This window comes from Calidris pugnax, unplaced genomic scaffold (genome assembly GCF_001431845.1).
Source record: "Calidris pugnax isolate Ruff unplaced genomic scaffold, ASM143184v1 scaffold50, whole genome shotgun sequence".
NCBI classification, from domain to species: Eukaryota; Metazoa; Chordata; class Aves; order Charadriiformes; family Scolopacidae; genus Calidris; species Calidris pugnax.
This window is the reverse complement of record NW_015090780.1, coordinates 4548002-4692180: the sequence shown is the minus strand read 5'-3', so window position 1 is coordinate 4692180 and position 144179 is coordinate 4548002.

Below are 144179 nucleotides of genomic sequence, written 5' to 3'. Positions count from 1 at the left end.
TTGTTCTGTCTTCCTGCACAAAAGGAACCTTAAAAATTCTCATCCATTTTTAACAAAAGCTCAGCTTTTATTTATAAATATACAGATTTCTAAAACTTAAAGCCTAAATTGAAACACAGAAGGTGCAATCACTCTAAGAGTAATTTTCCTTGCCTTGCCTTTCTTTCATATTTCTTTCATGTAAGTCCATCAGGTGCTTCTCTGAGTACGAGTTGTGAACTCAACAGCAAATGAAAGAAAAAAACCCAAAATAATAAGAAATTGGGTGCAAGTCACTGGACTCAAAATGAGGATTTCACTTGGATATTTGCAGGAAAACAACAACAGAAACAAATTTCAAGCAGATAATACCTGCTGTTTCAATAACTCCTTGAACTCCAGCTCAAAGGTAATAGTTGATAACAGTTAAGACCAAAGTTGCTGTTTATTAGAATTGAACAGTATTCCATAGTGCCTCGTGATCACCCACGGTGGGTGAAAAGAGCCGCTTGTAAAATTTTGTTATCTGGGGCTTTTTAGTCAGGTAACTGTTAGGGCCTGTGGTGTTTTGCAGTTTAAAATTGCCCGTATTTGTCTTCTCCAGGTCGGTCTGCATTGCAGGGGAATGGGCTAATGTTTGTATCGGATCAGAGCTGCAGTGAGGGCTTCTAATAACTGGAAAATAAATAACAACTTTCAGCCAAAAGTAAGTCTATGCCCTGGGGCACTAAAAGGGAACCATTGGTTGGTCTGTTAAACTCTCCTGTGCCCAGTTGGATGGGAACAGACTTGCCATCTTTGCAAAGGTGCTCTCTCAGGAAACCACTCTACTGGCCCTTCTACATTTGTCCTAATAAGCAGCAGCTGAAAAGCTACATATATCATTGGTGTCTCAAGCCATCCAATTCTCACCCCAACTCTGCACATGTTAACATGTTGATAATGACATTTTCTCTGGGTTCAAGTCTTTCATTATCAAGATTAACCTTCATTTTATTCTTCATTCTAGTATTATATCTTCAATGTTAAGTCTTCTTCAGGGATCTCTTATAATTTCCTTAACCCTCAATTTAGTAAATGCTGCTTATTCATGCCCTCTTATTCTATTCATTTCTTTTAAGGATATCCATTCTTACTTAGAATTGTCAAGGAAACCACCACCTTTGGCTTAAACAACATCCCCAGAGCTTGAAAGAGCAGTGTTATTAGATGGAAGAGTGAAATTTATATTTTAATTCTCTTCCTCAATTACATTAAATTATGTATGATCTTTCTTTTGCTTAGTGCATCCTTTAAATTAGAAGGTTTAAATAGAAAAGAACTCTGTTGTTCATGACTAATTTCCTGATAATTAAGCATACACTGACTTCTTTTCAAAAACCATTAAAGGTTTGAAGTAGAAACCCTGGATCTCCAGATCTTGTTACAAAATTCAAGAATACATCTCATCCTCTATCATTTATTATTTTATCATAAAGTGCCCATTCAGCACTGCTTCTCTTCTCACTTAGTAGGCAGGACAACGATAGCACTTGACAAGAGAATAATAAGTAATTTCCTGGGAGTTCCTTCCCCCTTTGCTCTATAAAGGAACATTTCCCCTTCCTGACCCCCAGCTGGAAAAAGCTATTTATCCTTCGGGGGGAAAAAAAAATAATCCAAGGAGAATCATCAGTTAATACTATTTCAAACCAGAGACTAGATCAAATATACTAAATATGATGTATCTAATTTAAAACTGTAGGTAAGTAGAAGTAGAATGTATAAACTATTATAACATAATCAAGGTTTTCAGACATATTGCATCTTGCTTATTATCATAATTGTTTAAAACATGAAAGTACGGTGAGAGTTCAGCTGGGTGCCAGACCTTCCATTCACTGAACTCCGTCTGCTTTTAAGGAACAAGGTTTGCCCCAAAGAGATGATAATGTGAGTGAACAGTGCGAGATGACTAATGGACACAAATGCTCAGGGGAAAGCACAGGAGATTAAAGAGATCATGATAACTGTGGTAACTTGATGGCAGGCTGTCCACAGCATACATATATATATATTTGTAGTAGTTTATAAAGAGGAAATCTTACTTCCCGTGGCTTAAGTGTAAATCATGACCTTTTAAACTAGACCACAGAATGTGTCAAAATGCAAAGCAAAAGCAGAGACTAGTCTATTCTGGAATTTTATCTTCTAATCAACCCTTCCTTTCCTCTGCTCCAGACCCTTGTTGCTTCATCTGCTGGACTTCCAAACCACTAATGATTCTTGTGCTCTTTCTGGAGCGTGCTCTGGCAAAGCTTAGGGACCATGGCTCGAAAGCAGTATCAGATATGACTTATATATGACCTTCTATGCATACAGAACAGAAAGACATGATTTAGCTTCCCCTTGAACCTGGTTTTCTCTGTTGTTTGTTGGTTTTTTCCCTGCTTAATGCAAGAGATTAAGAACACCTGAAGGATGAAGATTTTAACTCATTTTTCTGCTCTTGGTTTTAAGAAACCAAAATTCATTTGGTCTTAAGCAAACAGCAATGTTCCATATGTTTTGTGGAGGGGGAAAAATGCATTTATATCTTTGTAGCAGCATTAAACAAGGCAAGAAAAGTTACAAACATCCCATCAGGCAGTATAACTTAAACCTATCACTTATGCAATATCCTCAGCTATAAATTTTTCTTCTGTACTTCTTTCTGCAATCCTCCACTTGAATCTACACCTACACCTGCAGTGGGAACATAATGAAATTATAGACATTCTCTTTCAAATTTAATAAGGAGTAACATGTGTGTTCCAGAGATGGAACCTGGATTTTGTTACCTATAAATGCAAGAATTTCTTAAGCTTAAGACAAGAATATTTTTCACATCCTGATCTAAGCAACAGCCCACTTGAATGAATCAGAGCTGCTTACTAGCATTCAGAAATGGCAGGAGGAACAAGTAATTGTAGCAGTTTATTTCATTTTCTTTTGTTAATAATGCCATAGCTAAGGACTAGCTGAAACTACTGTAGCCATCCAGGAAAAATAATTAATAAAATTGATGTATAGGGCTAGTCAGAGAAAGACTTAGGCAATTGCATTTTTCCATTTACTTTCTTTCAATTTCTGGTGAGACACCTTGATCCTGAAATACTGTTGTACAAGTGGGAGGAGGGAAAGAGGGGGGAAAAGACGAAATTCAGGCAACCAAGCCAAGGGGAATACTCTAATTACCATACATTTTTATTTTTTTTTTTTAGTACTAGCCCTGGCAGGATTACAGATTAAACTGCTTCTGTATAGTTATTGCGACCAGCCTTCATTTAAAAACAAAACTTTCTTTGATCACAACAAAATTTAAAGCTTCACTTTAAAATTTATTTTAAAATAGCACTCTAATAGCACAGTATGTGCTGAAAATCTTGATAGAACGTTAGTTCCAGATTGATTCAGGAGCTCTTCACGAACCTCCAGCTGAATGTCGACTTCATGATCTAAGAAGCTTTGTACAAGATTTAGAAGTTGATACTCCTGTTCAAAATATACAGAGAATGGGGAGGAGGGACATCTTCCTCCTCCCCCCAGCCTCTTTAAAAATAAAATATGTATGTGTGTGGATGGTGCCTTCAGGATTTTACCATTTAAAGGCCAGAATTTTGCTTTCTGCCAATCAAATTGTCTATGAGAAAGTTTAAAAAAAAAAGCTGGAAGGGTGAGTCACAGTGGGATCCAATAGAAGACAGGTCAACCTCACACATGAGAAAGGGATATACTGTCAATACCTATTAGGGGTGAAGAAACCAGATGATTTATTTTTTTCTAATTTTATCTCTCTAAAATGATTTTTTTTTTTTTTTCTAATGAGAAGCAATGGCCTGAAATGTGTATTTATAGATACAGCTCCATTGACTTCAATAGAAACAAGCTTAAGCCTTAATCCTGAAAAATGGAATTGCAGTACCTGGGTCATGTCCGTCAGCCTGGGAAGGCACTAACCAAACACTACAATTTCATTTAGCACAATAACCACCCAACCCTCTAAATTCCTCAAACGTGGTAGGAGAAATCTGTCAGGAATTAAACCCTGATCTAGTAAAGAATTATGTGAAGTACTTCACTAATTATAGCAGCTGAGCTGCTTGTAAAGCCCTTCAGTTCGGGGGTGTCCCGTTAGGTGGTGAGAGCCCATCACCTCTGGGATGGTTTGATGGGGTGGACTCAGCAGAGGGACTGGGGAGGTTGCTGCTGCAACTGGGAGAGAGTGGATGGCTCGATGCAAACAGACCACAAATTCTTTAAGGTCACGAAACTTTACCCAGCCTTTGTAGGGGTTTTGCTAATTGCTGTGATACTAATTGGGCTGAGTAATTGCATATATTTTGATCTCTCCTGTATCATTGTGTTAGAAACATTTTTTTTTCTCACTGATCTGTTTTGTCTGTCATTCAAAGACAGTAGCAGTGACCCTCATAGTGCAGAAATTGGCATTATTGTTTCACAGTTGCGTGTTTAAAAACTCTTTCACTTTTTCTGTGTATATTGGGAGAGCTTAGTGTTTTCTGGCTGCCCCTCTGCTTTCCCAGGATTCAGGTTAACCTATTAAATAGTCTTCTAAATATAACAAATATTTGATATATCAATATCTCAACTCAGTCTTCCCTATATCAGATATCCTCAAAAGCAATATCCCATCCTTTCAGAACATAATTCTCCCTTTATTCCTCCATTTCCTTTATCGCTGTTATCTTTAGGATGTTTTTTTGTACCTCCTGCTTCAATTATTTTCTATTTTTTTATCAGATTCCCTTATTCTGCCAGGAAGGGGACATTCTTCCTCCCAATTTTCATTTACTATTTGATGAATTTTATTTCTACTTTTTGTGCTGCCTTAATTTTAAAGATAACGATTAATTCAAGTAACAGAAGCTTTCCTAGGTCCATATCATTCTGTGGCATTTGTCATATTGGGGCATTTCTGTGTTAATCTTTAGCTTGCAGCAATTTCAGAAAACTTGTTCTTTGATTTGCCTTAGTGTTGCCTTCTAGAATTTGTTGTGCGTGTTTTGAAAATTTTCAACTTTTTCAAAATAGAGGATTTTTCTCTAAAAATCTTGGGAATAAGTAGTTTGCTATGTTTTTTTGTGTTTATGTGGGTGGTTTTTTTAAATAAAACAAGGAGAAAGTTAGAAAGAACTTCTGTCTAATGAACATAACATCTATTGTTCAAGGGCAAAATGCATAGTGGGGATATTTTTCTTTCCTGGAGGCAGACAGAAACCCAGCTCCCCGAGTCGGTGGGTGGAGGTCAGAACAACATCTGCTTTATCCACGGGAGTAGAGCCTTTTCCAGCTTGCTGTTGTTGAGTGAATCAATTGAGCATGTAATAAGGGGAGCTCCAATATAGCCGAGATGCACGGAACATATTGATTAGAGCCTCGGTACGTCTGGCCACGGAGCATGTGTGGAGGCTTGACTCTACTTCGGGCGATTCCACGCCTGTGGAACAGGTATCGGCAGCAGCTTTCTGCAATGGTTAGGTATAAAAAAAATATATCCCAGTCTTTATTTAACAAATGATGTTATTTGTCTCAGATTGCTGTAAAACTGCCACTATAGGAGACCTGTTATTTCCCTAACTAGATGAACATGTGATTCTTGCAGTTTTATTAGATTCTTCCATTTTATGGCAAATCAGATATGGGAAAATGTTCATTCTCTTGAACGTAAACAATGTAAATGGAGGCAGACCTTGGATTTACTACAGGGAAAGTAATTCATAAATGCTCTTTTTTGCAGCCCAATTAAATGAGTGTTCTGTATATAATTTATTTTTGTGCCTGTACTGCTTAATCTGGGAGTTATTGGGAGGAATGATGCATTGCAAGTTATGGAAAATATTTTGGGGGAGCTGGCATTAAACTGATCATGAGCTCAGAGATTCTGATCAGAATTAACTATGCCTCATACTTTTGCATTACTATTTAATCATCACAAGTCTTTTTACAGAAAATAGCTGCTTTAAAAAAAAAAAAAGTGGTAGTCCATGTTAGTTCTTCTGGAAAATCTGTTTGAGAGTTTTTTTTCTCAGTGAGAGGAAGATACCAACTTCCCCGTCACGCACTGGATGCTCTTCAGCTTTCTGCTCCCAAAATGGCAAAGCATGTTAGCTTTGACTGTAAAGATTAATTTATAGGTAATTAATTATGAAGCAGTTGTTCTGGGCAAGCTGTGTCTAATTCAAAGCCCATTTAATTAGTAGCAGTTTTTCTTTCATCTTTGAACCTGATGCCTACAGATGGAAATGGGACCAGGTAAGCGCACCGCTGCTCCCTGCTTGTGTGTTCCTCCCGAGATGGAGCGAAGCCGCTGATGGAGGCTCTGCTCTGCCTGCCCCGTTTGCACAGCAGGAGTTTGGGCTGAGCGTGGGCAGTCTGGAATTATCAGTCAGTGGTGATGCAGGACTGTCTCTGCAGCACCACCACTTACAGTAAAGCTGCCTCACCGCAGTCTCCCAGCTGCCAATTCTAGAATGATTTTTTGTTTGTTTGTTTTTTTTGATCTTGTAATTTTCTTTGTGACTGTAGCAGGTTCCTGTTAGAATTAAAAGATTATATTGCCAAATGTATTTTTCTCTTACTGAAGCCAAACGCTGCATAACTGGCAAGTGACTTTTCCCTAATAACCACAGTAAGTGCTATATGTTTTGGTATCTACAAATTAGAAGTCACAGAATACTCGTGCTTTCTTGAATACACTCTGATATGAATCTGTTTCTCAGAACTGCTCGTTCTGTCATATCAAAAGTGTTTTTGCAAAAAGGAAACAAGACTAACTGTATTTATGTACCATATTTGGAATATTGAAACATGATTTAATTAGTCCATTTAGAGGCTGTTGTTTAATTATGGAATGATTTATTTTTTGCCCTCTGTAGCAGGGCTTAGTTTGAGTGAAGGGTTTGAATGACATTTGAATGCAGTAGTAGGTATTTTATTGACACCTAGAAAGAAAACTTCACCAGTGTCTAGAGTGTATTGTAGGTTTTTGTTTTGGATGGTTGTAGAGTCTCTTTTAGGACTGACCCTGGACAGTTAGCTTCCCAATTCCTTGAAAAAGGTTCTATGCATCCAAAAAGCAGGAGCCATAGCGTGGGAGGAACTGGTTCCTGTCTCTGGTCCAGTGTAGGTGAATCAAGGGCTCAAACTGGGGTCTCTCACAAATCTATTAAAAAGCTGTCACCCTTGCATATTTCAGGTCTTTGAGCGCACGAGAGCATTTATCTCTGCACTTAGTGTTCCTCATTATACCCATTTGATGTATAATTTCTACCTGATCTCGTTTGGTGACAGTAGCAGAGGTCGGTCCCTGCTGTGGGAGGTTATGTCAGGGGTCTGTGAGGGCCGCTCCAAGCTGGAACGAAACCGGATCTCTGCATTTTGAAATGATCTATAGTTTCGTGTTTCTGCATGTTGCATATCTGAGGCTGTTATCAGAGTACTATAATGTCATCTTCTTCCATCTTCTCCTGTTTTTTCTCTGTTCCTCAAGCTAAATAATTGTTTTGGCATTCCCTTTATATGTACCATCTTTTGTGATTGGTGGTAAATATTTATTTAAGCAAGTTAAAGTTAGAGCATCAGGTAGCTGCTGGCACTAAGTTTATCAGTTTAATACAGCAGTTGCAAACTAAAAAAATCTAAGGGCACTAGAGCATAACCAGATGTGATCTATACTTCACATCTATATGTAAGTAGAAAAACAAAAATTTAAGCTATAGCATATAATCAAGTTGTCAGACTGTTCCCTTCTCCTTCACATTTTTAGGATATGATGCAAATGAGCTTTTACAATCAATTTGAATTTGTCAACACTGTTAATGAAAATGTTAATGCCTTGTTAGCTGTCGACTAATGATAGTGGAGATTTTCATTCCTTACTTAACGGTGGTATCAAATGTAAGAAATCATGATTTATAACCTGAAAATGGAATAACAGTGTAAGCTTTTCTGATGAGAGAACTCCCCGCACTTACCTCATAACTGCTCTGTACTGCACAAGGTGTGATATTGATGAATAGTTTTATGACTCATTTGGTAAGATCTATGAAGGCAGTTACTTCATAAGGTGGCATTTTATCACAGTTGCTTTCGACCTGCTGCAGTTGACTCATTGATTGGAGTTAGTCGGGGGAAGCAAAAGCTGGAGACTTGGGGAATGCTGGTGAAAGTGCTGATATTTCTCTCTTCTTTATTTTTTCTAAAGACTCTATTTCTGACAATGTACCAATGATTGCTTTATGTATGCCTAATTATTCTGTCATTAAATGAGGTTCTGTAGTTTTGTTTGGAGTGGCAAAGTCTGAGTTTTATATTAGCAGATGCTGTTTTTCCTGTTTATTTTTTTTTCCCTAGGCCTACTTTGGCAATGCCTTCTGGATTTTTGATTGAAGAAGTTGAACTTTGAATCTATACACACTCATGCATCATTTAGTCAGTTTGCTGAAGTCTATTCAATTAAAATTCAGAGCTGTGTGAGGACCCCTTTCCTGAAGAAATAATTCAGGTTTTAAATGCTGGTTTGTGGATGTAGTTTAGGACTATTGGCAAGATGAACAATTTATATTAAGTGTTCTGTTTGCTTTCAGAACTGCAACTTATTTAAAAAAACAAAAAACCAAAAAAAAAAAACCCAAAAAACAAAATCCAAATTTAATACTGAAGAACCCTGAATTTCAATACACTCAAGAATTCTTTGGGTCAGGTTTGGCTTTGTTTTTAACACTGTCAGTGAGTGGTAGACACTAGTGTGTCTATAGAGAGTGAGGACCCACTGCTCAGCTCTGCACAGATCCTGAGTCTCATTTTGCCTGTGAGTTGGAAGATGACTTTTTCCATTTTGAAATAAGGCTTTGGAATAAGAGTTTGGTGTATGTAGTTTGGGGTTTTTGTTTGGTTTGGTAATGGTTTGAGGTTTTTTGGGGTTTGGTTTTGGGTTTTTGCTTTACTCTAAGCAGAGTAAGGCATAGTCACACCAAACTTCATGAGTTCTTAGGTTGTTTAAGAGAAGCCATCTCTTTTCATTCAAGGAATGAATGAAGATTTTCTGGATGCTTCTCATTTACTGATTCCTGACTTTAATGTGCCTCTCATTCCTTGTATAAATGGTAGATGTGTGAACTAAATCTGAAGCCTGTTTTTCAGTTCTTAAAATTAAATATTTTGCATAAGGAGGATTTGACTGTAGAAGTTACCTCTGTGTGAACAGATCCCAACAGGCTTTCGCTTCAGGAGCGGTGTTTGTCAGAGTTCAAGTGTCTATATCCAACATGTATGTCCAGGACTTTTCACTGGATTCCTTATTCAAAAATAAAACTGTTCATATTTATGTTACTCAAGAATAATGTATTTGAAAATGTATTAGTAAAGCACTGAATTCTGTTCTTCTTCACTTGTCCTTCTCAACTCATGATGTGCTGGTGCACTGAGAAACAAAGCCAAGAACGTGCCTGTTCATAGTAAATTGATACTGAAAACACTTGATAGAAGAACTGATTTGTCCTTTTCCCTGCTGGGCTTAGATTTCAGTTAACAAAAAGCTGTGCAGAAGTAGCTGGTCATATATCAAAGAGTTTAGATCTAATAGGCCTTTGAACAGACAGTGTAAACATGTGGGAATAGAGGTTGAAAGCAGAGATGTTCTTTTATAACTGGAGATGCCTTTTAAATCCTGGTCAGTGGTGTAAAAGAGCTGCTGATAAGCAGAAAATAGCTGTAGCTGTAGACTTTTTTTAAGCAGCATATTTGCAGCACAGTTTACATTGTCTTATGTGAAATTTTCTTAAAGCACCTTCCTAAATAGACATAGAATCCTAAGTGGATGTAGTAAAATCCCTGTTTTGTTTTTTTAATTTTTTGGTAAAACCTTTATTAATAGTCCAAACTGGCTATATAAGAGTTCCTGTGTACAGAGGTTTTTGATAGGGTTTTTTTCTGGTTTTAGTTGATGGAAGTAGCAAGAGGAGGTTAGTAGGAGAATGAAGCTCTTGGTGTTTTCAATGTCATGTTAAATTATAAATCTATTTTGCATGAGTATTAGTTTTCCTATGAATATGTATTTTTTAATTTGCAGGTGTTTTCCTAGGTCCTTTTTGCATATATATCTATATGAGAAATCCAATTTTTGGTTTATAGGAACTGAAGTTTGCTTTTATTCTAGATAATAGATTAACTTCTGAGTATTTATTTGCCTTTCACTTTTGTCAGTGGCATCATTTATGTCCACTATACACAGAAAAGTGTTTGTTTATGTAATACGATTTTATATACTTCACACTGTGACAAAAATAATAGTCACTTGGGGGGAGACGAGGGGAGGCACAAAAATAACTGAATGGGAGAGTTAAATCAACTGAAAAAAGGAGATTACTAATATGTTACATGATTGGGTGTTAAATGAGCTCTATAGTTGAAGTTATTCAAACAAAATGTATAAGGGCAAAGCTTGAAACAAGTATTTGTTCTATGATATGAGCCTCAAATTCTTTTGTAATGGTTTGAGATTTTAAAAAAAAGTAAGGCTTCTGAGGGCAGAGATTTACTAATGGTATTTATAGTTAAGATCAAGGCTTTGATCATGAACTCCTGGATAGTGTTTAACTAGCCTGTCCCAGTGCAATACCTGACAACAAATACCGCAAATCTCAAAGAGAAAACTAATGTGGTTTTTTGGTTGTTTTGATTTTTGTCTTGGTACTCAGATTAGCAGATTTTGTAAATTTTTTTTTTTTTGCAATTTTCCATGGCTGGTTATCTTGATTGTTTTAGAGAAAATTAGGGCAACTGTCCCTGTGCCTGTCTTACTTTGTGTATATTCAAATGAGGCTGCAGTCTCTTCACATTGAAAATACAATGTTTTTACAAGGAAATGTTATGTGTGCTTAATGCTTAAAGGAGATTTTTATTGAACTAGAGCATTTAAAGAGAGGACAATTTAATTCATAAAGAAAACTAAAAGCATCAGGTTAGTGTAATAGCAAATTGCATTTCTTAAAGGGAGAAGCACAAGAATTTACTGATTCCGAGCGTTACCTCAAATACTTTCTCTGTACTTTGGTTTATTATGAAATCATTTTTCTCAGTGCTGTGGCCAAATCTCTTCCATTATTCTTTTACAAAATTCAATTTAACCTAACCACAGCTTTAATATAATATTTTGATCAAGAACATGGGCACTTTATTAAACTAGATGCCTTACTACTTCATCCAATCTGGCAGTAAACCGTTCTTGCTTATCTGATGAGACTTGCTCAAAAGCAGAATGTTCGAGGTAGCCCCAGTCTGTGGAGTTATTGGGAGTGTGTGTCTCCTGCGCCTTCCGTGCTGGTCAGAAATGTGGTTTGAGTTATACTTAGTGTTTGGCTGAAGGATGCTGTTCAGATCATCGGCTGCCTCTAAAAACTGATTTTGGGTGAAGTTGGTGGTTTGGTTTTTTTGAAGTGGATAAAATATATTTTAAAATAATCCCATGTTTGGAAAAGTTGGCCATTGGCTGTTCATACTGTATGACTAGTAGCCAGAACTGAATTTTTTATGCAAGAGCATGTAACATGTTCTATATTTGCCTCAGTGCCATTTGTGACAGCACGGTTAGAGTAAGAGCAAAGTCCTTCCCTGGAGGGTCTGTGGTTGCTCCTGAAGCCCCTGGGGGGAGCGGAGCTGTGTGACAGCAGCACAGGGAGGGGAAGGGGCTGTGGGACGCAGGGTACGGAGCTCCTGTGCCCCCAACTCTTATCTAGGGAACTCTTAACTAGGGAAGATTAACCTGTCCTGCAGTTCTGCTGCAGTGATTCCCAACCCTTTTAGAGCTGCCTTGTTGTCTCTTATTTTCTGTAGTAGTGACTTTCTGTCTCCTTTGTGTTTCAGTTTCTCACATCTTTGCTCCTATTCGCCTCTGTTTCCCAGGCGCAGTTACTCTGCGTAGTTTGTGAGCTGTGAGAAGAGAAAGAGGGAGCTGAAATTTGCTTTAGATACATTGTACACCACCCCTTGTTCAAGAGCCACTGTTTGAACGTGAAAATCTCAAGAGAGGGCAGCTGAGCCATTTATAAAAAGAACCTAATTTTGATGCAATCCAAGTGATAATTGGACTACTCAGGAACAGCAAAGCACCAGGTGTTTGACAGTGTTCCTGCTGAATCAGTGAAAGCGTAAGGGGCTAAGGAAGTCAAAGACTTAACAAATTAGTTCTCTTGGTTTAGGGAGGGAGCTGTGTTGCTGGGAAAAACACCAAGAAATGAAGGCAGGCAGATGTATTACCTGAATCTTCTCTGTTACCTTAAGGGTACTTCCCTTTTAAAGGCATATATTTGTAAGAAATTCTTATTTTTTCTTACATAGAGTAGATAAAGTCAAGGATTTCAACATATAAGCTTCACATGGAACAGAGGCTTTCAGTTAATCAACTAATCCAGTCAGGATGGAGATTGTTTGAATATACACTTTTCTCTTAACTTCTAATAAAATATAGGTTGTGTAAATAAAAGAGCCTAACCATGGAGAAAGAATAAAGTCTTCATTTAAAAACAAAAGAGAACAAACTCCACAGTTTTGAAGTACACTTACAGCTTTTATTTAATAATTTTTTTAATTAAAAAAAAGTAAACTATACTTCTGAAGTTAGTTTGCCATCTACAGGTAGCAGATTATTCTGTTCAGTGCGGAGTTTCTTTCCATCAGTGAGCAGTAGTTACTCTTAGGTCCAAATTATTAATGGCAGGAAAGATAGTTTGGGCTCAACTTCATTATTTTGTGGTATCTCCAACCTGTAAACTATTTCAGTGAGAGGACCTAAAACCAGTTATTAGACACTGTTCTTTCCTGTTTGAAAACATGACTCTCTTACCTCTTCAGTAACTTAATAGTGTGTTGTCAGTCGCTCACAGAAGGACACTGCTAAGCAGTTAAATCTAGCAGTTGATATGGCAGTTGTTGATTATCATACAAAATCAATTACTCTGGTAGGTGAAGCAACATCATTCAAGTTATGATAGTGGCAAACTGTGAAGAGATTGTTATTTGTCATTTACTGCAAAGCAATAGTGCGGTTGGGGCTTCCCAATGTCATGTGGAATTGCAGGATGAGGAAAAGCAGAGTCTGGTGGAAGAGTGGCACGTGCTGGAGACCTTGTCTCTCCTGGGCAGGACTTAGGGATGCAGTTAGAGGCACACACGGTCAGGTGGGAAGATTGATGGGCTTCTGTCACTTTGTGTTGGCTGAGCAGCTGGCCCTCCGTGTGAGGCCACTGCATTGTCAAGTTTTGCGGCAAAGAACCAAAGTCTGTGCCTGTTCCAGCAGAGTGTACAAAATAAACTTTTGCAAGGGCACAATGGGGTGTTTCCCCAGGTTGGGAAGCGCAGAAGGATTTGTCATTCTATCTCTGTCTCTCCTTTGTTTGACTGTTAGATCATGCATTAAAAATACATACTGGCTAAGTCAGCCCATGTCTTTTAAATACAGCATATTCTGAGCTGCCTATGTTGAGTACCATCAGATTTAAAACGTATGGCAAGTAAATAAGAACATGAAACTGATGAACCAGAAAATCAAAGGGGTCACATGCTGCATTTTGTTAGTCAGCTCAGCAGTAAAATACCACAGGATGATGAGATGTTTTCTCCTGATATAAGGCTAAAACTGCATCACTCATAACGCTATCACAAGAAGACAGAGAGGTTAGTCCTATGCTCTGTATTTATATTTCTCTGCTAAATTGACAGCATACAGTTATTTGTTTCAGTTGTGGAACAATATTAAGATCTCTTCCTTTATTCAGAGATTCAGGCACTTTTCACAATCTATTCTCAGTACGTACCAGTCGCTCAAAAAATACACTGTACCTTAAGTAATGGACTGTGTCTCACCAGCTCCTGCGTGGTGAGTGTGTAGCTTTGAACGCAAAGGACTGATGACGTGACATAGTACAAATCTCAACCAATGTCTTGAGAATAAAGGCTTTCAGGTGGTTTTATTATCCTGGGTTTATGATTTTTATTTTGAAATCCTGACCTTAACTGTGGTTGGTATTGAGGTGTAGATTGACAGTATAAATGTTTCACTTGTTCTACTCTAAGCTTTATTTTGCAATTTAGATAGTGATCCATTACAAATAAATAAAATAAATATTTATGTATATTGTTCACTTTTCAGCCCTGAAATTCTACCTGCACAAGCAGATTATGTTCTCTAAGCACCGTAGAAGGGCATCTCTTTATTCTGATCCTTTGGGGGAAATTTAAGCCTGCAAGATTCTGCTTCTAACCACTTAAAACAGCAAAGTCATAGTGGCAATAAATTAACTGCGGTGCTGAATTCACAGAATTCCGCCACTCTGCCCTTGTACCCTGAGTTCAAGGATGGGAAAGGAGAGCAGACAGCATCAGATGGCAGGGCAACAACCTCAGAGGGTCTGTGGATCCATGATACACCATCAGTGTCTTTGAATATGTGTATAGTCAGGGTGATGGATAGACGGCTAAATACCATCTACCTGGTATTATGTCTGGGCATAATTACTTGAAGCAGGAAAAGTTTTCTTTCCTGTCATAAAGTCCTGTTTCTAGGCAAAAAAGATATTTGTATGTTTATAAGTGGGTGTTAGGAACGCTTTTGGCCTTAAACACTGGCAAGTTTTTCCTGTGTGCAAACATCCTTACTGGAGGCAATGTTTGCTTCAAAATAAAACCTCCCACTCTGCCTTGTGTGCAGGCCAAGGCTGTCTTACACAGCGAGAGTGGGGATCTGAGGAGTCTATCTATAGCCACAAACTCTATGGGATATTTTGATTTGTTGGTATTGAAAAGAGTGTTGATTATAAAACCCATAATTATTTTCTGATTTGAGTGGTGCTATTCTGATTCAGTAAATTAATTAATAACCAGAAGAACCCATATCCTTCAGGTGTGCAGCAAGTATTACATTTTTGACAGGCTTTGCGACTATATACATAAATTTATATATGTGTGTATGTATACATACACTTCCCTCTTTTTTTTTTTCCTTTTTTTTTTGACACCCCTTTTCCCCTCACAGGCTATTCAGGAAATCACTGAGACTTGTATATTGCACGTTCTTTTGCTTTCCTGAAATTGGGCCAAATTTTTTCCCTTCTTTCTTCTTTCATGTTTCCAGTCACCTGCTTTGGATTTACATTTTTGTTTAGAAGAGCTTTCTAGATCTTGCTTAAATGCCTTCTGCTTCTATGTTCCTCTCCAAGAGAATATTCTTCAATGAAGAAAGTTAGTACTGGAAGAATAGCACCAGCTGGGGCTGGTGTTTGTTTTCTTCAAATAATATTTAACAGGAATTTAAATCACCAGGTGGATAAGTGCAGAAATTATGGCAATTTGCCTAATTGCAGGAATAGCTTTAGATTTGTCCCCAAGTTTGTTCTGGCATAATTCCTAATTCATTTACCAGCTGGTCAGCCATACCCTTGATTGCTGTTTCTGCAGGTGCCAACTCCATCCCTGCTGCTGGTATCTCTATTTATTTACCTTTTTAAAGGTTCAGTTGCTTTAAGCCTTTTTCTCTTAGGATGTGTTTCTCATTTTGCAAGAGTGGTTACTTGTGATTATAGAGAGCAACAGAGCCTGATGTAAAACCCATGAAGTCCATGGAAAGGATTGTGTTATTTTCAAGTAGCAGTTGGATCAGACCCACAGAGAGATCAGGTGAATGTTATGCTCTAAATATAGATCTGTTATGATTCTTCTGATCTTCCTGGTTAGAATAGTGTGAATCTCTCAGGAAGGGTTATAGGGGTTTTTGTTTGATTTACTTCTGGTGCCTTCTTTAAGACGAGAGGAAAAAATACATGCAAATTATTTTATCAACTTTATTCAAACTTTAACAATTTTTATACATGAAACTCCAGAGTATCTCAAGCTGCTCATATTTGAAATGAAAACCCCTGCAATTTGTAAACTGTCAAACTTAATACAAGATCTTAGTGTTAATAGGATTTTATTGACTTCTCCCATCAGCAGAGGAGCAGGTTGATGAAGTGCCACAAAGGAAATGAAGACACAGTACTCATTTTACTTGCATCTCCAGAGCCGTGTAAATTTGATTGCTGAATTTATGATAATCCAGCTCATTGGCCATTGCTCTTCTGGGGGAGTGGGGACAAGAGAGGATTTCTGGAAATGAGTGACTTTAGAGCTGTAAAATCAGACTTTGTGGAGATTTTGAGAAAACAGACTAAAGTATTGGTGTCCAGTTCCTGTGAGAGAACACAAGAATGTGCTGTATTATTTATTTCGTATGTTTTTGCTGATAACCTGCCAGTTTCCCTTTTCTTTGCTCCCATAGGCAGCTTCATTTGCACAGCTATTTTTGAGTGGTGGTGTTATAATTAGCTCATTAGAATGAACAAGTGCAAGACTAAGAATATTAAGAAAGTGAAGCAAAATGACAATGTGAACTTCATGACACTTGCAATTTAAGCTGGTGGTTTGGTTTTTTTGGTTTGGTTTATTCTTTGCAGTGTGATCTAGAAGCCACACTGGATTTGCTGTGCTGCTTGTTGTTTGTGGGATAGGTTTATTTAACAAGAACAAGGAATTTACAAAAAAAAAAGCAGCAGTAGAGCAGGCACTTTACTAACCTGACTTCTCCGAGTTCTTATAATTCCCTATATTTATGAAATTTCCACAAGTGATCTCCAGTCCTAGTGAAGGAAAACATATGTTACATAATTCATTAAGCCTCAAAGGTTTTTTACATATATTACCATTTAAAAAAAAAATAATCTGTTAACACTCAGGGCAAATGATTTTCAGTATAATTAAGGAAATGAATTGTGGCAGCAAAACTGCAAGACTTGAATAACTAAACCACAATGATCTTTTCTCCTTTTTTTTTTCATCTTGCTTCAGAGCAAATTGCAAATGGCCTCGGCAGTAGCTCCAGCGCTTCCCAACTGATCTTTTTTTCAGTCTGTGTCACGTATACTCTTTGTGACAGTTTTACCACTTGAACTAAAATTACTGTGTGTAAATATTGGTAGGAAAAAACCCTCGTGCTCTTCTAGAGCAGATGGAAACTTCTAAGAGGTACGGTGGCATGGAGAACCCTTCTTTGGCTCCTACAAAATATTCCTTCAAACCCCCAAGAGGAGGGAGTGAGCTGAGCACCTGAACAGAAACGCATTTTCATCTCAGTGGACCAAGTGCAGGAGGGCTCTGAGGGATGAATTCAAAGATAATCTATGTTGTTCTAACTCTGTAGGTCTGCACAAGGAGCTACTTAAGTCTACATGAGGAATTTGGCATGTTACTGTCTTCTGAATGTTCAAGTAATATAAAACTCCCATGGTATGAGTACCCGTGTGTCTTAGCTTTTATGCGGTTTTGAAGAACTTGGAGCAAATCTTTTAAACTAGGTTTGGGTCAAGCACATAGATTCCCACTTCAAGTATTTACGTAGAATTGAAATATGTTTTTAACAGCAGTAACTTAGACCCAGATTCACAGAGATTAATTGGCAAAACAATTAACTTCTGAGTGTGCTTTTTGGCTAAAGGAAAATGTCATTGAGTAACTATCCCACACTACAGGAAAAAATGGCAAATCATTATTTTTTTAAACATTGAGATATTTAGTGGTGTTTTAATTCAAAGGAACATCTAGTAACCGAAAAATGGAACGCTTTCATCTTCATTGATCCTTCCCTGACAAACATCAGTTTCATCTCTGCACCTTAAAAATAGCATTATTAATGTCATGTGAAAGACTGGTAGATTGGATTTACTAGTATCCAAGATTGTGTTATCACTTATCTCTTTACAAACTGAGACCGTTACCGTGTGCTCTGCTGGACTCGGTGCAGTCTGACAAAGACAAAGTGTCTTCCTTTCTTCAGCATCGATATGGAACGAGAATGTTTCTGACATAACGGGTGACAGGCTGCTTTTAAGAAATTCTCTTGAACAACAATAGTATAAAGAACTTGCCCACATCTAATCAATAATTTGTTTACTGTGTATGAACTTCATGAATTAAATGGAACCTGAGAGAGATGTCTGGCTGAGCTGACTGTCGTTCTAGTGACCTGGCTACTCAGGTGTTTATATTTTGATTGTGTTGTGTTTAAAATGTGTTTGAGTGTAATGGATTGTTTTTGAGAATGCCTTTCCCATTCGTGTAATTTTTTTTTTAATAATTGAAAATTGTAATAATTGTTAGGTATCGGGATTTTTAACAAGGAATGCATTTTATAATTGAAAGTACATCTTCTTTTGAAGCCAACACAAGTCTCAATGTGGTGCATTGTATCCACTAGATAAATTCAGGGCAGTATTTATCTAGCTATAAGAATGATTCATAACCCTGAACTTGTCTTTGAGATTTGTTTTGAGATGTGACAATACCTGGGGGTGATGCTTTGTCAGTTCAGACGAGAGCAGGGTAATGTTCCTGTTGGCATTTAGACAACCTGAACAATGACTGTGTAGTGGTGGTTGTTGTGAGATGGTGGCACGGTGGCCCTGCTGTCAGGTGGAGAACAGCAGCGCAGTTCTGTTCGGCTGACTGCAAAGGTTACGGTTCTTCCATTTCTGTTGCAGATGGTTTTTATAGGTCCCAAACAAAAGAAACTTAAATCCAAAATTTATCTGAGGGACTTTTGTGCTTTCTTTTCTCCCAATTACAGTATGTAAGCGCTTCATATTTTGTAACTGTGTTTATAATTTAAAAATATAGATTTGCAAGCTGTGGCAGTATTTATCAGTCTTCAGTGAAGGAAGAACTGAGGGAAGCAGCTAATTGACTTGCCAAAACTTACTGTTAACATCTAGGAGTGGTTAAGCCCTTGCATGCCAGTCATTCCATCTGCAATATAGTCTCATTCTGTTTGGAATGGGTAGAGCGGTTTTGTAATATGTGATGAGCTTAAAACAAGAGCTGAATGTATAATCTTGATTTACATATTTGAAAGCACGGAAATAATATTATTTACTGTTCATAGTCATGTTTCTGTGTAAGATGATTGGAAGGCCTAGCTGGTTTGGTTTTTTAAATGAAAGAAATCGTGTTTCTACAATACATGCCTTGTATGAAAAGAAAAAGGACCTAATTAAGTAGCAAAATCAGTAAATGTAGCGCACACACAAATAATGCCCAAGATTTTGTCCGAGGCAAACTGGATACAGTTGTGGGCAGTGAACTCTGAAACAATGGCCTGTGCCAGGAGGGACTATTCCAGTCCCTGTTTGAGTTTGGGTGAACTCTATTGTCATCGACATTTGTCTCAACTTAAAGAACATCCGAGAGGGAGGGCTGTGAGATTTTTGTGTCAGACACTAAGCCTAGAGCAAGGATCTGCCAAGTCACTCAAATGCACATGTATCCAGAGACTCCCACTTATGTCACTTTTATGCAGAAAAGACAGGAAATTTAAGTTGTGTTACATTTGGTTTAGTGTTTCAATTTGTTTCTCTGAGCAAGATTTTTTAAAACAGAATGTATATACATATGTATGTATATATAGATATGCACACATTCACTTCTCTCTTTTAAAATAATATATTGCTCTAAAATGGAAAAATAGAATGAATCAATGTTTAGAACACAGCTTGAATCAGCTTGAATCCGAAATAATCTGTGGGTGATTTGGCTTTCTGTATGCACTCTGCAGTGTTTCCATCTGAAATCCCTTGTGCGAGAGAGAACACTTCTGTGTCTGTGTAATCTGTACCCAGGAAAAAGACTTTGGAAGTGCTGCAGTGATGATCAAATGGTCTGCTTATGTCTCTACCCTGGTCAGGTAGTTCTGTAGCCTGATATCAACATAATCAGCTAAGAAATTTCATTAAAAGTAATTCCTATGTGGAAAGTACCTACTGATTCATAACACTAAATTACTTGTCATTCTTGTATTTGGCAGAGCAATTTATAGGTTGTACTTATTACTTATTCACTGCTGTAACTTTGGGTACTGATTTGGGAGGCTTTGTGCTTTGTTGGTTGGTTTGTTTTCTGGCTCTTGGATGGAAAGCTGGTAGCAGTGCAATTTAAAATCTGGCTAGAATCAGTGTTATAGACTAACCCCCTTCTCTTGCCCCCCATTCTTCCCTTGGAGACTTGCAATTGTAGCAAATTCAAGAATTTGTTCCCTTGCCTTCAAGAAGCAAAGCTGTTCAAGTAGAACTCCCCCAAACAAATTTGGTCTAGGTATGTCAAGTAAACAGAAAAGACTTAAGAAAAATGTATTTTGTGTTGTTTCACATCCTGCTGCACCGCACCCCCTCCCCCCCACACTTTTTTCCATTTTAATAAAACCAGAATTCACCACTTGTGTCCATAGGCTGTCCACACCCCCTGGCATCATCCCTCCATCACCCCAAAAAATAAACTCATGTGTCTGTTTTAAATAAATAACCTTTTTCCCATTGCAGTCATTCTGGTTGAAGTTTTAAGCTGAACTTTGTACTAAAATGGTAGTTTCATTGAATCAATAAGCTTCTATCTACTTTTCATCTCCACTTCTAAAAGAAGCTTGTTTGCACTGTTTGGTTTACTTTGAATGTTAAATATCAAATCAGCTTTGTGTAGAGGGTAAAACTTTGGCAACACTTCCATGTTTCTCAAAAAGAGTTTTGAATTGTTTTCTTAAAGCAGAGACTTGACTTGAATTTTTTTAGATTCATTTTTCTTTATCCATATCTGCTTTTTAGTCTCAATTCTGAGAACATTGATTACAAAAATTACAAAACAAATTAGAAAGTTTAAAAAAGACACAGGATTTATATCACAGGGCTTGTTTCATGAAGCATCAGTTCATTTATATGTATATACACACACATACTACCTTTTTCATGTCTTCTGGTAACTTAGTAGTGTTTGATTAACAACGCAAAATGCCTTAATATTTTAATTGTTATTGAGTGATAACACCACTATTTTCCAGTAGGTTTCAGGTACAGTCTGTGTGCTTAAATCTATACATACACCAAATGATTTAGAGTTCTTATAATGCACTCTGCAAGGACGAGGGTTTGCCAAGTACATTAGAACTTGGCTCATGGCTTGTTTCTGAAATCTGCTCTCAGTCGGCTTATGGAAGGGGAGCTCTGAAGACCAAGTTATATGACTCCCTCTTGCTTGGGATGATTCTTTTTTTCTGAGGTTTTAAGTTTCAATTGCACATATCACCATAAAACGCAGTGTAACATAGTGCATAACCTGCAGGACACAATGTCTACTACTACCTACCTCTAGAAAAATGTTTATCTGGCTTACAATTTTGTGCAAGTGTGGAAAGTGTTTATTTTTCTATTATTGAAAGATATCTAGCAGTTGTTCTACTATTTATAAATAAATATTAAACAGAGTCCTAAGTGGTGGTAAAGCAAATACAGGAGTTCTGTGATGACAGTAACAAATACTGTAGTGTTTCACCATCTGTAACTGTACAGGTCCTCTCAGGTCACGCTTTCACCCTGAAAAATCTTTTCCCAAGACAATCAGGAGACTTGCATTCACTGTCTTATTTCCACTGAGGTGCCTAGTATCTGGTAAAATAAAAATTAAATCGGGTACTTTATGAGTATAATCCTTAGTACTCCTGGAGAAAATCTCTCTCTCAGTGGAACAAATTTTCCTGCCTGTTTAGGATGTCGCTTTGTGCTCGTTGAGGCTGGATGACAAAGAAACGGTGCTCTCAGCGGGGAAGGGTCCCTCATGCGGGGCAGAGGAGCCAGCTCCCCATCAGCTTCCCCTAGGAGCTGTTCCCCAGCATTCCGTCTCGGCAGCGAGGTTAGAGTCTGCTGCTGAAGAGGGGCTTTTTTCATCTCTCTGGTATTCCATTTGGTGCATATTTTAGAACTACATGTCATTTACAATACCGAAGGTTGCATTCTGGCTTTATCTCACCCCGAAATGGTGCATAGCACCAGCCCTGAGTTAGGTATTTCCCTGCTCTCCATGAACTACAGTATGTGTTCCAGTCCCAGCTCATTCTGTCCTATATAGCAATGTTAGTATTTATTGGATTATTTATCGTAATATCCTAGCATTAAATTTTCCATGAAATAATACTATATCTTGCAAAATAATTTATGGACTCTACACGTTTTGCTTTTTTCTCTTTCCAGTTCTATTGTTTCTTTGATGCTAGCTAGCTAGATATATATCACTTTGGTTTATCACTCTATTTGAAGAAAGAGATAAAAAGTGTTCCTTTGTGTCTGTTCTATTTGTTTGTTTTTTCTTTGAAATTATACACCCTTCCAGATCTGTTATTCCCTTTCTAATGTTTTGTTCTGGATTTTAACCCGGTCCTGATTCACCATTCTCTCTCTGTCCGCTCCTCACAGTTCGTCCCTAAATACTCTTTTTCTGTTCTGACCTTCTTAATCTTTGTCTTCATCCTTTCACAGAACTGAGCTTTCCCTTGTCTGCAGTGTGACACGGGTCTCGCCTCAGCTTGGCTGGTGGCAGGCGTGTTCTTGGGACTTGGAACACAAGGCCAGCAAAACTCCAGTTTTGGCAAGTTAGTCAGCAGAACTGATTGAATGCACACAGGGAAGAGATCTGTTGAGTAAGAAGTTGCCATGCTGACTATTACTTTTCAGAACTGTATGTGAAGCTTTTTAAAGAATAAATAAATCAACCAGCATGGAACTGCAGAGCAGGTATCCCGCTAATTCTGTAAGATCCAGTCTTAAAACTACGTGTGTGTAGTAAAACTGATTTTGCATCAAGAAATCCCAATGCCAAGTGGCACCGCTGGGAACCCTTACCAAAGCACTTCACACTCACTACATTTACCAACACATTTACTGTTTGAAACAGTACATAGGTATAGAAAAATGTAGCTACAGGAAGATTTCTTTATCTGGAAAATTTTCTGCTGGAAATAATTGAAAAAGAAGGTGACTTCCTGACTAATTGATGGAGTTCATCAATATCTTTTGTGAATATGATAAGCAAAACTAAAACTATTAAATGGCCTAGACTCTGGATATATTTTTGGATCTGTTGTTTAGTTCTATGTTTTATCATCCCTGCTTGGGCAGCAGCAGAAGTAATGTAGTCCAGAAGCCAATGTCAATGCTTATGGCAGCAAAGAAATTGGCTGTCAAATTCTGCAATGATAATTAGTGTGAATATACTGCATAAACATTAAGACAATGTAAAAATGTGCAATTTTCATATTGCACCAAATAAAATGTTTATGCCTTCCCTCAAATTTGGTTAGAAACAATTTCTTCCCAGAGAAGATGGGACACTGTAGAACAGCAATCACTACAAAAAGGGTCCCAGTTCCAATGGTAGCTTAAAATCTGCCATTTCTGGTTTGTTCCCCTAAAAAAGACGTGAGTTGTGGCTATAAAAGGTCAAACTCAATAGCCATGAGCACTGGCACTAAGTGAAGTCCATGTGTCTTTCATCAAGAGAGAATTAATGAATTAATTTACAAAGAATAGACTTTATAGAACTATATATTGTTTTCTTTAGTAAATAAATAAATAAAAATTCCTGCTGACTCTGGAGATTATCACTGTTTATCCTCCCAGTGATTTACACACCAAATTTAATATTTCTGATGAAGTTTCTTCTTTTGAATGCCTCTCAGGTCTAATTGCTTCAATATACAAGAAACAAATTAATAGGAACTGTAGACAGTTTAATTCATTTTGACAGCAAACTGTTATCTCTTCTCTTCTGACCAACATGACAGTCATCTTGTCTTATGGAGCTTATGTTTTCTTTCACCTTTTTGGTGACAGAAATGGAGAGTTCTGGGCTAAAAGGGCATTCCTTATTTATTTGTATTCATTTTAATATTGCTCATCTTTAATGGTTTATTTTAATTCAACGTGTAAACTTTGGCCAAATACTCCTATACACTTGCTTTCAAATGTCAAGAATGCACAGGATAGATCCAGAGCCCCGTGACTGTGTGGTGGTGTTGGCTGGACAGACTGCTCTGGGTTGAATAGCTCTAAATGAAGATAACTGAGAGGTTCTTTTCTTCCAAAGTTCAATGGAGGAAAATGAAACAAAGCTCCCTCCCGCAGAAGCACGGTCCTTGCCTAAAGACTGTGGGATTTTTAGAAACACCTCCGAAAGTGTGGAGACACTTGTTCCCCCTGTGTTTAGCTTAACCCTGAATGCATAAAATGCAGTTTATGCACCATGTAACTACACGCCTCTAGATATGTTTTCCTAATTCCTCCCTAAGGATTTCTGAAGAAAGGAGGTAAAAGCTGTCATCTGAAATGTGCTGAGACAGGAAGGAGGTGTTTTGGCATGTATTGATATAATTTTTCTTCCTTCTTTTAGTTCTTCAAAAAGTGTATTTTGCTTTCAAGTATTGCTTGACTCTGTCAAGCTGTTTGACAACAAAGGCCTGAATTTCAGTATTTACTGTGGAAAGAAAATAGCTGCGCATTTTTTGTGTGTCTAATAATGCCAAGAGGTAAGGAATTCTCTGAGTCAGACTTCTGGAGATGTCCTTTTTAACATATCTGGCTTTTGATATACCCATGCATAAAGCAAAGAAAAGGAAACTTGCACAGGCTCTAAAACTAGAAAAATTTCTTGGATGTGTTGCATCTATTTAAATAATGTTCTGTAGCCTCAGGGGGCTCCTGTGGGGGAATAAGGCTATTTCATGAGGTTGGAGATCTCCCAGTCTCAAAGTGTGCTCTGAGAAGTGAAAGCTTATCTTGAGCTTTTCTTAGTGCATCAATCCTATTTAAATGAAAAAAGAAGCATTTTCAAAAGTACTTAAACAGCCAAGGAATATTTCACTCCTTCGGTGCTTTTGAAAATATTACCTCAAGAAATGTAAAAGGGAACAGCGACGAGAAAGCTTGATGGTTCAGAATTGGAGCAGCAGGTGATCTGAATGCACGATGTGCAATTTCTTCCCCTGGAGTGAAAAAAAAAAAAATCAACTTCCAGGAATTGCTACATGTGAATATAGGATTTTAATGAGAAATCAGTTATACTTACACGAAAACTGTGAGACTCAACTTGTCTGTCCATCTTTAGATGATGTATTTTTGCATGCACAACACTTGTAGCCCAGTAATAGTTTGAACAGTGGACTATTAGTTCAGTGATAAAGCTGATTTCTTTTGACTTCTCACTAAGGTGTCACTGCGATATGATTTACCGGGCTGTCAGTTCAGTGATTCTGGCAGGCATTTCAAAACATCCTGCAAGGCTCTGATTTAATTTGGTAATAATGAGGTCATGTCAAACTGCAAACCAGAACATTTTGGACAATGCAGCCCAAATGCTTCTGGTCTGCAGTTAACTTCACCTGGACAGTGCTTTTTCATGACACTAGGAACATACTGCTGTTGGAATAACTTTAGTATGGATGAGTTATTGGGCCTGACTTTTTGATTCCAAAAGAGTAGGAAAATTGAAGGTTATTTTTGCTGGATTTTTTTTCCTCCTCTTCCTGCTGGAAAATCTGATTAAACCCATTTCTCACCATTCCTCCCTAGAGGTCTCATTTACTACTAAGAAATTTTAACATTGCTTTTGAACTGCAGAAAAAATTGCAACACAAGCAACATTTTAATGATTACCTGGTTATATTTAACACCCATAAAAATTCTCTTGTTTAGGGAGCTCAAAATAATTGAAAATATATTGGTTTTAAATTATGTATGGACTGTTGAAGTGGAGTGCAATCAGGAAAAAAATGCTTCTTGTAAAACAGCTTCAGCTGAACTGAGCCTGTTCTCAGGTGCAGTTAATACCCCAGTCCTCAGGTGCAGTGTTCTCAGCAGTGCATCTAATGCAGTGTTGCACCCAAAAGGTCCTTAATTCAAACACAGTAATTCCTGTGTGTTTAAAGGTGGGTTTCTGTATATCCAAAATCCAGCCGCAGAAGTACCTAACCATGCTCATGTGAGCAGGTAAGTGGGGAGGGCAATTTCTTGGCTGCTCACGCCCCAGCAGAGCAGTAGTGCACAGCTCCCCATGGTGGTGTGGGGTGAGCTGCTGGGGGTGTTCTCCCAGCCCCGTTACACGTGTGTGTGTACCATTCACACAAACTGCTGTGCCGTGGGGTGTGTAACCAGGTCCAGGTCAATGAAAAGGAAACAGTCTGATGCAACAGACCCACCAGCACTGGTTGCTTTTCTCCCAGTCCAGCACAGTGAAATGGTGACTCGTTAACAGGTGTCACTAAATCAGCACGTGGGTAACAGTGCAAAATTTGGTGCCTGTCTTTGTATGATGGGCTGTTAGCACCTTATAATCTTCAGTATGTCCCTTCAATGCATTCTCTTTCAACACTTAAAATGTGTAGCCTAAGAGGCTACAAGGTTTGAATTTGTGGTGCTGTTTATTGGGGCTTGGAGGACACACCTCGATGTTCTGGCCCGTGGACCAGTGGGAGGTCATGTAGTTCATGCTGGTGTCTTTCTGTCCTGTTTGGAGCTGCCGTATTTTGCTAACTGCCAGGATGACAGTGCATCTGTCACAGCAGATGGAATGACAGAAGTGTTTTTGCAGAGAAACTTAAGCTTTTGTACGGGGTTTGAATGCTCGGTTCTGCTGTGGGGTAGATGGGAGCAGAAGAAAGGCTCTAGAGTGCACAGCACCGATCAGGGGCTTGGGAGGCTGCTGTCAAAGTTGATTCCATCACACACACAGCAGAGATTATAACTTAGCTCTTCTGCATCTGAAATGTCTGTTAGCAGCAAGTAGTCTTTCAGGGTCTGACTCGATGAATGCTCAAGTAAGTAGGGTGAAGAAGCTTGAAGTGTTTGGCTTCTGTCTTTCCTGCAAAGTTCTTCTTGGAACGTACTCCTGTAATGCATTTCATCATCTCTTCTCTCATAGAGGTACACACAACTTGAAATATTTTTGGTCACTACCGTATTATTTTAAGGCAGCAGTGTTTAGAGAGGTTTTTTCCCACTTATATTCCTATGCAGACATATGCAAGTATATATACTAACCTTTGGAGACTATTATTCCTTTTCCAAACTCCTTTATTGTTAAAACAAATCCCTTTAATCTACTGAAACAGACAATAATTGCAAGCAAAAGCCTGTATTTGATCTTTTTGTAAGAGGAAGAATTACACTAGAACTAAAATAACACATTGTGGTGATAACACATCACATGATAAATAACACATTGTGATCATATAACATCAACATTCCCCTACCCACACACCCCAGCTCTGCAAATCCACTCCCAAAAATCTCTGTTCTTTGGATGGATGGTTAGCCTTGTAAAGCCAAGGTACTTGAAGACGTCTTGTTAAGTCAAAATTACCTGTATTTCTTAGGTGTTAATTTAATTTTTTTTTAAAGAGTACTTTCAAATAGTAATTTTAAAGGTACTTAACATTAATATCTGATTCAATGAGAAATGCCTTTCATCAGAGAGATCTAGATCCCTTTTATCATCCACTTATGCAATGATATTTTCATGACTTGAATTTTCTTGAGTCCCAGTAAGATAGTAGTAACTCAGTGTTCTGTATGTGCACCTTACTATATAAAGGCCTGGCTCATTGGTTTTTTTTGATTCACATTAACAAAGACATGCAATAACTTGGTATAGAGGAAACAATCCTGAAGTTGTTATAAATCATATTCCCTCAAATATTTCATACTCATCATTGCATTTCTGTAAATACTGGAAGTTTTGACAAATGGATATTTCTTATTGATTAAAAAAGTCACTTAAAATTTTTTATTCTGTAGTCACTTTTCCCTGGCCTTCAGTTGGAATGGGAGAGTGGGAAAATGCTCCTGCTTTTCATATACCCCGGATTCCTTGGCATGGACCTCGGGAATGTTGCAGTTGAGACAGTTTTCTTTCCCTTTTGCCAGCTCAGTTGGGCACTGCTGTTACTGTGATTTGAAGTGAGAAGCTTCTGTTTCTGATGTTGAGGAGCCTTCAAGAGCTCTTCAGGCAGAGTCTAATGCACACAGATAAAGTCAAGACAAAGTGACAAAGACAGCTTGTTCCTGAGGAAAGTTAAATATTTTTTTCTGGCTAATTTATGTGACACCTAAAGGAAAACGGCAGAATGAAGCATTCTGTAACGTTGGGTCTGCTGGAAACTACTGCTAATAGAAAGGGACAGGAACTTGTACGCTGTCTGATGCGATTTATTATTTTATTCTGCACTATTCAGATACAAATATGTTTTTTCATTTCTTTTTGTTTTCCTTGTGCGTTGGAACAGCAGCCTATGAAAAAACTGTCTGAGTGGCATCTTTTAAATCCTTTTTTTCTTTTTCTTTTTTATTTTTAATGGGAAGTATCAGTAGCCAAGCTTGTGAGCATTTGCTGAAAATTATCTCAATTCATACTTGGGAGACAAATTCATAAGCGTTTTATGTGCTTCCCCAGTAAATGATGCCTGCACAGAGCTGCACCAAGTTTCATACTGAACGGAACTGGTGCTGCTTGTGTTTGGAGCAGACACTGCCTGTGCTCCTGCCAAGAAGGCCCAATGGCTGACTCCAACCCCGAGGAGTGGCAGTGGGAAAAGAGAGGTTAAAATAGCCCTGGTCCTTCTAAAGGGATATATCAACTTAAAATACTTGTAAACACCCTGTCACTCCACCCCACCCCTATTTGACTAAAGTTAAATATAATACTGTCGTTTAGCAGGCTGGGAGATTAATCACGATATCTTGTGAAGTGTGTATTCTGTGCCTTGGATGTTGAACACAATCGAATATTTCAGTATTGGCCGGTCAACTTTATTTTCCCATCAATAAGGACTGTGTTCCACAAGGGGCTACCTTTATAGAAATGATTTAGCTGCTAGTAAACCATGAATAAATGGCAGGCTTGTAGAGCCGCTGCAAAGCCCCCCCGGAGATCTGGCTGCTGCCTGACATAATGGGAACACTGGTGACTGACAGGAGCCCTCAAATGTGGCTGGAGCCTCCGAGTAGGGCTGGTAAATGCATCAGCCAGCGGAGGTGTAAGTCGTATGGGCAGACCCCGTGCTGGGGAGAGAAACTGCTCTATTTCCCCCCCCTTCTGGGGGGACTGCAGCAGGAATGCAGAAGAGAAAAGCCACCCACCTCCCCTGAAATCGCCCTTTTGCTGATGGGCCTTAATGCTCCTATTTTACTTCTAAAATGCTGTCTGCATTCATGGAAATCTGAAAATCAGAACTTGCTTGTTAACTAATTGCCTTAAAACGTCCTTAAGGGTTTTTGAATTGGGAGAAAATATCTTTCAGAAATGTAGGTAATAGCTGCATTTTGTATATATTTTTTACATTTAAATAGAATAGATTGTGTTACTCTGCTGTACCTCTGGGTGCAGAATGCTTATTACCGACAGGAAGCTTGTGGAAGGAGATCTTATTCTCCTTAGTGTATTTTGGAAGTGGGATATCAGAGTGATTTTTTCGTTTGTATTACTTTAAGGGAGCAAAATAAGGAATTGAATCTTTTCTTACTTGATTACTCTGATCATCTCTAATTGTGTGTTTGTTGGCATCCTTTCAGTGCACTTTTGCTAAACTTGAGAGTAAGAACTAGAACTCGCTAGTGAAAAAAAACCATGGCACAGTTCTCCCCAAAATGATTGCCTCAAGTGCAACCACTTAACCTGTATTTATTAATCTAAATGCAGATTTTAAGAATGTCATCCAGTTTTTAATTATGTCACAATTTAAGACACAATACGGGAGCTGTTGACAATCAGCTTCTAGGAGGTCTGTGCAAATACAACATTGGTTCTGTTCTTTTTGGGATTAATACCTACTAAAACATTTAACTGCCCTTCTGGTGGTTGTACTCACATAGGTTTTATTGTTTTCATTTACTAAACCAATTGTTCTTACAGCTTATGCAGGTACACACTCCTAAATGTAGAGGTGCTAAATTTGACATATTTGAAGCAAACCAGTTTAATTTTGCATCCCCAATGACTAGCGGATCAATCGGTCTCCTAATTTCGTTTTAGCTGCTGAAAAATATCTTCAAGGAGGGAGTAGACCCTGAACAACTGAATTGTTTAACCTGATTCATAAGGTAGATTTGACTGTGCCCTTACAGACGTATGTGCCTTCTCAACCACACGCATATGAGAGCACAAGAAGAATTTAACAGGGTTTTGTACAGCTTTGCAATTAGTAGCCGTGCAAAGCTGTGCCTCGGATTGCCCTGCGCTGGGAACTGAGAGGCGGTACTGAGCCCTTCAGGCTTGGGGCCAGTTCATCAGCTGGCCTGAACTGAAAGTTGGTCTTTCTGACATCTTATTTTGACAGGAAGAAACCATTTTTGCAAAATTTTGCAGCCAAAATATTTCAAGTGGATTTTTGCTCCTTATTTCTTCAGAATTCCCTCCTGCAAATCATGTTAGGACAGCAAACACAGGGATGTGATTTATACCTTTTAATATATTTTTTTTTAATGTTCTCTTAAATTAAATCTAAGCTGCTGACAAGGGGCAAACATCTTCTCTGGAGAATCTGAATTGGGGTCATTTCCATTATGGAACCTGAAATGAAAATTGGATTCATATCACAAGACACAATCATGTTGAGAAGCCTTTCTGAGCCCAGCATTATGATTGAGTAGGAAGCAATACCTAAATGGTCTGAAAATAATTTACTTTTTAAGTTAAATTATTTTAAGGTGGTTTTTTGGAGAATTTTCCCTGTGCCCCCTTCCCTCTCCATTGCAACTTTGGTCTCACCCTGCCCCTATGCTCACAGCACTTTGGAGTGTGCAGGGGGGATGTTTGTCTTTGTTTCCAAATCCATCCAAGGAGAGAAACCCAGGCAATTTAATTGTGCAGGTGTGTTAGAAAAGCATTCAAATGAAAAGTTCCTGTCTAAGAACAAGCTGGAAGTTGGAGGAGCTCAGCAGGCAGGAGGGATTTGGCTCAGAAGACTACCTGTCATGGCCTGAACTGTTAAATAATGGCTGCTATAGAATATTTGTAATAGAAATCTGTATAGGGAAATTGGTGAAAACTCTACTTGCTATACTTATTTGTCACCAAATGCAGACATTTCCCCCTTGGGTACCTCAGCTGGAGGAAGGGAAACATGTGAAATTGTTTGGGGAAGCCATATAGTAATTTACCTGAACGTATCAGCCACTGTTGCTTTTAGAAACACTTTTCCCAGATGGCATTCTCTGCCCAGGAATTGTTCACATCTGTCAGGGGTATTTTCCCCTCTGTACAACTGAAACATTTTACTTTATTGTTGTTGCAGAAAACAATTTTGTTTCACAAAAGAACAAGGAATGGAAAATGAGACTAGAACAAGCCAAAGTGCATTCCTACCTTAGCTTGGAGACTACGAGAGAATAAGAAGTTTGCTGTGGACTATTGAGATCCCGTTTGTAATTAGTGGGTCTGACAAAACAGGAAGAACATGCAGAGATGGTTTTCCTTTCTGTTGCCAATAGCGGAATGCTGGGTTTTTTTGTTTGTTTAAAATCTTTATTTATTGAGACTAACTCTTCCTTTTTGTGGCTTACCCAGTTCAATGCAGATTCTGCATTCAGGAGCTAGAAATAGCTGCTGGTGTTCTCTCTCTGAAAGGAGAGCAGCAGAGGCCATGGGCAGCGCTGTGTTCACAGCCAGGGGTTTCTCTGCACAGGGCAGGGCTGGGGAACATCAGAATGCTGCTGATGTCAGCAGTCTTTCACTATTGGAAAGTTGGAAAAAAACAGAGTGTCTACACATCCAGTAGTTCCTAATATTCCAGTTCCTGAAGTCATAGAATCATGTAAGAAATTAAACTCTAATTACTAAATAATAGTACATTGGTGACAGAGGAGAGCTTGAAGTGTGTAGTAAAATTTCATATTTTATGTATTCCCAGCCCTTCAAAATGGTCTCTCCCTTTTTATCCCAGCTGTATTCTTGGAATTTTTCTTTTAATTCTTGTTCTTTTCTTTGCTTTTTAAGCAAAACTCATTGGTTTTGTTTATCCTGGCTAAGCGTTCCTGGAAGGGGAGGTTGACTCTCTGGCCACCGTGCCCGAGGGCTGCAGTTTGGAGCTGAAGGTGGAGCCCCGAGGGCTGCTACAGTCCACATAGCAGGTGACATGAAAAATAGTAAAGGAAACATCTGAATGCACAGAGTAATGCCTTTCTAATCCTCTCAGGCTTGGAACATGAGCTGGAAATCTATTTTTTTGGTGATTTCCTTTGTTTTGTTGTTAAATTACTCACATTTAATCTGTCTTAAGGAGTATTTTAAAGAGTCAGGTCTTGGTCCAGCTGATGTCAGTGAGGATTTTGCTCAGCTGGAAAGGGATATTCTTGGAAATCACTTCCTTCAGCAGGATATTTGTATCTTTTATGCAAAGCTGAAGAAGTGAAGAAATCAGAAAATTAGTTCATAAGAGAAGTTTTTCCACTTTTTTGAACCACCAAAGGCTCCTATCAAGTTTTGGAGGCAGATTGATTCATTCCTAGAGAGATATAAACAGGAGGATAGTTGAATTATAGTAGAATTTCAGTTGAAAATGGTCTTACTAATGCTGCTCTGAAGTATAAATATTCAATTAAAAGGAAAAATAATGAAGCTTTTATTAAACAGAGTGAGTACTACTGAAGCCCAAGGACAAGCATAACTCTTGTACCAACAATAATGCAGATTTTGTGCATGTATTATGGGTGATACTGTTTTCAATGCACATGCATTAGCATTAATGGGCAAGAAGAAGATGATAGATCCATTTGCGCTGCTGCTCGGTATCGGCAACAAAATTCATTACGTTCACAAACTCTCTGACTCTTTTGATTCCTTCTGAAATAAATCCAAATACTCAACATTCAAGGACGTGAGGGAATAAATTATTTTCCATTTCTAGAATGTCCACAAAAAGATCAAAATGATTTCATTTGGTAGTATAATTTATTCAACAAAGTTAGCAGTTTATTTTGTTCTAATTCTGTTGATTGTGGGAAGGGTTTGCTTCAAAGTCAGTGCTGCGAATGGTGGTTGATAGTGATTGATCATGTAATATCGTTTCCTCTCTCCAGTTTCTTATCCAATGCAAGTAAGAGGAATGATTTTATGATTTGATGCACTTCTGAGGGAGGCATCTGACAGAACGCGTTTTTGGGGAATCCCTTCTCTTCTCTGCAGCCAACACAACAGAACTTCAGTCGATCCAAAACCTCTCTAAGGTATTGCCCGGGCACTTCTGCAGTTTTCTGTGACCTTTGTAGATAATAGTGAAAAATAACTTCATTTGCTGACTCCTTCGCATGAAAGACGTGTTTTTGTCAGTGTCTGTAAATACTGAGGTCACTTACTGGTGTTTTTGCAGAAGATGCATCACAGGATTTTACTGCTGCAGTGGAGCAGTAGGCTCTCCCGTGTGCAGGAACTTCTCCTCTGAGTGTGGGAGTGGCACTCACTTCCAATAATCCTCTAAAGGTCTGGTGGGCCCCTGTGCTGGCCCAGGCCAGGCTGGAAACTAAAATTCTTCGTAATTGTGAAAGAAGAATAGATTCATTGTGTTTAACTACTTGCAAAAATCTGAAGAGGTTAATAGGCAGAATACTGTAATTACAAAGTAAAATTTTGACTTTTCTGAAGCATGAGTTAACTAGAGAATTAACTAAAGCAATAATAATAATTATATATGATGACATTGTTTAAAATGTAAGAGATAATGAATTTAAAATTCTTGGTGTTGAGAAAATACCACACAATAACATTAATAATGTTGGTCATTGCTGCACTCTTCCTGTGTAGCTGCAGTGCTACACAGTACTACTACTACAGCCAGTACTATGCTTTTTCTTGTTAATACCATGTTTAATACTTTAGTTGGGGAGGGGAGGTATGTCTTTACACCAAATGTCTCTGCTCAATTACAACTTTTAAATATAAGGTACCATCTTAACCATGCTGGGAGCCTGAGTGTTTCTTTTTAAGCAATATCTTAACATTGTGTAAAACAACACCATTCAAGTTTTTAAAATATTTGTGTGATGCTACTATCAAAAGGGAAAAAAAAAGTGAATGTTGTCATTTTAAACACAGAACATGCATTAGAGGATTGTATTATGTTATGTCTTTCTGTTGTCATAAGAATTAAGAGCACAAGTGATTAGATTAATTTAGATCATTCTTATGGGAGTAAGTACTGATGTTTTGAAAATTCAAAAACTAGATTAGAAACACCATATGCTGCATATGTAGATGTGATACAAAAAAGAGCAGCATGTGATATTGGATGAGGGATTGTCTCAATATTGGATGAGAGCCCCTATAGGAATAGAGCATTCCAAAAGCTGGAGTGGTTAACTGGAGACTCAAACTGATGTTTAGATATCCTTGGACCCAGAGCTGAAATAGCCCCTGAATTCATTGGGTGTTTCCTCTCCAAATAAGCTTTTCAGCATGTTTAGCAATGAATGCAGAAAAAAAAGTTGGTTTTTTTTCCCCCTGTTTATTTCCTTCTTTATCCACTAGTTAGGATGGAGAACATGAATGGATTGGTTTTTCTGTTCTAGACTGTTTTGGCTTTTCCACAGATAGTGGGAGCCGTTTCTATTTTTTCTTTGGTGCTGTTCTCCACTCCTCATCTATTCATGTTGTCCCACATTATATGGAGGTTTTTTGGCACTGATCCCTAGGTCAATGTGCCATCTATGGAGAAAAGTAAAAAGTATTAATTGGTAGAATTTTTATATCTCCCTCAAAGTGGCTTCACTCACCTCTCTACACACATCACCTTCTACCAACTGTGCTTGACATTACTTTTTCTCGTGCAGGTGCACAATTCATTCAAAGAAAATTTTTTCTGCCTCTGCTTTGACTAATGGTTTCTTTCTTTAGAGACAGGGAAGTCAGCAGAGTCACACGGTTTATGGAAATACTTGGTGTTTGTTTATTTCATTTCTTGCCAAGCCTATGGCAGTAACACAAAAGTGTTTAATTAGGTGACATTCTTGATCAGCCAAGAGGCAAAGTTCAACCCATTTATATCTAGTATAATATTTTAAAGAGCTTTAAAAAAATGTAATTATTTGTTTGTAAAGTTAAAAATAAATAGTGCCTCCTGTGAATAGCATAGGCCAAGATACAAGTGCTCTGAAGCAGAAATGTTTGCTAGTGAAAGGAATCTGCAGCTTTAATAAAATATCAGAATAGCTTATTTCCGTTTTCCTACATGGCTGAGGGACAGGTATTCTCACTTAAGAACTGGGAGACGCTATGGTACAATAGAATATTTTTCTATTTTTTATGGTACAATAGAATATTTTTCTATTTTTTATATAGAATATTTTTCCCTATCATTGAACCAAACTCAAACTCCCTGTGTCTGTGGTCCTTGTTCCATTAACCTAATCTTGGTGGATATGTGAACATTTTATTTAACACTGCTGAAAAAAAGTACTATGAAGACTATTTGGTGTCTTGAATAGAATGGAAGTAGCTCATGTAAGAGAATGTCTATCAGCCGGAGCACAGGTCATCAAAATTTCCAACTTGTAGTCCTTAAATTAACTCACAAAGAGGCAGGAGCATACCCTAGGTGGTCTTGACCTCCATTATTTTAATAATTAATTTTTAGCCTTCCATGGCAAAGGTCTAGATGTTCATCTCGATATCGTTTATCTTACTAATATAATATTATCCAAATAGAAACAACACTACTGTCAGTTATTAATATAAAAATGTGCAGGAGATTCCAAATTTTTTGCATAACTGATCAAAGAGAGGTAACAGAGTAGAATTGCAAAACCTGTGCCTGCAGGTGCCAGAGATGTGATGTCCTGACTCAGAGTGAGTAATGGAGCTGCATCGCCTGGTGCTGTAATAACGGCTGTGGGTACCGGGGAGAAACGTGTGTCTGCTCTTCCTGGGTGTCAACGACTACAGCAAATTCCTCAGCTCCTTCATTGCTGAAACAATTGCTGCACCAGACATCCCAGATATGCATAATTTTTATCTGCTCTCTGCATAATGAAAGCTGCATGGAATCTGTTCCAGTTACAGAAGTTTTTTGGTTTCTTCACAGGAACAAAAAAAAGGCACCAAATCTCCTATTCAGTATAATTTCTTTATAGATATGAAAATGTCTTTCTCATGCACAATTTCATAATGCTCCTGAGGATAATTGAAGTCCAAATACCAGTAAAGCTGGTTCTAAGAGGGGCTTTCAGGATAATTCTTCAAAAAATAGCTCCTGTTCTGAAAACAAAACAAATTAAATAGTATCTTTTAGAAAAAACTGTAGGTATTTGCAAAGTTTAATAGAAAACCACGTGTAGCTTGTTACATTTGCATTGCAAGGAGAGATGAAATATTACTAATTAATTAGGACTCATTGGGGAATGGGGGAGACGTCTGTGTTCCTCCTGTTATAAAACTATTTGAGGCTGTTCCATTGTTGTTTGTCTTAGAGTGAACCTGATCCTCTAGTTCTGGAAACGCCTTATGCATTCTAAAAATGTTGGTAATCCTCTTCCAGCAGCCATGGGGTTAGATGAGTCAGCGTCTGGAACGCACAGAAAAAGACCTGCTGGTAAATGGATACAGGAATTAAGGGACACTTTCCCGTTTTTCACATATAAAGCACAATTTTAATCCACTGTGATGCTGAAGCTTTTCATTTACTCGTATTCAAACATTGGATAATAGTTCCTTTCCCAGAAACGAGGCAATTGCTCTTTTGAGCAGTTACAGAAATTTCGGTGTGTGGTGCTGGGGAGTGTCTGATGGTGCCAGATGCTGGAGAGGCAAACGGGGAGGGAGAACAGAAGATGTTTAGTGGGGTGTCCAGGACCCATCATGCAGAGGAGGTGCTGGACCATTGGTCAGGGTGGCTCCTACTCACGTGATCTGTTTCCATAAGCGCAGTTGGCAGCTGGAAACTGGTAACGTGCAGGTGGTTCTTCTCTGTTGTTTTGGAGAAGAAATGCTGCAGCTGGAAGGCAGATTTTTCAGGATGCTTATATCAGGGGCCTAAAAATCCTGTGCTTTATAATTTTCCATAGCGATGTGGAAAGCAGTGGAGATTGGCACATTACAGATGCACTTTAAAACTTTACAGATTTGAAATCAGTGGGTGTCTTTCTACAGTTTGGGATCCATCTGTTGCTACAGCAAATAAAGACTGGGGGAAATAACTTATTGGTGTGGCTTTGGTTTATAAGGAAAGGCGTTGAAGTTGAAACATTGTAGCTGCAGAGATGAAAATATTTGCAACAAAACGAAATATAATGAAAGTTTAGCTTTTGTGCTACTTAATGTTGGGAACAGAAAAATGCCAAAACCCAAGAGTCTTTGGTGATAATGTCTCAGGAGTTAGTTATTAACATGAGAGACGGGAGTGGAAGGGCAAATAGAAAGTAGGAAGGCAAAGGTTAATTTCTTCTTCTTTTTTTTTTTTTTTACATAAATGACAGATTTCTTTCTGTTTAAAATCCACACTGGCAGAACCAGGGAGAGTTCCCTAACTGGAGACGGTATGAAAAAAATAAGTATTTCCAAAAGCAACAAGTGGAAAAAAATGTGAATATTCTGTAAAATTTTAACTGTTTTATCAAGGTTTCTATTTCCTTCGTAGCAAAGATGTGTAATTTCCAAGTGATACAGGCCTCAGGCAACGAATATTTAGTGTCAACAAATTATGCAGGATTCATACATCATATTTTTTGAATTTTCTGCCATTCAATACAAATATTTTTGTTACTATGGCAACCTTGATACAATCCGAAATGTATACAGCGTTAGATACAAAGGGTCAGATTCAGGGCTGGTATCTCTCATGGGATAAAAGCGACTTCCTATGTGTTAAGATTATTCCAAAGCAGAGGGACTGACCAGTGCAATAAAGTCAACCTACTGGGCTTTTTGTCACCTTTGTCACAGCTACGTTTGGCTTCTAGCCAGGACAAAAGTAATGTGTACCTGGGCTTATCTTTGTGCCCCCAGCTGCAGTGCCCTGGTGATGCGGTAGTGATGAGAGCATCCTTAATGCCATGGAGCTGCTCTGTGTTTCAGACATGGCACGTGGCTGTACATCTGCGTCCTTTCATGGCTGGTCAAAACTGTAAAACTACTGAAAGACTTCTCCAAATCCGCTTGAGTCGCTGGCAAGCCCAGGATCAGAATACGGGATTTCCTCGTATCTTGTCTCATACTCACCCAGGTCAGCAGCCCCTTTCAGTATACCACAGGTATTTAATTGCTGTGGATCTATTTACTACTATTATCACACCTAAATAGGACAGATACCTTATTCTTGCTTCACAACAGAAAATGTTAAGAGCAAGATTAGTACTAACCACACGCCTCCCCTGTAATACAGATACCAAATGACTCATGGTCCAGAATTGTTACTAGGAAAGGGAACATCATAACCTCCTTAAATTCTTATTAACTGATTTTACTTTCTTTAAAATGTATTTTGTTAAGCAAGAAAAACATAAAAACTTCACATACTCCATGACTGATGACCTTTCTTGTAGACTCTATGAACAGGAACAACCGAAGAATATTGGAGCAATTAAGAAGTTTCTGCACAGGCTGTACACTTATCAAAATGCCTCAGACAGGCATTCAGCTGGATCATTGCCCCTTATACCTTAACTACTGTCAAATCAACTCTAACAGCACCCAGGAAGACTATTTTAGGCACATCAGCAAAATGCCACTGTGAACTTTGAGCAGCAATTATAGGCATAAAATATATTGGCCTTGCAGTGATTTAAGATGAACTCCTCAGTAGCATCTGTCCAGACACTAATATCTTACCATTTACTATTTTCCTTGCCTTACAGGTATTAGCTGTAAAGTTAGCATTCACATTTTTCCAGACTAAAACCAGACTTTTTAAAGTGTAAAAGCTAAGCTAATCATAGTGACACAGAGCATTTGGGTGGAAAGTCTCCTTTTGAAATGCCAGTTACTAATGCAAGCAATTCAGTGGAATGGAAAGAAATTTAGGCCAGATGGCAGTGAAATGAATAAGTCTCTTGGATATTAATATCTGCCGCTCTGGAATTGTTTTTTTAACATCTTTTTTTAAGGGATGCAAGACTGGATGAGACCTTCTTGGGCACTGAGTCGTGCTCTTTGCTGTGGGTGGCATTGTCATCTACAGTCTTTTCCTGAATTTACTGTACTGTTTTGATGCAGTGAAGTTCTTATTACTTCTGTTACAGGGCTGTTCTAAAACCCATTGGCTTTAATACTGATAGACCTTAAAATAGGCTTAACCTTAAAATGGCTCCCCAGCCGTTCTCTGGCCATCCTGGATTTCTGCTTGGGATTGCCCTGACCCATGTGCAGGACCTTGCACTTACATGTGCCTAAGATAAAACATAAAGTGTTTTAAACTGATTTGTATTTTGTATTCTTGAATCTTGTCCCTGAGCTCATGGTAACGTCTCCTATACCAGGGTGATGTGTGAATGTAGCCCGGTAGCAGTTTGGGTAAGTCTGCAATGAACAATGCAGAACTTCCAGTGTTTCATTCTGAATGTGTTCTCTGGGTAAATCTGTCATATTTTGAGAATCCAAGCTGGATCAATGGTATTGTTCCAAGTAGCTACCCCTCCAGGTACTCAGCAGCATAAATAACACTCTAAGCTAAAAAGTTTTTGGGTGGTTCTTTTTTTTTCCTTTTGTGTTCGGTTGGATTTGGTGGGGGTTTTTTTGGGGTTTTTTGTTTGGTTTTTTGTTTTTTTTTTAAATGATTTTTAGTGGACTGACAGTGTAAGATACCTTCCAGGTTTACTCAAATTCTTTTGTGCTGCCTTATTCTGTAAATGGGGGTTTAAAGAGAAACATTTCAAGGGTACAGAGTATTTCAGTCTAAAAAGAAATCAGTGCTATGTACTAATCATAAAAGGGTTTCCAAAAAGTTAGGTACTATCAAGTGGATACCAGTAATGTATTTTTAAATTTGTTGTTTGGGGTTTTTCATCCTTTTCTCCCCTTACAACTCTCTTACTTTCCTTTTAAATAATTTTATGGTTTCTCCTATAACTACGGAAATTGATTCACTATATTTGAGTGGTTTCTAAAGCAGGCAAAATGACCAATCCAGTTTTCATGAAGAGAAACCATTCCTTGTGGAATTTAAATCCCTTTTTTCTCAAGCTAAAGTCTCACTGTAGTTTATGAAAGAATGTCCTCTGAGTGTGGATGGAAGCCTGGACTGGCAGGAAAGAATAATAAACTCCAGGCTACAGAAAGCACAGTCTAGAAAGATCTTAGCTAGCAAGGTTATTAGCAGGTTGAGGAGGTAATCATGAATCTCCTTGTTTCTCCACCCACATAAGAGAGCTGTAATTAGGAAGAGGGACAAATTCTCTGAGAGAATGGTAAATGCTGAATTTGAATCGGTGCTCACTGAAGTCAAGGAACAGAGAAACAAATAGAACCAGCAACAGGCTGGGTGACAGTGCGGCTGCCACCATTATGCAGATGGTAACTGCACCACGATATTAGCAACTCTCTGCAGTTCTGTGCAATCCATACGTGCTCCCTGCTCTCAGCTTCCTCTTCCCCTGATCCATCTGTTCTTCCCTATAAGGATACAACCACAGCTTCTCTTTGGCTGTTGATGACCCCTCAGTAACTCTGTTTAGGTTGAAGGTGAAACATCTTCATCTGCTAAATGAGGGAGCTTTCTTACCACAAGAGACAGTCTGTTTCTTTGCTGAATGCATACAATATAAATCAAAGTATGTGCCATTATTAATAAATAAAGCATTGGGTAGGCTTTGTCTGGAAGTCTTGTTGAAAGTACTGATTACTCTCCAATATCTTGTGAAAAATGTATAATTGCCTTTGGGATATTGAAGCATGGAATAATTACAGTGCAAGTTTGAGAAAGGGGAGTTGCAACTACAGAGCAACTATTTGCAGCAACTGCTTAATTCTTAGAGCAAAATATTTTTTTTTTCTTGGTTTATCTCTGAATATTCCACACATCAGTGTTTCAGAATACAAAATGAATTATTGATTATTTTCTGTAGATACATTTCAAAACTGTGCTAATGTTAGTTATCTAAAATCAATGGTGTTTGAAGCACTTCAGGTTTCTGATATTGATATTTAGGATTTTAGGACAATTGTGGGCCAGGTAGTTAGAAAATGAATTGACTGCTACTGAAAGGAAATTTTGTACTAAATTCAGATGCAAATTCCATTGTCTTATTAGAATTGAGCATCTCTCATTTCTCGCCAGCTTTAATCATTGCACAGAAAGTGTAATTGTGCTATAGCTGGTTAGAAACAGGGGAGTTATTTCCTTAATCTGACTGTTACAAGGAAACACTGGGGCAAATGGGCTTTTCTGTTCATGAAACCTTTGGTACCTGCTCATGTGCTCCCTCCCCCTCGCACGAGAAGGAGAGAGCTGGTCCCTGATATGTCCATCGTTTTGTTTCCTTCCATCTCCAGGTCTGTCTTCTCCAGGATTAATTGTTGACCATTGTGACAGGTAGAGGAGAGGGAGTCTAAGGGTTTTTCTGTATTCTTTTTAATCCCATCTTTGTGCTTCTTCGTATGTGCAAAACATACACTTACTGGGGAAGGTATGGACTGAAGATGAGGGTTTCCAAAGGTGTCGTTAAAGCGATCTGCAAAATCTCCACTGAGAACTGCTGCCCGGGTCTCTATGTGTAGTATCAGATTGATAATCCCAGGACATCTTACTCTGTCACAATTTTATGAGTAAGTGCATTACTTGCCTGGGAAACAGACAGTACAGTTGGAGGAACAGAGAAGATTTAACACTTAACAGTGATGAGAGAGAAAACAACACATAAGTGCAGAATAAAATTGTTTTCTGTTACACCATTAAGCTGGAAGTACATTATGGTCTTAGAGTTTAACAGAAGTCTTTAGTTAGGGATGTCACTTGCACTATAATATTTTGGTTTGATAGCCTGTAGACTGACTTTTACAATATGTTGCATCCTTTTTTTTTGGTTGAAAACCCAACTAAAAATCTTCCAGCAACATGTACTTGTTCTTCAAATCTCATCTTATCTCATGAGTGTTACAATTAGCAATTCAGAACTCTTTATATCTTAGTAGCCATGCATAAGAATTAATTCAGGCAAAATGTAATTTAGAATAATAATAACATGCTTTCCAAACATTTCCTACATTAATCATGGTGAAGACAGTAACTATAGTACCACTGGTGGATTTTATTGAAGATGAAGTAATTCAGTGTGCTGCATGTTCTCTTGAGAGTGTTACTGTTTGTTTAAAAGAAGTGTAGGATGCAAGTATGAGGCAGTAAGAGAACCTTCTGTTTTCTGTTGAGAGAATTCAATGCTTAGGAACATTTTGATACAAAAGCAATACAGCAGTGTTTATTTTAAGGAAAAGGGTCTGAACTTTGCTATTTGTCAATGGATATTTCTAAAATTTACGTATATATAAAAGTCAAAAAGAATAAAGTGTGTGTACCAGGTTTTCCACCAAAATAAATATTAGACCCAAGACAAATAGTTCACCCAAGTTATTAACTGTGTGGTAAATAAACCCATTGGAGTTTGCTTACTGCAGTTTACCCAAGGCGTTCAGCTGACGTGAGGCTGAACATACCACCCACTTCCAATTAAATGTCACTGAGGAGCCTGTAAAGAGGTGTGACTCCAAAAACGCACACAGGAGTCATAGGCCAGATTTTTTGGTAAAAGTGGTTATAATTTGGTTACAAATTCCCAAACCCAGATTCCCACTGCATTAAACAAGGTTCCAGTACAGTGTATGCAACCAGTCCTTAGGGGTGTGCAAACCCTCCCTGCCCAACAGGTACTTCTGTGGGAGAAAACTTTGCTCAGTGAGTTGCTTGAGATGAGGATAATACTCATGGTGTGGTTGTCATGCCCTAGATTCTCATTATCTAGGTGGAATCTAATTCGGTGCATCTTGGTTTTTGCCCTTTTCTGTCAGTTGGTCCATCTGCCTCCCCCCTGCAGCCCTGTGTGTTAATTGCCTTCATTCTCTTTTCCTGCTGGATGTTAATTCAATGCACCTGCTTTCATGCTTCGGATCATCATTTAGCTCAGCCTGTCATTTATATTACTGCTGAGTTAAGTTAAACTTGTTATTCTAGGTCTACAATCAGCTCTTTCTCATAGTCGAATTGGAAATAAGTTGCTATCAATAAATTAGATCTGCAGTCATTTGCCAGTGGATGTGTCATGGTCACAGGAAGTTTTGTGTGACTCTGACGAAAATTCAAAGTCTAATTAATCTCTGACCTGGGAAATGCTGGAACTTGAGTCAGAATAGAGACGAAAGGCCTTGTCCTGGCCCCTTAGGCTCCTGGAAGAGCTTGGAAGCGGCTGTGGGCTGGTACCGGAGCTGGGGAGTCTCCCTGTGGAGAGGAAGGGCTGAGGAGTTGTGGAAAAGCAGTTTTCCCTCAGCGGATGGGATGTGGTGAGGGGGAGAAGAGCAGCCAGGAGGAGTACCCTGCTCCTGACTTCTGGATGGGTCAGGTTTTAGAACAAGACGAGCTGGATAAAAGTCTTTTTTCCTTCTAGTGGGTTGTCTTCTGCATATGTTGCATTTCTTTACTTTTTATATAAAAAAATATTTTGTAAAATTTGCAGATTTGGAAAGGAGGTAAAATATGAAGTTAACCTTATTTCCAATTTAATAAAGCCTTCTGCACAAGATTTTGGTCCAGACTCTTGAAATGCTAAAATTCACCATACTTCTTAATGAGGAGCTGGAAAAGCCTTTGTTTTCTTTCCCATTATATGCCGTGTTCAATAGAGTGAGGTAGGAGATGGCTCTAGAAACCCAAGTGGCCTTTTTGGCACCTGGGTTACAAACAAGAAAGAACTGCTAAAGCAGTATCTCAGCTCTAAGTGTTAATTACTTGCTTTGCTTCATATTAGCACATTGAATGTGTAGGAGAAATATTTTTCCCTTTAGCTGCTATGTGTGTATGGTGGAGCTTGCCAAGTGTTTCTTTTTCCGTAATGTGAATTTTTCCTTTTGTAGCCATATCTTATTTAAACTTATGCACCAGTTGTCTCTAGTGGAAATGTGAGTCTTGAACTGAGTCTTTAATGCTTGCTTAACTTCAGTATGTGAAGAAGTGCTTCCACAAAATCCAACTGAAAGAATAGTTTAGGGTCAAGTGAAGTCTTCTAATTCAAAGGAAAAATACCTCTCAGTGGGGAAACTTCTGAAAGATGCTTTAGGAGGATGCTAGGGCAATCCTGCTTCATAGTGAAATAGGAACATACAATTGATTGTCAAATCCAGACCTGTGTGACTGCAGGCTTCTCGTTATATATATCTTTATATAATCCCTAAGAGTTTCCCTGTACAAGGTCCTGTTTTGTTACTTAACTATTGCCTAATATACACAGAGTTTTTGTTTTTCTTCTGGCCACAATCAAAGCTGGATCTTGTATTTGAAACTTTTTTTTTTGTAATCCAGCAATTCACATCTGTATGAAATATCTCTTAAGGCTCATGTGACATGAAAGAGGCAATCGTAGATAGAAGAGAAAATGGATAGACAGTAAAATGGCACCTGGAAGAAAAGTAATTTTCTGAGATTCCTAAATAAATTGCTCTCTAATTCACAAATAATGCAGTACATATTTAGGTTGTCATAAAGAATGATTACTGAATATGGAGCTCAGAATTCATAATAGGGCAAAAGTATATATGGAATTATTGAGAAAAAATGAACTATAAAAATACAGAACTTCTCATATTTAACTGCTTTCCTTCATAAATCACTTGCTAATAAAAGCAAAACAGTGGAGCATCAGAAGCAAAATCAATTATTTAAGGAAAATAACTTTCAAAACCACTTTTGTCTATCATAAATTCGCCTGCAAATAGTGGGTATAATGTCTATATTTTGCATATTTAAGAAAACCTCTGACTATTTGCCACACTTTCGCTTTCTTCTGTTGTCTGTCAGAAACAAGAATTAACAAATTTGGATAGACTGAAGATAAACTGTTGGTCTAATGTTGATGTAGCTTAACTAATAATAAAATCTTCATTAGATTCCTTAAATATAAAGGCATCTGCTGAGCTGTTACGAGGGGTACTGCCACGGGGATGAGCTGGAACGAGGGCTCTCAGAAAGTGATGGGTTGCTCAGCTCCAGCTGGTACAGCTCTTCCAGAGAGGGATTCTGCGTCTGCCAGAATCCTGCCAGAGAAGCACCAGCCTGTGTGTAGTTCCAGCTGCTGGCAGATGTGGTTATAAAACCCTGGTTTGATTCTGTTCTAAAGTAGCCTTGGAATTCAGCTTGTCCTGAAAATTGTTGTATTTGCACTGGAGGGACATGGAAACTTATTCTGCGTGTTTGAAGAGAACCTTTAAATTGAGCTTTGATCACTGATTTTACTGGCATTGAAGTTAATACAAGCTTCATTGGAAGCTGAAACACCTGGGCTTTCATCCACAAAATAGAGCATATTAGGAGAGGAGACAGCACTAATGTCAGGGTCGGCTGGAAGATGCAGAGGAGCAGAGCCTGAGTGTTCAAACAAAAAGTACTAAGGCAAAAATTCTACGTCATATCAAATTGTTTTTTAAAATTAAGCTGTTCTCATATTTAAATATTTGGTCACCCACAAGAATATTTTGACACCTCAAAGTTGCTTGGTTGACAATAGCTACTTAGTAACCTTATCCTCAGGCTTGATAGATGTGATTTGCTTCTTACTAGTGACCAAAATACTCTGCCTCCACCAGAGAAACCTATTCCCAGATATAGCTAAGACAGAACGACTTTGAAAAGTCTCAGAAAGATAGAAAGTTTCATTGGGATATGAGGAACATGAAAAGATGAAGTATTCTCTGCTGTATTTTAATGAATCAGCTCATTTAGCAGCTGATGATTCTTGGCACAGTGCTATCTTTTTTTGGTTTATTCCTGCTAACCTCCCCGCAGTCTCAGTGGTGATTTTATTCAAGTAAGGACTAGAGAACTGAGCCCCGTCAACAGCCCCAGGTTACTCTTGACTCTCTGAGTTTCATCTGAGCAGGTATTTGTTATCGAGCATATTTTCCCTATTTTTTTTCATTTCACTATCCTTGATGGGACCTTCTCTCCCTGATGTAAGGGCTTGTATGTTTTTGCTGCTGGGAAGCAGAAATTTTTTAAGCTCTTAGTGCTCGATCTTGTTATTGCTGCTCCAACAGCTTTTGTGGTGGTCAATATTACATGGGTGGAGTAACACAGGCATTTTCCAGACCCCATCAAGTGCACAAGGACACACCGAGGGAGAGGAAATAATAGCAGTGGCCATCTGTGTGCTTTGTTATTGTCGGTGTGGAGACAGTGAGCCTGTTCACTATTGCAAGCCCGATACGCACCATGGCAACAGAGGGATGATTATAAGTAATGCAAGTCAAAGGATATCAGAGATGTATAGAAATGAAAGGAATTCCCCATTTCTGAACCCAAAAGCCAACCTTGAAATAGCCGTTGGTAGTTGTATTTTCAGGACTCTAAAGTCTTCATTTTTCCCTGCCCATTCTATCTCTAGGGATGAAGCCAGGAAAAGAACCATCTGTGGAGGCTCAGTGCAGGCAGTTGTAGAGAGGTAAGTGGCTTTGAACTCCTTATTAGGTTCTTTAGATTGTAGTGGGGCTAAAACTAAATATTAAGGCCAGAATAAAGACAGGGTTAGGAAAAGTGAAGGCTGTATGTCAGAACACGCGCAATATTCAACAAGGTCCAAATACGTAAGCACAGGTCTGCCATAAGTAGTATTGAATTAAACCTTATTTACTTCTGGCTGGTTCCTATATTTCAGAAAAGTTTAGGATTAGAAACCAACTCTAACCAGATGCAGTTTATAGCTCCTTATACCAAATGAATCATTGTATTCAGGAATTTCCAGAAGGGTAAACTGATAGTTGAGATAAATGTTTTCTGAATTCTTTAGTCTTGATTTCTGATCTAGATAGACATTTGAAGCCCATGGGCTAGGGGTATAGCTAGGATTAGGAACAGTGTGGGTAACAGCATGAAGGGCTGCAACGAGGTAAATTGTCAAAACAAGAGGTAAATTCTCAAAAGTAAGTTGAAACCTATCACCAGAAATCTCAAATTACTTGATCTTATTTTTGGGGTTGTAATAGGGCCTTAAGCTGATAGTACTTGGAATCAAGAATAACAAGGACAACATAAAGTGAATGTTTACAGTATTTGTCATATTCTAAAGAGGTTAACTGAGCCTTGGCAGTAACGGCTTCCATTGCTGATTCTTATGAGTGAGCTATAACAGGTTCTTATAACTTCATGCCTCTGCTGGAGTTCCTGAATATCTTTGAAAGTTCTGTTTTCATTTGGGAAACAAATGTTTACAGTCTTGAGAGTTAACAGGTACATATTCAACTGGCATTAGGCTTTTTTCTTCAGGCAATTGATGATTTTTTTTTTTATCTTGGGATATCCGTCCTGAACTGAAATTCCAAAAAGTTTTTAAAACATGATTCCGTTTTTGCTGAGAAACTTCCTCAAAGGTATCTATTCAGGACATATTTTCAAGTCAGAGTTTCTAAGGAGTAGTAGAAGCTGTAAAATTGAAATTGCCTGACTGCTGAGTACATGGCCTCTTCATAAAGAACCGTTCCAGAGATTTTGGGGACCTTGTGGAATTCTGTTATAGTCAATAGGAGGAGAAGGGTGATCCTTTCATTGTGATTTCATCTGAATCCTAAGATGTGTCAGGGACATGGAAACTTATTCTGCGTGTTTGAAGAGAACCTTTAAATTGAGCTTTGATCACTGATTTTACTGGCATTGAAGTTAATACAAGCTTCATTGGAAGCTGAAACACCTGGGCTTTCATCCACAAAATAGAGCATATTAGGAGAGGAGACAGCACTAATGTCAGGGTCGGCTGGAAGATGCAGAGGAGCAGAGCCTGAGTGTTCAAACAAAAAGTACTAAGGCAAAAATTCTACGTCATATCAAATTGTTTTTTAAAATTAAGCTGTTCTCATATTTAAATATTTGGTCACCCACAAGAATATTTTGACACCTCAAAGTTGCTTGGTTGACAATAGCTACTTAGTAACCTTATCCTCAGGCTTGATAGATGTGATTTGCTTCTTACTAGTGACCAAAATACTCTGCCTCCACCAGAGAAACCTATTCCCAGATATAGCTAAGACAGAACGACTTTGAAAAGTCTCAGAAAGATAGAAAGTTTCATTGGGATATGAGGAACATGAAAAGATGAAGTATTCTCTGCTGTATTTTAATGAATCAGCTCATTTAGCAGCTGATGATTCTTGGCACAGTGCTATCTTTTTTTGGTTTATTCCTGCTAACCTCCCCGCAGTCTCAGTGGTGATTTTATTCAAGTAAGGACTAGAGAACTGAGCCCCGTCAACAGCCCCAGGTTACTCTTGACTCTCTGAGTTTCATCTGAGCAGGTATTTGTTATCGAGCATATTTTCCCTATTTTTTTTCATTTCACTATCCTTGATGGGACCTTCTCTCCCTGATGTAAGGGCTTGTATGTTTTTGCTGCTGGGAAGCAGAAATTTTTTAAGCTCTTAGTGCTCGATCTTGTTATTGCTGCTCCAACAGCTTTTGTGGTGGTCAATATTACATGGGTGGAGTAACACAGGCATTTTCCAGACCCCATCAAGTGCACAAGGACACACCGAGGGAGAGGAAATAATAGCAGTGGCCATCTGTGTGCTTTGTTATTGTCGGTGTGGAGACAGTGAGCCTGTTCACTATTGCAAGCCCGATACGCACCATGGCAACAGAGGGATGATTATAAGTAATGCAAGTCAAAGGATATCAGAGATGTATAGAAATGAAAGGAATTCCCCATTTCTGAACCCAAAAGCCAACCTTGAAATAGCCGTTGGTAGTTGTATTTTCAGGACTCTAAAGTCTTCATTTTTCCCTGCCCATTCTATCTCTAGGGATGAAGCCAGGAAAAGAACCATCTGTGGAGGCTCAGTGCAGGCAGTTGTAGAGAGGTAAGTGGCTTTGAACTCCTTATTAGGTTCTTTAGATTGTAGTGGGGCTAAAACTAAATATTAAGGCCAGAATAAAGACAGGGTTAGGAAAAGTGAAGGCTGTATGTCAGAACACGCGCAATATTCAACAAGGTCCAAATACGTAAGCACAGGTCTGCCATAAGTAGTATTGAATTAAACCTTATTTACTTCTGGCTGGTTCCTATATTTCAGAAAAGTTTAGGATTAGAAACCAACTCTAACCAGATGCAGTTTATAGCTCCTTATACCAAATGAATCATTGTATTCAGGAATTTCCAGAAGGGTAAACTGATAGTTGAGATAAATGTTTTCTGAATTCTTTAGTCTTGATTTCTGATCTAGATAGACATTTGAAGCCCATGGGCTAGGGGTATAGCTAGGATTAGGAACAGTGTGGGTAACAGCATGAAGGGCTGCAACGAGGTAAATTCTCAAAACAAGAGGTAAATTCTCAAAAGTAAGTTGAAACCTATCACCAGAAATCTCAAATTACTTGATCTTATTTTTGGGGTTGTAGTAGGGCCTTAAGCTGATAGTACTTGGAATCAAGAATAACAAGGACAACATAAAGTGAATGTTTACAGTATTTGTCATATTCTAAAGAGGTTAACTGAGCCTTGGCAGTAACGGCTTCCATTGCTGATTCTTATGAGTGAGTTATAACAGGTTCTTATAACTCGATGCCTCTGCTGGAGTTCCTGAATATCTTTGAAAGTTCTGTTTTCATTTGGGAAACAAATGTTTACAGTCTTGAGAGTTAACAGGTACATATTCAACTGGCATTAGGCTTTTTTCTTCAGGCAAATGATGATTTTTAAGCTTGTGTTTGTTAAAAAAGGCCACTGGAATTATGACCCTGTATGAGTTGTTTACTTAATTTTTAAAATCAGTGACAAAGTTACATATCCAGAGGTTGCTGTTCCTGATGTGCTCTTAAAGACAAATTTCGAGTCAAAGGTTTTGCACATTGATTTTTCAACCTTATTTTCAGGTTCCCAATGCTACCCTATAGACATTTTCACATTAGTGCTGGCAAGAAAAGTATGTTAAAAATTCTGTAACCCTACCTGAAATTGAACATGGTGGTGAACATCAAGCTTCTGACAGGAACGTGTGCATGGAAGAGTGTGTGTGTATGTGTGCCTGTGCCTGCTCTGTCTGCAGCTGCTGCAGGAAGCTCATTCCTATTCCCGGATGTGAGGGCTCTTTCTGTACGCGGTAGTCGCGCTGTGGCCTCCATGGCTAACAGGGCTGGTTCAGGTTCTGGGTGCTCTTGGTATATCCGTCCTGAACTGAAATTCCAAAAAGTTTTTAAAACATGATTCCGTTTTTGCTGAGAAACTTCCTCAAAGGTATCTATTCAGGACATATTTTCAAGTCAGAGTTTCTAAGGAGTAGTAGAAGCTGTAAAATTGAAATTGCCTGACTGCTGAGTACATGGCCTCTTCATAAAGAACCGTTCCAGAGATTTTGGGGACCTTGTGGAATTCTGTTATAGTCAATAGGAGGAGAAGGGTGATCCTTTCATTGTGATTTCATCTGAATCCTAAGATGTGTCATATTTCTTGACTATTTAATTGGCACAGTTTAAAAATTGTGGTATTACATGGATGTGACAAGTTGAATATTTAGTGTGAGAACTGATGCTCAACTGGCATTAGGCTTTTTTCTTCAGGCAATTGATGATTTTTTTTTTTATCTTGGGATATCCGTCCTGAACTGAAATTCCAAAAAGTTTTTAAAACATGATTCCGTTTTTGCTGAGAAACTTCCTCAAAGGTATCTATTCAGGACATATTTTCAAGTCAGAGTTTCTAAGGAGTAGTAGAAGCTGTAAAATTGAAATTGCCTGACTGCTGAGTACGTGGCCTCCTCATAAAGAACCGTTCCAGAGATTTTGGGGACCTCGTGGAATTCTGTTATAGTCAATAGGAGGAGAAGGGTGATCCTTTCATTGTGATTTCATCTGAATCCTAAGATGTGTCATATTTCTTGACTATTTAATTGGCACAGTTTAAAAATTGTGGTATTACATGGATGTGACAAGTTGAATATTTAGTGTGAGAACTGATGCTCTGTTGAATAAAAACGATAATGTAATTTTTCAATGAAAGGAGGCATCAGGAAGCTTAAATGGTGTCATCCAGCTTGGCTTTTCTTTTCTGAAGGAGCAAGTTCCCATGGATGACTCCAAATGTTTTTAAAGTTTAGTATGAAATAGGTGTTTTCCCATCAAAGTACAAGTTTTCACGGCATAGAAAACAACCATGAAATAGGTGTTTTCCCATCAAAGTACAAATTTTCACTTTGTAGAAAGCAACTAAATTGCCTGACTGCTGAGTACATGGCCTCTTCATAAAGAACCGTTCCAGAGATTTTGGGGACCTTGTGGAATTCTGTTATAGTCAATAGGAGGAGAAGGGTGATCCTTTCATTGTGATTTCATCTGAATCCTAAGATGTTGAGGTACCTCTGCATCACAGATTGCTTGTGTCGTATTTCTTGACTATTTAATTGGCACAGTTTAAAAAATATGGTATTACATGGATGTGACAACTTGAATATTTAGTGTGAGAACTGATGCCCTGTTGAATAAAAACGATAATGTAATTTTTCAATGAAAGGAGGCATCAGGAAGCTTAAATGGTGTCATCCAGCTTGGCTTTTCTTTTCTGAAGGAGCGAGTTCCCATGGATGACTCCAAATGTTTTTAAAGTTTAGTATGAAATAGGTGTTTTCCCATCAAAGTACAAATTTTCACTTTGTAGAAAGCAACTGTGGTAACTTCTGCTTCCTGGTAACTAGAATGAGCATTGGAGAAGAAGTTTCCTAAAGATGTAAAGGGCTGGTTTTAACAGGAAAAGCCTGTTCAAGAATAAACAGTTTACAGAATGTAATGAAATGAATAATGTAATTCTTGTGGAAGATGGACTTTTGAGCTGCCTCTTCCATAGAAGGTAAAGAGAAACATTAAAAATACATTTGCTGCTGATAGGTTGAATTCATTTTAGCTGGCATAAATAGGACAGATGAGCTATTCAAATGTCTGATGAGTACTATATAATGAAATATTTATCATCTTCTCATGGTCACTGCGTGAGAGGCCAATAATTTGTTTTCTCTCAGCACTGGTATTTTGTGGTGCTTATAATAAATTATACATTGCAAGCTTACATCCTTCACCTTTTTTCTATTTACCTATCTAGTCTGAGATCTCATTCATCAAAATGTATCTGGTTCTGGGACAAAAGTGAGGCTATAAATTCATGTATTCTAAAGAATCATGGAATTTATAATGCATGATGGTACTGGGGCAATGTGGATAGAGTGTAACATACTGAACAGGTGACCTTTAGAGCTGTAAAGTGGGAAATGGAAAGAGCAAAATTTTGATAAAGGTATAAATATATATAGACAGATGTTAGCCTTGGTCATGATGTCTGTTGGTTTTGATTTAGGATAACAACTCCGGATAATCAAAGCTGTTCAGGTTTTGCCTATTACTGAGCTTAAGCCAACACCGTGGATTTAGTTCTTTTGACCATCAAATTTCTTAAAACATTCCTCAGTGTCAGAGACATAAATTGTCTTTTATTCACTTTAAATTAATGCAGTGGATTTAATGCAGGAAATATTAGGATGAAATGAAAAAAAGTAACCCTGAATGATAGCCTTTACAGTATTTAGATATAAAGTCTTCAATGCTAAGGACGAGAGGTTGTATTTCAAAAACTGAAAACGAATCTGGGATTATTTCAAAATATGAAGAAAATTAGCACCCTTTAGATCTCAAACATAATTTTTCCTCAGTGTGGAGAGGAAATAAACCTCTTACTTAGCATTGCCAGACTTCAGCAAAGGTCCCCTCAGTGTGGAGAGGAAATAAACCTCTTACTTCGCGTTGCCAGACTTCAGCAAAGGTCCCTGTTTGTTTTCCCTGTTTCCCTGACTTGCCTATTACCCGTTCAAACCCTTTCCCTTTTTCCATTCTGCTATCGCTCCATAATCAATTACTTAAAGCTTCTGCCTGAATTACAGGCTTGTGGGGGTTTTTGTGGAATTTTTTTCAGGTGAATAATGAATAATAGACAGAAAAAGGTGTAATAGTGCTTCCAGGAGACAAAATGAGAACTAAAGCATTCTCTTAACCCACGTTAAAACCTGCAAAAGGTAGAGAATACATAATAGAACTTGACAAATAAAGCCAGATGCTTGTATATTGAAGGGTACCTGTATACAATAAAGGCATTTACCCCTACAGTGATTACAGAAAGAGACAAACCTGGTAAGATTACTTGTTAAATTGTTTTCGAGAAGAAGTTCTGTTAGAAATCAAAGACAATATTTCTAAGACTTTTTTTAAACTTCTGTATATACAAAGTACTTCTCACTCAAATTTTGTCTTCAGGTTCTTTATCTGCATACCTGTGCATTCATTTCTGATTATTACAGGCTACTTTAAACATATATTTCACTATAAAATTGTGCAGTCACTTTCTGACTGTTGTTAGGAGCAGATTTCCTGCAAGAGCAAATATAAGGGAATTCCCGTCTGCGGTTAGAATTGCTCGGTGCAGCTGATGTTTTGATTTATTTGAGTGACAACCAGCTTGCTATCTCCCTTACTAAAACCATCTCTTCAGGATCACACAGTCTTGACAGACTTTGGTGAGAAATTGCTGAAATGCTCACTCTGCTTCATAACACCTGCCCAGAATGGTCTTTACATTTGTATTCATAACATCATCACTCTCAGAAAGGGTAACCGCTTTCCCTAAATACAGCACAGTAGGCTTTCCTTTTTTATGTAGGGTACAGCAGTGATGGAAGAGACTTGGAGTCTGTTGTGCAGTTGTGCTGATAAATTATTAAATAGTGGAGAGGAGCTGGCTACTTGAACTTTCTTATTCACCCAAGCTGAAATAGAAAACTGGGTGAATTTGTATGTGAGGTGTGTAAACGGAACTACTTGTCTAACGTACAGCCCCCTGGTTTTCCTGGTGTTTGTCTCCGAACTCTGGGACTCTCTGATCCCTTACAAATATTTATGCTTGATTCTGCTGGTACAGAAGTTCCAGTATCAGTCTGTTTTGCAAATGCAAAACCCTTGAGGGGGCTGGGGATGAAGTTGTTAACAACTTGGCAAATGTGAAATTATAGAGTACCGCTCTCTACTAGAAATGCTAGAGGATGTGATGATACTTTGATCAATAAAGACTGAGTGCAGACAGGGGCAAAGACGCACAGAAGAGAGTCTATTTTACAAAACATATTTCTGATTAGACATATATTTTGCACATATAAGTAGGAAGGCTCCTTTGATAATTGACTTGCACATAGTTGTACGGAGAGTGCCCACTCCTGCTTTAAGGAGAAGAATGCACTGCCACAGCGAAGCATGATGGGAGGTGCTCTTCTAAAATACAGCATGGGCTGTCAGGCATGAATTCACAGTCTTTCATCTGGGTAATACAAATGTTTAAATATCAGCCCCCACTATCCTAAGTGATTTTGAAGCTCAGAAAGAGCAACAGAAAGCCAAAATATTCACTGATATGTCAGGAGAAAGCTAAAACTCTTATTTTTCAGGGGCACATCAGAAAGGGTATAGTAAAATATGAGACTCTGGCTTTGTGATGTCACCTATATACTAGTTTAACATTTTTGTACAAAAAGTTTATTTAACAGAAAACTGTCTCCCTGGTTTTTCTGAAAAGACTGTTGCCATGGTAGAATTAATATTAAATTCTTCTAGTTATAAATTATTTCTTCTGTTCTGCAGTTTAAAAAATTGGCACTGTCTTCAATCTTTTTTTTTTTTTTTTTTAAATGTCCCTTCCTGGCAGGTGTATGTGATGGATGCTAAAATTTACTTTAGGATGAACCCATCTAGCCACTCATTTCCAACAACGGTTATTATCATGTTGTTTGTATTGAAAGCATATTAAAACTCAAATAGTTCAAAAGCATAAACAGGCACAAAGCAAAGCCTATTATGGTACTGTTTACCAACAGATTTATAATTACAAAATAAATTAAGCATGAAATGGAACACTTTTCATTTTCTGCCATAATAGTATGAAATATTTGATGTTTCTTTACAGATTATTCTGGAAAAGCTTTGAAAATGAATAATTCTGAAGGTTGTCATGGTATTTTAGCAGAACCTAAACATATCTCCCTTAAAACACCCATGTCCTTTTTCCTACAGATAATCAGAATGCCCAGGGAAGTGAGAAGGGCTATTCCAGAACTCAATCCTTGGATCAGAATAATTATAATGCATAAAATAATTAATTTCATAAGAAATATGGAATGCCAGTCTTTTCTCTCTCATAAATACTTTCATGTAAAAAACTGTAATACGAAATTATGGAATACCTTAAACGGTGTAAGAGTGATGCAGTTGCACTTTTTTTCATTCATCAGTGCTTTTAAATGACATTTTTTAGTACGTATGAAAAATAGCAACAGATTTTAAATTTGGGAAGTGGATATTCCTTTGAAAAACAGTGTAACAACAAATATAAGCCCCCTGCTCTATCTGTATTAATAATAATATCTAGTATTTGGATGCAGCTTTCTACTAACAGATCTCAAAGTACTTTAAAAAAAAGATAAAATAAACTATAACTTAGGTGGTTTTTGGTTTTGGCTGGGGTGGCTGCCTGTTTAGGGGTTGGATTTGTTTTGGGTGGGGTTTGGTGTTTTGTTTGGGTTTGCCTTTTTTCAAACGAAGAAGCAATTTATGCTGAAGCCCCCTGCAGTCATTACACTTCTTGACTTTGGGCTCTCTGCTGTGAGCCATCCTGTCTTACTCTGCAGCAACTAAAGATACACAAACCTACTTTTGAGTGATAGGCATAATTTCTACTTATATATTTGCCTTTCCTGTCTTATATGACCTTTCTTTGTGAACCTAAACTTGACCTACAGTGTTTGGTGGCAGTCAAACTAAGGGAGAATTGTGTATTTGCCCATTGTTTTGAAGGTGAAAAAGGATGGGTTTAAATTTGGTCAAAATATTGATAATTATAAGTTTCATCTGTCCTTCCCCCATATTAGAAGCAGAGGAATTGGGAGAAATGGACACGTGCACACACAGGAATTCAGATGCACAGAAATAGTGGCACTGCTATTTATTCCTGCATGAAGTAGAAACAACAGGCTGGCGAGAGAGAGCCTTTACTCCTCAAAGCAACTTTTGCAGGGAAACGAAGCCCACACAGCAGTAAAAGAGATCATAAACGTTCCATACACCTTGATTTACAAGAGAGTTGTGTTTTTCCCTTGTCCCCCCTTTTGAAAAATTATGTATCATTCACATTATACTCAAGTAAAGAGACATTTCCCCTTATTCCATGTTGCTTCGGATTACACCTCTCAGATCTGATTTATATTACCAGTTGCTTCGGATTACACCTCTCAGATCTGATTTGTCTTTATATTACCAGTCAGCAGCAAATATTCCCAAAGTTTGTCTCGCCTTCTTTCTATCGCTTTGTTTGAAGGTGATGTTACTGGGTCTTTCCACAGGAGTTATGAACAGACTCCAAAGGTGCTGTACCTTCAGAAAAACAGTCTATGGAAGCCACACCTGGACACTGAAACCTTGCACACAAGCTGAAATCGTTCCTGGTTGTCTCGTTTCTCAGCATCCTTCTCAGCACCCCACGCTGCATTCCTTCCCTTCAGCAACTCTCTTTATTTCGGTCTTGCACACCTTTGTGTTTGAAGAGGAGATTTACTAAGCATCCTTTCCAAAGCTGATCCTTGGCAGTTGATCCTTAAGAATTTGTTTTGTACGATGGGTTTAAAAAAAAACCCCCACCAGTAGTTTGAGCCTTCTGTTGAAGGGAAGGTTCGACCTTTCCAGTCTCTCCGGCTACAGAACACCTTCAGAGGCTGCCTCTTTAGCTGTAACAAACCCTTTCCCCGTGTTCATGGCTATTGTCTGCATTGTTCATCCCCATAAACAGCAGATACCTCCATTTAACACTCATGTGGTGTAAAGATCTGCTGTATACACCCAGCAGTCCCCACTCTCAGTAGCTGCCTGCAGTCAGGACCTTGCTGAAGGCCAGATTCCCGTCTCCCCAAATGGGGGATGATCTCTGTGCCCCACGTTCCACACGCGGCTGGGAGCGGCGGGGTCATTTATGTAATTAATGCCTGAGCTGATCTCAAGAAATAGACTGCAGGAAAGGCAAAGATCTCAGCGTGAGTTTTGTATTTGTAAATAGCTTACCTATGTGCTGTAATCTAAAGAACTTCTTTCTCCTCATTTTTCAACAAATCTAGCACATATGTTTCTCACAGAGGAAATCTGGCTGTTTTCCCTGTTTCTGACATCTCCTGATTTTTCATTTTCCAGCGTTCATTCCAATTCAGGAAGATAATGAATATTCAAGAATTCATCTCCTGCAAAACAGTAGGATTTTAAGAGCCTAAACTGAGGTTGTTTTTTTTTTTTTTCCAACAGAGCCAAATTTGCATTAAATGTCCCCAGATTTCTTAAAAAGGAATCTTTTCTAAAAGTTAGGCTACACCACCTGAGGGTCTGGCTCAGCCTTTACTCATTCTATCTTCTGGCAAACGCGTTGCTCGTTCAGTGGTATTTTTGTCTATGTAAAAGTGTAAGCATTTGCCTTCAGAACTGGTGGAAAATTTCAGATATGGGGTTTCGAGCAGTATCCAGTGATACCAGCATCTGCGAGCTCAGCACCAGGCGTTGAAGCGACTGTCTCTGTGCTTGACAAAGGCTCCTTGTACACATCCAGGAGATGTGTCCTCTCCTCCAAACCCTCCTTTGCTACATGGAATTTCACACTAGCAAGGTTTGCTGTGGTGCTGCACCTCCTGGCCTCACCAATGCTGGGGTTTGGGTTCCTTGGACTCTAATGTCTATACACTATATTTATAGTGTTTATGCATCTTTTTTTATTTTGTACTTTGATTGCAGGATCCTTGGCCTGGGAATCTCTTTGTTCTGTATTTTCTCCTGTTAGTGCTGTAGCTTATTTCCTTACTCAGTAGCTTTTGTTAAGCACATTTATTATAGCTTTTCTGTGATTGGTTGCTCAACAAATTAGTCTAAATGAAAACAGGTAGACTGAAAGGGTGGATGGGTTTGTAGTTAAGGTGCTGAGGTAGGACTCAGGAAATTAAGTTCAGTTCCCAACCTCTCCACTTACTGTCTGTGTGTGTCCTTGAATGAAGTCATTTAATCTCTCTGTGCCTCTTTATTTGTGAGGCAGAATTGACTGTAGTGCTGGTTTCCCATTTACTATCTGCTTTTCTATTTTTCCTATAAATGTTTAGAGTTGAAATAATATGCATGTGCAGCATTTAACGCAATATGTTCATGATAGTGGATAATGGTTCAAGTAAAAAAGGAATTAATCACAATTTTATTATGCACTTTAGTGTATAGATTAATTTTACAGTTACAATCCGATGGAGATGTTCTGGTCCCCGTGGTAGGAAGCACCATCTCTGCTGGGAGTCAGGCTTTGGAAAGGATATTCCACGCAGGTGTTTCCAGTGTCACATGAAGTTTATTCCCCCCCTTTGATTTAGGATTTTAACAAAAGATCTGTCCAATCCTATGCATGGTTCAGCTCTACCCAAGTTATAGCAGGCATCCAGCCCATCGGTTGTTCTTTGAACGACCTTTTTTCTGCTTCCTGGGACAAGTAATGCGTGTAGTTGGATGCAGAATTTTAACTCAAAAATAGAAGTATGAATCAATTAAGGAAGAGAAATTACAAAATGGGAATCTCTGACACCATATAATTAAACCTGTGGAAAAGAGCCATCTCTTTCTCTGCAGACAGATAAAAAAAAAATTATTTCTTTCTTTCTCCCAGAGTACTTGTTGCTTTCTCAGACAAGGGAAGGGCACACATTGTGCTACTGTGTGGAAGTTAATTCTCCAGGTTGGTTTTTCACAACTGTTAACATAGATGGTGTGTATACAGTTGCATTATACTTTCAATTTGTGTTTCCAGTGGGGAACTCACAGTCATCTTCTAGCAACTAGATTGGGACTATCCACCAGAAGGTGGGGGAAACATAAAGGCTCTTTGTTTGAAAAATGAAACCTAAATTTCTCATTTAAAAACTAAAGAACAACATGGAAGTAAAATAGTCATACTGAAAAGCACTTGATTGAGTCAGATGCAAATGTTTTCAATAAACATTTATACCTTTAAATTATTTATTTCTTATTTTAGTACAGATGTATGCTTTTGGGGATAGAGTGTTGAGCTAAATCATTTTAAACCTGATTGCAAGGAGGGTAACTGAATGTTTCCTTAATGAATGCATGCATGGTGCTTTTGCGATGATTATAGGCATGGCGTGACTGGAATTTAAGTTGCTGCTCCTCTCCAGACTTGCATCCTCGACTTATTTCCTATTATATTCAAGGCACCTGTTTTTTCCTGTTAAGAATGTAAAGTGTTAGCTGAAATCATAAAAGTAACTGCATGAATATATGAAAAGCAGACACCTAGTATGATTTTAATAATTCTGTAGCATTTATTAAATTCTCTGTTGAATCACTCCATGGTATTGATGGCATAATTTAAAGTGACAGAAATGAAGGAACATGACCTTTAATGTCATGACATGAGTTGTCACAAAAAAGGAAAGATGATCTTAATTCAGCCAAACGGCTTCCAAGGAAGTCTTGGTACATAATAAACTGAGATTTACCTTTCCCTGAGATTACACTGCTCACACTGCGATTTTTCTTTTAGATGAGACAAACTGACTGAATAGAAGGTGAAAATATTGTTCTAATTTAGATCTTCATGTTACATTATAGCAAATTAATACTAGTTTTTAAGAGGGAACATGTAAAACAGATACAGTGATCGCTACAGTGTTTTCCAGAACAGTATCCCAGGTTCCTAAATCCAGAAGCAATTCTGTTTCTTTAAGTGCTGCGTCATTAGACACAAACCTGCAGTCAGCTGTCTAGAGGCACTGGTTTCCCTTCTGTTGGTAGAATCCTCTTGTATTGATGCACTTTCTGTAGTAGAAGCACAGAAGAAAAGGTACAAGTGTGTTTGGTGGTTGTCGTGTTGGTTTAGATGTGGTGATGTCCAGATGGTTTAGAGCTTTAGCAGTAAGACAAGTTTAATAAAGAGAACAGATTTCTTTAAATTCTGTTAATGCACCTTGAACATAAACCAGTTCCGTCTTCAGACATTGTAATAAGCCTGGAATAAGATGGATCATGAGCAAGAACCCGTGAGTCCTGCCAGCTCCAGTGGCTGCTGCTGGTGTGGCTGGGTCAGAAGAGGGCCTGGATGTCCCTGTGGGACATAGGGGCTGGAACCAGCACGGAGGAATGGCAGGGGGGGCACAGGGAGAGGTGCCTGGGCTGGGGGAAACAGTGGTTCTGTTCTTCCTTACACAGATCAAAAGTAGTGTCACACCTGAAAAGTGTCTCCAACTGAATTTCTTAGATGTGGATGGTGCCCCTCTTTGGTATGAAGAGATTCAAACAAGATTCTTATGTCCTAGGTCTTCATTATGTTTAGTATATTCTATTTTATTTCACTTTAATATTGTGTTCTTTTGGTTTTTTAATGAGAGAAAAGTAAAGGCATTTAAAAAAAAATACATCTTCTTTTCAAATATAAATATTAGTGGGAATTTACTTTCAAATAAATCTTCTGTTTTTAACCCCCTTTGCACAGAAAGTCAGCAAAAGAGGTTTGGAACAGAGCATGTATCCTCTTCCAGAAGAGATCATATGGCAGCATCATAAAAACTTGTTTTCAAAATAAGCATGTATTGATTCAACTTTAAAATGTTATCCCACTTGATCCTCTTTTTTTGGCTCAGTTATAAACAGCTTCAGGACCCTTTTTGTATGTAATTCAGAGAACAACAGGGAAAACTATCAGCTCACCATCACACCACCCTTTTATCTTTTCTGTTACATTATTGACTATTGGCTCGGGAGGGTATAATCTGTGTCTTAGTCTGGGCTAGTCAAATCCCAGCATTTTAGGCTATTTTCTAGATCTAAACCGCAGTGTGTTCTGTGCTAACTAAAACACTAAATCATGGTGGATCAGTTGTAGTGTCTCCTTTGTTCAAATATTTGATTTTTCATGTTATTGACTCTTCTGGAGTTAGCTGAGCATCGAGGATTTTTGGAATTACTTGGTCAGCAGGTTTTTGTCACAGTCTGGAAGGCCAGTCTTTATTGCTGGGTTGTCTTTGATTTAAGCAGAATGAGAACTGCATGTTCCATGGTGTTGGTAAAAGTCACAAACAGGGTACCAGGGGGGTCCCTCCATGCACCGACGGGCAGCATGGCCACATGCCGCTCTTCAGCTGGCAATTAAAGAGAATTTATTAACTAGTGGTTTTCCACAGCCTATTTGGGTCATAAATGGAGTCCATTTCTATTAGGCACACTGTGAACAAACCAGGATGTTAGTGGTGTGTCAAACTAGCAAATCCAATAGCAGTGTGACAGATCATGAAAGCAGTAGTTGTTCTAGTGCATTTACTGGCAAAAATATATATATATATACATGGGGGACAGTCCTTATCTGGAGTGAGAGAATGTGAAACACAGGCTGAAGTTTAATATTCTGTGGAACCTCATTTATGAAATAGTAGGCTCTATTTTACCATACACTGTTCCCGAAAGAACAGTAATGTGGGGAATACAGAAGCAACCATCTAAGTTGAACTCTTTACTAATTACTAGCTTTCTTTTCGTGGAAAAATCCATTAAGAATGGAATGTAAAATATCTTTATGGATGCACAGTTACTGAAAGAAAGTGCAAATAAAAAATCCCCAGAATTCTCAAAAGAAAGTACTGTTTAAAAATACAATACCATGTATGCTTAAACTGAGGAAAAGTAATTGTTTGGGAATTTTAAGAGAATATATAATTCACACATTGCAGGATATTAACAACAGTTTTTTTAATAGATAAAATACTGAATAATAGAATTATAAATTAAAATGGGAAAATAACTACTAACTATATAAAAATAATAATAAAAAGGAAAAAGATGGGGTGAGGCGAAGAGAAGTCTTTCTAAATGACTATGTAAAGCTTCTGGATGACGGTCAAAGAGCCTGAACTCTGTTTGAAAGTATTTTTGCTGCAGTAAGTGTGACTCCTGTGACTACCGTGGTTTCAAAGGGCTCTGTTGACTGAAAATAAGAAGCACTGGAATAGCTGGTGTGTAGTGTCAGTTCTGCAGTGGCTTCAAAGAAGCTTTGGGGATGAGACAATTTTGTACGTTTGGAACTTGGTTCACAGCAGGGTCTCTTGGAGAAAGTGTCCATTCCTCTTGCTTTGAGGTTACCAAGTCTACTCCCGATGGGCTCCTAAATAATACGCTGTCCTGTAGTTACCTGTGACTTTACCAGCATTGTGTAAGACATAGTATAAAGACAAAATAAGACAAGAAAGCAGATAAAAAGTTCTTTTTCTCCTTCAATAGGAAACTTGTTTTTTCTGTTCTAGATTCTATCATTTAATGAGAAGTATTATAAAAGTCATGCAGTTCAAATAATGTAAGGGACTTTGCCCATATAAGGGTGGTTTTACTGCTTCAGAAGCCAGGGAATAGCTAACTGGGACTACAGGAAGAGTTTGCAAGGACAGGTTCGCATTTGTGGATCTACTTGTTTAACTGGGAAAGCTGATCTCTTTCAGCAATGCAAATGCTACGTGTTTTATCTATACATATTATTTATTACAGAATTAGGACTATTTTATTAAATAAAAAACAAAAACAGGGTTTTATTTCAGAAGTTTGTTACCTGCCATAGAAAATCACTCATCACACAGGGCTCCGCAGGTCATGATGTTAGTCCCAGAGTCAATTCATCCTTCAATAGAATTATCCCACAGCCCTTATTTCAGAATGATCCATCATTTTCTTAAGCAGGCTATTGCTTTTAAGGAGTTTAGCCTATCAGATGGTGTTTTTTCTAATTATACCAGCACACTGATGAGAAAAGTAAATTACCATCTGAAATACTGGCGTGTGTGTGTGTTACCGGACCACGGCTGGATGCTGTTTGGATTTCTATATCATCTTTTTAAGAACAGTGCCAAGAGCTAATGACTGTGATTTGATCCCACATTAGCAGGGCTCTTGTTATTGAAAGGATTCATCATGCATAGAAATTATTTGTGCTTTAGCTAGAGGCCATATTCTGTGCTCTCAGTATTTGGAACGGAACACGCTGTCTTCATTTCTAGTCAGTTACCCGTGAAAAAAATGACAGAAGGGAAGGGACAAATATGGACTATTTGTCATTTTCCCTCTGTGCCTCCTCTCCCCCCAGATCAAGAGGAGAATGGAAGGAATAAAGAACAACCCTACTAAATGCAAAACTAAGGAAAAACTGAGAAGCATGGAGTGACCTTTTTGACTGTCTGTTTTTAAAAGGCACAAAAAAAAAAGAAAAAGCAAAACCCCAAACCCCAGCAACAGCAAACTTCAAGCTGGTTAACATTGCACTTCTTTCCGCTGTGTATCTGTTCGCACTTATTATTAACAAGGGGATTGTAGCTCTGCTTCCTGAGAGTTGAGAAATCCTTGTGAAGTTCCGATCACCTCGTAGTGTTTGAGGAGTGAAGTTCCACAGGGGAGACCAGCTTCTGTTTGTACGTCCCTCGCTTTCCCGCTGCGGTGAAGGGAGGTCTCTCCCGACAGCTGGCAGCGAGCGGGAGCATTTCTTCTGCAGCAGGAGAAACAGACCGTGCCACAAACCCCCTCAGCCCAGCGTGGGCACAGGGCCCCAGCAGCGGAAAGGTCCAGCGGGTGAGCAAAAGGCAGAGATTGAAGCTGGAGCGAGTGACCTCGTAACCCCCAGTCTCCCTCTGGGAACCTGTACTAAAGGTGGTGTATTTTCTGTGCATCCCAGAAATGATGAGAAATGAAATGTTAATATCTATTTCCTCCAGAGGAGATTAAAAGGGTGTTTTAGTCCAACTTCAAGATTAAATTCATAAGGAAATATTGTACATACATCAACAGATAGTTTACTCAAGATTAAATTCATAAGGAAATATTGTACGTATATCAAGAGATAGTTTATTTTTAGCAATGTGGAATAAGCTAGGATACAGCCTGAAATTAAAATTGCTTATATTTAAGTGTTGCAAAGTTCCATTTAAGTTAGCTAAATTCAGCTGAGATGTCGGCAAAGCTTCAGTATGCTGAATGAAATGGCAATTTAAGTAAATAAGGTCACTAAAGAATTGGCAGGTTTTAAGTGTAGGTGCAAAGTCCTATTCCCTATTAGTTCCCTATAATTTATGATACCCTTGCATATATATGTGGTGCTAATATTTGCTGCTGGAACAAAAAAAAATAAATTGAAAAAGTCCTTAGACCTTTGAAGGAGCTATCATTTTTCTCTTTCTTTAAATTAATCCCCAACAGGATAATAGAGACTACACATTTTACAGTAACTCAGTAACAGAATATATTCTTTTCCTATCTATGAATAGCTTTTAGTGTAGTAGCCTCTGGTAATAATTGGTGAACTTCAGTGTTTATTTCTGAATGTTAAGAGAGTTTCTGTTTGAATTTAATTGACAGGTGAGCTTATATTTTAATTGAATCCAGTCACTCATGACTGGAAAAGAAATGTCTTTGGGATAAAGCAAGATTGTTCAGAAAACTGAAGGTTTAGTGTATTGTGTAGGTCATGGATAAGGAGGATCTACATTTTTTTAATACTGTGACTCCAAGTGACTTGGTACCATTTTTTCCATTCTGATTTTCGCTCTAGTCTAATTACTTCCATACATTGAATTTTGAAAATCTAAGCAAGCCCATATTTGGACTTACTATACTTTCTTGCTTTCGGTGAGTGCACTTCTTGCCAAAGCAAGCCCTTGCTCACATCTCCTAACATGAATAGTTAGTTCTATCCAACTAAACCTTGTTACTGCTTTATCACCATTATTTTCTCCCCTTTGAAATGTTTAGATTAATGTTTTTCTCCAGAAACCATACTTCTCTGGAGCGCTTTCCATTCCATTGCCACATGTTATGTATTCTCTGGACACTGCAGCTTCTGGTATGAGGCTCATAACGGTACCCAAGAGATCCTCAGCAGCAGCAGAGGGTGCTGAAAGGAAGTGTGTTTGGCACCCGCTGCAGACCAGGAGTGTTGTGTGTGCTCTCAGGGTTGTCCTCTATGAGCAGGAGAGAAACCCATTGTAATTTCTCAGATCTCACAGTGCAGTAAGGAATTAGAGTTTTTGAGGTGTCACTGCTGTTGTTTTCATGTTTTAGGTGCTTTGTACCTAAGAACTATTGTAAAAACATCCAGTCTCAAGCATTCTCAGGAGACAAAAAAGACCACAGATGCTTATGAAGGAGCTTGAATAACCCAGGAGACAACATTTCTTAAGCAGCAGCACAGCAGTGTGGGCATTCAGCTGTCCAATCCAAGCTGTCATTGTTTTTGTAGGTCCGTCAGCACTGGAGATTTTAAGGAGGGCTGTAAAGGGAAACAAGAAATGCCTTTGCAGATGTTTGCTAATCATTTTGTTTAGGTGAGCAGCATGGGAGAAAGCAGAAGGGGTTTTGAAAGTTTAGTATTTGAATCACGAAGGATTTGCTGTGGTTTCTGTGGGACTGGCAAAGCCTGCCAGGTCTGAGTCGTCAGCACCGCTCTACTCAGGTGGGCAGCCCAGGCTTGTCACTCCAGCCTGCCTTTTGATGGAGAGTCGTGTCTTTTTTTTACTCTCATGAAAAAAATCACTTTATTTATGTAGATATACCAATGTATTTTTAGGATATTTAGTTTGTTATTAAGACCTTCAAGTTTAATTTGCCTCCTGCTATTCAGGTACTGGGATTCCTTCCCTGCTGCTTTATTCCTTCCATTTCCCTTTCCTTGGCTTTTCCATATTCCATTCTGTATCTTTGCAAGAATTGCAGAAAGGCTGATAATTTCAGCATCACAAAAGAAGAAAAGAGAAATCTGGATATTGTTCACTTTACTAAAAAAGAGAGCATAGGGACATAGGGGAGAAAAAAATCTGAGATTTTGAGTATTTTTGGAGTATTTTGGGGGGGGTGAGAGGGAAGGGAACTGTGTATTCTTTCAGCTGAGTTTATTTCCTTGATTATGTGTAGAGCTGAACTTCAGGAGAAAGGAGTATTTCGAAGTTAGCATCCATGATGTCTTCAGGCTGGTGAACAGAAGTACTTGCTTGCGCCATTAAGCAAAGCCCCATGGAGTTTGCATTTATTCAGTTGCTTGTTAAATAGGGACATATTTTGCTGGAGGGGCTTGAGAGTTTCCTTTTCTAGAGGAGCAAAAGGACATTATCATCAGTGGGTTCTTTTTGCACCTTGTGAAAAATGGAACATGCTGCACAGCAGGGAAGGAGAGGGACTGATGTTTAAAGGATAAATTCTATTTATGGAGACATTTTTCATGAGCCAAATCTGCTAGCATTAGCACACAAACTCATCCTGGGGCATAGCCTAGAAATATTAACAGGGATGTGTAAGTACAGAGCCAGAAGCAGTGCCAGATATTTGTTAAAACACACCTATTTCTATTGCAGCTCCCTGTCTTCTTATCATAATTGTGATCAGAAATCGGAAGGCAAATGAGTGAATACTTCAGTATCGTCCTTCTCCCGTGCACAAAGATTGAGTCAGAGGTTGATTGTGAATCTGATAAGAGAATGGGATAAAGAAAAGCAAGGGAGGAAGAAAGAGGTAAGTAGGCGCCGAAACACCACTCCATCCCTAAAAGGCTACTCAGCACACATTAACCTGCCTTTTCCCCTCCAAGCTCTCTGTTCTTTCAGGCTATTTAACATATATATTTAACATACAGCTCTCCAGAACAGGGGGGTCTCAAACTGCGGTTTTTTATAACTCCGGATACAGTGGGGCTTCATTTTTGGAAGGAATTTTAGGTGCTATTGTGTTAAATATAGCAAAACTTTTGTTATTTGCCTATTGATATTCTCCATTAGATCCTACTGCCGAATTTCAGGACTTTTGAGAATAATGTCATGAAGTCTCTTACTGCAGAAAAGAAACATAAAATGCATGATAAGTTAGAAAGGAGCAAACCAGCTACTGTTTCATAGTCTGGTGTGGGCATCTTATAGAAACGCAGAATGAATGGAACTCTTTTCATGCACTTTTACAGGATGATACCTAAGAATGTGCCATAAATTATGATGATCCAGATGTGAGGCTAGTTAGGTAGTAAAGATAGCCAAAGGAAAGCACACCCCCTCGCTATGCAAAGCAATGTCTGCCTGTAAGTCATTAAAAGGTTTGTGATTTATACCCAGTTTATACAAACATTTATTGGGTCTTTCACAAAGAGTTATAATGGTGATGCTTGGAGCAGATTGACTTGCATGGGACCACAAGGTTTATGACACCACAAGCTGTTCTTCACTTCTGTGTTATAATTCTTTGGAGACAGTTTACTTGAAGTTCTTGAAGCCAACTTCTGAGCCACAGAAGTGAGAGGAACATGGAATGTAAATCCTGCCCCATGATGGAATGTGAAAACCCTGAAAATACGGTCACTCTAGGTTTAGAAAGAACCATAGTCTATGGGATGGTCCAGACTTTTAAGAACCATACGTATTAAGTATTTTTATTTACCCTTATAAATAATTTTTTATTTACTCCTGTAAATACATTTATATTATTCCTCCCAGGTCTACCTGGGGCCAGATTCAGGTTGTAACTATAGATTCTAGGTAACATGAAGGAATTCTGCTACAAGAAAGATGTACATGTTAATTTAATGCCTGTTATCTAAATTAAAGGCCAACCAGCTTGAGATGGTGTTGTAAATATCCTCTATATTACAAATACCGGGTCACTGTGTCGTACCTGATTTGGATTTATGTCCATGGTGCAGTGAGAGGTGCAGGGAGACCTGGACTGACTTTTACCCAGTGACAGCACGGATTTTAGAATGGACTGTCCAGGGGTGTCGGTGAACATAAACTGAAAGAACAAGCCCTCAGCGAGGTCTGTGCTGTTGCAGTTTCATTCATTCTGGTACTCATGTATATTAAAGATAATTCAGATATGACTATCTGTGTGGCACTTTCCGCCTGTGTAGCAGCACACCATATCCTAAATAGAGTGGTAGCTTGTGGTATGGAGATAATGGTTATTATTCAGCATATCTCCTCTATAAAGATATGTAGGCAGTGTCTCTCCCCTTATGAGCTATTCATCTAATTCTTTCCTGAGGCTGTGAGTCATAGCACATCAGATTTGGGTTTAAAATTCAGAACCAACTGTGCTAATATCATATAGAGTCTTTCTGGCAAACTGCAAATTCTCAGAACACACATCTGCAATTCTAAACATGCTGGAGACTTGAGTTACAGAGTTTAGTTTAGAACCAGGATGCCAATATGCACAAAAACGTTACTGCATCAGAGAAACCATCACCCCGTTCCTGAGATGACTGAGTTCTGCCTGAACACAGGCAAAAATCTTTGATGTTCACAGGATCCTCTGCCCTTCCAGGTAACCATATTTCTCGCTTACGTTCCAGCAACACTCTCAAAATAAGCCTTCTTCCCCACATCCTGATCACACTGGGGCATCACAAAGATTTTACACAACACATTTTACCATAAATAATCTCTACAGTAAAAAATTATCCTCATGGGTTAGTTGCGTTCCGCTCCAGAGGTGCTCACAGAAAAGATCTAGGGAAGATACTCAAAATTAACGATCCACTTACTGCTGAAGATTCCCCACTAAAATTGCGTGTATTGAGCACACATTAAACACTGTCAAACAGGAGGGAGGAGATGCCCGTGTCCCACTGCTGGACTGCAAGATTACAGCAGTCGGGTGGAAATGGAAGGGCTGTAGCATTTCCAGGTATTTCTGACCCTGAAATACCTATGGAGGCCTCTGGCAGTGTCTCCTTCACTGGGCTGTTGCACATTCTAAAAATAATTCAATATTCATCAAGGGATGTGAAGGTGGGATCAACAGTATTTGAAAGAAACCACCGAAAGTTTAGGCAGAGTATTTTCACTATGTTTGGTGCTATTGTGGGTAACAATTCAAAGTCTAAAAACAACAACTGAGAATCAGGCCCCTGATAATCAGGAATTCAAATAAATATATGCCATATTCTGAAAGGGAGCCTCTTCCTGCCATGAATGTAAAGTGAAGTCCACGACCTGACGCTGGAAGCGTTTCACAGTTTGGCTGATGGAAGGACCCTGGGTCCCCAGTGACCTGTGGCCTCTGGATGTCTGAAGCAGGTTAGAGTTATGTCAGATGTAATATGTGTCAAGCTTATGTACATTTGCCTGCACGTTATATGTACGGAGTGTTTAGTGCTTTTTTTCAAGTTCCCATTTAAATGAGTGTCTTTTTCAAGTTCTAATTCTGTTGATGCAGAGAAAAGGAAGCTACACATGCTATGTCATAACAACAGCATAACCATATGCCACTCAATCATTTGATTTACATTGTGAAAACAGCATCAGGGTTTTCTGAAAACTGTCAGTTTGGGATGCGGAAGTGAACAGCGAAGTCATTCTTAGCACATAGTGAGGTTCCTGAGCCTGGAGTATTTCATCAATGACACTTCAACAGAAGAATTTTTAAAATACGCTGATTTTTTTAAGAGAAAAAAAATTCTTTTAAAAATATCTGCAAAAAAGAAAGTTCTGAAGAAATTCTGAAATTTATATTTTGTCTTTTTTGAACACAAATTGGAACAGAAGTGTGAGTGCGGTTCCTGAGAACTTTTATAGATGGGTGGTGGGTGTGTGTATTTAGAAACATGTATGTATGTATATGGAAGTACTTAGAAAGATCTTGCACTGTAGCACATGTCTAAAGTAGGGTTTTTTAAATTTTTTTTGAGATCCACTGATGAATCCCTTGGTGTCTCGTGTCCAAACCAGCAGCAGGATCCAGTCACTGTGTCGGTGCGGTCCGGTGACTGCTCGGTGCTTTATCTCTGGCTTTGGCTTTGAGATGCAATTGGTATCTATTTAGCTGATGAAAAGAACAGCAATTGTTTGTACTGAACTCCTTTGCGCCTCGTGGATCTTGCAAATCCCAGTTTCCCTCCTGGGTTTGTCTCCTCCTGGCACCCCTGGTTCCCCCCCAGCTTTGCTCTTGCTGTGCGTCGGGTTCCAGATGTGTGGGAGGTGGGATGTGCTTCTGGTCTTGCCATAGACGTTAAAGACTCTAATTGTCAGTTTGCCCCTTTATTCAACTTTACAGCAAGCCTTAGGTTTATAATTGCTCTTTTTGCTAATGAAGATCTGCCCCTAATCTATTCAAGCAGAATATTTAGCTTATGGTCTTGTTTACAGGAGCTGGAATCATTTAGCCAGATGAAAGTCTTTTAGAAACAATGCTGTAGGGGATGCAGAAATATAGGTAAGTCTGTTAACTATGTAATGAGAAAGGAAAAGAGAAGTAGGCACAACAGTTCCCTTTATATGGAGCGCTTACATGGAGCACTCACCTAGGAATCAGGAGACCTAAATTTAAATCCCAGCTGTGTCTTTGCACCCCTCTGTAATGTTAGGGAGTTGCTTAATCCCTGTGTCTCTCAATTCCCCCTCAGTAAAATGGAGATAATATGCAATTTACAGTGAGGCTTAGAGTAGATAAAGATTGAGAGACAGTCAGAAACAATGGGAGGAGGGGCCCACACAAGGAGCACAAACAGACATATATATCATCATTATGGATTTTTCCCTCACAGCCCAGCAAGGTGGCTCTTTACATGTATAATCCCCATGGTAAAAATCATCCTAGTGAATTAGATGTTTGTGTGCTGTGCCGAGAAATGGTCCTTATGTGAGAAATCTCTACCTAAATAAGAATGCTCTGGAGACGCTTAAGGTACAAATAAAAAATGGTTATGTCAACTGCTGTGTATCTTTTAAGCAAGAGAAATGTTACTTTTTTTACATTGCCTCAGTCTTTCTCCTGATTTAACTGCCAAGAAGTCCTCTGATCACAACAGTGCTGTTGTATAGTTTGACCTGCTGTGCTGATCCTAAGTACTGCAATATATTTTAAGGTGGAATGAGCTGTGAGCATTTCAAATTAGGTTATGTGCCTTAAGGTGGCAGTTGTTGCTCCCAGGCACAATTAGAGTAATGAAATGAAAGCTGATTTAATGGTTACAATAAAAGAAATAAAATAGTAAGGTCTGGCCAGACCAATTTTTATTCAAGTTTCTATTAAGAAAGAATGGAACTCATAAAAGTAATACTGGGCTGGAAATCATAATGTTTTTTCATATCATGAGAATAGACTGGGCATGTTCAAGATATTTTTTTTAAATAAATTATCTTTGGTATTTATAATCAGCAGCAGAAATATATTTCAGAGTGTGTTCTCCCATAAGGAGGCTGGCTTGCATTTATCTGAGCTATATTTTGTCAATAAAGTGATAATAACAAATAGAGATACACATCCAAAAATATTTTGATGTGCTATTTGTCTGTCCCATCATCCTTGATGTGTGGCGAGAGGGATTTATGGATGTGGGCTGGGGAACAAGCACACACAGAAGCGCTCCCAGTTTCTTCTCCCTTGGGAGAGGCTACAGATTATTTTTGTGCATCAGATATATCTGGGCGGAGGTGGAGCCAAGCCCCAGTACCCACCCCGTGCCAAATGCTGAAGGCAGCAGAGCTCTAGAAGCCTGGCCCAGTTGCCCAGTCCACCTGGTGACGTGCCCCATAGGAGTCCTCCTGTGCAGGACTAGCCTTTGGAATGGCTAATTATGGAGGGAGTTGTGTAAGTGCTGTGGCCCCCACTCCCGGTGCTGCTCGTGCTTTGGGTTTGGCTGCGGTTCGTCATTGTCCTGGGAACGCATCGAGAGTCTGCAGGTGCAGAAAATACCTGGAATGTTAATTTAGAAGTCTTTACTTACTTTTCCACTCCACTTCGTTTTCAGATGTCTTTAGGTAAAAGCAATACAGCGGGTTTTTTCCTATTCTGCAGTGTAGCCTGTACATTGCAGAGCCCGATAAACCTGTAGTTACGATATTGTGTGGGAAAATACACAGATAAATAGCACCTGATAAACACCTACCTATCTAAAAAGGCAGAAAGAGAACGGTGTGTTTTTCATAGAAAGCTTTACTTTCCCTTAAAAGCCAGGAGTTTGTCACTTTTCTTTCAGCAACGGATAAAGTGACTACGTAGCTTTGGGAATTAAAGATATCATAATATCTTTCACCGTTTCTGCTAGATAATAAAAAGCAACCTAGTCAGGCCATGCATTTCCAGGAGGCTCCCAACCACTGCTGCTGGCGTTCAGGTAGCATTGGATGGAAACAAGGATAGACAGAACAAGGATAGAAATGAATAAAAGTTAGATGGGAGTTATTGAAAAATGCAAATATGATCTAGATGTTGTACTGTTGTGGAGCTCTAATGAGAGTGGCTGTCATAAATGAGAAAAAATTAGTGGAATGTCTAAACATCTTAGAGGAAAAAGAATCCTACTGGTTTCCAAAATATGTGAATTCAGGGTTGGTTTTTTTTGTTCTATATATTTGTCTTTCTTGATAACATCATCTTTCTCATTGTTTATTTAGGCCCAAATATTGCATTAATAATGTACAGGCAGTCTGAGGAATTAATCAATCTTGACAGAAGACAGATAAGTAACAGTATATTCCACTAATATACACTATAATTTCTGATTTGTTTTACATTTGACTGGAACCATAACTAGCTATGAACAAACCTTAGACTTGAATTATGTGGTATTTTTACCCAACTTTTCTTTATTCTTGCACACAGACACAAATGTATTTCTATTTTGCAAGTTAAGTAAGTGTCCCTGTGATGTGACTTTTCTTAGTAATCCACAAGTTAAGTATTGTGCATCATTTCACATCTTGATTATTAGTGCAACATCCTTTTCTCTGATACTGACCTATATTAACATTGCCAACTCATTTCTTTTCTGACTGTTGCTGCTGAAATCATACCCTGAATTATGTGTTTGTCTCCTTCTCCATGGAATCAAATATTAATCGTTTTCCCTCTGTAAAGCCATATCCCACTTTTCCTGTCAGCTTCTAGGAAGCAGTAGTTTCTTGACTTCTCTCCCCAGCCTGACACCCACCTCCACAGATGACTTGCAGTATTTTGGTGCCTTTTCTGTGCTGCCCTTGACACTCTGTATAACCCTCAGTGAAACAAACCCCTTTTCTTCTGTAAAACTCTCCCGAGAGGAGTGAGGCTGCCGCGGTGCAGAGCGCGCTGACGGGATTGCTGACCAAAGCTGTGTCATGGTTTCCTTGAACTGTCCCTGGGCTTGTTTGTCTGTTGTTTGACATCTTCTGTTAGAAACCTTTTCCGTCAAAGACTTTGATTTATTTTCTTTGCACAGTGTGTTAAGGCCATAGACCAGAAGAGAGACATTGTTTTTCCACTGTAGTGCAAATAATAATGTCTGAGGCTGGACTCTGAGCCGTGCAGATCAAAACCTTTCACATCAGTGTGCCATATGGCCATAAGTCAAACTCCAGAAATAAACTAGCTTTAACTTGTGAAATGCATTCTAGTATATACAAGAACCCATCTTCTTGCACCCTGCACACTTAGAAAAGTATAATCATGCCACTTCATGCCCAGATATTGCCCACAAGTGTGTGATCTGAAATCCAGATGGGCACTTGAACTTCAGGTCTGACTTTGTTCAAGTCAAATGGCATCATTCTGAACACCCCCTTGGCATAATTTTTTTTTTTTTTAATATGCTACTTTTGTTCCCATCAAAGATGAATTTTGCCAGTGTTCCACTGGGACAATCATTAAAAATAAACCAAATGAATTTGTAATTATCTTATTCCTGCGTGGTACAATTTATCTAGCCCTAGTAGTTATGGAACTTGTGGTTACTGTGATCTCAACTCTACTGAGTGTAATGGGGTTTTTTCCAGTCTCTGTGGCGAGTTTTGGGCCAGGCCCTCAGCAGAGGACATATGCTAGTTTTGTCTGCTTTTGGCAATTAAGAGATGATCTGATTTAATTTGTATCATCAGGAGGTGAGGCTTTGCAACTCATCCTCCTCTGTCTGCTTTCAAGCTTCTTCCTGAACTTTGAACAACCGTTATTTAAAATGTGAGTCATGATAGCATATTAAATATTAAAACCAGTTTAAGATTTAATCCCAATTTATAGTGCAGCTTTGTCTAATTTACTGCATATTACACAATTTCCTTTACAGATAACTTTTAGTGTGCTATATAAATAATAAATCAGCCTCTCATGATTCTCAATTGTTCTAATATGGTTTTATATTAAACTTACATTTGCCATCATTTAAATGTTGCTAGACCAATTTATTTTATTTTTTCTCTTTTACCTTTTCAGCCTGCACATCAGTTCTTTTATAATGTTACAGGTTCTAGCCAGAAAATTATAGGTATTCAAGCATTCAAGTTCTTTTCTATCATTTCTTTTAAAGCAGAATAGAAATAACATTAGCATGCTTAAATGACAAAGCAAAACCAGAAGTTCAGTAGGTTACAGAAGTTCAGCCCTAATCAGTGTGGGTAATTCTGGTGTCACTGTGCTCTGTATTCTGCTCATACAATCGACCGAGAGCATTAGACCCTCATCTTGCTAATACTGATGCAGGTCTTTGTGTGTCGCATTGTGTGTTTGCCCTGGGGAGGTTACTTTGCCTTAGTTTCAAAACTTCAGGGTTTTATAACTGCCTGGCTTTCCATTGAAAGTTAAATGTGTTTACCTAATTCAGGTATTTAAAAATTGGATGTGGTAGCTATGACCCGTGAAATATTATCAGCGATGTCTCTTTTTCTCTGATTTTCTCTGACCTTTGCCCTCCACGATGTGAAACTATTTCTGATACACCTCTGCTTTTGTGGCACGGCTGAAAGGAGTGCTCGCTGTTGAAAGCAAGAGTGGGAAAGCAAAGGGGAAGGTTGAGAAACAGAGAGAGCTCCTCCCGCCCACAAAGAATTGAAAAATAAATAATGAAGGAACGAAGCATAAGTGTTAAAGAAGCATTATCTGGTTTGATAATGCTGATACAATCACTAGAGCTGTGCCCCAATTATCTGTTGGATGTCTTGCTCCTTCTCAATCTCGCTTAATTTTCACTTCCTACTCACCAAAAAGAATCAGATGTGCTGGGGGTCACGTGGGGAGGGTCTAACTGCAGCCTCAAGCCAACTCTGCCTTTGGTATTTGTCAGCATACGTGCAGACTAACAATATTTATTTCATATTGTATGGGGTAAGTGAGGCTTTTCTAATGGTTAGACTGTAACCGTTAATGGCAAGATTTCATTAGGTGGGGAAATGCCAAAAGCTTTTTTTTCAAAGACATAAAGTAATCTGCTTCTAAAGGTTATTTTATGAGGGGAAAAGATTTTTATTTTTTTAATTCCTATGGGCTGATGGATGAGGAAGAAATTAGGAATTGTTTAACAAATCTTCATGTCCACATGATACGAACAAGGAAGGAAGTATCGGGGAAATAAGCACATTAAAGAGAGAGTTTGGATCTTGAGAATGTTTAATTGAAGATAGAAAAAAAATATTGTCTTTAGGACAAAAAAAAATAATCATTAAAACTTGCTTTTCTCCAAAATCAATTGAAAAAAATTCTGAAAGCAGAAGAAAGAAGTAGAATATTATACAAAGAGGTTACAGCCTATGGGTATCCTAGAGAACAAAACTTGAGACATAAAAGGAGCCAACAAGAAATAATGATGTGTTTAAGGCTCAACATCTCAATATTTTTTATTTTCTATCCCCTTCCACTGAGCAGGTTGTGCTGACATTATGCACATAAATGTTTTATTTAAAGCTGTCCTTCAACCAAAGTGTAAATTTGAAGGGGGGAAGATGTTAAATATTGAATACCGACTTTTCTGGTAAACTCCGTCTAAGAAAATGAGTATCTATAAACTTTTACTCCAATCTTCAGGCATTCATATGTCGAGTCTTTAATAGGAATGTGACCTGCTCAGAGTATCAAGGCCTTGGGCATTTCTTCTGCGGGGTTTCTGCCTGACATCCGCAGAGAATTCGACAGGCAGAGCCAAAAGCAGGCACGTGGGTGGAGTGGGGGGAATAAATGTCCAGATTTTGGGGCTGGGGAAGGGAAGGGGTCTGTCATCTTTGATGTTTGTCTTAATTTTCACAACATATCCCTGAAACATATAAGCAAACAACTAGTGCATTCGAGTGTTGATTTAGAGTAACTGGAAGAATAAAAAGTCTCTACAAGTTTGTGACATTTTTTTTATTTTCCAGCAGTGGAAAATTACATAATTATTAGCAATTAGATCATCGTAACACTAGAAACCTTCTGTACTTCACATTCAGAAGAGTTAATGTACAAAATCCAATGAGGACATTATAGACAGAAGTAAAAGAAGAGGAGATTTTAGACAAATATTGTATCAACTGAAAACATGAATTGCAGGTTTAGCACTACATTATTGATGATTTAATCAACAAATATAACTTTGTGAATTTGAGATTTTTAGTTCTTGTGGCATATTCTTCTTCCTTTTTTAATAGTTTAAGTACAAAAAGGACTGGCATTGCCACAGCTATTATCCTTAAAAGCAAAAGATTTTTATAGCTGAATTAATAGCGATTTTGAGGACAGCTCTCTTCCAGAAAATACCTTTTGGCATTGCCACAGCTATTATCCTTAAAAGCAAAAGATTTTTATAGCTGAATTAATAGCAATTTTGAGGACAGCTCTCTTCCAGGAACACACCTTTCCCTTTATAAAGAAGTTTCTCTGTACCAGAGACTTCTATCTTTATTATTTAAATCCAAATACTATTTAAATGTTTGACTAATATTATATAAAGGTTATTTATCTTTCTGTGAACTTTTGAAATACCTGTGGAATTGTCACGTTTCCTGTGTATTTCATGCTCAGCCCTTTGGGCTGTCTCTCCCAGTGTTCTGCATATTGATCAATAATTTCCATGCACTCCCATAGGAGCCAGCTGCAGCAATGGCACAGAGCTGAGTTCTGCTTTTATATCAGCACAGAGTGAGTGAGTGAGCGCTGATCGCGCTTATTTGAGTCAACTTGGGTTGGACAAATCCTAGTAGCAGGCTGCAGCCTGAGTGGCCAGGTTTTCTAATAAATGCAGGCTCAGGCTGTGCATTTTTCAACAGCCTGGCCCCTGAAGGAGAGGTTCGCTCCCGTCTCGACCCAGATGATACTTTAGGGTTAGACTGGAGGCTGGAGAAGCGCTGCACTGGTGTTTGTATTTGCATATATAACCCCCCATGCTATGTAAGGAGAACCGGGGCATCAGATTCAGTGTGTGTCAACAGAAATCAAGCACATTTGTCAGAAAACTCTGCTTTTCCTGCCTGGGGGCTCAGTAAGTGTCTGCACAACGTGTGTGTAGTTCGTGTGATACTGCTATAATCAGGGGGTTGATCATTTGCAGATTTTACTGTGCTGTCAGCATAACACTTGGATCTGTATTTTTGGAATCTATAAATCTGGAGCTTTAAATTTCTTTTACTACACGTTGGATTTTCTTTTGTAATTGCTTAGTCTAGTCCTGCTGTTAAATTCCTACAAAACTTCTCTGGCTAAGTGGCATTCTAGCCTCCGTGCGTGAAGCTGACCTGTTCTCTGTGGATAACCAGCTTCAGAGCTACCAAAATATCTGTGGGATGTATCCAGCAACATCACTACATTTCTGAGATAACCATAGGAGGTATTCAAGCCACATGAAACCTAGTGTGAACACACTTGTAAAAGCTTTTAAGCAGCAGCCCACAGTGTGATTGCCTCTGATCATTCTGAAAGAAACTTTGTTCAAGATTTTTCAAAGGCTGAACATTGATTGAATGCATTATTTGTGATGCAGAACAAGTGTGTTTACATCACGACGCCCAGAGGAAATCTGAACTTCAGTTAGATTTTCTTTAATGTATTTGCTATATTATTTTTAGTTTTAAAAATACATATCGGCATAGGTTGTCTACATGGACAAACTGTGGTCTTATTAAAAACTGTTGGTTTATACTAGGTTTGTTTGTGCCCCTTCCTAAGTAAATTAACCATTAAAAATTGGAGATAATCAGGGTATAACATTCCCGGACAATCCCAGTCATGCAGAAAGGCAGGTGGCACAAATATTGTGGAACAGTTTTGTTGTGGTTTTCCTTCAGCTTTATCTAAATTGTTGTTATAGCGCATGTGCTAATGAAGCTCGCTCCTTTCGTTTCTTCTCCTCCTCCTCTCGTAAGTGTCTCTTGCTCAATGACTATAATTAAGGTATTCTGCCTGAAAGGAAATGAACAGAGTTGAATAATAGCCAACAGAGCGTTTATAATGTGTCCCCAGACTTTTGAACCATATACATTTTGAAGATGTGTGTGCCTAGAGTTTTGTTTCATACTAATGTTCATACTTAAGATGTTTATTGCATTGTGTATAGTTGTACGAATGATCTATAATCTGCATCATAGACTGACCATTAAATATGAAAATATTTGGCTCTGGAAAAAAACGCTGGGAAAATAGTATTTTATGATAAATGTGTTCTTTGGTTCTGATAGAAATGAACACCATCTAACAAATGACAACTGGCTCTAAAAAAATTCTTTTTAGAAGTACATAATTTTTTTTAAGCAGTGAAATACGGTTCTGAAAGGGATGATATCATACAGTTGCTGAGTGGGGTTAGATGTGATGGCCCAGAATTAGTTGATGACTTGATGATGCAGCTTCCAAACTGCCTGGAGATACCACAGGTTCTTCATTATGTAGGGATGAAGCATGTGCAAATTAAACCAAGGGGTGTGGACATGATGTGGGAATAATTCTTGACTTTGTGGACATAAAGCATGGACGATCAAAATGGTCCCTCTCTTAGCTATAACCCTACATTTATTATTTTATAACTATTTCTTTTTACTTCATATTTATAGTATGGAATTTGCAAATAGTTTATGTAGCTGCATAGATGTATTAGAGCTGCTTTGTGTAATTGCCCACAAGATAGTCAAGTCAAATTCCTTTTTTTTTTACGTTTTTACCAAATCGCACTTAGAAATAATTCAGCTTGTTTTGATTTTTATGAAAATCCTTTTGAACAATTTTGGGGTTTGAACTGCTCACATTCCCTGCTCAAACGCTGGAGCAGGTTGCCCAGGGAGGCTGCGGAGTCTCCATGCCTGGAGATACTCAGACCCTGCCTGGACACGGTCCTGGGCAACCCACCCCAGCTGCCCTTGCTTGAGCAGGGCATGGGACTCGATGGGCTGCAGAGGAGCCTTCCAACCTCAGCCCTTGTGTGTGTGATTCCATGTAACACTCAGCTCGTCTTCTCCCTGCTAATGAGGAACGAGGGTGGGTGGGTTGGTTGGTTGGTTTTAAATGAAAGATCGTGGTTCAGGATTCTGCATATTCGTGGAACATCATATGGCAAGATTCTTCTACAGGTTTTTTTTTTGCCCAGCCCGTCCTGAGATTGAGGTTCTGGGAGGAGCCTCTGCCTGTATGGAATGTACAGTCACATCTGCCCTTTGTTTTAAGGAGCTTCGGGCAGTGAAAACGTAAGGGTCTCGTAGCATACAGGCACTCCTGCTCCAGCTATGGCCTGAGGCAGGAGATGCGCAGGCAGTGCTGGGCCAGGAAGGTACAAGGCAGGAAATCAGGTTTATTTGGTGGGGTTTTTTTTCCCGTTCTGATTCCAAGACTTCTCTAGAGATTTCTCTTGAAACTTTTCTTGATTTATATTGGGCTAATAATTTGTGGAGCATGGCTTTACTGTGAGCAGGAGGACAAAAAGCAAAGCAAAATTGTTTTACATTAATCTTATTTTTCAACTTTATATATTTTTCTTATGAAGTATTCCCACTTTGCTTCAAGTGAAGAACAGTATGATAAATTCATTTTTGTTTTGTTTTCTTTATAACATAGCACTTGCCCTGCAGTGAGAATCAGCATCTCTGGATCACTTGTTAGCTCCAAGTGCATTCATTTGAATTTTACCATCGATCTGTTCTACCCTATGACTCACTTTTGTGGTGCTTAATTTCTAACACACTGCTGATATACTCCAAAGTGTGGTGTGTTGGTTTGTTGTTTTTTGGTTTTTTTTTGTTGCCCACCTTAATCCTTTTCTAATAAATAAGTTCAAAGCGCAACACTGTCTGCATGGATCAATATTCCAAGTGGTAATTTTGCAAGCAGACAAAATGGTCTGTTTCTGAAGGGTAAACTGATGAAATGTTACTTAGCAGAGACAGAACAGAATCCCTTTTACTGTGAGTTAGAGGATATGGGCCAATACACCTGTACTGCTTGAATAAAATATGGATCACTGGGAATAGATAAAAGCCTGAAGTATTTTAAACAACGTCTTGTCTTATTGTACAGCTAAACATTCAATTGAGGTCCTTAACTATTTTTAAATGTTAAAATTATTCATGTCTTGTCATACTTTTCTTCTCTGTGAAGTGTTATGTCTCTGCAGAGCGGAGGATGGGGGCGGCTGTGCAGACACCCCAGTGCTGGGAGAGGGTACAACCAGCTTATGGTGTAGGTGCCCGAGGGATGGTGGTTGAGGCCCAGAGTTGAGTGCAGCCCTCGGCTACGCAGCCTGCCCTTCTTCCTTCAGATTTCACTTGTGGAGCTCTCTTCAGGGCAGCCTGTCTCGTTGCTGTGAGGATAAACACCAGCAGTGCTGGCTCAGCACGTGGCACAGGGAGGTACCTGTACTGCTTCTCAGCCAGTGAGTATTCACCCCAGTGCTCTGCTACAGACAGCCCTCTCCCCTCTACAGGCTGTGCCCATTTCTCCTCGCTGGAGATGGAAGGGAGCGATGGGGAGGTCATCTTCAGCTCCTCACTGCCAGGCAGCTGCTGGGACAGGAGCAGCCTCCCAGGCTGACTGAGAACGAGTGATTCCCTTCTCCCTGGGGGAAAATCCCCCGAGAACTGCGCTACAGGAGCAGTAATTCTAGTAATTCTATGTGCTGAGGAGGCTTAGTGGTAACGTTGTTGGTGTTGGGACTCTGCTGTGGAGAAAGGCTGGATGGCTGAGATGCAGCACTTACTTCTGTAAGTGTTTGCCTCATGTGGATCTCCAGTGGCTTGAGTGTTGGATGTTCTGCCTGATGGATGTCAGGGCTGTTTGCAGGTTCTGGTGAGTCAGGGGACACCTTGGAGAAGGCATCTTCCCTGTGCTCACTGTTCCCACTGAGCTGGGAAGCAGCCAAGGGCTTCTCAGGTTTTCTTCCCGTGACAGTAAGACTTCCCTTTGCCTCACCCACGAACAAAGGTACCTTTTTTGGGGAAGCTGCATGGGTGAACTGCTAGCCCTAAAATCAAACCAGTTGTCTAGCCAGCTGGGGGAAAACATAGTTAGTGTTTGACATAACATTTTTTTTCTGAAATGTAGTTAATTTTCCTCTATGGCTTGCAGTCACACTTGACTGTGTGCCAGCTTTTAGCAGAGTTGTGGCCACTGTGCCGTGAGCTCGAGTGCCGGAGTTTGGAGCATTCCCTTGGGCAACCGGGGACAGTCACAGGGTAGAATACTTCCTATTTTACTTATCCAAAGGAGCTGGCAGAAAATCATCGCTTTTCTTTTGTTGTGGAAGTAGAATTATGAAATATACCAGTGCTGAGATGATTTCTCAAAAAAAAACAAAACAAAACAAACCCAGAAGAGGAGCGGAGTGGCTGCCCTCTCCCCTCTCGTCGGTGTACGTTCTGCAAGAACTCTCTGTTCTTCTGCAGGGCACAGGTGGTGTTTTCATTCCTGTCACGCTTAGAGGCCAAACTCAGATGTGGAGTGGGGTCTGAGAGCTGTTCTGAAACTGAGTCATAAATGCAAATGAATAATAAGAACACAGTTAATCTTACTGAGAAACAAATATAAATATTGTACAAAGAGAGATCTGCAGCATTGGAGTGCGTGCATCAGGCTATCAAGACATCGTGTAGTTGTTTCATTTATTCTAACTTCTTTTCATCCTGTGAACAGCTGTCCCTTTATTTCTAAAAGCTATTTTAATGTGGCAAGGGTGTTTTTAGTTTAATCTGCTACAATACTCCTTTTGTCTCCTTGTCATACTTCCAGCTTTAAAATATTAATCCAAGCTAACAAAGAGAATTTTTGATGTATTGTAAAATCCTGAACGCAATGTATAATTTAAAAATAAAAACATTTTATTAGGTTATGTTCAGATTCAGATATGTTTGGCTTGAGTTAGGCTCCTACTTGGAGATGTTTTTGAAGAAATAAATATTTATTGGGCATTAACAGCCTCCCTAAACACAGCTACCTAGGACAGCGTGTTAAGTGTCCTTTCTGTGGCTGGTCTATGGAGGTGCCAACCCTTTCATTCCTGTGCCAATAGGGTGAGCTCAGTCCAGTGGGTAGAGGTTCATATCCTAAGTTGAAGAACTGACATTCAGTTCCAGCCATGATGAAAATCCATATATCCTGGTGTTACGTTCTTCTCCCCACCTGGGGTCCACATCACTGAAACATTCTTCAGACCCGAATTCAGAAATTTAAAAACAAATGGAATTTGTGTAAACATGCCAAATGGAAAGAAAAGCACTGATTAATGAATATTTTTTAAATTTTGGATTTTACTTTTATATTAGTGAACATTTTATTTTATTTTATTACCTGAGAGTCACTGAGTCATAGTAAGGCTGTTCATAATTCTGGATAATTACTGGAAAGGTGTGGAATAATTTCTGAATCCTAAAATTTCAGGGTATCCCAGTTCTGGTAAGGAAGTGTTCTGTGCCTGTGTGGTTTCATAGGAAATGCTGTACATAAGAAGTAATACTTATAAAAGCTATGCAGCTTATAAAAAGCAGCTGAAGTATCATTCAGACCATGGGAGTGTGGAAGCTGGGAAGTGATTTACCAGCCAAACAAGATGGCTACAGCTTGCTTCAGAAATTTGGGGTAATCAATTCCCCTTCATATATACAAGCAACATTTTCTATTATTTGTAAATTCATCTCTTTGTATTTACATAATAGTATTTCACAGTGAAAGGATTTCAGAAACAATTTGTAATGCTATTTTCCAGCATGTTTGCAATTAGAAACTAGGAGGAAAGCAATACTATGGAATTTTATTGTGTTATGAGTCCAGTTCACTGGTCTGGTATTTTTAGGGAGGAAAAGGAGCGAAGAGGGAGCTGTGCTGGGAGTAGCTGTTTGTAGCATTTACCACTGTAATTGTTCTGCAAATGGCTAATGTAGGGTAGGTCACAGGAGGCTTGTTACAGGGACGGTGCCAGCGGCAGAGCCGCGTGATGTGGTCAGTGAGGGCTCACGGGGGAATCCAGGGCCCGGCCCCGGAGGAAGGACCCAGCGCGGGTGGGAGCTGCAGCCAAAGCGGTGCCATGCCACCATGGCTGGAGACCTTCGCCAGGTCATACCTGTGAACAGGCTCCTCTCCCCTCCCTTCTCTGAGGTGGTACCCTGCATCTCCTGCCACACATGTGGGACTTCCAGCCTGCTGCTCCTGGGCTACCGCGGGACCACCATATGTTGTCTCAAAGACTAGACTGGAAAGCCAAGGAAAGAGATGTGGCAAATTAAATCTCTGCGGTGGAGTTCAGATTTCTCACCTGGGAGGATGTTACACTCGGCAGCTGATAACTTTGTGAGATTCGTGCTGTGCTGAAGCGTAGTCAGTCTGGAAGTCAAGGGACCATAAAGCATTCAGAGGGTACATTTAGGATATAAATGATTTTCTGCTTAAGTACAAATGCACAGTTGAAAGAGGTTTAATTCTGCTGTGGCCAAAGCGGTTCAGGGAACATCATCCTGGTTTTCAGTGTTTGTGTCGGAGCGTGTGCCAGCCTGCCTCTGCCTCAAAAGTTCCTCTGGCTTATTTGGCCTTTCAGCCAGAGCAGTTTGTACCAGGCAGCGGTTTGATCTCTGATGTTTGCGGCAGAGCCGCGTGATGTGGTCAGTGAGGACTCGGGGGGGGAATCCAGGGCCCGGCCCCGGAGGAAGGACCCAGCGCGGGTGGGAGCTGCAGCCAAAGCGGTGCCATGCCACCATGGCTGGAGACCTTCGCCAGGTCATACCTGTGAACAGGCTCCTCTCCCCTCCCTTCTCTGAGGTGGTACCCTGCATCTCCTGCCACACATGTGGGACTTCCAGCCTGCTGCTCCTGGGCTACCGCGGGACCACCATATGTTGTCTCAAAGACTAGACTGGAAAGCCAAGGAAAGAGATGTGGCAAATTAAATCTCTGCGGTGGAGTTCAGATTTCTCACCTGGGAGGATGTTACACTCGGCAGCTGATAACTTTGTGAGATTCGTGCTGTGCTGAAGCGTAGTCAGTCTGGAAGTCAAGGGACCATAAAGCATTCAGAGGGTACATTTAGGATATAAATGATTTTCTGCTTAAGTACAAATGCACAGTTGAAAGAGGTTTAATTCTGCTGTGGCCAAAGCGGTTCAGGGAACATCATCCTGGTTTTCAGTGTTTGTGTCGGAGCGTGTGCCAGCCTGCCTCTGCCTCAAAAGTTCCTCTGGCTTATTTGGCCTTTCAGCCAGAGCAGTTTGTACCAGGCAGCGGTTTGATCTCTGATGTTTCCCATTGCTGTGATATTCTTCAGGAAAAAACCCGCCCGTTTGAGCTATCTACGTCTTTCTTACAGAATGATGTGGGGAGCTTCAACAGGCAAACTCAACGCCCTTCCAGTCCCTGAGAATGTATCGTGGTAGAGGCCAGGTACTTGGCTTAGGCTTTGAGTTTTTCTGGCCCTGACAGATATAGCTTAGAAGAATCCACTGCAATTCACGCTTAGTTAAAAATGCTCTTTTGCCCATACGTGGTATCCCCACTTCTGTGAGGCCGATGGAATTTGAATCTGGGCTTTGTTACACACCTGAGGCCCTGCCGGGCTGTTTCACCAGGGCCTCGTGCCAGCTGGCTGCTCTCGGGATGGGGAGCCAACCAGCCCGTCCCCGGTCGGGGGAGAACTCACTGAACTGAATGGTCCGTTTGCAGAGACCCTGTTACTGCTCTGTGTGCGATTCGTGGGTGCTCTCAGGTAAGAAACTTGCCCTTTAGCTCAGGAGCTTGGAATGGGCTGGAGATGGCACACGCGGTGAAGCCACTTCCCCCGAAGTTGCTGTGCAGAAGCGTGGAGAAACACAGGGTGATGGGGAAGGAGGAGAAGGGGGTGAGAACTCAGTAAAGCGTCATCTAAAGCAGGACTTTCCAGCTCATTGGAGCTCGATTTGCTGCGTGCTCAAGGGAGTGCTGGAACAACAGCAAGCTCTGCCTGAGTGTGTAGGAAAGAAAAAGACAGCTGTTGTGCCATCTTCAGCTAAATGAGACCTGATGGCTGGGTTGGTTGCCCTTCTCCAGTTATTAGAATGACCATCTGGGAAGTCAGTAACAATTAGTCATTGTTTGGCCAGATAGTGCCAGGAATCAGCTGCCTACATGGACTTGCGAGTAAGCTGGGGTTTAGTGTAAAATAAAAGGGGAATTTATTTCCAGGGCAGAATGCGGATGTCTGAACACAAGGGAATAATTTTATCCTCTAAGATAAGAATAAGTCAAGAACTGTAGCTTTTAAATATGAGCCCTGACCCTTCCTCCTATGATTCTTTTCCCCTTTTCTTGCCCAAATAACCATTCTCATCCTCTACCCTCTTGTAATGGCCAAAGGCCCTGACTTACTGGACCCAGATTTGCTGCTGCAGCATGGAAGAGGGGAAGAACAGGGTTGTTGTCTTGTACAGTTCATGCCATGTGTGTTTTTCTTACACACCAGTACACATCAGAGCTTGGAAGGAGCAGTCAGAGACTCTGGAAAATCAGTGAGGGAAAATGACAGCTCTATGGCTACCTAAATTAGATATTGCATATGTAATACATGTAATATATTGCAAATTTCTCAATGTCTGCATGAGCATAGATGTTCTATGTTCCCTGGTGAAGCTTTGAGAACCTCGGTGCAAGTATGAGCCCATTGTGATCACCTAAAAGTAGGAAAATCAGTGATCAGGTGTATATTCAGTGCTTTCAAAGTGATTTGGGTTCTTTGAGTAGAACCAAGTGTTTGAGGGGAAAGTAAGAAATACAATTCAGATATGAAGAATATAAGCAAAGTGAAGTGACTGAAGCATTCATGGCAAAAAAGAGTTTTTAATGTATAAAGCAGGCTTCAAGGTTAGTCAAGTGTGCCGGTTCATTTATTGCAAAGCTCCTATTGCATAGATTTTAAAAATCATTATGCACTATGATAGATTATTGTTAATAAGAAATGTATTGGTTAAAATGAATAGCTAATGGTATCACTTTTTAAGTGCTGTTGAATGCATTCTTCAGAATGGAATTAAACAGTTTTGAACCTTGTATAATTTTTCTGAGTAGGACAAGGAAAGAAAAAGAAGTGTAGAAATGGAAATGGTTTTTGCCTCCCCTAAAAATCAAGTACCTCCCTATCAGAGCCTAATTAATTAGAACCGTAAATGTGGGGCTGAGCCTTGTTCTCATCTATACAAATAGTAGAGGCCTGAGTGAAATACAGAGAGAGGGCTCTCCCAGAGCTTGGGTTCCCTTGGGTTCCCTCCCACATCCCCTCCCTGAGTTGGCTGGGATAGGCACCAGGGGCAGAGGGACACGCTTCTTGCCTAAGCATCCAAAGTTTTTGTGTGTCCTCTTGATCAGGAGTGTATCTCAGCTCCCTCTGACAGACACAGCGTGCAGGGCATGGTCACCTTTGTGTGCTCAGTTTTCCTGAAGAACACGTATTGCCGTCAGAGCGAGCAGTATTTCAGGTGATTGCCTGTGGAGGCCGTATTGCCGTCAGAGCGAGCAGTATTTCAGATGAGGGTGATTTCCTGTGGAGGTGAAGCCCAAGGTACTGCAGTGGCTGGTGGCTGTGGGTGGCTGTCCCTGTTCCCCACCTTCTGCCTGCCTGATGGAGAAGCAGCAGTGAGCAGAGGGTGGCTCTGTGGGACCTGGCTGAGGTGGGGAAACCTCTGAGCAGCGGAGAACACGGCTCTTTGAGTTTGGTATCAGGATATTGTCTCTGCAGCTGACAGCTTGATCTTGATGCAGCTTATGCTGCTGTCCCAACACAATACCTATTTTTTTCTTGGCAAAATTAAATGATTCATTGAGGGATTTGGACTTGTGTTTTGATTTTTTTTTTCTTCTGTCTGTTACAGTGCTATTTTTAAAGGGATTTAATAGCTACCTAAAGCTTTACTTAAACCACTGGCAATCCTCTGTGTTATGAAGTGAGATAATTCCTTGCAAACTAAACCCCAGCAGCAAAGGGTACAGAAGTGAAAGGTGTTACATGATGTGCAAACACGTGTGCTGTGTCATTGCAAGTATCTACAAAGGGCTCCTTTATCTTTTCTCTTGCTCAGCAATCCCCTTGGGCTGCAGAATCACCGCAATCACGTCACCCATCTGGGGCCCATTCCCTTTTGGTTGACTTGCTTTTTTCTGCAATTCTTTTAGTGTACAAACCCCTCTGTGGTTTGGGACATGATCAGAAGTATGTTTTAGGAGTGTGCCTTTTGGAATAAATAATCTCACTGAAGCTTGAAGGAAGCTGTTGCCGTGTCCCTTTTTTCCAGCTGCACATTGGCCACTTCTGCACCAACATGAGCACAGGAGTCCAGCCCGGGATGGGAATGGTGGTGGGAGGCAGAGGCAAACCAGGAACCTGCTTTTCATGGCCAGATCCAGCTCTCACTATTAATGTGCTCACCAGCCAAGATATATAAATTGCATAGGGCAAAGTGCTGGGAACAGACTTTTCTAAACAACCTTTCTAATATTTAGTCATGCTGAAATGACTAAATTTTAAAAAGCATTGAACTTATGGTCTTTTGACCAGGTTAAAAAAAAATCAGGAAAAATGACCAGCTTGCTCTCCTGACCGCTAATTCAGCTGCCAGAACAGAAAATAGTAGGTGTTAAACAATTTGAAAGCCTGGCCCAGACTTCTGAAGAGTAATTGAATAGACTGTCAAGGTGGTTCTTAGTTGTCAAAGGAGTAGATTTTTCTTGTGCAACTTAGATGTCTCTGTGAATCACATTTCAATGATGTCATATGAAGGAGCTTTCCAATCCAATGTTCCTGGAAGAACAATACAAAAAGATGCCATTTTTTGGCACAAAATTGCACAGAAATATATATATTATTTTTTTTAGTCCCTATTATTTCTGGCTCTTATTTGCCCAGAGTATTCTGAGTATTCTTGATGTTTCTTTCTTTGTTCTTCTCTCTCCTTAGCAATGCCCCTGGACAAAGGAAATAGGATGTACAACACCTACAATCATACCGTGAAATAGAAATTAACCTCATTTATCTGTGAACCTTTTCCCCTTAAATTTAATTCAGGGGATCCAGAGAAGCAGCTTTTGTAAAAACAGGCTCCGTGAACGTTTTCTGTGAGCGGAGACGCAACGCCATACTGCGGCTTAGCCTGACCTTCTTGGCTTGAGACCGCTCTTCTCCCTAAATGTTTCTTTTCGCCATCCATCTTCAAAGAGCCAAGGGGAAATCTTGTCTTGTTTGAAGTCAGTGGCAAAACCCCCATTGACTCAAATAACATCAAGATTTCACCCCAGGAACATTTCAGCCCATAGAGAGCATTTGAAGCAGTTACAGCCAAAGAGATGCAACTTCCTGAAATACAGAACCAGAAGCCATCCAGCCATCAGACGGAGCTGGAAATATCCTTACAGCTTCTCCTTAAGTTTATCTAAAAATTATACCATGCCTGCTGTAAGGTTCAATTCTTTTGCATCTGTTAAATTGCTTTGCATGAAAGTGTAGTTCTCAGGTGCCATGGCAACCATGTTTTCTAATCTGATTTTAAATTTTTACGGTGCAGTGCATAAAATATTGGTACATTTTCTAGTTTTTGATTTATAGGTGGGAGTGAAGTTAGGGATAGCAATTTAGAAGCATATGATTCTGTAGAATTAAATGCTTTCTTTTTTAGCTGATATATGGAAAATAGTTTCTTATCTTATTTTCTTATGAAAAGTAAGTATTGATTGGTTAATTACAGATGTGTAGATTATGGCTGGCATTTGATGCCCTAATAGCAAGTAGTAATTTTAGACGCTATGTAGGACATTTTCCACTCAGTCCAGATAGATTATAGAAAATAGAATTGTTTCCTGTATTTCCACATATAGAGTAGATATCTGTAAATATCTGGCAAATTCTGCCCGTTCCTGAATACATGTAGTGTCTCAGCAGTGTGGACGTGACTTTATTGTTTTAGGAATGATTCTGAAAGACCTACTAAATGCATAAAAATTGCTCTTCTCCCAAGAAATCTAAAGACAGCACTTAGATTTTAACCTTGTATTGTATCATACTCTTAATGTAATCTCTAAGTCATTATGTTTCCAGAAATGTTCTATGAAGAAAATCCCATTGTGCTTAAATGATTGTACTTGTGAAATGTGTCGTGGTCAGTGTGAAGCCTCTATTGTCAATTGAATTAAGCTGGCACAGAGCACATTCTGCAATTCAGATGTGCAAGAATGTCCCTGAAAGATGTCAAGCACAATTCATCTCAACATCTGACCTGATGCCCATTGCACCTACCTGCAATGGAATCACAGGCTGTGCTCATATACAAACTTTGAATTTTGCTTCAGTTGAGTTTTATAATTGGAGAAATTGTGAGTTTAGGTGGAGGGAGGACACAAAGAAACTCTTTGCATGAGGAGAAATAAAAGAACAGAAATATTTGGGTAGTGCTATAATACATCAATTAACTTTTTAGCTAGGTATGCCTGACTTGCTGTTTTGACCGAATAGCCCTCCTGTGAACCTTATTCTTGTCTCTGTGTTATGCCTGCTACCTTCAGAAAAGTACAGGCGCTATCACAAAGAGATAAGAGGAAAGTAAGCCTCCTGTTTCAAAAATCAGTGAGCAAGGAGCCTGGTGTAGCAAGAGAAATCAGGGCAAGCTACATTGTGGAAATTCCAAATACCTGTGTGTATGAGGTGTGTAGGAAGTCCATTAACAGGGGAATGGTTTGAGGTGATAATTGATCTCACTGCTGTCTGGAGAAATGTTTGCTCGATTCAGGGATCTCGGGGTGCGTGTGTGTGCTGGCAATGATCGCTTGTGTTTCTGCTGAATTAGGTTTCCATTGGCTTTGTGTGTATGAAGGGTGAGTTTTGCACTAGAATATGTAGGTGACAATAGAGAAGTAAGAAAATCCCAACAATCGCTAGTGTATATGTCGTTATTGTCTGGTTTATAAACATTTAGCAATATCCTTTTCTCTTTTTTTTTGGCTTTGCTTTTTGAAGGTCGTGAATTCTTGTTCTTAGAAGTGCATTTGTCTAAGCTATATGTTGATAAAAATAATTTCCTTCAGGTTTTTTAGCTGACACGTGTTGTGCAAAGTCACTTTGGATTGTGTCACTCCTGGTGAATTGTATCATAGAATAAAGCAAGACTGATGCAACCTGACATCACATGCCACGATGCGATTTTTCAGCTAAAATTCTGAGCTAATTTGTTTTTCTCTAAGCTGTAAATTTCTAAAACTCAGGCTTTCTGTGACAAGGGAAGCAGCTTTGCATGAATTGCATTCATTGAAAGCCAGTATTACTAAGGGAGACAACAGAGCTGTTGTTTCCGTTGGTTTTCTTCGTCTGAAACTTCTTTTTGAGAATCTCAACTTCATCTAAGTTACACATCTGCAAACCAGGAGTAAATACACTGAAACCAATGGCTTATAGCTGTTATAGCAGAGCAACTGCTACTGACTGTAAATCCTTAGAAGGAAACAGTAAAATCTACATTTTGCAACTAAGAATTATTGCAATTCAATTTTGTAGAAATCTTGAAGCATTTTCTTAAAGTAAATGGAAGCTTAAGTCGTGCACAGAACACTGAGAAAGTAGGTATACCTACTAAGTAGGTAATACCTACTAAGTCCTTGATTTCAGTGAATTTTATAGTGGTCTTTGTATTGTAAGTCTGTACTTCTAGGTCATTATAGAGACAAAGCATTTTCCATTCATGCATTCGTATTTAAAATACAAATTGTTTGCAGCCATAATAAATATTACTGTTTTGCATATATAAAAGACTGTGGGTGAGGCCTTTAAAAGGACAGATCTTTCTTTGTGTGTGGTGAAGGATCCTTTTTCTTATATCTTTCTCTGCATCTCCCCCATTGGCAGTTTGGGCTGTAACCATGTGTTTTTCTTGCATGCGACATTTCGATTACTCTCCACGCTGCGGGTTCTTCTGAAGTCAGATTGAAAAACTCTGCTCAGTCTTAAAACACATTTTATGCAGCAACCACCTCTGTTACTAGTACCTTATGCTACTCCACAAGTGTGAGTACATTGACTTTTTCCATACAAGTTACTTGAATGTTAACGTTTTATTCTTCTGTAGAAGATGTCATAATGCCGTATCTGCTATTAGCAGCTGAACACGGAACTTGCTTTATGGTTTACCTAGAAAGGCTCTTCTTGCAGCCCAATCTGGGGATTATTAGCTCAAGCTGTATCAGCCTTCATTTTTTTGCTTCAACAGCTCCGCAGTTCAATCTCTGGTATGTCAGCAAATATGACAGCTGTCACAAATATGCTGGGTTTAAGATAAGATACCTATTTTCAGATCTGCTAACAGTCAGGTGTTGGAATTTGAAGTAGTTCAGATTTCTAGTAAAGCAGATAATGTGTTTGAAACTATTTGCATTTTCCCCCAAACTGCAGATTTTCTGCATAGATTTTCTTCCCCCAGTTGGAAAAATCTCCTGAATTCTGTTTATTAGAGTGTGACCACTTGAGTCCCTCTTTATAACCAAAGTTTTTCTTTGCCCTGCATTTCCACGCTGAAGATCTATCACTAAAATTGCTGCTTCAAATATACCCTCTGGGAAATCAATAACGAGTCGAGCAGCTATTGAGTGAGATTCGTTGATGTAACCAGGTGAGGCTGCCAAAATCCCCAAGAATGAGTTGTTGATTACCAGGATGGCAGCAGAGATCTGGCTGTGGTGGCATTTGGGCTGATTTCATACACTCACCCGCATCACTTGGTGGTGTAAGTGCTCCCTCAGCAGGTCCCTGGGACACTGCATGGCTGGGGTCTGCCCACAGTTAGTGAGGTTTGGGTCAAGTGTGTGAAGTACCAAGAGAATATTTTCATCTCATGCTTTTTATAGTTTTAAATATATTTGTAGAATTATTTCATACTTGGGTGATACGGATCAGATTAAACAAGATTTACTTCCTTTCTACTGGATCATCTTCGCAGCTTTTGGTGGCCTGCAGTGAAAGGAGTTGCTAGAAGTGGGGGAAGAAATAAGTGCATGCACCAGAGAAGCACAGTGGCATAATTCCGAATATTTGCCCACTGAGTTGCTATCCTCAGCAGAGAAACCAAGAACCAAACTGACAGGAAAAAAAAAGATGTTTTCAGTAGTCAATTCAGAGCAATGAAATAATCTGCCAGTCTGTGGCAGAGGTCTCTAAGGTCAACAGAGACCTGCGTCAGCAGTTTGGTGGAGGAGAGCTTACCTTGGCCTGTCAGAGCTGGGCCTTTTCTGTGCCACTGGTGAATTGTGCAGGTAGTGTTATTTGCATCAGTGCTCTAGTTCATTTAACAGAGGTTTACTATTTTTTTTTAATTTATAGATGTCAGTTGTCAGTGTATATCTGCATATTTTCTTATAAATATAAGGAAATACATTAATTTACCTTTCTAAGATTTTAGTCTACTGTATCTTAATGCACTTGTTCAGATAAAAGATAGAACCAAGAATGAAGACTTCCCTGTAATGAGTCAATCTGTACATCAAGTATTGCAAAATATCTGAGATATAATTAGTATGTATTTTCCAAAATCTGTTCAGTTCAGAACTTTGAAATTATATCAGTTCTGATAAATGGAATATGATAACACATTTTTGCATTTAGCTAATATGTCTCTTAGTTCTCGGTTGTGAAAATAGCCAATGGTCCCTGGGGAGCACATGCTCTGAACTGCAGAGCCTGCTCTGATCCTTTCATTAACATCACGACTCACCTCAGAAATGCAACACCTCTGAGATCATTAAACTTTTAACTGGGGCACAGCCATGGTACCTGACGGTCCCCTTTGTGTGAGCGAAGTCTGTCTGACAGCATCGCCTGATTCAGCCAAATCAAGTGTCAGACCTCTTCAGGCATCAAAAAAGCTGCATTTAGAATCTCATTAACATAAATAATACCTTTTTTATTCTACAACGTTCACTCACACCAAATAGAAGATGAGACCTTTTATGCTTAAAAATGTTTGGCATCACAGACAGAAAATATTTCTTGCAATAGTATTTCTTGCTGTTTCTGGCAAATCGCTTAGTCTTTCTGCATCTCCGTGTTTTTAATAAACATAGTGTGTATTAAAAAGAAGTAAAGTTTCCAATATCCTTAAGTTTTATTTATCTCCATGAATTTTGGATTAAATAACGCTATGAGAAATGTATGGAATAAAAGGATTACTTTAATGTGTGGCTCCCTAAATACTTGATTCAGTTGTATTTCCCAGTATCTTCGTGCGTGAGAACTTCCAAGTTGTTACTGATCACCAAAAGACATTTCTTCTTTTCTTGATCTCTGTGGTACCAGCACCTGAATGAAGAGCTCACTCTTTTACCCTGTGGGTGTCTAAAAAAACCCTCAAAACCCTCAACATGTCAAGGAGCAGGAGCATGAGTTTAGGTGCCCCAGCACTCTGCTTTACAAGTTTTCAGTATTCACAGATGAAGAATGCCTGGTAATTAGTAAGTCTCTCTGCAAATGCTCTTTACTCTGCATAAAATGCAAATAAAGTACATGCAATGTTCATAAAAGACAATGCAACTAAAGACACAGATGAGGGAGGATGAGAAACCCGTACTTAATCTCTAATGCCTAGATTAAATCTGAAGGTGCCTCTCCCTATACCCAGTGTTTTTTCATGTGTTTGACTGATTAAACAGTGCCTTCCTGCTTCAACAGGAGGGACACTTCCCCTCCGCTCCCCTTGCTGATTCCATGAGCATGTTCCAGCATTAAGTATCCTCATCCATGGAATTTTACATTTCAGATCTGTCTGTGTATGAGCAGGATGGTGATTGTTCATTGTAGGGTTACATTGGGCTGGGGTGAATACGTTCCTCCTAAGGACTAACAATAACATGCAGCAGATGGTCTTAAAAAATTGAACTGATAAGAACTGGAAAGAATGATCATTCCTTACTAAACTTTTGAGCAGCAAAATAATGCTCTCTCTCAGCCTTTGTGTTCTGGTGTGCTTTGCCAAGGTTAAATAGTTTGTCAAAAAAGAAAAGAAGCTCCCAAATACACTGGGAATATCAAACCAGTAGAAAAGAGATGTGCATCCCTTTTTTGTTGTTCTGAGTCAGGACAGTTTGACTGTTCAATAATGGCCTTTATTCTCTTCTAAAAGGTGTTCGGGCGCTATGGAAACTGTTTCTCGTAATCTTGTCTTTTGTTTCCCTCTGCTTGATTTTATTGGCAGGTTTCTAATTTCTTAATTGGAAAACTGTCAACATTTGTTAATGTAGTATTTATAACAAACATATATGCATGATCTTAATAAGTTTGGATAAATGGACTTAGTAATTTTTATTTTTTCTTTGGAAGTTTAATTAGGAAGAGGTTTATAGAGGAGATTATACTGAGTATCTGCCTGGGATAGCAAAAGCCTGAATAGGGGTTGTGTGCATGAGAGCTCACCGGTACCCTGATGAGAGCTTGCTTTCCCTGACTTCCTGGTAAATAGTTTTTTTTTTTCAATTGTAGACACAAATATTTTGCATATTTAAAATTTATTAATCCAAAAAAAGGCAGCAGACTGGAAAATACTGAAACCTACCCATAGGAGCCCTACAGAGAATTTACTTATCCACATTGCGCCTTAGTTTTTCATTTATATGTAGTGTGACTGTTCCACAGAAAGAGTCTGATTCTTTACTGGTGAAGTTCCTTGAACTTTTGAGCTGAAGGACTCGAATTAAATCCAAAGCGTGTGAGCTGTAGAAGGTGGAGCTGTAAATGGCAGGTTAGAAATTAAGTCAGTTGCAATGGAACTGCGTTGCAGTAAGAGGGCAGTCTCTATACTTTTTTCTGGAATGGAGAACGCCTGTATTTCTGAGCCTGCCTTCTTAATCTAATTTTATTTCTTCCTAGAAATAAAGAAGTAAAACCAAAATACTGCTTATAACATACCTGTCCACCATACCTCTATTATTTCTACTTTAGAATAAGCCATCTCTAGCCTTTTGGAATCACGCCTCGCCCTCAGTGGTTGCAGATATTTAAGGAACATGTTTCTATCCTGGCTGAGATACAGCTTCAGTGAATTTGCTTACCCTTGGAATTAGGGATATGGATTTAGCACTTGCAGAGCTAGCAACCTGGCACATACTCATAAATCAGGTCATTTTACATTCAAATGTTAATATTTGCACCAGGAATTCTTGTGCAGATGGAGGTATAAATTGTACCCCAAAAATAAAGCCCAGCATTTGAAAATGTGCATTTTAAATGCAAGCAATTATTCTTTACCATCTCTCAACTACCACTGGTCATATACAGGGAAAGGAAGGAAATAAAGGGGAAAGGCACTGCAAATTTTTTAGATCAATTCTGAATGCTGCCACAAATAGGTTTAGGAGAACAAGGCCAGAACCTGTAATTCTGCAGAGTATTCATGTGGTTAGATGCTGTTCGTGGTCAAATTCCAGATGAAGTTTAGAGCATTTCCTTACAAAATAATCTTTTTCTGCCTTTTAGTGCTGTCTGTTTGGGACTATACAATTAGTCCATCTTCTTGGCTGCTCTGTTCAGGTTTTGGGAACACGTCCAGCACTGCTTTAGGCATCTGTGTAATTTTATACAGTGAATATTTCCATTGAAGCCAAAGGGAAATACTAGCATTTTATAAAATAAGGCAGATGCATAAACCTCTGCAAGTTTCTGGTCTTGATCCCTGAGATGATTTCCAGCTTCGGCTGGACATTAGCACAGAATGTTAATTTAGATGGACATTAGTACAGAATGGTAATTATCTTACGTGTGATCACACAGACGCGTGTGCCCATACATGTGTGTGCACAGGCTTCTTTACTTCGTGTAAAGCTTAAAACACGGAGACCTGGAGCTGCCAGTAACAGCTTTCAAAGGAGGATGCCCTCCACGTACTGGGGGAGAGCAGCAGGGTTAGAGGTACAGCTGGCAGATACATAAAGGCTGTTTGCACTCTCTGGGACCATTGTATTTCCATGAATAACAGCTGAAGCCTGTGTTTCTCAAACATTTAAAGTCCAAAGACCAGCTACACTTTTTAAAGTGTATTGCAAAAAAAAGTCAAAGAGCTGCAGATGATGTTGGCACTGTACTTTCTATTCATAGGCTAAAATTCAAATGTCCATTTATTCCTTGAGTTATCTCCCATTGTTTTTCCTTCCTTGCTTGTTGGATTTATAAAGAAAAGGAAAAGTACTTTCTATTCATAGGCTAAAATTCAAATGACCATTTATTCCTCGAGTTATCTCCCATTATTTTTCCTTCCTTGCTTATTGGATTTATAAAGAAAAGGAAAAAAAAAAAAAAAAGGCTTTGCAGATCAATACCAATTTCTTACAGGATGTCATTGGGTTCCAAACAAGGAACACTGGCTTGTCTTGCTTTTTCTCTGTGGTTTTAAAGTTCTGAAGAAAATCATTAGTTGCTGTTTTTTGCCTAAAATACAGACTGAAGCCATACAAGCCAGGCAAGGGATTTGTCCCCACCTGTTCTGGGATGAACAGTAATGTGCTTTCGGCCTGAGCTGCATTAAGAAGCAGATTCTGTGATGCACCAAGTGCCCTCAAATTCTGTTGACACCACAGAGAGTTTGGATTTCTCAGCACCTTCCTGTATCCAGCCCTAGACTTTTAAGACTCCTGGCAGGCCCCAGTATATCCCTCTGTTTGATGACTGCTCCTAATAACTTACAGCATCTGCTACAAGTTTTTAGCAAGTGAGTGAAAGCACTAGAGACAGAAAAAGGATGCTTAAAATCCCCCTGTCTTACAGGAAGCGTCTCCTTTCAGGTGTGAGATAAATGGCAGTTGCAGCGAAACCGTCACAAAAGCTGCAGCTTAATGAGAATCCATCAGGCAGAGCTGCTGAGGAACGCGCAGCCGAAGCCTGTCGAGAAGAAAGGTGGGAATAGGCTGAGTAACAGCCCTGGTGTCGGCCTGTGTCTGCCAGAAGATATAAAAAAAAAAAAGGAAAACCTGAGCACAAGCTTTCTTAGACTCCACAAGCGAGAAGGCCAACATGCTGGCAGGAAAAATACACCTTGTTATACTGATTTTGTTCACAAAACCCATTTGGTTCATTTAAAACTGCAAAGAACTTGCCGCAGCAAGAAAAACAACCGCGGAACACTCTGAGAACACTTCTGTTATTTTGCTGAGGCAAAGGCATTAAGGTTGGATCCTGATCTTGCTAGAAAAAATAGGCCAATGTGGCATGATCTGTTTGATGTTATCCATGCACTTCAAAGGAATTAAATGTTGTTTTCTTAACAGGAAACAACCGTAACAACAAAAAAAGACGTTTTTATCTAGTGACAATAGCGGAAGACTAATGACACAAGTTGATAGACAGATTTCTGCTTTGAATCAATCTTTGTGAAAATGTGTTCAACTTTGATATGAGAAATCTTCCTCAATGAAGGCTTTTACTGCACGGTTCTTCCATCTACTAAGTCATAATCATGATATGCAGAATATTGGAAGGTTATAATTGAAAATGTCTTTGGATCATCACTGGTAGCAAAATTTGTTCGAGAGCTATCAGATTAATCTAATAATGTCTATAAGGAAAGCATGAAACTACATTAGAGACAATGCTGTGATTACCTCCCTTCTTTCCCTTCCCTACAAAAAAGATAAATATAAACATTTTCTGAGTTTCTTTCATGGTAGATTAGGAAATAAACCACCATGCATGCTAAACATTTAAGAATGAGACTAAATTAAATTTCTGAAATAGAGGAAGCAAAATACTGTATGGCCAACAGAAGATATTTTAAAAATCTAATTTCTTGAAACAAGATAAATACATAAACAAGTATGCTGCTTAAGCTTATTAAGCATCTTACTACATTTCCTTACTGGTATTCTTGGGCTATGATTTTTGAGAATCAGTAGTAATTTGGGCCGTGTCCACTGCTTTGTTTTCAAGCTGAGAGATGTCAAGAAAGTGAATTTTTAAAAAATGTGTGAAGATTATGGGTTTGTCCTCAGCTACTTTTCTACTTTATCTCTCTAGAGAATCCATTCAAATCATATTCCGATGTCAGACAGCAGATCATCAGGTGGGTTCTCAGACCACAGCCTTCAGTCAGCAGAAGCTCTTAAACTTTTTTTTTTCCTAAGATATTTATCTCCCTGTCTCTGCCTGAAGGTACTAGATGGGGAAGATCCTCCATCTGGTCAGATTCAGGAAGGATTTTATCTTATATTACAACACACTTAATGCATGTCTGTGATCCCTGGTAGGCAATCACCTGGATCTTACAGAGCTATCAGCCGTTCGGGGTCCAGCTGTCCTGTTCTAATCCTCCCGGCTCTGTGCTATTGCTGAGAATTAATATAGCACAAAAGACAACTCTAGGTATTGTTCAGTGGGTATCAACAACCTTTCCAAGCTATTCCTTCCTCTGAGCTAAGCCATAGAAACTTGATCTCCACTTTAACCTTTTTCTTTGCAAGAATACAATAGGCTAAATTGTATTATTTTGTCCCTGTGCAGTGTAGTGCTGGTACCTTTTGTCAAAGGGCACCCACAAAAATATTCCTCTTTAGCTTGTAATAAATCCTTTGTCCCCAGGATGCATGTATTTGCAGACAAGGCAGCAGAAGAGGAAAAACATTACAATATCTATCTTATCCTTTCTGTTCACCTTTAAACAGAAATTTTCCTCAATATTAAGATGCAGCCCTGGAGACCAAATCTATAGATGTGCTTGGAGGGAGGTATTTGTACACGTTTTTGAAAAGTATGCAGAAAAAATTGAGTGGTGTTCATAGGATCATGGAATGCTTCTCTGGGCAACCTGGGCCAGTGTCTCACCACCCTCACAGCAAAGAATTTCTTCCTGAGATCTCATCTAAATCTCCCCTCTTCCAGTTTAAAAGACGCTTCAACAGACCAGGGATGCATCAGTGTGGCCAGTTTTTCCTGGAGGCCGTTTGGAGGCTGTTTTGCTCATCAGTGTAGATGGCCCAAGAAAACGTGTCTTCTGTATTCTCTTCCAGTTCTGATTGATGGTAGGAAGATGTAAGGACTGCTCGCTGGCTACTTTTTCAGGAGCGCACACAGAGATTTAAAGCCTTCCTTAATGCTTCTATTTTGGAATATCATGGCCCTCAGAGTGTTGGTGGGTCTTTTTTCCCCTAGATTCACATCACAGAACCAAGAATAGAACCCATGTCTGCTCAACCGTGGAATAAAATTTATATCAATTTTCAGGGCTAATATAGCAAGGTCATGAGAGTCCCCTGAGATATTTTGTGTGTATCCTCCAATCACACTGAAATTAATAGATGACTGTTGAACAACTTGGACAAAGTGACTGGGCTTGCTGGAGCCATAGACGTGACTTGAAGGATGGGGAAACTCACAGTTGTTATGAGTAAGTTTTTCTATCCAAGGAGAAAAGATGACAGTTGAAAGATTTGTCTTTATAAGTACGGATTTGTCTTTATAAGTACGACATACTGTTTCAATAAAAAAAATTGGTGTCTCAGTTGGGTGTTATGAAAGGATCAGAATAATTCAACCAACGCCCTTCTTTTGCCTCCAGTTACCATAGTGCTATTAACCAGGCAAACTTCAGGTTATAATATTATTTATTGGTAAGTCATCACATGTGTCCCTGATGCTTTAAAGTAAAATCAAGACAAGCATTCCTGTCCACTAGAACTTATAAAGCAATTTAATTATATTTTTCTGTAACAGATGAAGGGAATCATAGTGGAAAGGTTAGCACAGGATAGAGAAACAGTTGTTTTAGGTGCAGATGCGATGGGTGTTGGGGACTCTGAGCATACCCCTCCATGGGATGCAGTCATTCTGCTTCCAAGTATTCTGACCTGCTTCTCTGCAGATATCTTTATTTAGGTTTACAAGGCAGTGGAAACGCTGCTCTAATCAAAAGACCTGGATGGAACTACTCTTGCTTTTCTCCTGAACTCAAATTTGTGATTAGCGTGTGAAGACTATTGTACGAAAGTTAAATAATCTCAAGCAATTGTTACTCATGAATTATGTTATACTGTTTTTGTAATGGCTATGCTAATCTTTTTCATATTTCTTTGGAGGACATTTGCTTTGGCTTTACTCTGTATTTTTTTTGGACTTTGCCCTTTTCAATATTTAAACGTTTGAAGAAGAAATAGTCTTTTCAAGCTAATTGATAGTCTATGCAGTTTGGGCCTAAAAAATAAACTGAAGCTAGCGGGCAGTTTTCAGCTTTTTCATACCCACTATTTAATCTCAAATCTCTTAATTACAGAGGACCTCCTCACAGAATCATAGAATGGCCTTCACAGAGTAAGTCAATTAGTTTCATACAGTAGCATAAAAACCATAAAACACGTTGAATTAGGATATTTGTTACTGCTAAAATCTTGCCCGTGAATGTGGCATCTTGGTAAACCTGAGGCCTCCAGTATTTCCGCTGTAGTCCAAGTTATTTCTTTTCCCTTAAAATGCTAAAAGTAAAATGACTTGTCACTCAACAAAGCAGCAAATTTTAAAAATCAAACCAACTAAAATGTAATTATCTCAAAATACTTGTACTTCCCGTAATGATTTTCATGAGATCTATCGGTTTTTATTACAATAACTACCTCAGTTGAACAGGAATCTGTGACTGGAAAAATAAGAATAGAGACAATACCTGAAATTTTAAGGAAAACTTCTTAAGGTTTTAGGGTGAATGTTGGTAATAATCCAAATAGATAAGTGTTTCCAATATGAAAATGAGAGACAGGACTGAAAAACAACACTCAATTCAACTTTTTTACTATGATAGTAATCTGGGAAAGTTCAGATCTGGGTCTTGACACAAATTTCTCAGCTTTGACCCTTTCTAATTAAAATGTCATGTCACGTAACCGAGGCTGACAATGGAGTATGTCTGGCTTGAACTCTCTGAGCCCTGGTCCCTCCTTGCACCGACTGCTCTAAGTGGTTTCCACCTAATTGTTCAGAAAATATCTCTGAGCTGTAGACTCTGTAACCCTCCCTGGAGCTCCTGTGTCAGAGGGAACGAGGGAAGCTGCAAAGACAAGCTCCCAGCCCTCTAAATATTGCAGAGCTGCTGCCCTGTAGGGACCCACTGCTCTGGCAGTTGGGGGTGAGTGGGGTGGATGGTGGCCTGATGTTCAGAATGGACCTTGGCATGAAGAATGAGGCTGTGGAATCTGTTGGGAAGTGCTGCCTGACAGCCCAAAATTACACCCCCTGGCCCCGGAGTGTTGGTGTAGGCACTGCCAGAAAGCTTCTGCCTTCTGACCCTGTGATAAATACGGTAGCAAATAGTGATGATATGGAAGAGGCTCATTTCCCCCATGTCTGTGTCAGCAGGTATTTGTTACTGTTTCTATAATAAACACAAATACATGTCTATGGACCCTCATACATGTATATTTTAATTAATTGCTGAGTTTAATTACGTGCTATTCTATTGGTAGATAGTGCCTTATAATGCAGAGAAAAATAGGTGCTTTGTCAGGGTACCCAAACATCTCCAGGAAATGGTAAATCAATTGGCACTCAATAGGAGGGTTTATGACTCAGCCATTCCTTCCAAAATGTAAAGTGAACAATACATGTACCTCTCTCCAGACTTGAGTATGCTAATGATTAACTGGGAATATTTTCTGAGTGATTTGTTACATTAAAAAGCACTAAAATTACTTATGCCAATAAGTATGTTATAGTTAAACTCTATATATTATTTAAACAGTTTGGTTACTGCTAGCATGATTTATAAATTCAATATAAAAATACTCAGATTTTTCACTGGTTATATTATTAGTCTCTTGATAAAAATTTCTTGCTTTTCTTCCATCTCAAGGGAACTCAATTTAAATATGAATAATGGAGAAAAGCCCACTTCCAGAAATTTAAACTAGTCGTGCCTTTTAAGGCAGAGAAACCTTGGGTTGGATTTTGGAGTTAGTATGAAAGAATAAAATGGTAACAAATTGTATTGACATATGATAAAATGTTGTTCATATTTGATGCAGTATTTTTGTTTTGAAAGTTAGATGTTTATCTCAGTAAAATATTTTTATAAAGATGCTGGTAGTTCATAATTAGTAAAAAAGGTATAAATTGACAAACCTTGGAGGGAAAAAAAAAGCCTTTAAGTTATTTGCAGTATTTTCCAGCCACAGATTCCAGTAATAGTGAATTGAAAGTAAGTGCAAATACATGGTGTGAGAAAGTAGAATTATAATTTTTGAATAGCTGAAGGTTTGGGGACACTATTGTGGGGAAATGGTTCAAACCCATCATTGTAAAGGAAAGGGACACGTTATGCTTACTTAGGTACTCTCTTATTAGAAGTAGTGCACCTCAAATTTAGGGTAGTTTGTCATTGAAATCAACTGCTAAGGCTTTTCTTAGACAAAGTCTCCTTGTCCTCGGAAGTTCTGCCTGAAAGAACTTTAGGATCCGAAGGCAAACAGCCTTTGGTTAAATGGAGAACAGTCTGTGGGAACTCAACATTGCTATGAGTCACACTTTTTTGATACAATGAAGTTATTTGACCTTTTGTAAAAATTAGATTATTGAGAGTCCTTGCTATCAGGGGTACTAATGCATAATGGTCTGGCCAACTGTTTCATTTTTGAGTAAGATATGATCCTGATGTTTGGGAGATCTCGGAGAGTAGGTGGCAAGCCATCATCAACACAAGTTGTCTTCTGTGTTCCATAAGTCCGAGTCTTTCTACCATCCATTCACCTGAGTGACAGCGCCTTCCAAGGGCCATCAAGGCGGCTAAAAACCAGCTGGGTTTAAGGAAGGAGGGATATAAGTAGAGGCTGTCTTCCATGCTTGATTCTATACCAGGGTGTGTCAAAACCAGCAGTATTAAGCATGTCCTACAACTGCCCTTGCTTTCCATATTAGGTGTATAGATCTTTATACCCAATACTATTTAACTACGGTCAGAACATCTTTACTTTTACATATCCTGGTTTCTTTTGATCTTTAGCATCTCTATTTCCATAGCTTTAACATAGTGAATTCCAGGGATTTTCAGCAGGTCAACTTCAGATACGTCCCTCTTGAGAGGAAAAAAATGTTTTGCTAAAATCAAATTTATTTGGTTGTTTTGCTGTTGCTTAAATCTGGCATGTTATACAAGGAAAGAAGAGTCTGAGTGGTACTCCCATGTGTGGATGCACTAAAGCAAACGTCAATAGTGGTTTAAAGAAAGTGGAAGAAAATACCCAATGGGTTAATTAGGAAAGTTCCAAAGCAGGATTCAAATTAGGCTCAATGGATCATGGAGAAATAGTTTTTATTTATCTAAAACCAGAAGTGGGATTCAACTCTTGATTGTGAATTTCAAGTAAGTTTTCAGGCTGCAAACAAATGACACGTTTTGAATAATTTAGGAAGGTCAGTGACTGTTCTGACTGTGGCCTTGGATTTCCTCTGCAGTCCTGCTGTCTGCTACACCCGCTTTGGTTTACAAACATTATTGGCACTTTGGCAGCATAAGTTTCTTTTTTTCTTCCTCTCCAGGATGTCTCATGCTTTTGTGCAGGTTTGGCACTTGTCCATGGCCCAACATTCGCAGGTGTTATCCCTGTATTTCCACTGCTGGGTAACACAATCCCCCATGGGATGACCTGGTGTTGCTGAAGATTTAGCTGCTACTGCAAAAGCTCCAAGTGCAAATTCCTCGCTCAGGGTTGGAAATTCGATATCGTCTCTCTCCTTTCTTTTGCCTTCGTTTCCTTATTTCCAAAAGCCATGGGATTTGCTTAAGGGAATGCCTGATAAATAAAAATTAGTAATCACTATTAATAAGCCTCCTGTATATGCAAATTCTAAAATGACAGGATATCTTCTAGTATAATTAATTGTATTATTTGTGCTATGATGGATAAGGTTGTGTCAGCTCTCTTCTCTAGGAAACTTTTTTTGTGGAGCTTAAACCCTGGGAAATAGATCAATTTATGATGAAGTTCTGGCACTGTACATTCAGGCAAGGACTGAATGCTTCATAGAATTTTATATAAAATACATTCAGTTACTCTTCATTAGAAGACAGTAAAAAAATATTTTGCCTACCAATTTATCATGATGATTTTTTTAGTTTCCCTAACAGAAAATTATCTGTTTCTATTAAAAATATAGTGTTTGGCCATTATTTTTTAACAGTTATTAGTATATTGCAAAAGACTGAAAAATAAATTATTGTGACATTGTAGGTCATATAGTTATTATATATACAGAGAAAATATTCTGTAACCTATTCCCTGTGTTTTTCCTTAAACATTTATCCTTACTGAATGCCAAATCCAAACATTAGTCTGTTGCTGTTGCTTCGTTCTGGCAGCCTCAGGATCTGTAATTTCTAGCTGCATTTTCTGACTGTAAATCATGCCATTTAATCTTGAGTAACCGAACAGTGAAGTCAGTGCTCTTCATTAGCATACAACAGGTCTTGTGGTGACGATGATTTGTGCAGTAGTGGTTTCAGATGAGCTGTTGAGGATCCCTCGTGAGATCCCATCAGAGGGAATTACTCTTATTTAAGACTATAATTCAACACCCGCTCCTCTGACCTAAGATTTGTCTGTTCAAAACAAATGAAAATGTGCTTTGCTGGTCCAGAAGCATAAAGTTTCCCATCAGAGGGTCAAGTTCCTTCCCTCCCATCCTTGATTACACAATTATCTTAGGAAAATTGTGCCATAAAATGTGTTGAATGTCATGGGGTTTGCCTTTAGAAGTCATTGGAATATGTGACAATATATTATAGCAGCCTTCCAGTCCCTAAAGGAGCTCCAGGAAAGCTGGGGAGGGACTCTTGTGCAGGGAAGGGAGCCATCGGATTGTGGGGAACAGTTTTAAACTGAAAGAGGGGAGACCGAGCTGAGATGTGGGGAAGAAATTCTTTGCTGTGAGGGTGGTGAGAGCCTGGCCCAGGTTGCCCAGAGAAGCTGTGGCTGCCCCATCCCTGGAGGGGTTCAAGGCCAGGTAGGATGGGGCTTGGAGCAACCTGGGCTGGTGGGAGGTGTCCCTGTGGTGACAAACACAAACCGGCTTTGATTCGCTAACAATGAGAAGATCTAGATGGATCCACCTCAAAGCTCTGGCTGGGAAGTAGCAGTGGCAGGATTGCTTTGGGAACTGTAAACAAAGGCCGTGTGATTTGGAAGAACCATAGCCAGATTTTTAAAAAATATTTTCTGCTGTTAAAATTTTCATTCAAAAAATATTATTTTGCTTGGCTTCAAACATTCCATGGGCCACTAAGGATTTATTTTGTGGCCCTTGGCAAAGAGTAAAGAATCTGAGTTTGTGGAAAGAGTTGGAACAATGAAATACATTTTTAAGTTAATTTATTTCTTAACCAAAATAAATTTATCCAGTTCCTCTTACTGCTTATGTGGACTTCAGTCTCTCACCTTCTCTTTTCACAGAAAGACATCTCTTACAGCCTTTATAATGCAACATAGATCAATGCTGTGTTCAGAACAACAGTTAAACTTTTTCAGCTGATGTGTCTCTCTAAAAAGACGTCATTTCAGATGTGATTAAACAGGAGTCAAACGTGCTCCAGTAAATTAAGCTTGAGCCAATCTTTGGGGATTTGTTGAGTGATAGTGAAAAAGAATTCAGCAAATCCCTTGGGATTGGGGATGCTGCTGATTCTCTGTGCTGTTTTGGGCTGTTTTCGTTAATTGCTTTGTGTACTTGTGGTCCTTTTTCTTTTTGAAGCTTGTTATATTTATGAAGTAATGTAGCAAACAGGCTGTATTAGTGCCTGATTAGTGGAAATAAATAACCATATGCCTGTGAGTAGTCATTTGGCTACTTGCCATATCCAAATTATTGTGAACAAGCAATGCAAGGTACTACATAGTCCCTGCTCTAAATGCCTCAGATTAATTTGATCATGTAGTGTGTGGTTTTTGATAAAATAGTGTGATATGGGCATTAAAAAAATATAGTTATGGTAAATTTTTCTTGTTTTAATTATTGACTTGAGATCCTTAAGTATTAATATGGTTTGGGAGAAATCCTCTTTTGACTTTTATTTTAAATTGCTAGACATTTTCTCCACTCTTTTCAAACAGTAAGAATATTGACTGTAATGTAAAGTTAAATGTTAGTGGGAATAGGTGTTAGAAAAGAGAGGGATAGGAGCGGGGAGAAATCAATAAATAATTTCAATTTTTTCTCTTAAATTCATCAAAGCTGGATAAATGACCGTAATGTTAATAGACAATACAAAGAAAAAAGATTTGGTCCAGGATAACTTCATTGTATTCATCCATTTGCCATGGATGTATTTTCCTAGTTAGTCCAAATCTCATAGGAAGTAGTCCAATTTAGGGACGGAGTAATAATGTTATTTTTAATTGACGCCAAATTGACCCTCAGAGCTTTAATTTTTGGGTGAGACTTGGGGACAGGAGTCATCACGTCAACAAGCCATGTTCAACAAGTTATCGATTGTTCACTTTTCTTCTTGATTTAGAGAGGCTGGTCTATGTTTGCATTTAGTAAGTCTTTATATCTGTCATACCTCTTCCACTACAATGGACCCTCAATATAAAAATGTAGGAAAAAAAAGCGTAATCTGCATTTACGATATTTACAAGCACATACAATCTGTTTTATCTTCTAATGTCACTAATCATAAAGCTTAGAAGTAGCAGTAACAGCAGCAGGTTCTGCTGTATTCACCTTGAACTTCTTTTAGTCTGATTCTCAGCCTGGATGTGCTCTCGGAGCTCCAGCCCTGATTTAGAGGCATGTTCTCAGGGATGTCAGCACTATTTATGCCTGCAGACCCTGAGCTGAGCCACGCCGCTGCAGAGCAAACCGTCTCTTGCGCTTGCATTTGCATATTTCTCCAAACTCGGGGAGGGAAAGACAATTTCTGTTTTACAAATGGACAAAAAAGTGCAACATATTACTTTGTTAAGGCCACACATTGACAGATCTAAGAACCGAATCCAGATCTCCTGAGTCCTGTTCCTTCCCCAAGTGGCCATCGTTTTTTTCCAGTAACTTTCTGCAAGTGTGGACTATTTTGAGCCGATAGATCAGGCAGCACTTTACAATCCCTGCGTTTGAGATTGCTCTGCCCTTAGTGCTTACCAGCCCTGTGTCTCATCTCCCTAAATCGTCATTCCCAAGGGTGTGCTACATGATCTGCACGAGGCGGTAATTGCACAAATTATGGCACCGTGGTGTATCAGGGCAACAGGCAATAGCTGTAATCAGTGGGTAATAAGGTACCGACGCTTCCTCTCTGCTGGGGGAGGCTCAGTCTTCGGAATGACCGGGATAGAGTTTTCTATGTAGATTTCATGGATCCCATTTATCAAATCTCCAGCAAGAGGCAAGAGTTACACCTGTGTCTCAGACCCGCATCTTCCGTCCAGCTTTTCCTGACATTCTTTGAAATTTTCTATTTGGTGAAGCATCTTTAACTTTTTAGCTGAATTCCAAGCCATTAATGATGAAATCTGCTACAGAAGAGTAGCTCTTTTCTGTGTGCTCTTCTCTGATTAATACCCAAGGTGCTGTTTCGATAGCAAGTGTTACTCCTTTCCTCCTCCTTTGAAAGACCTGGAAGAGAGCAACATGCATCTCTGTTCTCTCTCCACATTGGACTCCGTCCTAATTTAAATCTCTGCTGATGCCAGTTCTGTGGTGAGTCTCAAGGATGCAGCACACTGAAATAAGCATCTTGTTGTACAGCCTGCTTCAGTGCTATGGGTAAGAATGTTTCAACTTCAGTGGAAAATAGTTTAATACAATTCACCGAAAATGCATGGTCTTAAAAATCCTAATCATTCTGCAAGCCCAGTAAACCCAGACGCTGCTCTTTCACTGCTGGCTGGTTTGCTGAGCTCCCTAAGATTTGTTGCATCCTACAAAACAAATGTGGTTTCTCAGCTCAGGCTTATGATGCCCTAGAAGCAGGTCCCCAGTTCACCTGTGCTGAACACCGGTGGGAGATGTCTTCATGCTCCTGGTAATGATGTTGCCTGAGTCAGAAGATCCCTGCCCAGCAAAGCACTGAAAGCTGACATGATTTGTTTTTAAGTTGTTCTACAAAGTGATTATTGCATATGGCTTTTCCCTGCCGTTATGCTTTAAAAATGTCCAGTACAATATTCCTTATGGATGTGCATTTCCCCCTGAAATACCATGTCTAGAACACGGTCAGGATTAGAGCTCCGGTAATTGCAGATCTCAGTGGGCTGTAACTATTTACTGAGCATGGAAAATGTTATAAAAATGAGACCTCTAGAATGATGCCTGACTTCATTCCACTGTTATTAAGTGAAGGTTCATTTTTATAGAATGGTTTGTTCAATTTTACTCCGTATTAGAGGAGATCAATGAAATAATATGATATTTGACTAAAAGTGACACCTGGAGTGGTACAGTAATGTTTGCTTTTCTTAGCAAACCGGCTTTTCCAAAAAGGCTCTGATCCTTTTCTCGTATCCACAGACTTTGAGGAGTCGGCGCCTCTGAGATACTTCAAAGTATAACCTGGTGACATTATGGTTTAATAAATATATAGCTTTCCACTTTCACAGCCACTGACAGAATACTCTTTTCAGATTTCCTTTACCTAACTTATAGTATGCCTATCAGCGCTGAACTGGCCTGTAGCTGCTCCCATAACAAGAAAATTTGTTCTCCTAATTCCAGCCACACTGTCTCTCAGGCATCAATTCATCACTTAAATTTGTCGTAAGTGCATTAAATAGAACACTGAAATTGTTCTTGTCAAATAATCTCCAAGAAGTATAGAGTATGACTCTGCTACATCCTTGGATTCTGCTCTGACATTTTACACTGTCAAAATAAAGCAGATGTTACCCTCCTCCCCAGCAAAAATACTTTAAGCCATTAAATTACATTATCATTTATACATATTTTTATCTGCTGTATTTGCATGGCTATAGTTATGGATCTGTCAGTATTTTCACTATAAACCCCTATTTCCAGGGATTTAGACAGTAACTCTGCCTTAATAATTTGCTCCAGGCTAAAGCTTAAAATGCAAAGTCTCAGGCTGAGAATAGTATATTTTTTTTTCTCCATTTGGAAAAGCAAATCATTTTGCCTGGTCTTAAGTATGGGAACTGCCGTTGTGCCTGCAGGGAAGAGCTCCCTGGAGGGGGCTGGGGGGGCTGCTCCCAGGCAGAGCAGGAGCCTGCTCAGCTGCACCCTAAACGTCGGGGCGTGACGAGGTTCAAGCAAGAGAAATCTTTCCTGACCCTCCTAAAAAATGAAGGGTGACTGTGCAATAGTCTAGAGACTGAGTGCAGCTTGCAAAGATGTATGCCAAAGAGATTTAAATTAGGGAGTTGGATGGTAATAGCAGTAGAGCTCTGGCAATGCAGAACTCAGCACAGGTTTTTGGGTAGGTTTGGGGTTGTTTTTTTTCAGTGTTCCCAGATAGCTTTTGCTGCAACTGCTAAAACTTGGCTGTGCTTGGGTGTTTAAGTGGAAGCAATCCCCTTCTCTTGCCAGCTGCCATGGTAACTGAGTCTTGCCCTACTATTGGAAAATCAGTATTATCACCCCAAAATTATGAGAGTACTTTTGAAATGATGGGATTTATGGTCTCTCTTTAAAGATTTTTGGGGAATGTCTTTATTTGTCTGGAGCTTTCCAGCCTTTCAGTCATTTCAAGCTTATTTTGGAAACATGCCTTCCATCTTTTTGCTGTGTGACAAGCTGGTTTTATTTATTGTTATAATTAATAAAAGAAGTCTGGACTAATCAGATGATTCTAGGAGCTGTGATTTTAACAAAAACATAAAAAAATATTGCAGGGCTCAAAGTAAAATTATAAGTTTGGCAGAGATAGTTTAAATGCTTCCTGAGACTTTACACATACTCTTGCTGTTTAATTTCTCTCCCTCTCCCTCTCCCTCACCCCATTTCCTCTCTCTCTCTTATAAAGTGCCGTAGACACAAGAGCCTAAATTTCAGTTCATCACCAAAGAAATCAGATGGAGAGTGAATAAATTGATCACAGAAGAGAAAGCAGCCATTATTTGCCTGATAATTTCTGGTAATCAGCAATAATGAGAACAGAAATAGAGAAAGTTCTTGCTAATTACATCATTTTTTTGTGTGCAAAATGTTAATGTTTTCATGAGAGGCAGGAACCATTCAGAAGAAGAAAAGGGTGCATTTTCTTAGAGTATTTGTTGCAGGTGGCTATTGTTTAAAGTGGTTTCTTTCTCTGTATGTCTCATGTTAATTATTTAAAATGAGCTACTCTGATATCTAACTGATCCTGAATTGCAGCGATTCCTGGAAAAAATATTCTTGCTGTGAAGTTTAAAAAATGGGAACGGAGGTAATGAAATAACGGTGAGAAATAAGGAAATAAGATTAGAATTGACCTTGCTGCTGTGAAGACTCCTCTTGGCTCTTGTGGAGGGGGAGGGGAAAAATCAAAGATGTTAACCTTATTCTCTTTTTTCCTTTGCCTGCAGAAGGCCTCTTGGCACATACATCACATCTAATCTTATTTCTCTTTCTTGTAGATATTGCATTAACCTCAGTTTGCATTTGGCTTGTTTTCTGCCTTTAAAAGATGTGTGGGGAGCTGTACCTTCCATTTGGCAGTCTCTAGTGATTTGGATCTTAATTTTCACCAACAAATAATTTGGTTGGAGGGCAGGTCAGGCGGCCTCCAGGCTAACTTAAAATTGGTTTTGAAAATACACCATATGCATCTGCTGACAAAAGGGTCTGTCAGTGCCCTGGCTGCGGGAGGCACCCGCAGCGCCTGTTCAGACTGGCTTCCAGGTTACCTGGAGCTGTAGCACCACGTACTGTGTCCTGCCACGTTTTATGACTTTGTGGAGCACAAAAATGTTGTGTTTCAGAGAGATACCCCAGTCTCAGAGCTGTGCTGTGGCTGGCACAAGTAGGTGCCATGGCAGTTGTTCAGGAAGTGGCTCGTTGTGCAAGCTCTTTGGAGCCTTGTTCCATTGCTGTAGTCGCCGCTGTTGTTGAGTAATTTGTTGGCTCTCCAGATTTTGTTATTAATTCCGTCTAAAGATAGAAAAAAGATCTATGGGAGAAGCCCTACCCTCTGGTGTGTGCTGAACGCTCTCTGCCTGCACTGGCCCCTGAGGCTGGCACAGACACACGCCTGTGCTCGCCCCTGGGCATCAGCCAGGAAGGGTGCAGAGCACGTGCTTTGATGTCTGACTATGCAAATGCTTAGAAAAGCACCGAAATCCAAACTGAAATTAAGCTATGTGATGCCATTTAACAGCAGACTTGAGGATTGCTCCAAGGGGTGATGCTTGCTCAATCCTAATAAAGTAACAACCTGCCAGAATAGTGGAAGAGCTGAGAGTTTAGCCCTAACTCAAAAAGAGGGCTACCCAAGGGAACAGCCGCTCTGAACTCCGAATTTTATTGGAAATCTCATGGCGATTGGGAATGTTGTTCCTTAGAGGTCTGTGCTCAAGTCAATACGTCTCTCTGGTAACTGGGAAGACGTGAATGATCTCAGCCTCCTCTGTGCCTCCCCTATCGCTGTGTGTGACACGGGGAGGGTTGGCAGGAGGAACAGGTTTTGTCTTACTGTTTGCAGGACTGCAGCTTCTTGGCAAGGGCTCAGGTACTGAGAAGCATCCTTGATCTAGAAAAAGTGCATGTGTGTGAATATATATATATATATATAAAAACATACACATTCAAGATAAAAGCATTCTAAAACCAGAATTGAACAGAGGAGTCAACAAAGTACCTGCCACGGAAATGCTTGTGGTTTGGTCTAAGAAATGGGAATAAACTGCTTTTGTGGTGGAGAAACCAGAGAAGACATGATATTTCTATTATGCTGTGTGCACTTAAAAATAGAAAATAATGAAAACTGGCATCTCTGTTTCCTTCTGTGTTGTTTAAATGACATTAAATGCAAATTTGTAGCTAGTAAACTATCATAAACAAATCAATAGTTTTTCCCATATTTGTGGCATATTTACAAAGGTTCTAAATATTCCTAAACCATGAAAATATTGAGGCATATTCTTTTCTATATACGAATAGAGGACTGGGTGTTTTTTTTAAGCTAGGAAAGGAAAGACTTACTAAGTCACATTCTAGAAATTTAAGTATTTGACATGATTTCCTCAATGTTACGTACATACAGGCTTCTGCTGAGGCCCGTTATGATTGTGATAGTCTTTTTCCTGAAAAGAAAAAATAAAGCTTCCGCACCACCCCCACTGTAAAACCTGTGAGGTTGAACTCTCACTTTTCATACCTGTTTGAGTGCCTCTCCTTTCTCTAGCGTTGCATATTGATTAATCTACTCAATATTTGACAAGAAGAAGCTTCTATTCCCAAGGTATTTGTTAGAGAAAATCTATGCTTTTCCATTTTCAATGAAAAGCATTAAACAAACACCTCACTGTTTATGTGTCTCCCTAATGATAAGATGTACAACCAGCACCAGGTGACAGAACACTACAGGATGTTGTTCCTTGACACTCAACAATTGCTGTCAAGTAAAGAATCCAGCATTCGGATAACCGATCATTTAATTCATGTTTCCCTAAAATTATGTTCAGAATTCTCTTTAAAAAGCAATTTCAACTTAGATAAAATGATGATTTAATGCATTGATATTAGATTTGTGTATAGAAAAACATTTGCTTTTATTTCTTGCTTCTCCCCTTTTAAATCTGAACAGGTTCTTTGCTTTCCCACCACCACCATATACAATCGTACAAGAATTCAGCAGTCTAGAAGTAATTCTGTCAGTCAGTGCTGCTTACACAGATCTGTAGGATTGCATATTCCTATATTTCTGTGTTTCTTGTAAGAATTTCCAGAAATACAACTAATGATCATTATGATTTTGTGAAGGATAGAAAGCCTTCTGTCAGAGTTAGTCTGGCTACTGGGGCAGAAACTATACGTTCTAACCATATAGAACAGTTGCAGTAACTTGTAAATTATAGATGAGTGCTGTGATTCCACATTCTGTAGCAGCCAGGTGCTGCGTGTGAGCCTTTCTTCCTTCCTTGCCTATTCTCTGACAAAACACAAGACTGAGTTTCAGTATAACCGCTCTCTTTTAGCTTTATTTTATAAATATGTCTAATAAATATTAACTATTTCCAATTCCTTTACAGTACATATGATCCACTCTTAAAGAAAGAGCAAATTTCATTTTTTTGTTTCTTTAAATAACTTTCTTGAATATTCTTCTGGGAGGCATGAGAAGTGTCTGCAGTGAGAGGTGGCAGAGTACGTACCTGCTACGGCTTTTTAGGTTTTAGCCAGTCCTTTTCTTTCAAAGTTGTGTGAGAAACCACGTGGCCTTCTCCTGCAAAGCCTTCCCACAGAGACAGAACACTCGTTTTGTATTAGAGAGATGGTAATTGCTGCAGATATCTTACAGGGCAGGAGGGGAAGCTTGTTTGCAGTTTCTCAAGAAGGGAAAAACGCTCTATGAATTAAATTCAGTAACTGTAAATTTTTGCATGCATGTGCATGAAAGCTTACATGGTGGTGACTTCATTAGCCAGTCATCAGAGAGCTGTGACTCATGCTCTGATAGCATTTAGCTGCATTGCAGATATACATATTAAGTAAGACTTAATTCATATTTAATTGGCAATTAGGCAGGAAAGTTTTAAAGAACTTGATTTCCACATTTTTTTAACCTTCTCAGCAATACTGGACTGTTAACCTCTAGTGATGGTTACTGTAAAGTAGGATGGAGTAGCAGAACAGGAAATATAGAGAGAATGAACGTTGAATGATTTGAAACAACATGTTTCTTCTACCTCCTCCCTCACATACTCCTCTTTAAAAAAAAAACAAAACAAACAAACAAACAAAAAAGCCCAGCACCATATATTGTTTACCGCCATAGAAGTAAAGACCAAAGTTTCATCATAAAATGTACTTCTGCATCAAGAAACCTGGCAGAAGAAATCAATAAAAAAGAATTGCTTGTCTTGTTTTTTCCAAAATAATACTCAGAGAAAATATGATAACACATCTTGAAGGCAGGTCAGGAAGGGCAAGTTTAACTGAACAGAGGCACCGCATCAACAAAGTGTGCGACTAATCCATATATTCCTTTATTGTCTGGGCACTCTCTCCCCTTCTCTGTTGGACTGAATTCAAGCAAAATATCTTTTAACATTTTGTTTACCCAGCTTTTTCTACAGCCAGTGTTCACTGTTGAATTAGGAAGATTTCAGTGCCATGCAGAAATGTGGCAAGTTTAAGAATGCTTATTTCTAGTGTCCCCTGCTTGTGCTTCTACCTGTGTGCTTGGTGAGATTTGCTCTAACCTCAGGGCAAATTCCTCAATTCTGACCAGGTTTGGCATTTGTTCCAATGGTGCTGGCTGCGGGTGCTCAGGGAGAGGAGGGGTGGCTGGTTTTCAGTGGTTCTTCTTGCCCCTCGTCGTCATCACACGTGAATCCAAAATGGGTATCTGAACCTTTGCAGGCAATTAGAGGCAGTGATGTATCTGTTAATGAGCGTTCTCTGTGGGACCATGGGAGCTGGTGACAGCGTTGGGCACCACCAGTGAAGCAGCTGTGGCCGGTTTGTGAGTGCTCCTGGAGTGGGTGGGTTTGACTGCTCTGGTGGAAATGACTGTGGGTGACAGTGCCCAAAGACAGGTTTGCTTTAAGTTTTGTTCATTTTTTGGTCTGGGCTTTGCTAAGAAGCAAGGGATTATTATTTTTTTTTTCCTTTTGTCATAGTTGTATATTTTTAGCAACATTTGTGGATTATGAACATTTTCTATACAAGAATGCAAAGCAGGGTACAGCATGCACAACTAACTCATGGCTGAGTTCCACTTTGGCCGTTCTCTCCGAACTCATCACCACTCTCTGTTGCCTTCACAATCATTTCTTGAGAAACAATTGCTTCTTCCTGTGGAAACAGGTATATTAGTGGAGGCTCCAGGCTCTATGCAGCATATGATGTTGGAAGTTTAATTTAGACTTGAAGAAATGAAAAACTGTGAAAGAAAATTTGTGGGTTTTTTCATATATTGCAAGACACTAAACTATATTAACTTTATGCAATGACTTTTGCTCAGCCTACAGATTCATTTTGTGGAATTGGCAACACCGAAGCTATAGAGCTATAGAAAGACATAAAAGATGCTTTATAATAAATGCAGTCACCTCACCACATCCAGTTTCCCAGGATAATGATTAACTATTTGTATTCTTTGCCACTTCTTTATTTTGGCAGTTTAGATCTCAGTTCCTCTAGCTACTAACTCCTCTTAATAAATATACAGCTATTTCGAGATATACCATAAATATGTCATAAACCATGGTGGTTTTTTTTTTCCTTTTCAGGGGTACGCAGGCCTTTTGGTGTCCTGTAACTCCTGTGCCTTAGCAATACATTATTGTTCTCATTTTGACAGCTGGGAGCTGGGATCTAGAGAGGGAAAGGTCAAGCCCAATGTATGTGGCCACCCCTTGAAGTGGAGCATTATCTCCTGAGCACGGGCAGTGCTCTGGCAACAAGAGCATCTTCCCCTGTTGTGGAGCTCTATGCAGATTACCAGTGACTTCTGGGGAATAGGGTCAAGAACACAAAGCTAATGAAGACTTTCTGTAATGGTGGTAAACAGATATATTTTTTTTATTTATTTTTAAATTTCAGAGAGGATTAAGCTCTGTAGAGAGCCATGGAAGCCTGCAGAGCTTTAATTACTCAGCACTGGAAAAGCTTAATTTTGCTGAATGGAGTCTTTCATCACTTAGTATGTTTCTGATACGCCCTTGAAATATCACTCGCAGAAAACAAATAGACAGAAATAAAATTGCAAAGTTTTAATGCACCTGCAGTGAGTTTTAATGAAATTCCATAAATGCACTGCGAACATGTCCTAAAATTAGCTAAAATATTCTGTATGTGATCCTGATATTTTAATTAAAACACCAGTGGAGGGAGTCAGTTAATTTGGGATTTTATGGAACTACTGAAAAGTAACTGCAGACACAAATTCTTAGAGGAATGAAAAAAATATTGAGAGAGTTGTTTGTCATTATTTTAACAAAAATGTGTGATTGTAACACATTCCTTTAGCTATTTTGAATGCAACAGAATTGGTTCTGCATTGCATTTGTGACTCTTTTTCCAAGTATTATTCAGCCTATTGTGGCACTTCATAGAACAGCCCATAGGAACTGGTCATTAACTCCTTTAAGATTAATCTCCTCTTTGCTGGTGAAGAGAACAGAAATACTGAAATATTTTAAAAGCACAACATACTGCTTTCCTTTGAACTGAAAAGTAGGTTTAAGATTTATTTAGCTCTTGATTGTCATTTTCATACTTTTTATAGGCTGATATCATTTGTTCCTTGGAATTTAAGTTTCATCACATATCACGGTATGATCAGTTGATGAAATAATTGGGCGAAAAAATTAATGAACCAGCCTTTCAAAATTGTACGTCTGCAAATTTGAAAAGCTTAAAGCACAGTTCTAAGAAGCTAAACAGAAGCCAGACTGAAGGGGAGGGCCATTCTTGAAAGACAATTAAATGACATTATAGATACTATTATTTTCTAAGAAATATTTTTTCATATTGAAAAGAAAACTTTATAGGACATACAACTTATTGCAAAAGATTGGAAAGCAGTTTAAAATTTCCCCAGAAGGCATACACCAGTATATTCCAGAGCTCTGACAACTGGGATGACGCTGTGGGGCACTTAATTATAGAGCAAAGTTTTATCACACAGCAAGAAAGAGGAAGTACTAGACTAAGTATAAAGCTGCAAAGAATGTTCAGTGGTTTAATACTCAGAGTGGAGTACATTTTTTTATTTCTTTTTTTTCTCGAGAGCAGCTGCAGGACCACTGATAAGGAGTGCAGGGGAAAGACAGCCTTTGGGCTACTTGTTCCATTATCTCTGGTTGAAGATGCCCTCGATTGTGGATGGATGTTATATCCACCTCTATCTGAACATAAGGAAAGTACTTTTCAAAAATATTTTAGACTGAATAATGTGTGAACATGTGTTTTCAAAGGACTTTTTTTTTCCCTCTATCAAAGAAGTAATGTCTTTGAGGGAGGACTGATGTTTACCCCCGTAACAAAGTGTAGGAACACCCATCTCAAAAATCTCTTCCGGCTTCCCCAACCATAGAAAGTCTCCTAAAGAGTGTGAAAATGCTACAAGTCATTCTCCAGCGACTGGAAATAGATATTGCCTTATCTCTGCTGTTCATCACGGCCCCAGAAAGCGCACCAGAGCTCCTTGCCGAGGTGAGCAAGGCGATGAGTAGGTCTTTCCCGCACCACCCCTTGCCATGTTCAATGCATTATATGTCTCAACATCAATCAGTTGTCCCTTCCAGTGGTCATTTCATGCAAGCAAAGAACAAGGTGGCGCAGAGGATTTGTTATTTAACTGCACTTTCGTCTCTCCTCAGAGCGTTTTGTTTCTGGTCAGCAATTCATGATCACACTATCCAACTGGAGAAACATCCAGAAACCAGATTTTTCATAAACCTGGTACCAAAGCTCTACAAGTGAACCTGAACCTAAAATTCCTGTCTGTTGGTGTTATTCTATATGTTAATGAACCCAGAACACCTACCTATGTGTGTTGATTTTTAAGTTTTTATTCACCCTGAGATGTGTGTACTTCAGGGTCATAGGAGATAAAGTTTCTTATCCAAGAGATAAATGTCTCTTGCTGAAACTCCCTCTGCTCTTCTCTCTGAGCCTTCCACAAATTCAGCTTTGCACTTCTTGAGAGCCACATGGCGGAAAGCCACAGACGATGACATCAGGTGGAGTCCATCATGCATGCCTTGATGTCATTACTCTGGGGGAGGAATCTTTTCAGAGGGACGTGGCAGCCTGCCGAGAGCCAGCTAGATTTACCTTAAAAGAACCTGCGCGCTGAGGACATTTAAAAATAACCGTGTATCAACTTCCTCTTCTCTCCAAAAATTGAATATCCCTAAAGGACATCCAGTGGCTTTTTACTTCTTTATCCTCTTGTTCCCTTTCCGTTGCCATCCAGGCTTTCACTTTCTGCCCATCCTGCCCACTCTTAACACTTTTCTCATTTCTAATTTGCCTGTCCCCTTCTCCTGTTCCCTCCTCCCTACCCAGCCAACTCCTCTCCTCCTCCTCTCCCTGGGGTCCTCATGAACGTGCTCACAGACCCCCCATCCCTCTGCTGCGATCCTGAAGCTGAGGGAAGTGATGGGGGGGACACAGCTGGACTCTGGCAGGACTGTTTTCCCCGGTGCCAGAAACCAGTATTGCTGCTGTGGCAGCCCAGCCAAATATAAAATACAACCACAGTCTTCTCCTGAAATATGCCCTATATAAATTCTGGTCCCTGGGTGAGAGAAAAGTTGACTATATTTGTTAACATCTTTTTTTCATGAACATACACAGTCCTATATATATACTTTTTATATCTAAGCCTCCTTCCAGCCTTCAGAGTGTAAGTAACAGTTCATAGGCCCAAAGGGAATTACATATACTTAGTTTTTAAAACCTGGTTGATATTCTGTGTTAATTGACAAATAATGACAGGAATTCCTGTATCACTGTTTAGCAAAACCGGACAGTAGGTATCAATGTTAACTCTAATAAGGAAAATGAGCTAAATCTATCCTTACAGCAGAAATGTTTCATTTATCACTCCATAAAATGCTGAGTGAGCTCCAACATTAAAAGTAAAGATGACCTGGATTTTATTTGTCACTGACTTATTTTGGGAGTCTTCTTTAACCCTTGTGTGTCTTAGTCTGCACGTATGCCGAAAGGGTTTAATAACTTAGTTCTCACTCAAGTTGGAAAAATTAATAATTGGTAACTGCTTGGAGACTTCCAAATAAAAAGAACCATATTGTCATAATTGTAACCACAGCTTTCAAAAATAGAGATATCTATAGGCATAATAATAATACCCAATATCCAGTTCCACTAGATGAATTTAAAACTACAAGGAGTATTGACTCTACCACTTAAAACAACTATTTTTCTTTCCCTTTGAGAAAGGAGAATTTGGGATTCCCAAACATGGAAAACCCACAAAAGCTTCAGCCCTTTTTGCTGTAGCACCTGCCACCCGATACTCACAGCAACAATATTCTAGCCCATATTTGGCAGTATTCTGCTATTTGGTATGACGATTCTCATGTTCCAATTCCAGAAAGCAGGATTTGGTTATTCTTTCAATGACAGTAATATAATGCAGCACATTAGTGGCTTTATTTTACTTACTTTAATGAATTCTCTCACATGATAAAATTGGAATCTGCCCCCTCAAATATGGGGTTGGAAATCTGGACATAAATCTCAAACCCACACAACAGGTGGAAGTTTTTCACTTGAGATCCCAAATGTTTTTCACCATTATTTTGGATGAATTTTGTGGTTTTCCTGTACCAATTTTAAATTCCCTGGGTCTGTCACGACTGATCTAAATTAATAACTAAAATACTAAAGCTTTATTGCCATAAAAGGATTTCTGTTTCCCAAATGATAAGAATGTTATGACATATATTGATCTACTGAGGAGGTATTAGTCACTGAAAGATGGATCTCCCCATTTATTTTTTGTCCTTCTGCTATTATTATATTTATTGAGAACATGTCAGAGCAATTGGCACAAAACCTTGAGATGTTGATAAACTGATAAGCTGTGCATATATTTGAAGCAGAAGTTGATCAATGTATATTAGCTAAGGTTATTTGGACAGGGAAATGTAATACTTTCCACATCTCCTCTTGGAAATAAATTTAATAGTCTATCTCACCTCCCATGTGTTTCCCAGTAATCGCCTTCAGTTATTTTTTTTCCAATTAATTACAGCCATTTAGATGATGAACGCAGTCTCTCTCATGGGGACATGTACTCAGAGTGCTGCCTGGAAAAATTATTCTGTGAACAATGCAGCCTTACATGCAGATTATTTCTAAGCAGACTTTTTTCCCTATGTCATACTCATTTTAATGAGTATTTGGAGAATCCAGAATGTATTCCCAGCTAGTTTATGACTAAATTAAAGGAGAGGAAGGGAGCTGCAGACAGAAGATTTCATCCCGTTTGTCAGTGTAAGCTCCTAGCTGTTCAGGATTATTCCCTTGTTTTTGTGGGAGTTTTAGGATCTTTATTGTGATTTAAGGAGGAAAGCGCATTGGGTTTCTTCTGAGTTATTTTCTCTTCTGTGTGTGTGCGCTTCCTTCCACACTGCTCATTTACAAAGCTTGTTTAGTGAAAGCACAACAGTCGCAACATTTAGTAGCAGCGAAAGATTTTAACTGTAGTCGTCCAAGATGATGACGAACAGAAACCATTCCATGTGAATTATGTTACAGCAGAGAATATAACTGAAGAATAATGAGCAAACGAAGAGAAAATATTTACTGGAGGGGAAAATTGGAGACAGGCCAGATTGAAGATTTCTGTAGTATTTTTTTCCTTAAGCCATATAGCAGCCGCGCTACAAATACATCCAAGAGCAGGAATTAACTGCTTAAGAAGGTCGTGCTAATGTGGATCAGTTTGAAGCATCAGAAGCTGTGCTGTTTGTGCTTCAACACCAGTAAAAGAGGTATCATTTGAAGGGATACTATAGTATATCCACTAAAATAAATCTTCATGCAGACATCTCCTGACAGGCATGAATACGTGGTATGCATAAGTAAATAACATTGTGTAACGGTATTCTTATGGAAATTACCATATTGTGGAGAATATATTTTAAAAAATGTTCAAGATATCAAAAGCACATCACCCAGCGTGTGGCTTCATTTCTTCTTGGGTATTGGGGCACACTTAAGATCTCAGTATTTGTAATGCTGTCAGTGAGCCAGACTCCTGGTATCTGTCTGACTGAGTCCATCTATCAGCTTTTGACTATTATGGGTAGTTTTTCACTTTAATATCAAGTTACAGCCCTGAATTTAATTTAGAATACTTGTGTGATCAAGTTTATTCAGTGTGGGCTTCAGTTAATAGATGGACCAGGATTATAGAATTGATTTGCATAGAAATTAGACTTGATCAAAACTGAGTTATTGATTATTTTAGGTTGAAAAACATTCTCTTCAACCTTGCATTTTCACAGAGCTCCTCCTAACTGATTAGCTTTTATCATTATATAAATGATAACATAATAATGTATGTAGGTAGGGTGGAATTTGCTGATCTTTTTGACCTTTGTAGAATGGATAATGAGTTTGAATCAGAAGAACTCTCCTTTCAATGCTACGAAGACCTTATGATACATTGCAATATCACTTCCAACTTTATTTGGGAATGAATAATGTTTGATTTTCTGTTTCATATTAAAAATGTAATCTGCTTTTCCATTTAAATATAGAATGTAAAATATTTCTCCCGCTTAGTTTTTTTGTGGTCAGATTAATTTATTAAATTTATTAAATGTCCCTTATAGTACTTTTCTACATTAAATTGCATTGAGTTTTGTTCCTGCTAACACTTCCAGTTCCTTATCTCCTTATGATAAAATACTCCTCTTCCCTTGTCTCCTCTTTTTTCCTGTTAAATGCTATTTATTTAAAGAACTCACGAACAATGGCATTTATTTGAGAGCTATGAGAACAAAGTTTAATTCTTGGCTCTACCAAGTGATCCCTTTATGACACTGAACAAGTTAGTCAGGCTCTCTGTATACTGTTCCCTATGTATAATAGGCAGATAATAGCACTTTCTTAGCTGGCGAATCTTAACAATGAAGGTATTAAAGGTTACGTACTTGTGCTGAGGTATAGCCAGAACTTTTAAATAGATACAATTTTTGAGGCAGGTTGAGAGCCATTTCCTTCCTTTTATTTTATTGCTAATCTGTGAAAAAGTTTTCTTCTTGTTTCCTCAAAAATGTGTGTATTTCAGAATTTGCTGCAAGTCTCATAGCTGGTCACAGGTATCAGAGATGCAATTATGATATTGTCTGATTTTAGAAACTTTGGAAGTAGAATTCTAAAGTCTCTTTTTACATGTTTAGTCTTTATCTGAGGGAAGTCTGGACAGATGGTTGTCTTGTTGGAATTCAATAACCTGAATATTACTTGGGTGTAATATTCACTTTGGTAAGTGAAGACAGTAGGGAGAAGATTAAAATTCATCAGTATTTATTTTCCTTCAAAGCTCTTCTGCAGTGACTTTCCTTTGGTTGTTAAGGGAGGTGATTTCTTTTTTTGCCTTTAGAGCTAGATTCAGGTCATCTAGCTTGCCAGCAATTTGAATACCAACAAACTGGGTCTTTCTGACAGCCAGAGCTTGACAGGCTGCTCTATGTCCTCCACTGAATTGTTGGTCTGTCATGTTATTTCTCCCAGTAATGGTATAAGAGCTGATAGCAACCTGAATTCCTAAAAATAGATGGAGAGAATAGGCCTTAGAATTTGTAGCTGGTATTTTATCATCTTGGCTTCCTCTGCCATTACATGGTGGAATGTGATAGCTTAAAATAACTAAATTCCATTTTTGTGCCAAAAATATAAAATGTCATTCAGTATTACAGTATCCACTTCAGCTATGGACACCCCGAACATTTCCTACAGCTGCTTTCCTGGCACAGCTAATTCCAAAGACTGTCAGAAATAAAACTTTTGCAGGGGACCAGATTTATCCAATGGAGAGAGATAAATTTGTTCAATTCTTCTAGACTGTGCGCACGGCGTAGGGTCTGGTATGGTCCTTAAGAAAGCTGCTTTGTCTTTCCACCACAAGTCGGGTACTGAGCAAAAGTATAAAATCTGCCTTGCCATCTTGGACTTTCTTCATAGCCAAGGGCTAATTTCTGCTGTTAGGAGGAGTACTCATGCGTATAATGAATATACAGTAGATTTGATGAGCTGGAGCCCTCTGTTTCAGATGGTGTTTCAGCAAGTTGTTTCGTTGCTGTAACACAAGCAAAATGTTTCCTTGTTTTGACAGAATGTGCGTCGCTACCATCGATTTAACATGCTTCTCCTGAAAAATGTATCATGTGGGGGAACTACTTCATAGAAAGCCAAGCGGCAATTTTTAACAAGCTAAAAGATATGGGACGGTGTTGTCATTCACTGACCAGTTTGCCTGAGCCACACTGCGACTAATCTCTGGGTAAAATCCAGATGAGTCCTCATTAGCTTTATCATCCTGATAACGATCAGATAGGGGAGCTGGAGGTGTAAAACCCAACAGCTGTATTACAAGCCTTATTTTAAATCAGATAGAGGGATTATTTCAGCTGTTAAAATCTCTCACCCTCATCCCAGTTCCTCTTTATTGTGCCTGGAATTCCCAGGAGAGCCGTTGGGGCTGCTCGGTCTCTGTGGCTCCCGTCTCGGGTGCAGCCTCTGCCACACGGGGGGAACCCAGCGACACGGAAGGGAAGAGGTAAATTTTTGCTGCTACAGTAGGACAGGTTTTTTGAACACTTTTAAACAGTTCCCTGGCATTTGAGAGGCTTGACTGAGCTCTTGATAAGTTGAGTATACAGGCAGTTACCAGTGGCTTTGTAGTTTGCCTAAACTTCTCTTTTTGCCCTTGGGAGTGCATTGGGATCTCCTGTAACTGTCAGACATCCCAGTTGTGCTGTGGTGAGGATGGGAAGGGGTGAACCAAGAACTCTACAGCATGTATTTTATCATGAGAAATAATTAGTGGGGAAGAGAGTTGGGCTGTCATAGATTTTTATGCCTATGTTAAATCAAAATGAATTGCTAGACAATGAGGAAAAAAAACCTTTAGGGGGCCCTGTGGCCTGTGTGGTTTTGATACTTTTGCCTCAGTTTCACTAGGCCCGAGTGCCTCACTTCATCCTTTCTCCTCTCATTTCAATTGTTTTGGAAGTGCCAAGAGCATCTTGTTTGATTTAATAAATGTTTTGTCAGTCATAGGCAGATTGTTTGCAGAGCTGCACTTCTCTTAGGTATGTGTTTATGAAGTATATAAGCCTGTTAGTGATGATTTTTCTTTGTATTCTCTTGTGTTTTGTATTTTCGTAGAGCAGAACAGAAACATTGTATTGTGATAAAGTTGGGGTGGTGGCTGACTCACTTCCCTTTTCATCCTCCTGAGCTGCAATTTTCTGTGTTTTCATTTTTTGTTCAAGTTTGGCAAAGACAGCACGATTATGCACTTCACACTTTGTACTCCTGAGGCAACGTTATGGATCTTGATTCTGCCATGAATTTGGATTCAGCACTACCCTCGGCTGAATATTTGGGCTGTCAGAAGTGTTTGAAGGGTGGCAAGATGGTCGTTTCATCTCATAAAACTGTATGTAAAAACCAATGAAATAAAACAAGGGACAGAGGCAAGAAGTGATTCATTAAGGGTGGACAAATTGGCTTTCAAAAGACAAACTAACTGCTCTCCGGAGGGATAATAGAGCAAGTTGCTGAGCGGTCTGGCTAGAACCCAGAAAAGCATTTAATTGTGTGCTTAATTTTAAATATTCAAGTAGTTCTTTAGCTTTACAGGGAAAATCCATGTGTGTAAAGTAAAACAGAGTAGAGTTTTCACACAATTAAGCTCTAAATCTTGCTCCATTTCCCTGAACGTTGCTCCACAGTTTCCAAGTCATGATTTCACCTGGGAGTGATCTTGTATTTCATAGCACGTGTCTTCTCAGCTGTGCCTGACCCTGGGGTTCAGATGGCTCCTGGCTCGGAGGTTTAGGGACATTCACATACAACATCTTCAGAAATAAGTTTACAAATGTTAAAATAGCAATAGAACAGAGTTCTCCCTGACAACAAATGAGTTGTCTGTCCTCGGCGCAGCAGGTTTTGACTTTTCATTGCAAGAAAAGAGGGCAGTAGGAGAGGGCTGCTCACTTTGGAGAAAGCTTCTGTTGATAAGTGAATATATACATTAGTAATTAGCTGCTATATGATGGCTAGGAAAACTCACGGAAAAGTTTTGGATAATAAGATGAGTTCAGGAAAATGTTTCTAAAAGACCTTAAGGCCAGATTCTAATTAGCAAATGACAAAATTGTTCAGAAAATAAGGCTAGTACTGTAAGAATCTTGCCATAGTCAAAGACTACCATCAGCAAAGATGCTTAATTATCCACTGAATATAACTCCCTTGTGGAGTTATATGATAAGTATAAAGGGCATTGAAGTCAGAATGAACTGACTTTTCAAGTCTTTGGCTTGAAAAGCAGGAACAGTGAAAGACAATATAACAATGAAAACAGTTTGAAACAAGTTGCATCTTTTCAGCAACAACTTCTTTTAGGCACTCTGTAAATAAGAAATGAAAGATTGTGTGGGCTGGAGTTTCTTCTCTTTTACACAAGCTTAATTGTGTTTTACCGTTCTATTCCTGATTTTCATTAATACTAGCAAGAATGAAGTCAAGGCTTACTGCTTCTTAAGCTGCTCAGCACAGATCCATGCAATTCTTTGAAAAAAACAGGAGCAAAGCAGTCTTTCGGCAACATAATACAGTCCCTGAACTTTGATCTTAATCAAGGCAATCTAGAAAGAAACAATAATGTCATAACTCTTTTCAAGCTTGCAACACTAAAAAATAGAACCGCTATCAGAAACCTACCCACAGAACACTGAGAAACAGCTCTCCTGACCTACAGTACTGCTCCATATGTTGTATATACTAAAGAGAAAAACTGTTTTTTATTTGTACCTACAGCTCCCGCCAATTATAGCTAGAGTTGTTGGCTCCCTGTGTGTTTTCATTGACACAGATGGATAAAAACAGATACAGTGTGTAAGAGGGAGAATATCTTAGCTCTGAGCTCTCGAGTTACAGCATAGACATGATATAAATTCCCTTATAACCTTTCAGCTTGAAAAGTTCTCTGAGACATAGCCTCACTGATTAGGGTCTGTGTAACCTAAAACTCAGGCTTGAAGACACAGCAGAAAGAAGACAAGTGATCCTCTGGGGGTAAGAGAGGTGGTGGAGTTGTCATCCCTGGAGGTATTTAAAAGCCAGGCAGACGTGGTGCTGAGGGACATGGGTTAGTGGTGGTTTTGGCAGTGTTAGGTTGCTGGTTGGACTCAGTTATCTTCAAGGTCCCTTCCAACCAAGATGATTCTATGATTCTAAGACACTTTGTCTTGTTGAGATGACCAGTGAGTGACAACGTACTGACGTACCCACCATGCAGAGGTCTCTTTGTGAATGAGACCCTCATGGATCTTTCTCGCCCCCTTGTTCTGGTAGGGTTTCACATGGTAATTACCTTGAGTTGAAAAGCTCAGGGAAGCAAAACAGGACTTACATCAGTAACTTCATGTGCAGTGCCAAAAAATCACATTTCCTGATAGACAAAGCTGCAATAATAACTGATTTTAAAATTAAAAGAGTGATCACCGTGTATCTGCAACCATAGGAGATTTTTCTAATTTTACAGCCAGCTTTCAGGTTTTTGTTAGGTTTGGTCTCTCTTAGATTTTCTATTCACCACAACTGAAAAATGGTGTTCAATGGCCTTTTTGAACCTTGCTAATAAAGTCTTTAAAGTATGTAATAATCAACCAAAATATAAGTGAAATTATTGCTTTAAATGTGCAAACACAATGATCCTGATAGGTATAAAGGCAAGAAACGTTACATGCATGGGATGCAAATCTTTGTAGCTGAGAAAAGTTGTGCCTTTGAATCACAGGATGTGGGAGATGAAGGGTGTAAAGCTCTGGGAAGCAATTTTCCAAAGCATATGCTTTCAGTTTAAAAACACTGTGTTAAGTGGTATCTAGAGAAAATGTCAGGAGAGCATAAAAGAACGAGTGCGGACAAAACGCTTATGAAAATTAGGTAAAATTGCAACAACTTTGAGCGATTACTCCACACTGAAGTCCTGAAATTTCTGTTCCATGCAAATCTGCAGATCAATCCACAGACCTAAAGGGGTGACATTGAAACTGCAGATGTGTGATGTGAAATAAGAAATGACAATCAGAGAAATGCTGTGCGTTGGGGGAGAGCTCAGATGACACCCGATACCTTTTGCCATGTTTGAAGAGATAATGTGAGTACTGTTGTAATATTCATCATAAAACTTACAGCTAGGATATCTAAAGCGATTGGCTCATAAGCAAACCAGAAACTATACTCCAGTGTTTCAATTTAAAAATACATTCTTGGGAGATCAAAAGTAGTTCTTAATGGTTTAGAAAACAGGAGTAAAACAACCCCAAATTTATGATGCATGTAATTTGCCACGCACAGTTTGACGGGCTCCCACTAATTGCTGCACGTTCTCTGCAGAACCACGGGCAGCTCTGGTGGGGCTGGAGCTGCAGCATTGCTTCTCTTGGTAAGGGGTCTTGCAGGGGTCGTGGCAAAGCTCGGGTGATGGACACTGGCTTGGGGTGGTCCTGCTGGGTTCTCCCTGCTCCCATGGCCTTCAGCTGGAGCCCGGGTCACCCGGGCTGTGCCACACCAGGAGGTTTTCCCCCACAGCACAGGAGGGCTGTCCACAGTGTCCAATGGAGTGCCCAACAGTGTTTCTCAAGGCAAACGTTCTGTCCAAGGGGGGAAACTTCATTTCCTATGCATATTTACATACATTTGCTAATATTTATTGGAAATTACAAACCCGCAGTAATCTCTATGATGTGATAAACCTACATTTTAAATTTATCTATTAATACTGTATTAGGCAAAATGGAAAAGTGAGTGTGACCCACAAGAATTTTTTTAGCATAATTGAGGACAGTGGGGTCTTTATAAAATTAGGTTATATATTCTGCCAATTCCTCTGTCCTCCATGTAGTTTTGAGTGAGAGTGATTATAACACGTCCATGACATTGACAGCAGTCTCATTATCTTTAAATCACAGTCCCTGGACTTATTTACTGAAATAGTTGGGTTAAAAATGAATCTTGAGGCTTAACTCGGTTGCCGTTAATGTTTATCAGTGCTCTTTGCATTTGAACCAACAAAGGGAAGATTGCAAGAGGCACTAACTCTGCTGATCCCGCTCAATGCAACATAATTGCGGGGTCAGACTTAACATGTTTTATATCAGTTTTTTCATAAAGCTGAAAATGCTTTTAGGAGTCCACAGGAGCGCTGCAGTAAGGCAGTTGACCTGCCCACCAGTAGAGATGAAAAGGCCATCCCAGCCCATATGCTTCAAGAGCACTTAACAAAAAATCCATTTTTTGTATGTGCATGAATGTGGGGATATTTCTGTGCACTGAAAAAACAGTTTCCATGAAGAGCTCCCAGAAAATATCTTATATAATAAAGTTCCAAGCGTTAAAACATACATATAGACACCAACCCTCCAGTGTTCTGACTCTCTGAAGTTCTCTCTTTGATTCTGTCTGCTGACAATGCCATACTGTTATTATAAAAACAAAGTGGGGGGAAAAAAGGAAAAAAAAACCAGGGGCATTTAATGATGAATTCTGAAATCAATTTCCTCCCTGTCCAGTCCTCCCCCCATCAGACAATGAATTGTTTAATTAAAAGATCTGAGGGCAGACGAAGCACATTACAAAGGAAGATGTCTGCTGGGGTCTCTGCTACCACAATCTTCTTTTTTTTTAAAAGCAGACTGAAACCCAAAATAGCCATATTACTTGGTGGAGTCTATAGAAGAAGTAATTTGCAGGGGCAGGAAAATCAGTCTTTGTAATAAAAGATAAACAAACTTTGAAGTTTTGAACTGCAAGACAGGGGGAAGCTGCTAACACAACATGAAGAGGGGGCCAGCAAGTGTAAGTTGGCAAATGTAGAGCTTTCTTACACCTTCTGCAATACACACATGCAAAGGTGTGTGTTTGTGCGTGACAATGTATAGATACACAGATATAAATTCATACTGCTCCTGCAGATGTTCTCATCACTAGTGAGCTTTGCTTTTGCAGCACAGTCCCTGTTTCTGTTCATTTGTAGAATTTCCATTTCCCATACCTGCATGTTTCAGGAGGCAGAGAGCTCTGTCTGTCCGTGGTGCTGGTTCTGCTCTGGGAGCCAGCAGAGAGTTGCGCTCGGGGCTGTTGATGGTCAGACTTCACTGACCATCATGGTAAAGTCCATGATGCTTAACTGGTGGTAACAACAATTATGGGAGGAGAAGGTCCAATTGCTGTGCTAGAATCCTGGTTAGATGAGGTCTTTTGTAGGTGAAGTGGTAGAGTGGTAAACGTCTGCAAGAACTGGGGATGGAGAATGTTCTTTGTGTTGGGCAAGGGTTAAAGGGTGACATTTCTGTGGTGGTGCCTGTTACTAAAGGTCGGTTGGGAAGCAAGGGATTTGGACTTCTCTGAATCCTTTCCATTAGAAAAAGCAATTAATTTTGGATTATTAGTCATTGCTTATATTGGCTATAAATTATTAATAATCAGGTATTGCTTTTGTGACGCCTTTTTGCTTTCTGAAGAATATGCAAAGTCCTTTCACTGCGCTGTCACCCCTTGCTAGTGTCTCTTTGCTTTGTAGCAAAGCAATAACTTTGTGTTTTCCTGTGGCTACATATTTCAGCTATGCATCTCTCTATCTAGTATCACTTTCTCTGTTTTAGAGAAATAATTATTTGAGATTGCCAGAGATAAGCACAAATCAAACAGCATTTACCCCTTCCATTAGATTGAAAGTGGCTGCAGTCACCTCCTGAATTATTGAGCCAAGAGGTCACAAGTAACAAATGCAATAAAACGCCATTTGCTTTGGGGCTATTAGCAGATTTGGGAGATAATTATATAATTTTTCAAATATTCCTACGAATTTACTTCTGTAGCACAACATGCATTTGAACTTCAGCAATGGAAAATTATAGGCAATTTCTGTTTGTTTTGCTTGTTTCTATAGTAATAAGGGTAATTGTTAATAAACAGAACACTTTGTTCTGATAAGTCATATTAGGAAAGCCTCTGAAATAAAAAGCAATGCTGAAAGAGTACAGTCACCCCCCAGGTTGCCCAGTTAAGATTCTAAATGTTGACATATCCTGGAGTCCATGAGCAGACCGTGTTGTACAGCCCTCATCTTCCTTCAGAATCATTGCCATCAGTGGAGCTACGCTGGTTTACACCGCTTAAAGATATCACTAGCATGTTTCAAATACATTGGGAAATTATTTGACCTAGATAATTCTGTCTGCTTTTACTGTATATTGATATTAGAGGTCTATTATTAGAAGTCTGGAGGTATTAGAGCCTGGAGATACCTAGAAGTAGATCCCATTTTGTGGAAATGAGAAAGATGTAAAAATGTACTTGACTTTTTCAGTGTTTGCTTTATTTGACATAAATTGTTCTCCGTATTCCTATTACTGAGAGGATAGTTAGAAACTTACTAGTCAACTGTCTGTCTGAAAAGAAACGTTTATAAGAAAGAGGTGTCTGTGTAAGTTACCCGGATCTCCACCTGTCTCTTATTCTTCATCAGGTTAATCATTTTGGTGGCCGGGCTGCTTTACCCACTTGTACAGCAGATCTAAACAAGGACTTAATTTACTTTTTAGCAGGCTGTATCCCACAGTGTAGTCTCTCCATTTTCTCTCCCACCAGCTTCAGCACTGTGATGTGTGTTGTCATGGCCTCTCACTAGAAGAGCTATGCTTTTCTTGCTGTTTTTCCTGAGGGACAAGCGTAAATATTGTGGGAGGTCTGCAGGACAGAAATAAATGCTTCTTTAAGTCCAGAGAAATTAGGGCTAAAATCTCAAGAAGTACAGTTATGCTCTGGAGTCAAGTCCATAGCATTAGAGATACATTTTCTGGTTTATCAGTGTGAGTCGCTGCCTGAATTCCGTGTTGTGTTTGCAGGGTTTGCTCTGCAAAATGAGGTCCTGCAAGTGGGGGGAGTCTGCTTTGAATCTGGCTCATGCAGCAGTAATAGACTTTTTAATTGCATTTTGATTACAGAATCATTTATTGCTGCTTACACAGTATCAAGGACACTGATACTAAATTTACAAGTTTGTTTATCGGGCTGGGAAGCAGGAAAACTTTTTCCATGGAAACTATTGCGGTTTTAAGTGAATTCATTGATATAAAGCTTCTATGCCAAATTCTCAGCTGCAGACTCTAGTTCTGCTGAAGAGAATGAATCTGTGCCAGTTTACAGTGTCTGAGACTTGGGTCCCATGAGTCCATTTTTAGATTTACATTTTGACTGTAATTGTATTTTAAAGTGTAAAACAGAATAAGGAGGAATGTATTATGTAGCATTTTCTTGCACTCTGTTAAAATGATCCCAGTATAATGGAAACAGGAAAAAAAAAATCACTCGCTCAGGCAGTTTTCAAAATTGCAGTTCTGCAGAAAGGAGGGAAGTGAGTAGTTTATATATAAAAACATTTGTAAATTGTCAGGCAAAGTAGCATACATGGAAGAAGAAATGAAAGTGGACATATCTACACATCTTTACCAATTAATCTATATTTGTGGGCAATATGTGTGCCTAACTCCTTTGGTAGTATGTGGAAAGGCTTCTGTTTGCACAGTCAGCTGGGTGGTTTGGCAAAAATAATGTGGGGCTTGGGTTTCGCTTTGCATTATGCTCACGTGCCTGTGCCCAACTCTGCACACACCAAAACCCTCTTCTATCTAATAGAAGGATGACTTTGAAAGATACGTAGTCTTCGTTCTTGGATATATGTGAAGATAATGTCAAGCAGTTTGTTATATTCACTTATGAATAATTCATTCAGCTGCACACAGTTATTTTTTATTATTATTATTATTATTATTAATTATGTGTGTATAGCTGGAAAAGACAGGAAGGCTGTAACTGCTGCCTCATGAGAGATGCTTAATGTTAAGAATTTGGTTGGACCAAGATGTGTGATATGAGAAAAGGAAGACAGACAGTGATAAATAGATCAGAGGACACAAAGGCCTTAATAATGTTGATGGGGAGAAATATCATTTGTTTGAGATTATAGCCTTGGGAGCACGGGCTACTACTGGTTCCCTTGCCAGGAGTTTAGCTCTTCGCTGCTGTGCGAGAGCTGCAGCTATTCGAAGCAGGGATGTCTGTGTCACAGCACATCTGGCTTTGATCCCCAAAAAGTTCCTGATGTGGCTTCTGATTGGGAGCTGAATTAAGCAAATGCCTTGAGGAAAAGGCTAGAAGTGGTGTCCAGTTTAGACCAGGCATCCAGAAGAACGTGCCCGGAAGCAGGCCTGTTTGAAAAGCTGAACTGCAGCATTCTTGATATCACAGTATTTAACTCTCTGGAAAAAAAAAAAATTAAAAAATGTTTGGAAGCAGAAAACAAAGATGCAAATAGGAGCTTCACAGCAATAAACTACTCTCAGACAACATTTCGCTTTCATATCCCCCGTGCTATTCAGAGGTGTCACAGAAACCTGATTGAAATTACATCAAGTGTAATACTTTTGACTAATTTCTGGTTTAGCTCAAAGAAAATCTTTACATTTCACGACAGAACTGAGTAAAGCCTTAATAACAATTAATCTCCACAGAGATACTTATAATACCTATTTGCTGTTTTTAGACTTTTAGGAAAACATGTAAGGAACAGCCGTGTTGTTCTTTCCTCTGCCAGGACACTCAGAGACTCTGCCTGGGACAGAGGTTCCTCTCCTTGCACCTACGGATGGTGCCTGCATTCAATGAATTTTCAGAGAAGTGAATTTGAACTGTTATTGACTAGACCCTGTGCTATGGTTTTCAGTCTTATGGACAAACTATTATTTAATGCTATCTATCCCAGTCATTATAAAGATGTGTTAACTTGGGTTAAAATCAATTGTGGTTGATCCTTAGGTTCTCTATTTGAAATTAATTCTGCATTCCAAATTCAGTAATTCAGTGCTCTGGGTAGCTTCTGGCTTTTTTTCAACCCCCCTCCCTTTTTTTTTAATTAGCCATATTTGAGAACTCAAAATTTAGCACTGGATGTACAAGCAATGTCTTTAATTCTCCCTTTTTTAAAGATAGGCTTGTATTTAGCTTCATGTCTGAAAATGTTCCAGCTACTAAATGGATGAAAGCTTACAGGTTGCCTCAATCTATCAATAGGAAAAAATAATAGGTTTGTTTCTCAACAATCTAGGTGTTGAAACCATCTCCAGATTCATTAAAGCATACCGTGCAAATAATTTTCTAGTGGGAGACGTAATGAATGTGTGAGGCATTTTTACAACATGCAAGAAGCTATAAATTTTTAGAGAGCTTTTATTATTATTTCTGTGCTCTAAGTCATATTTCGCTACATGTCAGAAAGGTCTGAAAACTTAGAATGTGCTTTGTAATTACTCAGAAAAAAAAATTGACTCATTACACCTTAAATTCAGCTAACAAAAGAAATGCAGTGTTTGTGCAGGATGTTTACTAGTTCTGCTTGTTCTGATGGGCCCAGGCCAAGGGCAAACAGTTATAAAACTGTAGCTGTGTAAAACATCCTTCGCTGTTTGAGTGCACACAAACAATAACAGAATTCGTCTGAAAGTGATGGCTGATGGGATTCAAGGTGAAAATGTCCTCAGTAAGGAGATATTTACGTAGTAAGACGTCCATCTTTTGTTTTGTTATAAAAGCTCTGAATATCTTTCTGCTTTAGCAACTTGGTCACTACCTTTTTTTCCTGCAGAGATATTTACAGATATGTGTGGTAGAATATTGAATAAAATCTGTGTCCTCCTAAAAAATTAATAAGCATTAATTTCAGTATCTGTAACACTATTCCATAATTGATTTTCTAGCAAAAGAAAAATTCAATAGAGTAACTCCCACGTAAAATACACAGAATAAGAAGGGTTTGTGATGGGGAGGTGTAGCCTCCTTGGCCAGCACTGGGTGAGAGGATGTACACCTCTGGGCTGGGTGGCTCAGTTTGACTTTGATGAAGTACAGGGGAGAGAAGATGGCACCGTGCAAATATCCATTGCAGAGGTTCATCCCAAGCGCCATCGGTGGGAGGCTCTGAGGTTGGGTACCTCCTGGTGGTGTCCTCTCCTGCCGGGGGTGACAACATGGAACCCCTCAGTCTCCATGTCTCGCAGGGGTCGGTTGCTGCGTCTGCTTGGACGTGCTTTGGATCCCTTTTGGGTGTAGACCATTGCGTGTAAACTGGAGGGGGTTTCGTGCTCTTCATGGCCAGAAGAGCTGACCAGTCTGTTCCCTGCAGGAAATTTAAGAGCCAAATCCCAGAAGACTCTGCTTGCAGTTACAGCGCGGGTGCGGGAGCGCAGTACGTAGGGCTCATGGGCAGAAGGGTGGCCGTTGTGAGGAGTGTGAGACTGGAAGGACAGCACACACACATGGTGCTTCACTGAAATGTCATGTTCCTCGGAACACATTTGTGTGAATTGTATGTACTGATTTTGTTCAGTCTCTGAGGCATTTGTTTGTACCTTTGCACGGATGTCTGAATACATTGGCTTTTGTTTTCAATGTGCTGTTATCTTTTTTGGAAGCTTTAGTCTTGCTGAGAAGTATTACTTCAAAATCAAAGTGAAATTTCAGAGCTTCCTTATAAACATGTTTGGAAAACAGGACACAAATGAGTTGTTCTCTAAAGGCAGTTCACTATATCATGTGCATGACCCCTTGTAATTCACCATCTGCAGTAAACATCATTTGCAAACTCTCATTTCTTTAAAACAGACCTAAAATAATTGTAATAATATTTTCAGAGGAGCCACTGCCTGTCCTAGAAGTGTTAATTCCGGCTGGAGGTAGGGTTGGGTGCTGCCATGCTCATGTTCCCAGAGCCTGGGAACAGCAGAAGGACCTTCTCTTTCAAAAAGTCCAGCATTAGGTTTTGGAGTGTAGAAAAGCGAAAATGAGCCCATCCTTAACCACTGTGTTAATGGGTGTTGGTACAAATGAGCCGCAGAGAACATTATTCCACCTTCACATCTGAAGCTTTAAATTTATTTATCTTTTTTCTGCTTTACAACCAAAAGGAAGAGAGGAAGATCTTTGTGTTGCAACATGTAAATTCCAGTTGAGGATGAGACAATCTGATCAGCTGAGGATATTTGCCTGAATGTGGGTGGATTTTGCTTTATCTGCTGAAGAATAAAGCAGTTGATGGTGTAGGAAGAAGTAGCAAGAGAAATTTTAACAACGTTTTAAAAAATATACATTTTTAAAAACGTGTTGCCTTGCCCCAAGCTATGCTCTATTTCCTTATCTGATAAAAAAAATAATCTAAAAGATTTTATGCCAGTGAAGTATGAGTTTTCTAGGAAACAAGAGAGAATTCCAGGATCAGCAAGTTTGCAGGGTGGGTCCTGCAATGCGATTGATGTCACTATCCTCATCCAACAATCCTCATTCCTTATTTCAAATGAACTCTTGCCATCACAATAATCGTTTTTCTCTGTGCATTGCAGCATATTGGGAAACCACAGCATTCTTAAAAGTGCAGGTATTTTTGATGTTGAACGTACATTGGGAATATTTCAACTATAAATCAAAGAAAGCAAAGATAGAATGATGGGTTTTTCTAATGGCCCTGCTGAGGACTTTTTGGCAATAACAATGTGTCTGCACACATCTGTACAGCTGTCTGCTTACGGCACAAAAAGCTATCATTATACACGATGGAACATCAAACAACTGTTTCATTAATGGTCCTATTATGAGAAAGTGCAGTGACATTAGAATACCAGCATCTTGTTACTATAGATACCCGATTTCTCTGTAACACTCATGCTTTCCATAAACTTACATATATCCGTGTGTGTCTTATACGTATACATCTATAGATGTATATGTATGTACTCGTTTTTCTCTGTGCATTGCAGCATATTGGGAAACCACAGCATTCTTAAAAGTGCAGGTATTTTTGATGTTGAACGTACATTGGGAATATTTCAACTATAAATCAAAGAAAGCAAAGATAGAATGATGGGTTTTTCTAATGGCCCTGCTGAGGACTTTTTGGCAATAACAATGTGTCTGCACACATCTGTACAGCTGTCTGCTTACGGCACAAAAAGCTATCATTATACACGATGGAACATCAAACAACTGTTTCATTAATGGTCCTATTATGAGAAAGTGCAGTGACATTAGAATACCAGCATCTTGTTACTATAGATACCCGATTTCTCTGTAACACTCATGCTTTCCATAAACTTACATATATCCGTGTGTGTCTTATACGTATACATCTATAGATGTATATGTATGTACATTTCTCTCTCCTTCAGGAGGGAAGATCTTTGACTTTTCAAGCATTTAGCGTGCTTTGGTAGTCATCATTATCCAAAGGACATTAGGCAAGCTGTATTTGAATGGCTTGAATTAGATGAAAGTGTTGTAAATGCAAATGCTCAAGAAAATAACTTTGTAATTCATCTTGTCTAACAGCCAACATATTTACTAAAGGCTCTCAGGCTTGTCTGGTCTGTCGTACACATTTGCACTGTAATGTTTGCGTGTAGAGAGCAGGGGTGTGAGGAGATCAGGTTTGGGTGTGATCGCTTCAGCTGAGGCACAGAAAATTGTTTTAAATGTGCCGGAAAATGAAAGCTATGAATAATTACCATTCTTTTCCTTAGTGGTGCTCAGATAATATGTATTCAAAGCATTTCACAAACGGTAATTGATTCTCAGAATTTCTATGAGCTAGAGAAACACGGGAATAGTATTTTCCTGACCATGTGGTAAAAAAAAGGTGTCAGGAACTACATAATTTGCTTGAAAGGAGGTGGGGAGGGTCACAGGTAGATCAGTGTGGAGATGAGATTTTTAGCCCTATTTGTGTACTTTAATCACTGGACCTTTTGCCTCTGGAAGACAAGACTGATGGGTTCAGACGTGCCTCACTACAACTCTGGTTTGGATTTTTCATATGGGTTGTTTGCTTTGTTGGTTTATGAATATTTTTAAGATGCTGTTGTGTTGAGAGATAAAAGCACATTGCTAAGTATCAGCATGCTACATATTGATATAAAAAAATGCTGGCTTCAGTAAACCAGTTGGACCAGACCTTACTCATTAACTTTGCAACAGCTGTATCAGCATAAGAGAGGAGAATTTGTCCTCCAGCTAATGAGAAAGCCATATAGTCCAAATTGTCGATGATTCAGTGTATATTTACTGGAATCTTGAGTTTCTTGTCTCTGAAGCTTATTTGCTTTGTATTTTTGCTGGTAATTTTTTCGGTATTTTCCAAAAATTGTTATAAAAACGATGTGGCAACTTCTAATGTGAACTACAGGCGCTGTGCACAGCTGACGTCTGGAGATTTAAGTTCTCTGCATTTCTCTGACCTTGAAGTCGTTTTGTTCTTCGCTGTCAGTCGGAGTCGGGGCTGTGAGACGCTGAGCGGCTCTGGCAAGCTCTCTGCACTCCACTAGAGCTACTGCTTTGCAGCATTAGTCCCCTCAGTGAATTCTTGTGAAAAATTCCATCAGTAACGGAATGCACAAATGTAGGATCTTTGTCGGAAAACTTTTTCTACTTCTTCTCCGCTTAAGCCACAGAGAGGGAGTGAAAGGGAAGCTCTGAGGACAGCAGCTTGTTGTCTTTTGAGCACAGGATGGTTGTCATGAGTTGTGGGGTGGAAGCAAAAGCCTTTTAGTGATGCAACTGCCACCAAGTTCCTGGGGAGGAGATGAGGGGTGAGTTTTCCTGTGCACCAGTGCAGGGCACAGCTGCAAGTTTGGGTTTCATTCAGCGTGTACGTGGCAGAACAGAGAGAAATGAGGCATGTCGTTAAATTCAGACATATATTCTTGGTAGTTAAAAGTTGTAACATTAAAGCAGCCGTGCCACCTTGCTCTGATTTAAACCCATTTCTTTTCAGAAGAAATACAAGGCCTCAAAAATTACAAAAGCTATTCTTGATAGTCCGTACTGTATCCCAAAATTAGACAAGAAAGGGAGGATCAAATATTCCGTCATACTTATGTTTACAAAAAACATAAATAGTTTGTTTATAATTAACTATACCTTCATGTTCTGCATAATTGCTGAAATTTGGAGACCTGAAAAATGAGAAAGACAATGTCATTTTAGTTTAAAATTTGGATGCTAGCTAAGATTAAAGTCAAGGGTTGTTTTTTTTCTGAGGTTTTCTTATACGCCTTTCTAAATGCTACCATTTCACACAAAATTGGGCTCTCTTTGGATTAATACATTTGAAAATTAAGTTGATTTATAACCAATTTTCTCCTCATTTAAACAGCGACCTGCAAGTGTTTCTCCAGGGATCAAACAGGATCAGAGAAATTATGTGTTGTTCGAGTTGTGCACTGAAGCAGAATCCCTCACAAACATGTGCATATGGTGCCGGGCGCTTTAGGGATCGGACTAATACATTTACCTTGTTATACATTTTTCTTCTCATCTTGAACCTGTGTGTTCTCCTTACTAGGAATTAAAAAAAAAACAAAACCACAAAAAACCAAAAACAACCCACCCAACAAGCTATTGCTAATTTGATGGCTGCAGAAATAATATATTCCCTCTTATTCGAGTCCCAGCCCTGGAAGCGTACGATGTGCTGGTGCTCAATGCATCTGCCTGGACCCCCCGCTCAGCTGCGTGAGGACAGTTGGCAATTCCCCACCTCCAAATCGGGGGGTGGGAGGTGGGGAAACCGGGCAGCAAAGTTACCCTCCCTAAAGCTTTGAAATAACGGGAGTGTTTTCTCTTTCTACAGTCAGTGTCTAAATGCAGGCTATATTTAGAAGGCGTAGCCATATGTCATCTGAGAATGAGACAAAAAAATACATGAAAACCCTAAACTGTTCTCTGAGCAGCAGAATTAATGGGACGTGATTTTCTGTAGTTTCATCCCCTGCAGTCCCCTCAAGTCCTTTCTGTCCCTCTGGTCTGTTAAATGTGTTGATTACCATTGGGCAAACCCAGGTGTGGATGCCATGGCTGTCATCTGCTCCCTCTGCAGATGCACTCACCTGCGGTAGCTCCTTAGTCTGTGCCAACCTCCTCATGTGGACATCACCCATCAACCAGATCTCAGGTTTGTTGGGAAACGACGGCAGTGGAATTGCAAGATTTAAAAACTTGTCAATGTAATTTCTCAAACGATCTAATCAGCTTTAGTGCTTCTGCTGTTTCTGCTGCGAGATAATTCCCCAGTCAGAACCCGTTCAATATGCTCCTCCAAACCACCTCTAAGAAGGGGCTGCCTCGGTGCCAATGGGTTTGCATAATTGCTGTGTGTATCCGGAGCACGCTGGATGCTTGCTGTGTATAATCACAGCGGGAAGTTCACTTGCTGCTTGGCTACCTGAAGCGATAATGCATGCCCAAAAAAATGAGTTTAATGAAAATGTTTAGGATATCAAACTCAGCATCAGGGATGCTTAGAAAAGCACTTACCCACGGAGGACGGGCAGCATAATGCACTGAGCTGTTGTAGAAAAGGTCAAGGTTTAGAATTTCTCCCCTAAGTTTTATGAAGAACAAATTAAAACCAGAAAAGTCATGAGAAAGCAACCCTAATTTTTTGCTTATACCAAAGCTGTAAGAAGCTTGTTTTTCATTATCAAATATGTTATCTAATTAATATACAAAATGGTATCAAACATTGCAAAATGAATACACTGATTTGATAGTACATATGAATTATCAAAACAAACTGTGAAAATATTACCATAGAATCATCGAATGGTTTGGGTGGGAAGGGACCTCTAAAGGCCATCTAGTTCAACCCCTCCACAATGAGGAAATTATCAAAACAAACTGTAAAAATATTACCATAGAATCATCGAATGGTTTGGGTGGGAAGGGACCTCTGAGGGCCATCTAGTTCAACCTCAATGAGGAGGGACAGCTTCAACTACATCAGGTTGCTCAGAGCCCCTGCCCATTATTTCCCCTCTATTTTCAGTATTTCCACTGTAATCATTGGAAAGGATATTTCATGTCTCAGAATTCCCAGAAGACATGGAGGGAGGTTTCTCAGGCAATTCCCTAAGCTGTTTTCCCTGTTTGAAAACTCAATAAGTGGTTATGCTTACAAATAGGTCTGTGGACCATGTGGAAGCACCTTTCTCTGAAATAAATGGAGTTTTATTATCCCCTGTTGATGGCTAATGGTTGTGTGGGGCCATTGGTGAGACAAGTGAAGGTGCCCACAGATGTCACACTGTTACAGACAGCGATAGTGAGACCTGGCTCCAAGCTCTCTGGTGCCATAAGTATCTGGTGCTTCTGCCACATGTGGATCAGACTGTGCTATAGGAACCCTCTTTGGGTTAAGACGAGGAGATTTACAGTCTCAATCAAAAGAGCTAATGCCGACACGCTTTGCCGTGAATCATTTATTGCAGTCGAGCGGCTCGCCAGTGCCTTCTGCTGTTTCTAATATGCTCTGCTAATTATTTCTAGATGGAAGAAGATAATGGGATATAGGGAACGACACACTTTATTTGTAGTTGGTTTGAATCGATGAGTGACACCAGGAAAGGATAGGAGGTGCAGAGTTATTATACGAGAGAAAAGTTAGAAAATAAAAAAGGATGAAAACTGGCTGGGTAGGGTTAAGTTTAGCCTCAAAGCTAAAGATTTAAACCCGAATGAGGAGACTCATTAGGCTTTGAATAGGTCATCTCTTGCTTTCTGTAAAGAGAACAGTGATGTTCCCTGGTGCTCCTGTGGAAGAATGCAGGTGGAAAGAAAGCATAGACAATTAAATAATAGGGAGAAAGCAGGCATTGCTATAGAATAAAGTTTCCAGATTTCAGAAGCTTCTGTTACTTAGGTCAAAAGCCAGGGAAAAGGAGAAAAGGACTCAAAAGCCAAGAAATTTGAAGGCTTTATTTCAAGCCTCAAACTGTGATTTCACTTCTTCGGGCTTTTTAAAAAAATTTTTTCCAGCATACAGAATTTTAAATGGCTGTTTTTCAAGGTCTAGTGCCTCTTATTCCATTCTCTTGCACCAACAGGCAGTGTGGCAGAGGCAGGCACACCGAAGGAAGCACAGGTTGAAGGGACAGAGACTTTAGGGGCTGCTGAAGGAGGTGCCAGAAGATTGAGCTGGTCCAACGTGGAGCTGTGGGGCAGCAGGAGGGAACCTCAGCCCGCGGGGAGCCCGTACCCTGGCTCTTGGTGCATCCCCACAAAGACACAGCTAAAGCTCTTCTCAGGGCAGGTGCTTCACAATTCAGGGTTCCTGTGTCACTGCCCTGTTCTCTGAGCACATCAAACCCCATTTGTCATAAAATACAAAACGTTTCCTAGAGATTTGCAGGAGCAGGCAAGTAGGCAGCAGTGCTCTTAGCTCCCTGTCCCTGTTGGATGTATACCAGGAATTGCAAAGGAAATGGTTACATATGCTCTTTATATTATATATATAACAAAAATTAAGTTATATTTAAAAGAGACTCTTAAAAAGAGATAACATGAGTGATTTCTTGACAACACTGTGCTCTGCAGTGCATTCTTTAGGAGGCAGGAGAAGGTAAAGCCAGTAACAAGTGAGCTGGTTTATACCAGATGGGAATTCAGTCCTCAGAAATAAGGTTTAAAATGCTATTACTTTTGTGAGTTTCAGTGGAGCTTGGAGTATACTCATTTTTATTCCTTATCTCAAGCACCACAAAAAGGGGAGAACTAAGGGGAACCCTCCCAACCTGAAATATTTCCATTTTTCACTCACTATCGTGGTCTCTATTTCCTCATGACAGATGTTAGTTTCACTGTGGTTCAGTCCTTTTTTTCCCTCTACAGATGTGATTTACTAGATCATAAATCAGTCACCACTTTTGGAATTTCAACTAACAGATGTCCTCTTTAGAGATTTTAATATAAACACTGTTAACCCACAGATTCTTTTTGAGGAAATGCCAGTTGCGTGTAAGAATGCCAATTGGCATGAATGTAACTTGAACATTTGACATATTAATAGATTTTTTTTTCTGAGTGAAATAGATTTATTTTTTACAGAGAAGGCATGGCTGCTTTAGTTCTCCATTAGAGCCCCAGCTTGCAATATCTGTTTGCTTGCAATGATGTCATTAACCAGAAAACAGATGCACTCATGAGCATCAGAAATCAATCATAGCTGTTGGCACTTTAATAAACAGCTGCCTTCTTAAACGGTTTGGAATAAACACAGATCATCACCAGCTCTTTTTGAAGGAATATCAGTAGGTTATAAAACTGCTGATTAGAGGAGGGGAAAACCTTGAAATTATAAACTTAGTGGTTGAAAACCTCTGATTGAGTTATTTTAGACTGTCAGAAGATTTATAGTAGAAAATAATTGCAAGACGCTGCCTGCACCATGGAATATCTGTCCTATGGCCACCAGAACGGTGCCTGATATATTCACACCAACTTTCTTCTTCAGAAATGGATTTTATGTAGGGGAATCAATTGTATTAATTTATCAAACTTGAGCACAGCAGAATCTTACGGCTTCATTGCGCAGTTCAGAAAGAATTTGCTTAGAGATACCAAATTCCTTCCTTTGCTCGTGGATGCAAACTAAGAGAAAGTGTGTTATCCTCCCTCTTTTCAAGAGATGCTTCTACATTCAGGGCCCTTTTATGACCTGTGTATGGACCAAAGGATTTAGCTTTGAGATAGCAGCTGCAATTCAGAAAAAGTGCCTGGAAAAAGGCGACCAAATATCAAAGAGTGGCACAGTGAAACAGCACATCGCATTTCTCATACCGTACTCAGATTAGCTTCAACTCTACCTCGCTAAGTAGCTTATCAACAGAAGAGATGTAAGAATAATTCTACAGCAAATGCTTCATATGGCTTAGTGACAAAAAGGAGAGATACGTTACAATACATCCCGCTGTTCCTGGTAATCTGCTTGTTCTGGCTTCTGCTGCTGCGGGATGTGCCCCCTCGGCGGCTTCTGGGGGTTTATGTTTGCTGTATTGTGCCATCAGGCCATAATCTCAACCTTTTACAGCGTCGCTGGACCACGCTGGTGTAGCTCCTGGTATTGTTGCAGAAAGTTCCTTGTATCTCTTTGTCATGGTTCTGTAAAAATGTCTGCAAAACAGATTAGAGCTGAGAAAAGGAGTTTATCTGCAAGCGAGGTTGTGAGCTGTGGGAGGCAGAGACACAGGTTTGTCATGGGCCTTTTGTGCAAGGCTTTGTGCCTCAGGATGGTGATCTATGGCTACAGCTTTTGGGGACTAACGCAGATGATGATAGCGATAAAAGGGCATTCATGAAAGTCTTGCTGGATCCTTTGGAAATGTTGCTTATCTCACCCAGAGCACCCATATACAGCAGATCCACACTGCGCTCTATTATGAAAAATATGTACTCCAGAGTGGTTACAAATGCTATTTGAAACCATATTCTTCAGTTCCAGGTTGCCATATTATTTTCTATTTAGGTCCTCTTTCCAAATGACTCACCGAGCTCTACTGAACCGTTATTCAGTGGGATCAGCGTCAGAACCTATCCTTTTCCCCTGGGGTCCTAATCTCTCTCTGCTCCCCGTCCCTGAGAATTTCACTGTTTGCTGCTTCTCTGTGGCCACTCGGGCTCTGCCAGAGAGACTTTTCCTCTCAGATCTGACGTTTCGTACTGCTCCAGTCCCTGGCAGCCGGGACAAGGGAAGAGGGAAAGTCCTTCGGGTCTTGTGCATTGAGGAGAGCCAGTGCAGAAGGAATTATCAGAGATTCTAGGTGCCAAACACTAACAAGTTTTTATTTATCATGTATAAACTGAGATTTTAGGGGATCACACTTGGCAGAATATGAGCAGATTTGGAAAATATATTCCTGCTCTCGTAGGGAGTGCTAATACCTTGTATTAGTTCAACCAGACAGAGAAAAAAAAAAAAAAAAAGACAGATATCAGGCCTATTAAATGAACCTGCAGAAAGAATATCCCAGAAACATCTCTCCTCTCGCTCCCCATTTCTCCCATTTAGTCTAATAAAGGAGCATCACTGGTGGCAATCAGACCTGTCTGCCTACAGCAGGAGCC